The 144,179-nt window shown below is 45.9% G+C and overlaps 1 protein-coding gene across 1 annotated transcript; it reads left to right on the forward strand.

Moving 5' to 3' along the window:
* Positions 1–9,556: 9,556 nt before the first annotated feature.
* Positions 9,557–91,389, forward strand: LOC143995847 (vomeronasal type-2 receptor 26-like). Its single transcript, XM_077490565.1, has 6 exons — positions 9,557–9,980; positions 24,844–25,132; positions 37,159–37,941; positions 43,964–44,179; positions 73,529–73,652; positions 90,097–91,389. The coding sequence occupies exons 1-6, from the start codon at positions 9,715–9,717 to the stop codon at positions 90,987–90,989; spliced, it is 2,571 nt and encodes an 856-aa protein (XP_077346691.1). The 5' UTR covers positions 9,557–9,714; the 3' UTR covers positions 90,990–91,389.
* The last annotated feature ends 52,790 nt before the right edge of the window (positions 91,390–144,179 follow it).

Genomic DNA, 144,179 nt, shown 5'->3' on the forward strand with positions numbered 1-144,179 from the left:
TAATAATTTATGATGCAACACAACTACAAGGGAGCTCCCCCTACTTTAATAAAGGTGCAAGGCCTTGCAATATAAGATGCAGTCTCTGATCTTCTTTCTTCTGCTAGCTATTTGTGTTTGTAACAAATTTGTAATCCAACAGTGCAATAACAGGGGTTAATTTGAGATTAATACGGAAACTGTTCCTGTAGTGCGATCCACTTGTAATTATCTCTGAAATAATTGCTTAGGAATAACACAGTGTTCCAGTGAAGTGAAGGATAGGCTTGAGGCAGTCTAAACTCAGTCATTATTAGATTCTCGCCCATGGGACTACAGGTCCCAGTGACACTGTGCTAAGATCTAGGTGTGTGAAAGTGCGTAATAAACTGTGGGCAACAGCCTTCTCACCAAACTGGATCTGAAGAATGTAACAGCTCTGCTCCAGTGCACTCTGTCTTGCTTCTAGCCGGCCGGCTCCGTCACACCGCTCCGCTCCGCAAGATAAACCGGGTCCCTCTGATGCTCCGACAGATGTCTGTGGATCCTTCCCAATCTGGTCACTCGGTCTCTCCAGCGATGAGATGAATGGCAAAGTCTGTATTTGTTCCGCTCTGCAGTGGCTGTAGGCTTTGCTGTCTTAAGACCTCCTCACAGGTCCTTACAGGCAGGCCATGCATCCAGAAAGAGAAAGAAAATGGCTGCGTATGTCCTTTTATAACCTACCCAGCATGCAGTCCAGTACAGAGTGATCATGGGTAGGTCATCTGGCATTCTGGGTAGATAGGTCATAGCACAATGTAAACAGACAAGCCACTTCCTGTTATCTTTCTAGTGCTTGGAAAAGGAAAATCATTCAAGTCCATTTCCTGTTATTGGCCGCTAGATGGCACCAAATACTAAAGAATAACACTGTCCATAGGTTTTCATGGTAAAGCATTAGTAGGCAAAAATAGCAGCACTACACACTCCCCCTACTTTAAGTCTTTGGTCCCCAAAGACAAATTTTGTGTCTACCTACAACATGAGATAAGTTATAATTCTACTCCCACTTGAATGCAGACAAGTAATTACACACTTCTGAGCTCTCACTAATTATCTTGCATAGATCAGGTGTGAGTTCGTAACCAATTTCTGATAAGGCCAGGGTAATTGCCGTGGCCCACCCTGCAGTGTAAGAGGTTGAGGTAGATTCACCTCCTACCCAATTGACAGTAGGAGGTGTAGCCTCTGGATCAGATCTGTGCACCGTAGGAACTGATTCTTCAGAATTCTCCCCTAGCATGCCATACGTGAGTCTTTTGGGTGGGCGCACTCTCCGTCTCAACTCTATAGTCGAGGAACTCTCCTCCTCCTGTTTTGTCGAATCTTCCACTGCTTCCAGCTCTCTTATTCGAGCGTTATTACTGATCAATGAATCTTGAGTTTCGGTTTCAGAAGTCTGTTTCAGCTCCCTGGTCTCCAAGGTGGACAGTGCTTCGCCAAGAAAGTCTATTAAATCTCCAATCTGCTCTACAGAGTCAGTTGTCTCAGGTCTCACATCCGTCACTTCTCTTTCTTCCTCCCCCCAGAATTTCATAGGCAAAGACACCACATCATCAACTGCTCCCATATTTCTCGTCTCCGGTGATGTTCTTGAACTTGAGCACTCTGAATACTCATAGTCATCTTTGGATTCATCACTTTCGTTGATTTCCCTAGCTTTGTTTCTTCTTGAATGGTTACAAGCAAGGGATAATCTTTCAGTGGACACCTGAGAGGCCCCTGGAACTCGTACTGCATCAGACAATGGCAGCAGATGATTTCTATGCCACATCTTCTTTGGCCCAGACTCTCCTTCTGGTCGAATCTGATACACTGGCAATCCAGGGAAACGCTTACATACAATAAAAGGCTGTGACTTCCATCTGTCTGCTAACTTGTGCTTTCCTGGTATACCCAGATTTTTTAACAATACTCGGTTTCCTGGCTGTAGATCTTTGAATTTTTATTCTGGCGTCAAAGTTTTGTTTGTTCCTGGACTCCCTCACAGTAGCATGCTCTACTGCCTGCTCATATGCTTGTTTTAGGTTCTTCCTCAGTCGATTTACGTAACCTTTATGTGAGGTAAGGGGAACATCATCCAGAGACGTACCAAAAGCCAAGTCTGAAGGAAGTCTGGCTTCTCTTCCGAACATCAAACGGTACGGGGAATACCCAGTGACATCGCTCTCAGTGCAATTGTATGCGTGAACTAGTGCTGCAATATGGTTCCCCCAGTGTTGTTTCTTGTCTGGCATCAGGGTCCCTAGCATGTTAAGCAGGGTCCTATTGAACCGCTCAGGTTGTGGGTCACCTTGTGGGTGATAAGGTGTAGCGCGGGATTTCTTGATACCAAGGAGAGTACACAGTTGGCGTACTAACCGGCTTTCAAAGTCCCTGCCTTGGTCTGAGTGATTCCTCACTGGCAACCCATAGTGTATGAAGAACTTTTCCACAAGCACCTTAGCTACCATGCTGGCTTTCTGATCTTTGGTGGGGTAGGCCTGAGCATGGCAGGTGAAGTGATCCGTCATGACTAGGAAGTTGTTTCTTCCACCTATGTCGGGCTCCAAGCACAGAAAGTCAATGCACACCAAATCCAAAGGCTCGTGACTCTGCAAATGACCCATAGGGCCTGCTCTCTGTGGCAAAGTCTTTCTCTGAATGCATGTGAGACAACAGTGACAGTAGCTTTACACTTCTCTTTGCATGTTGGGCCAGTAGAATCTAGCCCTGATCAGCCGGAAAGTTCTTTCTGCTCCTAGATGACGGTGTTCATCTTGTAGAGAGGCTAAGACAGTAGCCTGGTGTTTCTCTGGGAGGAACAATTGCCTCCTTTCATTATTCTCTGTGAGGCAACTTTGGTATAGTGCTCCATCCTTAAGCTTCAGTCGATTCCATTCCTTGTGTAAAATCTTTGCTTCAGGCTCTCGACTCTTCTTTAGAAACTCAGTGTTCTGACTCTTCAAGGCGTGCACCGCCAACCTGCCCGCGGAATCTTCTGCTTGGTCTCTTCACAGGTCTCCTTTCGACAGTCGCAGCAAACCTTCTCCCCTCACTTGTGCCAGCCCACAGTATCGTCTGGGGATGCCCGATGGATGAATCCCTAGGAATTCTGCAGCCACTTCTCCACTACTTTTCTTGTCCAGACCCTGGCACAGAGCTTGCACTCCTTCTTCAGTCACACAGGCCCATTCCACTGGTTCGTCCGCGTCTGTGGGGCCTTCGAAACAGAGCATCTGCATCCCGGTTTCGAACCCCAGGCCTGTATTTCAGACTCCATCCTTAAGCTTCAGTCGATTCCATTCCTTGTGTAAAATCTTTGCTTCAGGCTCTCGACTCTTCTTTAGAAACTCAGTGTTCTGACTCTTCAAGGCGTGCATCGACAACCTGCCTGTGGAATCTTCCGCTTGGTCTCTTCACAGGTCTCCTTTCGACAGTCGAGGCAAACCTTCTCCCCTCAATTGTGCCAGCCCACAGTATCGTCTGGGGATGCCCGATGGATGAATCCCTTCGTCCGCGTCTGTGGGGCCTTCGAGACAGAGCATCTGCATCCCGGTTTCGAACCCCAGGCCTGTATTTCAGATTGAGCTGGAACTCAGCCAATGCTGCTATCTACCTGTGCCCAGTGGCATCCAACTTGGCTGTGGTCAAAACATAAGTGATTGTTGTCTGTTTTGACGGTGAACTCGGCTCCATACAAATAGTTTCGTAACTTGTCAGCCACTGTCCACTTGAGGGCCAAGAACTCCAGCTTGTGCACAGGGTAGTTCTTTTCTGAGGGAGTAAGGCTCCTACTCACATAGGCTATGGGTCTCAACTTCCCCCCCTGATGTTGATACAGCACTTTTCCTAGGCCATCTCTATTTGCATCAACATGTAGTTCATAAGGTAGACTGGGATCAGCATAGGCTAGCACTGGAGCTTCTGTCAGGTTCTTTTTAAGTCTCTTGAATGCTTCCTCACATATATGGGTCCACTGATCCTGTAAAGACTCTTCTTTCTTTCGAGTGCCACTCCATTTCGTCGTTGTCCCTTGTTCCTCATCTTCCCCGATGACCTTGTGTAGTAGCTCATTGAGGGTCGGGCAATAGTTGCAAAGTTCTCCATGAACCTCCGGTTGTAAGAACAGAATCCCAAGAAGGGTCTCAACGCCATTACTGTTCTTGGCTGGGGCCAGCTGGTGACAGCCTCCAACTTCTGTGGGTCCATGGCAACCCCTCCTGCTGAGACTACATGCCCCAAGTATGTGACCGAAGTCCGGTGGAACTGACACTTTTCTAATGACAACTTCAACCCTTCTTCATAAAGTCGGGAGAAGACCTTTTCCAGCCGAGCCTCATGTTCTTCAAGGGTCTTCCCAAACACGATGATATTCTCCAAATACACAAGGACCTCCACGAGATTCATGTCTCCAACCATCCTTTCCATGAGGAGTTGGAATGTGACAGTTGCCACTGATAGACCCTGAGACATTTGACTGAATTCATAGAAGCCTAGTGGACATATGAATGCAATCTTTTCCTGATCTGCCGGATGCATGGGAATTTTGTAATACCCACTCTTCAGGCCTAACACGCTGAACCACTTGGCTCCAGTGAGGCACTGCAATGCATCTTCAATACGGGGGGGTATATTGATCGGGGATGCGTCGCTTCAAAATAGTCGATGCACATGCGGAGAGACCCATTCTTCTTCCTCACTACCACGATAGGGGAGGCATAGGGACTCCTGGATTTCTGGATTATCCCAGACTTCTTCAACTCAGCTAGTTGTTCTCTTAGGTCTTCCAGGTCACTAAGCGGTACTCTCCGGCCTCTTTCACAGAAGGGCTTGTCTTCCTGGAGGCGAATCGTATGCTTAGCACTCTTTGCACATCCCACATCAAAATCATTCTGAGCAAATAACTTCTCCCACCTTTTCACCTGGGTCTTCGCCCTTTCCCGCCAAGGAGGGGGCAAATTTTCTATGCAGTGCTGCAGGTCCTTCGCCAGACCCCAGCCACCTCCCTCACTCTTCATCTCATCTGGAAGTAAAGGGTTGGCCGCACTGACTTGTCCCACTAGCATCCGGGCCCTCAGCTTTATCGGGTGGTCTGTCACATTCATCAAACAGATTGGCACTTTTTTCATGTTTGGTACAGGTCCCGTGTAGGGACCAATTCAGCAACTATCTCCAACCCTCTGGTTCGGACTGCCTCATCCGTTTCCAGTACTACAAATGGGCCTGGCTGGTCCCACTTTAACCTGATAGTGGGCTTCACTTGAGCAACCTTTACTGGCCATATCGTCCTTCCTCTGCCTTTGAGGCTCCACAGCTGTCCCACTTCTCCTCTCTGACCACCCGGTGGTATGCTTGTCGTAATTGCAGATGGATTTTTATTGATGGTACCCCCCCACATCCATGACGGCAAACAGCAGTCTTCTCACCAGATCAATATTCGTCCCCACTATTATGGAGTTCAGGGGCCTGGGGCACACAACAGCCAGCGTGTCAAATGTCTCCTCTTTCCCCACAGCCGCAGGTCCAAAAGAGATTTGGATGGGGATATAACCATCGTAAGGACATCTGGTGGTCCCAATCCCCCAGATCTCGAGCTCCTCCAGCTTGCGGATGGGGATATGACTCAAGTGTCATAAAAATCTCGATACAACAGTGTAACTTGTGCTCCTGTATTCAATAGGGCTTGGGTGTAGATTCCTTCTATCTGTACAGATACAATAGGGGATGGCCCCAATAGTTTATCCGGGAAGCTCTCCAACTGCCTTCTCTTCCTAGCAAGGCACTCCTTCATCCCTGTTTTATTTTGAGAATTCTGTTCGCCAATCCTAGGCGGTGCGTTAGAATTTGTTGAATGGTATTTTCTCACCAGCATTCTGAAAGGCCCTGCTGGAGTTCTAGAAACTGGTGAAGCATTGACTCTCTGTACCTGGTTCCCTGACCGCGGTGACGGGTTACTTGTCCATCTGCTCACCCTCTTGAGGTTTCAGGACTCCTTTTTTTCATTTTTCCCTTTTTTTCAGGTACTCTCTTTCCATTTCTCTTGGAGCTCTGTTTTTCAGCGGGGTTCTCAGCTGGCTCCTTCACTGAGACCCCCTGGAGTTTCCTGATGGTTGCTCCTTTGTCAGCATCTTCAGCATTCTAATCAGTTCCTTTAGTAGTTCAGCATTTGGGTCCTGCTTCGGACAACGGACCATGAGATGCCCAAATTCTCCACACCAATAGCACTTCCTACTGTCCTTTCATTCATCTGGGCTCTTGACTTGTGCTCCCATTACTTGGAGCAGCGCTTGTTGCAGCAGAGCTTTAGCTAGGGGGGCCCTCTTCATCTGACTTGGTCCAGGTTGGTGTTGACAAGGATTCCACTACTGGAGTCGGACGGTGTTCTCCCTATTCGTACCCCTCTACGCCAACATCTTCCATACCTTCTAGTGATATTAGCTGAGCAGCGGCCCTTTCACTCCTTTGCGAGATGCCTGTGGCCAGTCGGGTCTCTCTCTCCTTCTCTTCCAGGATGGCTTTCTTTTCTCTCACTAGCCCCATTAACTCAGTATATGAAAGAGTCTCACCGGTGCCTTTTAGGAGTAACCGATATGGCAATGGGATTGTTTTGCCTGGCCCCTTGCAAAGTCCATTCCAGTCAGACTTTGCCTCCTTAGGATCAACACCCTTTTTTAGGATGATTTGGTGCAGGAGTTGATCTATACGGACAATGTAAGCCGACACTTTCTCTCCCTTCTTCTGATGAGTGTGTTCGAACCGATACATCAGGTCAGACAGTTATTCTACCCTCCCATACACAGCATAGAGGGCTTTAATGTAGTCTCTGGCATTACAGTCTGGTTTTCCTCTCCTGAGACTTCTGATGACATCAGCTGCTGGACTTAACAAGCTTTCACTAATCCGCCTTTTCCCTGGGACATTCCAACCCTCTAAGGATTGCGTTGCTTGATCCACCCAGCTCTGGAAATTCTCCTCTCCCTCTGGCCTTGGTATGCGCCCGGGGAATATTGGCAGCTTCCGATACCTCTCATTTGTGGATGCCTGATAGCTTTGTATCAGGCTGTCCACCAGACTACTCATATCAAAGTAGAAGGAGGCTGGCAGCATCCCATACTCCAGGTTCTCGCCTGGCGTTGCGCAAACACAGTTTGGGCTGCCCCTCATCGAGTTTCTCGCTAGTGGACTCCCTGGGGGTGTCCCAGGTGGGGGTTCTTCTGGTTCTTGTGTCAGGATCACCCACCCATCCAGGCCTTCAGCTAAGCTCACCATCCCTTCCTTGAACTCTGTTGGGGTGGTTTCTTTCCACTCTAACACTCTAAGAGGACATAGGTAAAATCTTCCTGCACATCCTGCTTTAAGTCTAGCAAATAGCAGCCTTGCCCTGGCACCACCTTCCGCATTAATTTCCGCACCTCCTTATCAAACCATTGGTCACCTGGGAGTCTCAGAATGGTGGTTTTTCTGGGCCGCACCTCCAAACTCTTGACTCCACTGAGGGGCAGTATCTGGCTCCATAACTTCTTCCACTCTTGACCCCTCTCCTGGTCTATTCAGGCATTCCAGTTGGGAAATCTCGGTGGGCCCTCTTGAAGCGCACTACTCCCTTGGGAGCTGCAAAGTTGTTCGCTTTCCCACTGGTCATCCCCGACACCTGGAGCTACCCTTACCTCTGACACTTTGGGTTCCATTTGTGTAATAACACACCAACTCACTGTTTATGATTAAAATAACAGATTAAGTTTACTAAAGAATAAGCGTATATAAGGGGTTTGTCATGGTTAGAGTTTGTCTGCTTACCTGTCTCCATGTGTTGATCTCTAGAGACCAGCTGACTCTCACCTGACTGCTTTTATAATCCCTCCTCTGGCATGGCTCCAACCTAGCTCCTATCAGAGAACTCTATATTAACCTGTGCACTGCAAGCCAACCCCGCTGATCAACCTTTGTGTGTTTGGCTTCCTGTTACCTGCCGTGTGCTCTTCATTTGTTCTGTTACCAACTTTGGCGTGTCCCTGACTATCCCTGTTTGCCTGTGACCCTGAACCTTTGGCGTGAACTCTGCTGTCCTTGTCTGCTTGTGGCCCCGACCTTGGCTTATTCCCTTACTATCCCTATCCTCCTGTTGCCTCCTGGAGCCAGTTGCAGCGCAGTCCATCCTCACCACTAGTGGCTCTGGTGAACACCTGCTGGCTCGTAGACTCCGCGCCCCAGGGAATCTTATGCTCTAACCCCGGTAGGATCCGTCTTGGTGTTCTGGCGGCCCTGCCTACCTTATCACCTTGACTCCCGTCCGCAGCAGTCAGCCGTAGGGTCCACTACCTTGCGGTGCACTCCTGATCCCTACGGTGTGCATCTGTCACCTGACCTCAAGGTGACCTGACAGGGTTACAGCAACTGCACTGCTACACTAAGGTAGTACAACAGTACAGTGAATAGTCACAACAATATGCAGAAATAAGTTGGTATTTGGAAAAACCTTAAGAATGTGTCTCCAATTGGGACTGGTGCTCAGGATGCAAATGCCTGGCTGGGCACCTTCCCACTTCCAGCACACTCAAGCTGAATACAGAAATGCAAATATTTTTATGATGCAGCACAACTACAAGGGAGCTCCCCCTACTTTAATAAAGGTACAAGACCTTGCAATATAAGATGCAGTCTCTGATATTCTTTCTTCTGCTAGCTATTTGTGTTTGTAACAAATTTGTAATCCAACAGTGCAATAACAGGGGTTAACTTGAGATTAATACACAAACTGTTCCTGTAGTGCGATCCACTTGTAATTATCTCTTAAATAATTGCTTAGGAATAACACAGTGTTCCAGTGAAGTGAAGGATAGGCTTGAGGCAGTCTAAACTCAGTCTTTATTAGATTCTCCTCCATGGGACTACAGGTCCCAGCGACACTGTGCTAAGATCTAGGTATATGAAAGTCTGTAATAAACTGTGGGCAACAGCCCTCTCACCAAACTGGATATTAAGAATGTAACAGCTCTGCTCCGGTGCACTCTGTGTTGCTTCTAGTTGGCCGGCTCCGTCACGCCGATCTGCTCCACATGATGAACCGGGTCCCTCTGATGCTCTGACAGATGTCTCTGGATCCTTCCCGATCCCGTCACTCAGTCTCTTCAGCGATCAGGTGAATGGCAAAGACTGTATTTGTTCCGCTCCACAGTGGCTGTAGGCTTTGCTCTCTGGAGACCTCCTCACAGGTCCTTACAGGCAGGCCATGCATCCAGAAAGAGAAAGAAAATGGCTGTGTGTGTCCTTTTATAGCCTACCCAGCATGCAGTTCAGTACAGGGTGATCATGGGTAGGTCACCTGGCATTCTGGGTAGATAGGTCATAGCAGAATGTAAACAGACCAGCCACTTCCTGTTATCTTTCTAGTGCTTGAGAAAGGAAAATCATTCAAGTCCATTTCCTGTTATTGGCCGCTAGATGGCCCCTATACTAAACAATAACACTGTCCATAGGCTTACATGTTAAAGCATTAGTAGGAAAAAATAGCAGAGCTACATAAGAATAAACCAACTTTATTCGATCAGTTACACTGTCTGATATAGAATACATATTTTCAGATTGAAGTTACTATTATTCTGTTCTTTGTTCTGTAGTGTAAGTCGGTCTCAGCCGATGTGTATAAAGTTCCAGTGATTGCATCTACTTCTGCGCAGAGCTGCCGGTGACTGAGAGGACCTCCTGTGTGACATGAAATGTTCTCCGGTCTTCTGTGTCTTTTTACTGCCGATACTCCTCATTCCCATCACATCCTATGGAAAAGCATTGACCCGAAGATTAGCATATGCTTGTAGAACTAGGAGGGTAAAGCCATGGTTTGAGTATGAATATCACCAGAAGGGAGATTTCATCTTTGGAGGATTAATCTCTGCTCACTTGCACACCCTATTCGCTGCAGAAATTCATCGACTAAGAAGTGGTTGGGATGGTTTTAAACACGTTTCTGTGTGTTACAGGTAAGTTTCTATTTCTCATCTCACTCTCTCTGTATAACCCAACAAAGATAAATCTAATGTTTTGTCTTCATTATCATTGTATTGTGTTATGGAAATTTACAAATGTATCTGCTGATGTTTTATATATTGTCTCCTTATTAGAATCCAGTCTGTGTTTCTCCAATATACATGTAATACATGGGGCTTCCATAATATTGTGTTTTCAGGCCATGCTGGGATTTCTGATAAATAGTCATGTCATATCCTTATAGACGGATCCAGCAGATGGTTCCATCTCTTCCAGGAGAGAGGGAGGGAGGTGTGCTGACTTTCTATAACTTGTGTGTATGATCTCCAACTATTCAGGGATGTTCGCAATAAAGGCAATTCACAGCATAGCAGTAAGTCAGCCTGGTGACAACAATTACTGAATAGCAATTACTTAGGTATGCAACACTGTACCCAAATTCAAATATTTTTTTTTTTTTGAGACAGATAGAGCTTTCTTTTGGTATGGAAGAGCCCTGGGGCCATCAAAAATTTTTTTTTTCAGAATTCTGAGTTTGAAAGTCAGAATTCTGACTTTGAATCTCAGAATTCTGACTTTCAAACTCAGAATTCTGACTTTTAATCTCAGAATTCTGACTTTTAAAGTCAGAATTGTAAATTTAAATTTTTTTTTCTTTACAGAATTCTGAGATTCAAAGTCAGAATTCTGAGTTTGAAAGTCAGAATTCTGAGATTAAAAGTCAGAATTCTGAGATTAAAAGTCAGAATTCTGAGATTAAAAGTCAGAATTCTGAGTTTGAAAGTCAGAATTCTGAGATTAAAAGTCAGAATTCTGAGATTAAAAGTCAGAATTCTGAGTTTGAAAGTCAGAATTCTGAGATTCAAAGTCAGAATTCTGAGATTCAAAGTCAGAATTCTGACTTTTAATCTCAGAATTCTGAGTTTGAAAGTCAGAATTCTGACTTTGAATCTCAGAATTCTGACTTTTAATCTCAGAATTCTGAGATTCAAAGTCAGAATTCTGACTTTTAATCTCAGAATTCTGAGTTTGAAAGTCAGAATTCTGACTTTTAATCTCAGAATTCTGAGATTCAAAGTCAGAATTCTGAGTTTATAAATATAGTAGTCTCTATTAAGAAGATTTTTAGGACCAATGAGCAATAATGTAGTAACACCCACAGACCATCATTCTGCAGCTATACATGTCTGCTCTGTACACCTATCTTAGGTTATAGCACACAGTATAGGGAAGCAGTGCTGGGTTCTCTGGTTCTTCTACTGTATAAATAGTTTGCTGTCTTATTCCTCTCTGTCTTCTGCTCCAACAAGAAGAGCCATGCTGAAAACGTGTGTATTGTGTGTGTGTGTGGGGGGGGACACAGCTTCTATACATAACAGAAAACAATGGCCAGCACAGCTCAGCACCCCAACTTGTAGGAAACATTGCACTATTGTCCCTAAATTGAGGCAATTGTGAATGGCTAGAAGGCAGCAGGACAATGTGTTTTATGGCCCTAACGGATTGATCATGGCAATTACTTATCTGAACTAACAGTTGTTTCACAAACAATTAACCTCATATTAAACAAAAAAGATAACAAACGTAAGTAATGAGAGTTAGTATAGTGGTTAGAGCAGCAGGCTTAAGTAGGTGAGGTCAAGGGTTCTAATCCAGGTGATAATATATTTTTTATATATATATATATATTTTTTAAATATTAATTAGTAAGCGCTTAAATTGTATTTTATCAATATATCCAAATTGATTTCAAGGTATATTAACAAAGACACACTGATATATTGAGCACACAAAGTTGTAGTATATGCTGGCTACTATAAATTAGAGAGTAGAGATTTAGAAGAAAAAAATGTATATATATTAGGGTGATCAGATGGGAGCATTAAGGTGTCATCTTCAGTTTCCCTGGGGGCGGTTCACAATTTCAGAAGACTGGTCATAACAGATCGATCATATCAATTACTTGTCTGGACTAGTACAGTGGTTTCACTGAGAATTAATCTCATATTAAACTTAAAAATCACTCATTAAAAGTGTTTGAGTGATAGCATAATGATTAGAGCGACAGGCTTATAGTGTTGAAGTTGTTGGTTCTAGTCCTGGTCAGAACTTGTTATATATATATTGATTTTATATTAAACTTATTTTAAAGTATGAGTTAGTGAGGGCTTAAATTGTATTTTATTGATATATCTAAATTGATTTCAAGGTATATTAACAAAGACATATTGATAAAATTGTTCTATATGCTGACTACTATAAGACCCCTTTCACACTGGGGTGCTTTGCAGGCGCTACAGCGCTAAAAATAGTGCCTGCAAAGCGCCCTGAAAGAGCCGCTGCTGTGTCTCCAATGTGAAAGCCCCGAGGGCTTTCACACTGGAGTGGTGCACTGGCAGGCCACTACAAAAAGTCCTGCTAGCAGCATCTTTGGAACGGTGAAGGAGCGGTGAAGCTTTGTGGTGGTTTTAACCCTTTCTCAGCCTCTAGTGGGGGCAAAAGCTCCACGCTAATGACCGAATAGCGCCACAAAATTGGCAGTAAAGCACCAATAAAATAGCGGTGTTTTACCGCCAACACACCCACCGCGCCAGTGTGAAAGGGGCTTAAATTAGATTTGTAAAAAAAATCCCTACTCTGTGTATATATTAGGATGATTTTGGTAACATGGGGCCAGTTCTCAATTTCAGAAGACTGTCCCTGGAAGCTTCATGATAACCACCATGTCTCACGACTCAGCCCTGGGCTCTGTACTATAAGGTAATCTGTGTGTGTGTACTACAATGCACATGCACCCGCCGATATCTCCCCTTCACTGATTGGCTGTAGTTTATCCCCATTGAGGCAGCGCCATTTTCCTCTTAGCTACACCGTTGACACGGGGAATTTTTTTCCCAGCTAATGACATCACCAATACAGGGTAATTTTTTCCATCCAGTGACACCACCGATGCAGGGTCATTTTTTTTCCATCCAATGATACCACTGATGCAGGGTAATTGTTTTCCATACAATGACACCACTGATGCAGTGTCATTTTTTCCATCCAGTGACACCAACGTTGCAGGGTTATTTTTTCTATCCAGTGACACCACAGATGCAGGGTTATATTCAGACAGCTGCTGCTCACCTTCCATTGGCTGCCCTGGCTTCCTAACTTTCTCTGAGCTGGACTGGCAGAGGGCGGGCACTTCGTGATTGAGGGAGCTGGGGGGGTTACGAGAGGAGGGCAGAGTAACAGTCTGGGACACATGGGAAATCACCGTGCTGCACCTGCTTTCGTACAATCAATCCCCATAGCGATGCCGCTGGCACCCCTGGCCTGGAGGAGGGGGTGGCTCGGGCTGCTGCGGTTGACAGTCTGGAGATCATGCCACACTCACGGGTGTCCGTCAGCCCGTCGTCAAATGCGGGAGACTTGGGATGTCTGCATTGCCATCATATAATGCTGATTGAACAGAAATGCTATTACACACTGCTCACTACCCTGTCACTACATTGTGTTTAATGACTGCCATGACACTGCCAGTACATACAGCTCATGGCCTCCTCTGCACTGCCACTACCAGGGCTGTCTCTACTACTCATTGGACTCTAGGCAAACATTTTCTTGGGCCCCCCCTCCCCACCTAAGAAATACAACAGATAGCAGCTAGACTCAAGAATCAGTTTACTGCAGCAGATCAGGTAGCGATTGTGATTGGTTGCCAGAGGTTGCAGCACATCATTGCCATTGATTAAATGGTTGCTAGAGGTTACTGCACATCATTTCTGCTTGCTGAGTGGTTGCTAGAGGTTACTGCACATCCTTAACACTCACTGATTGATTGCTAGAGGTTACTGCACATCATTATTGCTCACTGATGGGTTTCTAGAGATTACAGCAGTTCATTACTAAATTAACACAAATCTATAAAAAACTGATTCAAGCAGCGCTAATTACAAATAACTGCCACAATAAAGCAATTATTTTAACATCAGTCCTTTTTTTGTAATCCATGCTCTGTGTAGCTAAACATATAGTCCATATATCAGATCATGGAAATCACTATCAGACGCTGTATAAAAAATTCTATTGCAGATTCATAAAGCGGAATGAATGCAGAATGCTGACACCGACAAACACCACCTTCACACGTGCACAGGTTGAAACAGGGGGCGTGTGGAAGAGACCACCCTTGATACAACCCTTACCAGAAAAAGGTTCAATCTGGCGTATACATATACAATCAAAAAGTGGCAGCAATCTTCGTTTTCTTATCCACCTCTGCGCTCATCCCCCTCAAAATTCAGTGAAAGAGAAGAACAGCGGACATAGCGTAATCTAATTTAAAACATCTTTAATGCTATTTATATAACTTCACAGTGTACACTCACAAACAAAGGATAATGTCATAGCGTTGTTCACAATATGTCAGAAGAACCAGATAGATACAACGTCTCCTACCGCTCACTGCTACTATAGCCGACGGAGGATCCAACTGCCTTCCTAAGACTTCAGGCGTGGTTACACTTGTCATATGGCTGTTCACTGATTGGTTGCTAGAGGTTACTGCACATCATTATCTCTGCATCAACTTGTGGGTGTGGTTAAACTGCACTAAACAGTGAGGCATTGTTACATACCAAGATTTTAGGAGTGCACTATATACAGAGTGCAGGGTTGAGGAGTGTGCTACGTACAGAGTGCAGAGTTGAGGAGTGCACTATATGCAGAGTTGAGGGGTGCACTATATGCAGAGTTGAGGGGTGCACTATATGCAAAGTGCAGGGTTGAGGATTCCTTTAGTACAGAGTGCAGGTTTAAGGGGTGCGCTATGTGAAGAGTGCAGGGTTGAGGGGTTCTCTATGTGCAGGGTTGAAGGGTCCTCTATGGGCAGAGTGCAGGATTGAGGGCAGAGGCGTAACTAGAAACATAAGGGCCCTGGAGAAAGAAACCATGAAGGGCCCCCCTGACCCCCCCTTTGCACCAAAGCCAAGGGGCTTCCAGTTCTGGGAGGGCATTCATGGACAAACTCCCAGAGCCCTGCCTCCTGTGTGCCCCCTGGGGCACACAACCAGTGCACTCTGTAGCTGCTGTGTCCTTCAGACACAGCTGATCACAGATCACGGTAATCCCTACTCTGTGTATATATTAGGATGATTTTGGTAACATGGGGCCAGTTCTCAATTTCAGAAGACTGTCCCTGGAAGCTGCATGAATACCACCATGTCTCACGACTCAGCCCTGGGCTCTGTACTATAAGGTAATCTGTGCGTGTGTACTACAATGCACATGCACACGCCGATATCTCCCCTTCACTGATTGGCTGTAGTTTATCCCCACTGACACTGAGGCAGCGCCATTTTCCTCTTAGCTACAATGTTGACACAGGGAAATTTTTTTATAGCTAATGACACCACCGATGCAGGGTCATTTTTTTCCATCCAGTGGCACCACCGATGCAGGTTCTTTTTTTCCATCCAGTGACACCACCAATGCAGGGTTATTTTTCTTCTTTACTACTGTTAGCCCCTTATGTGTGCGCCAGTTTTAAACTCTTACATATTGCAAATATACTGTATATGCATATACAGGTACAGTATTTTGCTCTGTATGCTATTCTGCACTCTGTACGTAGCACACTCCTCAACCCTGCACTCTGTATATAGTGCACTCCTAAAATCTTGGTATGTAACAATGCCTCACTGTTTAGTGCAGTTTAACCACACTCACAAGTTGATGCAGAGATAATGATGTGCAGTAACCTCTAGCAACCAATCAGTGAACAGCCATATGACAAGTGTAACCACGCCTGAAGTCTTAGGAAGGCAGTCGGATCCTCCGTCGGCTATAGTAGCAGTGAGCGGTAGGAGACGTTGTATCTATCTGGTTCTTCTGACATATTGTGAACAACGCTATGACATTATCCTTTGTTTGTGAGTGTACACTGTGAAGTTATATAAATAGCATTAAAGATGTTTTAAATTAGATTACGCTATGTCCGCTGTTCTTCTCTTTCACTGAATTTTGAGGGGGATGAGCGCAGAGGTGGATAAGAAAACGAAGATTGCTGCCACTTTTTGATTGTATATGTATACGCCAGATTGAACCTTTTTCTGGTAAGGGTTGTATCAAGGGTGGTCTCTTCCACACGCCCCCTGTTTCAACCTGTGCACGTGTGAAGGTGGTGTTTGTCGGTGTCAGCATTCTGCATTCATTCCGCTTTATGAATCTGCAATAGAATTTTTTATACAGCGTCTGATAGTGATTTCCATGATCTGATATATGGACTATATGTTTAGCTACACAGAGCATGGATTACAAAAAAAGGACTGATGTTAAAATAATTGCTTTATTGTGGCAGTTATTTGTAATTAGCGCTGCTTGAATCAGTTTTTTATAGATTTGTGTTAATTTAGTAATGAACTGCTGTAATCTCTAGAAACCCATCAGTGAGCAATAATGATGTGCAGTAACCTCTAGCAATCAATCAGTGAGTGTTAAGGATGTGCAGTAACCTCTAGCAACCACTCAGCAAGCAGAAATGATGTGCAGTAACCTCTAGCAACCATTTAATCAATGGCAATGATGTGCTGCAACCTCTGGCAACCAATCACAATCGCTACCTGATCTGCTGCAGTAAACTGATTCTTGAGTCTAGCTGCTATCTGTTGTATTTCTTAGGTGGGGAGGGGGGGCCCAAGAAAATGTTTGCCTAGAGTCCAATGAGTAGTAGAGACAGCCCTGGTAGTGGCAGTGCAGAGGAGGCCATGAGCTGTATGTACTGGCAGTGTCATGGCAGTCATTAAACACAATGTAGTGACAGGGTAGTGAGCAGTGTGTAATAGCATTTCTGTTCAATCAGCATTATATGATGGCAATGCAGACATCCCAAGTGTCCCGCATTTGACGACGGGCTGACGGACACCCGTGAGTGTGGCATGATCTCCAGACTGTCAACCGCAGCAGCCCGAGCCACCCCCTCCTCCAGGCCAGGGGTGCCAGCGGCATCGCTATGGGGATTGATTGTACGAAAGCAGGTGCAGCACGGTGATTTCCCATGTGTCCCAGACTGTTACTCTGCCCTCCTCTCGTAACCCCCCCAGCTCCCTCAATCACGAAGTGCCCGCCCTCTGCCAGTCCAGCTCAGAGAAAGTTAGGAAGCCAGGGCAGCCAATGGAAGGTGAGCAGCAGCTGTCTGAATATAACCCTGCATCTGTGGTGTCACTGGATAGAAAAAATAACCCTGCAACGTTGGTGTCACTGGATGGAAAAAATGACACTGCATCAGTGGTGTCATTGTATGGAAAACAATTACCCTGCATCAGTGGTATCATTGGATGGAAAAAAAATGACCCTGCATCGGTGGTGTCACTGGATGGAAAAAATTACCCTGTATTGGTGATGTCATTAGCTGGGAAAAAAATTCCCCGTGTCAACGGTGTAGCTAAGAGGAAAATGGCGCTGCCTCAATGGGGATAAACTACAGCCAATCAGTGAAGGGGAGATATCGGCGGGTGCATGTGCATTGTAGTACACACACACAGATTACCTTATAGTACAGAGCCCAGGGCTGAGTCGTGAGACATGGTGGTTATCATGAAGCTTCCAGGGACAGTCTTCTGAAATTGAGAACTGGCCCCATGTTACCAAAATCATCCTAATATATACACAGAGTAGGGATTTTTTTTACAAATCTAATTTAAGCCCCTTTCACACTGGCGCGGTGGGTGTGTTGGCGGTAAAACACCGCTATTTTATTGGTGCTTTACTGCCAATTTTGTGGCGCTATTCGGTCATTAGCGTGGAGCTTTTGCCCCCACTAGAGGCTGAGAAAGGGTTAAAACCACCACAAAGCTTCACCGCTCCTTCACCGTTCCAAAGATGCTGCTAGCAGGACTTTTTGTAGTGGCCTGCCAGTGCACCACTCCAGTGTGAAAGCCCTCGGGGCTTTCACATTGGAGACACAGCAGCTCTTTCAGGGCGCTTTGCAGGCACTATTTTTAGCGCTGTAGCGCCTGCAAAGCGACCCAGTGTGAAAGGGGTCTTATAGTAGTCAGCATATAGAACAATTTTATCAATATGTCTTTGTTAATATACCTTGAAATCAATTTAGATATATCAATAAAATACAATTTAAGCCCTCACTAACTCATACTTTAAAATAAGTTTAATATAAAATCAATATATATATAACAAGTTCTGACCAGGACTAGAACCAACAACTTCAACATTATAAGCCTGTCGCTCTAACCATTATGCTATCACTTAAAGAGGAAGTAAACCCTGATGGGTTTACTTCCTCTTTTTTTCCCTGCAAAGGTAAAGCATAATGGACTACTATGCATCGCATAGTAGCTCATTATGTGTCACTTACCTGACACAGGAGCCAGCGAAGTCGCCGCTGTCCCCTGTAGTCCGCCGCATCCATGTTGCTTGTGGCGTCTCGCAGCTCCGACGAATCACAGCGGCGCAATCGCGATGACGTCACTCCCGCGCATGCGCACGGGAGTCGCGTCTCGCAGTCCGCCGCTGCCATACGGCGAAGCCGCGATGACGTCACTCCCGCGCATGCGCACGGGAGTCGACAAATTTGGCAAATCCATTCTTGGATTTGCCGCATTTAGTGCGCCTGCGCGCCGCTGTCTACGGCGCATGCGCCGTAGACAGCGGTGCCCATTTTCGGGCAAATATCTCCTAAACCATATAGGTTTAGGAGATATTGCTTGGACCTACAGGTAAGCCTTAATCTAGGCTTACCTATAGGTCCAAGTTGTTTGGAAGGGTTTACTTCCTCTTTAAAGACTTTTAATGAGTGATTTTTAAGTTTAATATGAGATCAATTCTCAGTGAAACCATTGTACCAGTCCAGACAAGTAATTGATATGATCGATCTGTTATGACCAGTCTCCTGAAATTGTGAACCGCCCCCAGGGAAACTGAAGATGACACCTTAATGCTCTCATTTGATCACCCTAATATATATACATTTTTTTCTTCTAAATCTCTACTCTCTAATTTATAGTAGCCAGCATATACTACAACTTTGTGTGCTCAATATATCAGTGTGTCTTTGTTAATATACCTTGAAATCAATTTGGATATATTGATAAAATACAATTTAAGCCCTCACTATCTCATATTTAAAAAAAAAAATATATTGTCACCTGGATTAGAACCCTTGACCTCACCTACAAAAGCTTGGAGCTCTAACCACTATACTAACTCTCATTACTTACATTTGTTGTCTTTTTTGTTTAATATGAGGTTAATTGTTTGTGAAACAACTGTTAGTTCAGATAAGTAATTGCCATGATCAATCCGTTAGGGCCATAAAACACATTGTCCTGCTGCCTTCTAGCCATTCACAATTGCCTCAATTTAGGGACAATAGTGCAATGTTTCCTACAAGTTGGGGTGCTGAGCTGTGCTGGCCATTGTTTTCTGTTATGTATAGAAGCTGTGTCCCCCCCCCCCACACACACACAATACACACGTTTTCAGCATGGCTCTTCTTGTTGGAGCAGAAGACAGAGAGGAATGATAAGACAGCAAACTATTTATACAGTAGAAGAACCAGAGAACCCAGCACTGCTTCCCTATACTGTGTGCTATTACCTAAGATAGGTTTACATATCCATGTACAGAGCAGACATGTATGTCTGCAGAATGATGGTCTGTGGGTGTTACTACATTATTGCTCATTGGTCCTAAAATCTTCTTAATAGAGACTACTATATTTATAAACTCAGAATTCTGACTTTGAATCTCAGAATTCTGACTTTGAAACTCAGAATTCTGACTTTGAATCTCAGAATTCTGAGATTCAAAGTCAGAATCCTGACTTTCAAACTCAGAATTCTGACTTTCAAACTCAGAATTCTGACTTTTAATCTCAGAATTCTGACTTTTAATCTCAGAATTCTGACTTTCAAACTCAGAATTCTGACTTTCAAACTCAGAATTCTGACTTTCAAACTCAGAATTCTGACTTTGAATCTCAGAATTCTGACTTTTAATCTCAGAATTCTGACTTTTAATCTCAGAATTCTGACTTTTAATCTCAGAATTCTGACTTTCAAACTCAGAATTCTGACTTTCAAACTCAGAATTCTGACTTTCAAACTCAGAATTCTGACTTTGAATCTCAGAATTCTGACTTTCAAACTCAGAATTCTGAATTTTTTTTTTTTTTGATGGCCCCAGGGCTCTTCCATATTTTGGTGATATTTAATCACGACTGTGTTTTTTCTTTATTTTTTGCTATATAAATGAAAAAAACACAGAAATGAAAAAACGAAACTTGCTTTTCTTAGTTTATTTTATAAAATTTTGCAAATAAATAATCTTTCTTCATAAATGTAGACCAACGTGTATTCTGCTAACTTTTTTTTTGGTAGAAAATAACCCAAATCAGTGTATATTATTTAGTATTTGTGGAAGTTATAGAGTCTGCAAACTATGGTATATATATTTGAAAATTGATCAGTCCTAAAGAAATGATTACCTATATCATTTCTTAAAGGCCCTAAAATGTCAGGATAGAACAAATACCCCCCAAATGACACCTTTTTGGAAAGTAGACAGTCTGAGGTAATTAGTAAGAGATGTGGTGAGTTTTTTGAAGTTTTAATTTTTAGCGAAATGTTTGGGTAAATTATGAAAGTACGGTAAATAAAATGTGTTTTTCCATAACGTTGGCATTTTAAGTTCTCACCTAAAATGACACCCCATAATATATTCTGCTACTACTCCTGGGTATTGTGATGCCACATGTGAGACTTTTTTTTTTTTTTTTTTTTACAGCTTAGCAACATGGATAGGCACAAAATCAAATGAGCAACTAAATATAAAAATAAAAATATAAAATAATAATAAAAAAATCCAGCATTTATTAAGAAAAAATATTCCATCTTTGAGGTCTTACCTATCGGTAAGTGGCTTGTGAGCGGGGTGCGCACTCGGGTGTGAAGGGGTGTATACACACACAGGATAATTGGATTTGGGGGTCGCATACATTAATTTATGGACTGTCGGCACTGAGAATATATTGATGGACTGCTTTGCACTGAGCTTTTTTCCTATATAAATTTTACTTGGATGTTTCTGAGTCAATTTTTGCACATAATTATGTTTGTTTAACCACTTGCCGACCGCCGCACGACGATGTACGTCCTATTTTTGAAGAGGGATATCTCGGTAACGGCAGCAGCTGCTGCCACAACCGAGATATCCATCTCTTCAGGCGGCGGTCGGCTGTACGATAACGGTGGTCTCCGCAGCGGATTCGGCGCGAGATCACCGCTATCAGCGGCGGGAGAGGTGCCACCCCCCCTCCCGCCGCCCTCCCGCACCTTCCGCCGCTTACCGGAGCCGTCGGTAGCGGCGGAGGCGATCGGGTCCTTCCATCGGCTGGGCATAGAGACAAGTGAGGCTAAGATGGCCCCCACTCGTCTCTATACCATAGGAGGGCGGAAGCGATGTCAAAACGTCACTTCCGCCCATACCTCTTAAAGGTATATATTTTTTTTAAATGTCAGATTTTCTTTTTTTTTTTCTTTTTTTATTTTTTTTGCATTTTAGCCCAAATATGAGATCTGAGGACTTTTTGACCCCCAGATCTCATATTTAAGAGGACCTGTCATGCTTTTTTCTATTACAAGGGATGTTTACATTCCTTGTAATAGGAATAAAAGTGATCCATTTTATTTATTTTTTTAAAACAGTGTAAAAATAAATAAAATCAATTAAAATAAATAAGAAAAACATTTTTTTTTAAAAAACACCCCGTTATGACGAGCTTGCGCACAGAAGCGAGTGCATACGTGAGTAGCGCCCGCATATGAAAACGGTAGTCAAACCACACATGTGAGGTATCGCCGCGATCGGTAGAGCGAGAGCAATAATTCTAGCCCTAGACCTCCTCTGTAACGTAAAAAATGCAACCTGTAGAATTTTTTAAATGTCGCTTATGGAGATTTTTGAGGCTAAAAGTTTGACGCCATTCCACGAGCGGGCGCAATTTTGAAGCGTGACATGTTGGGTATCAATTTACTCGGCATACCATTATCTTTCACAGTATAAAAAAAATTGGGCTAATTTTACTGTTGTCTTATTTTTTTATTCAAAAAAGTGAATTTTTTCCAAAAAAAGTGCGCTTGTAAGACCGCTGCGCAAATACGGTGTGAAAAAAAGTATTTCAATGACCGCCATTTTATTCTCTAGGGTGTTAGAAAAAAAACAATATAAAATGTTTGGGGGTTCTAAGTAATTTTCTAGCAAAAAAAACTTTTTTAAACATGGAAACACCAAGTCTGAAAAAGAGGCCTGGTCCTTAAGTGGTTAAACACTTTATTTGCTTTATCATTTGATTGAAGTATTGATGCACTAGCACTTTATATTGATAGCACGACACGTTTTATTCATAGTATTTGTTAGCTATTATTATATAATACATAATATTAATAATATAATATAATATTAATAATATAATATTATAATAATATAATATTATATAATACATAGAATTAGTTAGCATGTGGATATACAGTGAGTTCAGCTGTCACTGTTTTAGTGTTTAGTTACTCAGATCATTGCAGTTTTTACACTTCGCACAAACATTTTTGTTTTCAGGATTGTATAAACGTTGTCCACATAAAGGTGGTACCCCTGCTTGAAGAGGGGTTATACAAGGTCCCGGGCAATTTTTCTGCTGGTCCCCATAAAGTTTGAGCAATCAGGGGGATCCAACTGGTTGTCCTTTCCTCCATAAACCTGGAAATTGTACAAATACCCATGTGACCCTTTCACAGAGTTTGTATATCTTCACTCCGTATCTGGTCCATTTACTTGGAATGTATTGTTTTATGACCAGCCTCCCGGTAAAATGGACAAGGGACTCATCGACATATATGTTTGTCAGGACAATATATTTCAGAAAATTTTGGGTTAAAATAATTGATCAGTGACCTCATTTTACCCGGCCACAGGGATAGTCCTTGGAGTGTAGAAAGCACAAGTATTTTATAGCGGGTTCTGGTGGTGGAATAGATTGGCATATATGGTTATTGGGGTTTGTGGACCAATAAGCCTGCAGTTCATTTTATTTTTTTTAAAGAAACACTTTAAATTCTTGAATTGTCAGGGGTTTCCACTCAAACAGATGGGCATAAACAGAGCTGGGATTTTTGGTGGTATACTGCTGGGCATAAAGGTTGCATTGGTCCACAAATGAATAAAAAATAAATTAAAGAGGAAGTAAAGGCAGTTGAAAAAAAAAAAAAAGCAACCTGCAAGGCAAAGGCATAATGAGCTAGTATGCTATGCATACTAGCTCATTATGCCTTTGCCTTGTAGGTTGCTTTTTTTTTTTGCAACTGCCTTTACTTCCTCTTTAATTTATTTTTCACAAGAGCTTTTTTTTTTTATTAATTTGTGGACCAATGCAACCTTTATGAATAACTTACCTGAGAGCGAAGCCCCCGAAGCGGTCCTCCGTCTTCATGTTCGCCGCTGCCATGTATCCCGGAGTGACTTCTGGGTCTCGGTGCTCCAGTGCTGTGATTCGCCGGAGCCGCGATGACATCACTCCCGCGCATGCGCACGGGAGCCGACACGAGCGGCATATCGTTGCGATCTGCGGCCTGCCCAGTGCGCCTGTGAGACGCTGTCTACGGCGCATGTGCCGTAGACAGCGGTGGCTGTCTTTTTGTAAATATCTCCTAAACCATATAGGTTTAGGAGATATTTCTTGGACCTACAGGTAAGCCTTAATCTAGGCTTATCTGTAGGTCAAAGTGGTTTATAGGGGTTTACAACCACTTTAAAAGTAAATGGGAGTAAAATTGGGGGTTTCTGCCTGAATTCCTGGCTGCACTATGAATATGGAGATTATAGGTGCTCCTGAATTTGAAGGTAATATATGGGCCATAATCCTTGGTGGCCTTTCACTTGGGTGAATTGCACTGCTAGTCCTAGCCATGTTACAGGGAGGTATAGAGCTGCTGGTTGTAGCCTGCTGCTCCTCAAAATGCCTCATCTTTTTTGTTGGAACCCTTTCTTCTTCTGAATTAGATACTGAACTGAGGCTGTCTACATGTTCATATTCAGGTGTAGATTTTTTTGTCATGGCATCATCCCTGCACCCCCTGAAACCCTCTTCCAGCACTTTTAATCTAGAACACATCTCTTCTGCTCCTCATGCCCTCTCTTCCAAAACGTCTCACCACTGCATCTCCTGCACACTGCTCATTCATTTCCACTTCTGCAACCACTCTTCCAGCACTACTCACCTCTGCACCTCCTGCACCCTTCGTCCAGACCTACTCACCCCTGCACCCTTCTTCCAGAACTACTCACTTCTGCACCTCCTGCACCCCTCTTCCAGCACTGCTCAGCTCTGCACCTCCTGCACCCTTCTTCCAGCACTACTCACTCCTGCACCTCCTGCAACCCTTTTCCAGCACAGTTCATCCCTGCATGCCCTGCGCCCTTCTTCCAGCACTGCTCACCTCTGCACCTCTTGTGCCCCTCTTCCAGCACTGCTCACCTCTGCAACCCTCTTCCAGCACTGCTCACCTCTGCAACCCTCTTCCAGCACTGCTCACCTCTGCACCTTCTGTGCCCCTCTTCCAGCACTGCTCACCTCTGCACCTCTTGTGCCCCTCTTCCAGCATTGCTCATCCCTGCACCTCCTGCACCCCTCTTCCAGCATTGCTCATCCCCGCACCCCCAGGACACTAAGCAATAGAGATTTCCAAATTTTACCATGTTTACCAGATATCATTAGCAGTCTACTGTTTGTAATTTAAGTTGTCTGCAATTGTCTTTTAACTTTTAATTATTATTGTTTGAAAACCTCTCAATATCCTGCAGTGTTGACCTTGAAGAGTACAGAAGCATCTTGGTGATGATCTTACTTGTCAATCAGATTAACAATGACCCCAATTTTCTGCCCAATATTACCCTGGGCTATAATATATTTAGTACATGTAATGATCCAATGAAAACTTTGGGATATACCATAAAGATATTGTGTGGATTTTGGGAAGCTCCTAATTATTGCTGCAGAGATCGTGGAGAAGTGGTTGGTTTTATTGGTGACAGCTCTCGCAATACAAATCAGGCATTGGCCCAGTTACTTAGTCTGTATTGGTATACACAGGTAAGTAATCACTTCATTATATTATGTATGTAGCGGCCATAACCCGTTGCAGGGCAGCCTTGACTTAATGGGCTTACCGGTTACCTTCTCTTGGCCTGCTGCTCCGCGTCTAGGTGTTCCCAGGGTTGATACCCAACGACTTGTACACTGACACAGATGAAGTCCTTTCAAAAAGGTTTATTTTGCAGTAGAACTTTCACAAAACACCGTCTCTTTGGGAACAGAGGGCACGGATGAAGAACTCAGGTACCTTGAACTGCAGGTTTAGCAAAGTCTCTATTTCCACCCAGAGAGTAGCCGCTCGTAGCTGGGCAGTTCAAAGCTGAACAGATCTCCAGCCAGAGATCATGGCAGTCAGCACGTTGACTCAAAACTTGAAGAATCAACTGAAGATGAACAGGAACCTTTTTTCACTGTACCTGGAATGTTTTCCGCTTCCTCAATAGTACTGGAAAAGTGTGAATTCATCAATGTCCTTCCCAACTCAGTAACCAGGCACTTCTCAGGATGCCACTTGCCGGCACTCCTCCGAAGAGTCCTCCCCCGGTCATTTCCACGAGCTGTGGTGCCCCTCCAAGCCGAGAGCACACCCGGACACTGTGAATCCTTCCTCAGTTACTGCACCACGGACCAGCCGGTTCCGAGACTCGGAACAGACAGATCCCTACCCCAGACCAGACAGGTCTATCAGGGACCACTGACAGGAACATGTTGCGGGGTGTAGAACAACCCGTGACCGGGACCCCTCACGGCGCTACCCTGGTCCTGGAACCAGAACAGACCACACGGGTCTCACGAACAACTCCAGAACCCCGAACACATGACCCACACCTGCTTAAGTACCCCCTCCCAGGCTCCTCAGTGAGCCCCGACACTCCCGCTGATTGGCTCAGAGAGGGCCAATACCCAAACATCCAACCAGACTTGGTTCTGGCCTGTCATGTGCACCTCACCGTTCACATGACCAGGCAGAACTTTCAAACATAGCCTGGCCAGACAGGTGTTAAGGCCTACCTACATAATCAACCCTCAGAACCTTTATTGTCCTGAGACAAAAATGAAATTTACAATGTGTTTGACATTTGATCCCAAATGTCATCTGCTACATTTGTAACAAAAGAAGAACATGCAGCATTTTTTCCTACTGGAATGTGGCAAAACACACTGGATCACATTACACACAAAAAAAAAAACGGAAACTTTGTCGAAAAAAGCAGGGGGGGGGGACATACTGGAACCCATTGTGCATATAAGCAGTTTTGCAGAAATATCCCAGTCAAATAGACTGACCCATGTGAGAATAGGGGGTCATGCCCCTATCTGGATAACCTCATACCACCCTGGTTATTTGATTCTCGTTAGTGACAGACTTACATTTTGGTATTTCACTCCCATGGGTTGTTGACAGTTTGGGCAGGAGTGTGGTTCGGCCCTCTCCCTACGTTTCTTGGCCATTCACCCGCACAGCGGGATCCCATTTGGGACGCTCGGGCCAAACTGGGGAGGGTCTGGGAACTGAACTCCTCTACATAGTCTGTTTAGTACTCTTTGAAGTTTAATGGTTTTTGTTTTTTTTATTTCATCAGCATCAATCTCTTACATGGTCTGGTCTCATTTTTGTACCAGTGTTATACATTTTGTACCGACTTTATTATTGGTCTTTTGCCATTTGTGTACATCTGTTTTGATATTAGTTTGAATAAACTTTTTTGAAAACCAAAAAAACATAAAAAAAGAAAATGCATCTGGATCACAAAAAAAGTGTGCTGTGAACCAGCCCTGAGTCTATAACATAAAACACATACAGTACCTGCAAAACTGTAAAAATCGAAGGAAGGGAAGAGCTTGTAGTAAGCCTGCTTTGCAATGCAGAATACCAAGTCCCCCCTCTGAACTGGATTTCTTTTTCCATTAACTCTGTGTGACCAATCACAGCATGCGAAGGACTGTACATTGAAAAGCATTGAAGTGTTGCGCTGTTAAGAAATGTTCTGACACAAACGTCACCACTCAGGAAAATAGCTTCAAGTTTCAAGCCAGGTGGTACTGCAGTTCAGTTCTCTTCCATAAATTTAAACCTGAAATCCCAGACCCTTGCTGGAGATGCCAACAAGAAAGAGGCACACTTCTGCATGTCTGGTGGTCATGCCCCTCCCTGAAAACCTTTTGGGCACGAGTATGCCGCATAACCACCCAAGTAACCTCATACAACCTAGAGCTCAATCCAGCCCAATTTCTTCTGCATCACTCACCACTACCACCTTCGACTTACCACAAATCACTTACAATGCATATGATCAATGCAGCTAAACAATGCATCCCTGTACACTTGACAACTGGGCACTTAAACTCCCCTCCTGCCCAGACCAATTTTCATCTTTCGGTGCTCTCACACTTTGAATGACAATTACTCAGTCATATAACACTGTACCCAAAAAAAATGTTTTGTCCTTTTTTTCATACAAATAGAGCTTTCTTTTGGTGGTATTTGATCACCTCTAGGTTTTTTATTTTTTGCGCTATAAATGGAAAAAGACTGGAAATTTTGAAAAAAAACTGAAAATTTATGTCAAAATACTTACCGTAATTTTCCTTTCCGGATGGACTCCATGGCAGCCAACGTGTGGGTTCAGTCCCGCCTCCATTACCCTATAGGACGATACTCCCATAAATCTTTGCTCCCTGCCAGAGGCCGTGTTCGGTAACTATCCTACTCCAGCCATTTAGGAGGGAACTCCTGCTGCCATGGAGTCCATCAGGAAAGGAAAATTACGGTAAGTATTTTGACATAAATTTTCCGTTTTCCTGACAGACTCCATGGCAGCCAACGTGTGGGAAATAACTCGCCAAAACACACCCGGGTGGGAAAAAATTCTGAATAAAGAAAGATTTATTTGACACTGTCAACCCACAAAACTTTAACACCAAAGTCAACTGAAGATAGAGCCGCCAGCTCAACACAATAATGAGTCATAAAGGTGTGGATTGAAGACCACGAAGCTGCCCTGCAAATAACATCGGGAGCCACATGGCGTGAGGCCGCCCATGAGGTAGAAAGACTTCTGGTTGAATGTGCCGTTACCGCCTGAGGAGGAGCCAAGCCCTTTTCTCTATATGACCACTGGATTGCTTGAACTATCCATGCAGCAATTGATCTGACTGACGCCCTGGCGCCCTTGTTCTTCCCACAGAACAGAACAAACAGAAAATCCGACTGATGAAAAGGAGCTGTAACTTCCAGGTTTAGCTTTAAGGAGCGACCAACATCTAGAGGATGAACATCTGAGGATCCCGAGGACCTGAAGGTGGGAAGTGAGATCTCCTGATTCTCATGAAAAATTGAGGTGACCTTAGGGTTTGACCCCAATTTTGGAACTAGGACCACCCTGTCTGGCAAAAATGTTAAAAAAAGGTTCTTTGGCTCCTAGAACCTGAATCTCCGATACCCTCTTTGCCGAAGTGACCGCCACCAGAAAGGCAGTTTTCATGGTGAATTCTCTGATGGAAAGAGACTTATCAAGATGGGAAAAAAAGTCAAAACTAGTAGTAGGTCCCATTTAGAGAACCTGGATTTCCTCTGGGGTCTCAGTCTTACTGCACCTTTAAAGAACTGTTGAATAAGGGTATGTTTGGCCCACAAGACTCCTGTGAATGTGGAGATAGCAGAGACTTGAACTCGAAGGGAACTAACTGACAGGGGTAGGTCCAGGCCTGTTTGCAGAAAACCCAAAACGTCTTGAACTGCAGGTGATGCGCAAGAATTAGTTCTGGAGGACATAAAGGATGCAAACTTAGCCCAGATCCGTTCATATACTTTATTAGTGCTTCGTCTCCTTGCACTTAAGAGAGTGGGAATAGCCTCCTTAGGACATCCTAGTGCTTCCAACCTTCCCCTCTCAAGAACCAGGCTCTCAACTGTAGGTGAGCCAGACATGGGTGGAGGATCGAGCCTTGGGAGAGCAGATCCCGTCTGGATGGGAGAGGAACCGGATCCCGGAAGCTGAGGAAGGATAGGGAGAGGAGAGGGAACCAAGGCCTGTTGGGCCAATGAGGAATTATGGCTATTATCTCCACTTCTTCCCATCTGAGTCTCCTCAGAAACTGAAAGACGATTGGGATTGGAGGGAAGGCGTATGCCTTGTGGAACCACCACTGCTCTATTAGGGCGTCTATCCCGTAGGCTTGCGGATTCCTAAACCTTGAATAGAACCTCGTTAGCTTCCTGTTGTAACGGGAGGCCAAGAGATTCACTTCTGGAGAAATACCCAAGGTTAGAACCCACTGAAACACATCCTTGTGAAGAGCCCACTCGTTGTTGTGGACCCGTGAGAGAAAATCCGCTTGGACGTTGAGAACTCCAGGCACATATGCTGCCGTTAATTTGGCCAGATTCTTCTGGGCCCAATGCATGATTGGATCTACTTCCCGTAGCAGAGACCCACTTCTGGTGCCCCCTTGCTTCCTTATGTACGCTACCGCTGTCGTATTGTCCAGCCTGAGGACTACGGATGTTCCCACTATCAGATTCGGAAAAGCCAATAAGGCTAGAAAGGCTGCACGTAACTGTAGAACATTTGACACTATTCCCTGAGAGGGGAAGCCCCAAATGCCCTGAGCCACTTCCGTCAGACAATGTGCCCCCAACCTCTGTTGCTGGCATCTGACATCACTGTGATCCACTTGATTGGAAGAAGGGAGTGGCAATTTAGCAGGTTCTCTCGACGAAGCCACCAGAGGAGGGAACCCCTCATGAGTGATACAGATGGACTGGACTTTCTCTCCCGACCACTGGTGAAGGAAGCCCATCTGAAAGGGGCGCATACTCCATTGTGCCCACTTCACCATCGGTATAGTGGACACCATGGTGCCTATGATTCTCGGGCAATGAAGTGCACTGAGATGAGAAGACGAGAGAGCTAGGTGAACCCTGTCCTGCACTATTGCGACCTTCTCTTCGGGCAGAGAGATGGTACCTCTTGCCGTGTCGAAAAGTGCTCTGAGGAACATGAGAGACTGCGCAGGTACTAACTGGCTTTTCTCCAGATTCAGGAGCCACCCGAATTCCTTGAGGGTTGAAATGACCTGATCCCTGTGTTCCAAGAGACAGTCTCTGTCGTGAGCCAGAAGAAGCAGATCGTCCAGGTAGTGATGAATCCAGATTCATGAATCCAGATTTTCCTGATTCTTAATAATGCCACGACTGCCAGCAGGACCTTCAAGAATGTACGTGGAGAAGTTGACAGACCGAAGGGAAGGCATGTAAACTGCAAATGAAGCTGGCCTATGGAGAACCGAAGAAATTGTTGGAACTCTGTTGCCACCGGGATGTGAAAATAGGCGTCTTTGAGATCTATTGAGACAAGCCAGTCCCCTGGCTGCACTGACTGTTGGATCATGGACAGAGTTTCCATCTTGAACCTCTCCTTTCTTATGAAGCGATTTAGATGCGACAAGTCTATTACGGGTCTCCATGCACCGTTCGTCTTCTGGTACAACATGAAACAAATATATCAAGCACGGCGCTGTCACGTCCTATCCAGTTCCTCCAGAATCCCTCTACACAATATATATTGTTTGTTACATCCACTCTGGGCGTTGCTGCTCTTATTAAAGTCCACTGGGTGGCAGACAAACCTAAAAAGCACAAAAATGAAAAAGAGCGCACACCAGCCCTAGTGCATTAACGTTTATTTAACTCAGTAAAAGATTAAAAAAGCCAGGTATATCACTCACAAACATCCGTTGAATGGTTGCATTGACAATTAAAGCCTCCACTGTTTTCTCCTTCCCCGATTTTAAGCTCCCTGCAGTAGCTGACAATGTGGATGGTTAAGCACTCAGTTCGCTTGCTAGCTGCAGGTACACTATCTCTCTCTCCAGACCTGAAGAAGGAGGCCATGCCTCCGAAACATGTTGTCGTGGGAACAGTCAGTCAGAGCCAGCGTCAGAGCCAGCACACACGTCGATAGATCCGCCCCCCGTTGCGAGTGACGTCATCCATAGCCGGCAGGTCCGTGCGTGTGAGGCGTGGAGAGAGAGATAGTGTACCTGCAGCTAGCAAGCAAACTGAGTGCTTAACCATCCACATTGTCAGCTACTGCAGGGAGCTTAAAATCGGGGAAGGAGGCAACAGTGGAGGCTTTAATTGTCAATGCAACCATTCAACGGATGTTTGTGAGTGATATACCTGGCTTTTTTAATCTTTTACTGAGTTAAATAAACGTTAATGCACTAGGGCTGGTGTGCGCTCTTTTTCGTTTTTGTACCGTTCTTCTTCTGAACCAAGAAAAGAGGGGAATACATTCCCATGCCGCGTTGGTTGCTTGGAACGGGAATAGCGGCGCCTTGATCCAACAAAGATTTTATGTACGCTGACAGTATTTGTCTTTTTTCTTCTGACACCGGAATGAATGTGGGGACACATTTGAGCTTAGGGACACTGCTGAACTTCCAAGTGTGCCCAAAAGAGACCATCCTGACGGTTCAAAAATCCTGGATCGAGGCCGCCCAGACGTGCCGAAAGTGGAGCAAACGAGCTCCTACCCGGACCGTCTTGGCGGGCCCGATCTCAAAAGGACTTGATTGGTTCCTTTTCCCCCATCGAACTGCTCTTTGCAGATTTCTTGAGAGACGTTTGTCTGGACCTCCAAGATCTGGAGAATTCCCGTCCAGGCCTATAACTGCGTGCCTCCCTGGCACGGTCCTGATTTTGCTTCCTTGGGAACGATCTCCTTTGACTCTGCAGACACCTGTCTTGGGGAAGAAACCCCGACTTACCCCCAGTGGCCCGAGTTATAGCACTATCCAGTTTATTGCCGAAAAGAGAAGAAGCATCAAAGGGGATTCGGCACCAGACCTGCTTCGAAGCGGGATCAGCTAGCCAAGGATGGAGCCACAGGGCACAGGCCTCCCCCAAGAAAGCCAACGCCAGCCTCAGTTCCTGAATAGGAGAACTCTTGGCAAGATCTTCTGAGATGTTTCTAAGTGTCTTGTCAACACTATCAGACCAGACTTCCATTGCTCTAGATAAGGCCGCTAAGGCCAAAGCTGGTTTACAGGCCATGCCAGCCGTAAGACAGACCCTCTTCAGGTCAGAATCAATCCTCCTATCCAGAGCGTCCTTGAAAGAGACTGTATCCTCCAGAGGAAGGGTCACGTGTCTGACCAATCTCATTACTGCCGCATCCACCAGAGGAGAAGACTCTAAATGGATTCACTATCTGAGAGGACAGCGGATGGATGGCTTGGCTAAGAGGAATCCCACGTGTCCTGGGCCTGAACATCCCTCCCTGGAGATCTTGCAGACTCTACGGGAGACAAATGGGGGGCTTCCAATTTCTTTAGACTGTCCTTGACTAACTTCTCAACCAGAGATTTCAGTTGCTGGTCACTCCTTTCGCCAGTTGCTTTGACATAGCAGGCATCACAAAGGGACTTGTCTGCAGGGACATGTGTCCTACACCCCCAACATAATCCTTCAGCTGCATAACTGGAGCAAGCCGTGGAAGGGCGGGATGGTTCCCGGCTACGGTGACTAGTTCTAGCAGGAGAACCATGGCATCTGGATCTGGAAGAGGAATACCGGCGGTGGGACTTTGATGAATCACTTCCTCAGTGAGAACTCCGGTGTTGGGTAGACCTAGATGGGCTGAAAAGGAAAAAACCAACTGTGTTAGCGGAACATACACTGATGTTCCACTATCCCCCCCCCCAGCAGGTAAACCCAGGGAACCAAATTCCCGCTATGAGAGGGCTGGCCACTAGCAGGCGGTGAAGAATCCAGAATTCTGGAAGGGTCCATCAAGGCTGAAATAAAAACAGCCCCAATTAAACACAGAGAACAGCTAGGAAAAAAACAAGTAGTATGTCCTTTCCCCCACAGACTCATACCTATTGCTGAAGAAATCAGGACTCAGGAATGGCACTGTAGGCTTTACAAGCATCCCAGAGGCTTTGCAAGCAGTTTTCTCCTTTTAAAACTGCCGCCTAAATGACGACACCAGGACAATGACACGTGATACTGACGTGGCACTTATGGCAGATGTCACTGATAAGTGGCACTGATGGCATGTGGCACTGATGTGACACCGATGAAAGATGGCACTAATACATGGCACTGATGACACGTGACACAGATGACAGATGGACCTAATATGTGGCACTGATGACAGATGGCACTAATATGTGGCACTGATGACAGGTGGCACGGATGACAGATGGCACTAATACGTGTCACTGATGACACCTGACACTGACAGGTGGCACTGGGGACAGGTGGCACTGAGGACAGATGGCACTGGGGACAGATGGCACTGACAGGTGGCACTGGGGACAGATGGCACTGATAGGTGGCACTGGGGACAGGTGGGTGTGTGTGTGTGTGTTTCACTGTGTGTGTGTGTGTGTGTTTCACTGTGTGTGTGCTAACTTACTTCTCACAGACACTGCAGCTGCAGCACGGAAGCTCATATGAGATCACCTCACATTGGACACGCCGATCGAGTACTAAATGGCCGCTGTGATTGGCCATTTAGCATGATCTGTGATTGGCTATGTCCAAGGGACACGGTCAACACAGAACTTCCCCCGATGCGCGCCTGCGGTGACGCGCAGAGATGAAGTATACAGGAGGATGTCCAGGGACGCCCTCCCACCAGTTTGCGTGCGCGCTGTAGCCATCTTTTGGCTATAGCTCGGGCGCAAAGTGGTTAAACACTGGAATTCAAAACAAATACCTACTCTCAAGGAATGGTTCGCCAGAATTCAAAGAATAGCCAAAATGGAAAAACGTATCCACATCTCACGAGATATCCCGTCAAAATTAAGCCAAAAATGGGCCTGTTGGCTACACTACTAGTCTAAAAAAGAATTTGCCGCACTCACAACCGCCATGTGGAGATGCAATCCTGAGAACTGGAAGCTCCCCTAAGGGTGTCTTGTCCGGGGGCTGTGGCAGAGTATGGCACATGCAGGCCTGCAACAAAGGATTCCACAACCTGAGAGAGGCTGTCCAAACCCTGGTGGCTCATATAACCCAATTGCTAGTGATGGCTACACGTATCTTGAGTGGTTGCTAAAAGTATAAATAAAAAAAATAAAAAAATAAAAAAAATATATATATATATATATATATATATATATATATATATATATATAGTCGAATAGACAATTTCTGTACTAACATGAGAACAGAGTAATGCAATTATATCCATATACTTGCCTTTATTACCTATTATTGGGCTTGAAGTAACCAAGCCAGACAGTGGAGCTTGAGCCGACAGCGTGGACAGACAGTATTGCTCAGAGTATAATCTTCCTATTACATCTATTCCTCCTTCAAAATAGTGACTTAGCTACTTTTCATTGTCTCTTTTTTTTAGATCAAAGACATTGCTGCTCCTGATAAGTGGATCAATACACTCCACGAAACGCGTAGAGCTTTAATATATGCAATGCTCAAACTGATCAATTGTTGCTATTTATTTTTATTCACATGGATAGAGCCTCAGTACATGTAATGCTTAAGCCAATTAATTGTTGTCATCTATCATCATTCAAATGGATATTTGCAATGTTACCAGTAATTTCAAGCAAACAAGAAGTTTCTCAGTTAATGTTTCATAAGGGTCTACATACTGTCATGTAAATTCATGTTCCTATTTGTGTGTGTATATATATATATATATATATATATATATATATATATATATATATATATATATATATATAATATGAATTTTGCTGTTTTATCATTTATCTCATTGTATGAATTTTAATCATGATTTATATTAAATATGCAATTTTTCACACCCACCACTGTCGACTACTTGTCTCATTTAATGTCCCACCTTGTTCTCCTTTTTTCTGCTGACGACAGAGGAACAGAGCAGCAGAAAGACACAGCATTTAGAGCTTTGGAGAGAGATAGGAGATAAGAGATAGGTAAACACTACAGATATATGTGCCTAGGTCAAATTTCCTGAATGGGGTTTGCAACTCTTCTAACTTTTAAATTTTTAATCTTAGTTATATATCTGGGATTTCTCTCCTCTTTTTCTTTTGGCACAAGCGTAAGTACCATTCACTTTAATAACATCTGTGATCAATTAAGTTTGCTAATTGTTTATAGGTGGAGTCTGTCTAATATAATGTGTGTATATATATATTTATATATATATATATATAATGCAGAGAACAGTCATTGAAAGTCATCTGGAAAAAAAAGCCTTTCAGGGCTCTTCAGGTCTGGTATGGATATTAAAGGGAAATTCCACGCCAATTTTTTTTTTAAAATGGCGTGGAGTTCCCCCCCTTAAAATCCATACCAGACCCTTTATCCGAGCATGCAACCTGGCAGGCCGCAGGAAAAGAGGGGGATGAGAGAGCGCCCCCCCCCCCGAACCATACCAGGCCACATGCCCTCAACATTGGGAGGATGCTTTGGGGTCCCCCCCAAAGCACCTTGTCCCCTTGTTGATGAGGGCAAGGGCCTCATCCCCACAACCCTGGTCGGTAGTTGTGGGGGTCTGCGGGCGGGGGGCTTATCAGAATCTGGAAGCCCCCTTTAACTAGGGGACCCCTAGATCCCGCCCCCCCTGTTTGAAATGGTAAGGGGGTACAAAAGTACCCCTACCATTTCACAAAGAAAGTGTAATTTTTTTTTTAAAAAGACACACACACCGTTGGGAAAAGTCCTTTATTAAAAATATAGAAAATAGATTCCAGTGGTGGTAATCCATTCTTGCTATCCAGCGACGGATGATCATCTCTCCTGGGTCCAGCGATGGGTGATCCAGGAGAGATGATCATCCGTTGCTGGATAGCAAGAGTGGATTACCACCATTGGAATCTTTTTTTTTTTTTTTTTAATAAAGGACTTTTCCCAACGGTGTGTGTGTGTTTTTTTAACTTTTTCTTTTTACACTTTCTTTGTGAAATGGTAAGGGTACATTTGTACCCCCTTACCATTTCAAACAGGGGGGGTGGGATCTGGGGGTGCCCTTGTTAAAGGGGGGCTTCCAGATTCTGATAAGCCCCCCCGCCCGCAGACCCCCACAACCACCGGCCAGGGTTGTGGGGATGAGGCCCTTGTCTTCATCAACATGGGGACAAGGTGCTTTGGGGGGCCTCAAAGCATCCTCCCAATGTTGAGGGCATGTGGCCTGGTATGGTTCAGGGGGGGGCACTCTTTTGCCCCCAATCTTTTCCTGCGGCCTGCCAGGTTGCGTGCTCGGATAAAGGGTCTGGTATGGATATTTGGGGGGAACCCCACGTCATTTTATTCATTTATTTTATTTGATTCGGGTTCCCCTTAATATCCATACCAGACCTGAAGGGCCTGGTAATTGAATTCAATTTTTTTTTTTTTATCAATGACTTTCAATGACTGTTCTTTTTATTACGGGGAGCCGACAATTCATTATAGCCACGAGTGATTTTAAATTATTTTTTTTCCTGCAGAAATTACACTTTGTGCAGGGACAGTTCTAAGCATACTATAGAACCCCCCCCCCCCCCCCTCGGGCGAAATTTAAAGGAATATTACACTTTTGTTGTTTCACTTTAAGCATTATTAAAATCACTGCTCCCGAAAAAAACGGCCATTTTTATAACTTTTTGTTTGCATTGATACATGTCCCCTGGGGCAGGAGCCAGGTCCCCAAACACTTTTTATGACAATTACTTGCATGTTAGCCTTTAAAATTAGCACTTTTGATTTTGAACGTTCGAGTTCCACACAAAGTTTAGGTCTGTTTGCAGATTCTGGTGCCAACCGAACCAGCGGGTGTTCAGCTCATCCTTAACAACCCCGTTAAGGGCTGGATGTGAGGCTGGAGAAGGTAAGTAGGCGTTGTGCACTGTCATATACTTAGATCTCTATGGTATAAATTCTGACAAGTACTTCTTTTTGTTAGAACAGAAAAAAAAATATGACAAGAGATCATTGTGTGCCATTTATATATTACATTTCTCATATTTCCATTGTTTGAATAATAACATCCCATTAAAATATTTCCCTTATCCAGATCACTTATGGAGTCATTGACACTCCCCTGAATGGTGGAAAAATCTATCCAACTTTATTTCGTATGACACCAGGCGACCGGGTCCGTCATGCCGCTATTTTTATGTTATTGCGGCATTTTGGGTGGAATTGGGTTGGAATCTTCTCATCAGATGATGGCAACGGTGATGAGGAGTCCCAAGAACTGAGTCAGATGATGAGCCAACATGGGATCTGCACAGAATATATCATTCCACTCATTAAGAATATTGAAAATGATATTCAGAAAATAATGACTATTATTAAATCAACAGCTAAAGTTGTCATAGTGTGTGGACCTTACACAGACCGATTTCATTGGCTTGCTTTTCGTATACACTCTGTTATAAGAAAACTCACATTTATTTTTCCACCATCATGGAGTAAAATAAGTGATTTGTTTAAGGGCGACTATACACCGATCAACAGCAGCTTCGTGTTTTCATGGTCACCAAAATTCAACCTAGACAACAATATTTATAATCATAGCAAGTTTCCTGAACGTTTATATGAACCAATACTGGAAGATATCTCGATTTTCAATTTCAAGTGCCTCTCCCCAAATATATACAAAAATAGTGTTTTTGAAATGTTCCTTAAGTATCCTTTAAAAACTTGTCGTAATTCAACAGATCGGTCATCCATATTAACTAGGTATACGACTCTATCTTCCTATGCATACATGGCTGTATATGTTCTGGCCAGAACTCTACATGACATGTACATGATGAACAATAAATCTAAACTGAATGGATTCCAAAACAAAGTAAGTTAAATAATAACTGTTTATATTACTATGATCTGATCCTATATTATATAAGAATTATATGAATGAAGTGAGATTCCTCTTAGCCCTTGTACACACGGACGGACATTCCGACGGAAAACGTCAGATAGGACCCCGTTGTCGGATAATCCGACAGTGTTTGGGCTCCATCGGACTGTTTCCGTCAGAATATCCGACGGACCAAGTTTTCCAGCTTGGCTATAATATTTTCCAACAACATGATCCGATCGGACTTTCATGTGTAGAGAATTTCGATCGGACAAAGTGCCACGCATGCTCAGATCAAATTCCTACACCAAAGCTATTGGCTACTAGCGTGAACGTAGTCCCGTCATAACGAAATAACGTCATCACGTTCTGAACGATCGGATTTTCTGGCAACTTTGCCCAACCGTGTGTATGCAACAGTTTCGGACAAAATCCGTCTGAAAAAATCCGACGGATTTGTTTGTCGGAATGTCCGACCGTGTGTACAAGGGCTTAGAGTGATCCCTCTTCAAAATGATATGACTTTACAGTGCCACTTGATGCGATTTTGATGAGACTTTGGATGAGTGCAACTTTGGCTTGACCGATGTGATTGTTTGTGCTCTACAGAGTCGCATACAAGTCGCATTTGTAACATGCAGGTGTGCGACTTTAATGGGACTTTTGAGGGTTTACATTAAAGTCTATGGCACTCAAGTCACATGAAAGTCTTACCAAAGTAGTGCAGGAACTACTTTGAAGTAGCTGCAACTTTAAATGGCACAGATATGAATGGTACTCATTGGGAAACATGGGGTGCGACTTGTAGGGCGACTTTGGGGTCCAAAAGTGTGAATAGGGCCTTACTGTGTGGGTGATCAGGAAAACTGCAATCACCTTTTTTGTATTTTATTCATTTTTTTTTTAACTAATTGCTTTGTATATACCATGTTAGAAGACACCATCACATAGTCCAGATTCATATATATACATATATATATATATATATATTATGGCTGTTACTGATTAAAATGTTTGTGTTCGATAAATCCAAATTTTTTTTTAATCGATTAATCAACTAATTTTGATTAACTATAACAGACATACTGACCCAACTACTAGCTGATCTCCTTGCATTGCGACTCTGCATTAGTCAGTGGTAAATGTGGTATACACCATATACAATCACCCGATACTAGTTAGTTTCCACAATCCATGACTTAACTTCACAGTTCACACAAATACGTTTTAAATTCTAACTGTAGCACTGACGTAAGTCTTTTTTTTTTTTAACACAGTAGCGTGACAATCCCTCCACCTCCGGTCTAACTAATCACTCTCACCTTATGGCATGGACCCCTGTGCAAACAGGTGGCCATGCAAGTGGGTATCAAAAGGGTTAACACAGAGCCATAAACTTCTCTCATGTCTCCTTAAATCACCGCTCACCGCTTAAGTATAAGATTACATTTTTGTGTTCAAACACAAACTACTCACATAAAGGTGATAAAAACACAGCATGTAAAGCCGACAATCATATTAGTTCTGTATGGGCATCAGTGGGTGACGTCATGTGTAGTTCCTCCCCAGTACACACTATGTTCAATCAGAACTTCAACGTCACCGGACTCCCCCCCCCCCTCCCTTCCCTTCCCTTCGTTGGCAGACAGAGGCACTTGGGGAAGGGGGGAGGAGTCCAGTGACGTCGATATCCGTGACGTCACCGGATGTCCGATGGAACTCCCTGAAGACCCGAAAGCCGGTGGAGAGGTATTTTGATCGATTAAAAAAAAATTAACGATTAATCGAGGAATTAATCTATAATTTACACAGCACAGCCCTAATATATATACAGTATATATATATATATATATATATATATATATATATATATATATATATATATGTGTATGTGTATGTATATGTGTGTGTGTGTATATATATATATATATGTGTGTATGTATATATATGTATATGCTTATGACCATATACATTTCTGTTTAAGTCTTTTTTTGCGTGTAAATTGTGTAAATGTAGAATAAAGTGCAAAAGACCTAAGTGTTTATCTAGAGGGTGTCTCTTTAAAGATTTTGTGTATCTTGATTATGAGCCCCTGTCTCTAGGACTTTGGTTGGCTCAATAAAGTTTTATCGAGAAAGTGATGTCACCATTGCTCAGTCATATGTGTTCTTTGAACCGGTACAATCTGGTATTTGGGAACACAGCAGCCATTGCTACATAAATCTAGAAATGTGTGACACCATGATAACTCCACCCATCACCCTGTGCATTACACTGAAAACATAGCTGTGGTTGTCAACAAAATGGTGTCCACAGGTGGCATTTTGTGGAAGACCACATCAATGTTTTTACTACAGGGCAGCACCTCACCTCCCTTCCTGGCACCTCACCTGCACTCTGGGCACTTCATCTTCCTACAGGCATCTAAACTCCCTCCAAGTTCCCATCTCCTTCCACAGTTGAGATTGGTCAAACACCCCTTGGTTCAGTTTGCACCAGAACTCTCTAACATCGCAAAGGTTTTTGCCCGAGCAGCGAAACCCTTTTAAAGTCTATGGGACCCAAACTTGAAAAATCAAACGTCCCAGTTTTGAAGGCTTATATTCAAGTTATTGTCCATAAAAAGGGTATGGGGGCCCAGGTACTGCCCTGGGGGACATGTATCAATGCAAAAAACGTTGCAAGACAAAGGCATAGCATACTAGCTCATTAGCATTTGCCTCAGTGCGCATGTGCCGATGGTGATAGAGGGGATCAGGGGGATAGATTTAGGAGATATCTGGGGTAACTACAGGTAAGTCTTATTTTAGGCTTACCTGTAGTCAAAAGTGGTTGTAAAGGGTTTACAACCACTTTGAAGTAAAACAATAAAAATGAAAAATTCCTTCAAATAAAGTGCCAGGGGGGTCCTCTCAGTTTGCCTATAAAGTGGTGCATCTGTACCATGTATAGAACCTGCTGCAGTATAACTGATATTTATAAAGAAAAAAAAAATACACTTACATTTTTAAAGCTTTCTTTATTTTATAAATGATGGCTTGGGGAGTCTGTATGATAAGACCACTTTTAAGATGACAATTCTCCCAAAACGACGCTAATATTTTCGAGTACTCCCAATTAATATTTCTAAAACTAGAATAGAAGCTTAACAAAGAAATTAATAAATGTATTTGGTTAGATAAGAAGCCTAGGTGTAACTACTCCCTACTAGACCACAATCTCAAGGCGGACTAGGCCTTCCAAACATATGGCTCTACTTCCTCACGGACAGATTTACACAGTTGGCTCCATGGTTAGCCCCTATCAACAACATTCCATGTATCTCCTTTGAATCCATCTCAATATGCCCATGTATATGGGACATGTAAGGCAGGGAAGCTATGGGACATGGAAGGAAGGAACGCTATGGCACATGGAAGGAAGGAATGCTATGTGACATGGAAGGAAGGAATGCTATGTGACATGCAAGGCAGGGATGCTATGGGACATGGAAGGCAGGGATGCTATGGGACATGGAAGGCAGGGAAGCTATGGGACATGGAAGAAAGGAACACTATGGCACATGGAAGGAACGCTATGGCACATGGAAAGAAGGAACGCTATGGGGGATGGAAGGAAGGAACGCTATGGCACATGGAAGGAATGCTATGTGACATGCAAGACAGGAATGCTATAGGACATGGAAGGCAAGAACGCTATGGGACATGCAAGGCAGGAATGCTATGCATCATGGAAGGCAGGAACGCTATGCATCATGGAAGGCAGGAACGCTATGGGGCATAAAAGGAATGATTACTATGTGAAATGGAAGGAAGAGAGGAAGGGGAGAGCTCACTCACCCCAGGCTGGATGCTCCCAGTCCAGAGGCTCAGCAGACATCAGGCTCACTGGCTGCTTTAAAATCTCCCGCCAATATAACGACTTCTCTGCACAGATTGACTGAATGCTGGGAGTTGTGGGCTGGGACATGGGGAAGAGGTGAAGCTGATCTAAGCCACCTCCTCCTCCCCCATACATCCCGTACAGCGGGTGGGGGCGAGTCGGCAGGCAGGTGCAGAGGCGTATTTAGTGAAAATGGCGCCTATGGCAAGCACTGAAACTGCGCCCCTGTCAAAACATTTGAAACCCATCTTTCAGATAACCTTAACAAACAAAACAGCTAACAAAACTACAAGCCAGCTACTACATAGGCAGCACTGATGGGCACTGATAGGCAGCACTGATGAGCTGCACTGATAGGCAGCACTGATGAGCTGCACTGATAGGCAGCACTGATGGACACTGATAGGCAACACTGATGGACACTGATTTGCGGCGTTTATGGGCACTGATAAGGCAGCACTGATGAGGCAGCACTAACACTGATAGGCGGCACTGATGAGCTGCACTGATGGGCACTAATAGGTGGCACTGATGAGCTGCACTTATAGGTGGCACTGGCACTGACATGTGGTACTGATGAGCTGCACTGATAGAGGTGGCACAGCCCTGTTTGGGGGTGCTTTGGTGACATATCAGGGTTCTAAACAGACCCCTAATATCTAATTTTTGAGACAGAGAAAGGGACTGAGGACAGAGATTCCCCAGTCCCTTTCTCTGCAGCATCAACTGCGCTGGACAGCGAATGAATGGGAAGTGCTCTGTGCTGAGCAGCTTACCATTCATTCACAAATTGAATCATAGCAACCCCCCCCCCTTTCCTCGCAGCAGCTGACGGGAGAGGACAACGGGAAGCTATCAGTGCTGGAGGGAGCCATTGCAGGGTGAAACAAGACAGGTGGCAACCTTGTCGCCCTCCACACCCGGTCCTGCCGACTTCTCCTACCTGGGGCACGGGAACTGGGCGCAGTGCTCCTTCTGCAGGATTCTCCTGAGTGAGCCAAGAGCCAGGGACTGGTGGTGTCCCTTCCTCTTGAGAACCAGCTGGGCATCGGACCGTGCAGTGTGGGACACTATCATTTTCACTTTCAAGTGCAGGCGGAGTGATCTACCACACTGCATATCCCGACAATTAAATTAAAGCCCTAGCCTACCTCAGTGTATTGATATAGAGGGGGCCGGGACTTTAATTTAATTGTCGAGAGCCTCAGTGTGGCGGATCACTCCGCCTGCACCCGAAAATGGTGAAATAATCCCTATTTCTGCCCATTATCGACCCTGAGTTGAGGGCGCAAATGTTCCCAGTGTCAGTTTCATTTAATTGGGGGGCACATTGGGGGGCACATGGGGGGGCACAGGGTAAGTTTGGGGGGTCATGGCCCCCTCTGGAGTGCCCCTTCGTATGGTGCCCATGACACTTGCCATATGTGCCATACCCTGGATACAGCCAGAGCTACAGTGGAATGGTTTAGATCAAAGCATATTCCTGTGTTAGAATGGCCCAGTCACAGTCCAGACCTAAATCCAATTGACAATCTGTGGCAAGACTTGAAAATTGATGTTCACAGACGCTCTCCATCAAAACTGACAGAGCTTGAGCTATTTTGCAAAGGAGGCAAACATTTCACTCTCTAGAGGTGACAAGCTGGTAGAGAAATCCCCAAAAAGACTTGCAGCTGTAATTGCAGGGAAAGGTGGTTATACAAAGTATTAACTCAGGGGGGCGCTATACAAATGAACACACACACACACACACTTTTCAAATATATATTTGTAAAAAGCTTTGAAAACCATTTATCATTTTTCCGCTTCACAATTATGTGCTACTTTGTGTTGGTCTAGCACATAAAATCAGAATAAAATACATTTACATTTTTGGTTGTAACATGACAAAATGTGGAGAATTTCAAGGGGTATGAATAGTTTTTCAAGTCACTGTATACAAAATTATCCAATCTGAAAATAAAACAAATGGTTGATGATATATATATAAATAAACAATGAGTGATTCTCCTGATTCCTTCATTTCTAGAAATGCCACCTAGTACATTGAATCAGAATATTTAGTATTTTATCTCAGACTTTGTATAACTGTATATATGATGATGTGTGTATTTCTGTCTTCCATGAAAAGCTGCACAAATATGTGAGAAATGTTCATTTCACGGCCAGAGCCGATATCCCCTTTAATGAGAGGAAAGAAATTCCAAATGATCTCATTTTAGAAAGCTGGATTTTTCTTAACAGTTCATATATTTTGTCTACAACAATTTCCACTCTTCGGGGCCCAGACTATGTGCCTAAAACTTTTGCCAATATGAGCGATCCCCACTTGTGGACAACCGGCAAAGTAAGAAATGACTTGATGTTTTCTGTTTATATCTAGTGATGGACGAACTTCCGACGGGACATTTCGCGAACGTGGCCGATAGTTTGCGAACCGGAACGTTTGCGTTGGGCCCCATTGACTTCAATGGGAGGCGAACTTTGCAAACCTACAGGTCAAATTTGCAGCCACAAAATAATTAATAGCTGTGCAAACATAGTCCCACCACATGGCCAATGACATAACACATGTATGAGGTGAATCTGGGATCGACAACTACAAGCATTCTTTTTTTATATGGGAAATTGTTGTGACAATTCAGGACTGTGGAGCGCATGAAGGCAATGGAGGAGAGGGAAGGTCAGGGTAGGCAAAGAAGAGGGTGCAGGAGATGATCACCAGCAGCGTGACATACAGCAATGACACCTGCACCGTGATAGAGTCATCTGACAACAGCACCGTGATAGAGAGGACTGACATCAGCAGCGTGACATAAAGCACTAACACCAGCACCATGATATACAGCACTGACAGCAGCACCGTGATAGAGAGCACTGACATCAGCAGCGTGACATACAGCAATGACACCTGCACCGTGATAGAGTGATCTGACAGCAGCACCGTGATAGAGAGCACTGACATCAGCAGCGTGACATACAGCAATGACACCTGCACCATGATAGAGTGATCTGACAGCAGCACCGTGATAGAGAGCACTGACATCAGCAGCGTGACATAAAGCACTCACACCAGCACCGTGATATACAGCACTGACAGCAGCACCGTGACAGAGAGCACTGACATCAGCACCGTGATATACAGCACTGACACCTGCACCGTAAGCAGCCCCAGGAGGAAGTCAGCATAGCACAGGGATGGTGGGAGCCCCTCATAATGAGCATAGCACAGGGATGGTGGGAGCCCCTCATAATAAGCAGCCCCAGGAGTAAGTCAGCACGGCACAGGGATGGTGGGAGCCCCTCATAATGAGCATAGCACAGGGATGGTGGGAGCACCTCAAAATATGCACAGCAGAGGTACAGCCCCAGGAGGAATTCAGCACAGCACAGAGATGGTGGGAGCCCCTCATAATATGCACAGCAGAGGTACAGCCCCAGGAGGATGTCAGCACAGCACAGGGATGGTGGGAGCCCCTCATAATATGCACAGCAGAGGTACAGCCCCAGGAGGAAGTCAGCACAGCACAGGGATGGTGGGAGCCCCTCATAATATGCACAGCATAGGTACAGCCCCAGGAGGATGTCAGCACAGCACAGGGATGGTGGCAGCCCCTCATAATAAGCAGCCCCAGTAGAAATATGACACCGCTCAACCTATTCAAAGAGGAGGGTACGGGCATATAGTACGGTGTGCTTTTTTTGGACAAGGAAGTGAGCCAAATGAAGAAAGAAGGTCTCTGTGCTCGATTAAAAAAATTGTTTATAGACATATACATGGTCTACTGGTCACATGTGTTGAATTCCTCCGAGATCCATGCCTCATTCATTTTTAGAAATGTGAGGTAGTTAACACTGTCGTGAGCTAGGCGAGTACGCTTATCGGTCACGATCCCCCCTGCTGCGCTGAACGTCCATTCGGACAGGACACTGGATGAGGGGCAAGCCAACAGTTCGATTGCAAATTGGGCAAGCTCTGGCCAGAGGTCAAGCCTGCCCACCCAGTAGTCCAGGGGTTCATCACTCCTCAGAGCGTCCACATCGGCCGTTAACCCAATGTAGTCGGACACCTGACGGTCCCTGATGCTGGATCCGGGTGACACCTGTCGATGGGTCGGCTGAAAGAATAACCTCATATCCGAAGTCACCAACACATCTTCAAACCGGCCTCTTCTTGCAGGCGCTGTTGGATTGGTACCTGCAACTCCTTCTCTGGGAGTGGGAATTGCTCCTCTGCCAGCGCACGCAAAAGCAGAATGCAGCATTTCTCGAAGCAAGGCCTGCAAGTGCTGCATTCTGACAGCCCTCTGTGACGGCGGTAACATTTCCGCCATTTTGTGTTTGTACCGGGGGTCTAAGTACGTTGCCACCCAGTACTGGTCCTTGACCCTTATGCTTTTTATACGGGGGTCCCTATTAAAACACTGGAGCATGAAGGCCCCCATTTGCACTAAAGTGGAAGCGGTGTGGTGGCCTGGCTCCTGCTCATCATCCAGGATAATGTTGTCCTCTTCATTCTCCTCTCCCCATCCACGCACAACAGGGATCCCAGAAAGGTTTAAAGCATGCTCTTCTTGCTCCTCCTCATCCGCCCCGGCACCATCCTCCTCTGACTCCTCTTCAGACTCCTGTTGTTGACTTGTCTCAGATAGAGTAGCCCCCCCTGGGAATTCATCCAGCATTGCGACTTCCTCATCTTCCCGCTCCTGCTTCTCCACAGCTTGATCAATGACACGACACAATGCACGCTCCATAAAGAAGGCATAAGGTACCATGTCACTGATGGCGCCATGGCTGCGACTGACCAGTTTGGTGATCTCCTCAAATGGGCGCAGAAGTCTGCATGCGTTGCGCATGAGCAGCCACTGGCGCGGTGAAAAAACCCCCAGCGCCCCAGAACCTGTTCTGCCGCAGAGTTCATACAGGTAGACGTTAACTGCACGTTTCTGCTGGAGCAGCCTATCAAGCATATAGAAGGTTGAGTTCCATTGCGTCGGGCAATCGCAAATAAGACGTCTGACCGGCAGATTGTGTCACCGCTGAATGTCAGCAAGGCGAGCCATGGCCGTGTAAGATCTTCTGAAATGGGCCGAGATTTTCCTTGCCTGCCGCAAGATGTTCTTGTCCCCAGGGTATTTGACAACGAATCGCTGCACGACCAAGTTTAAGACGTGTGCCATGCATGGCACGTGCGTGATTTTGCCCTGTTTCAATGCGCTAAGCAGATTGGCACCGTTGTCACACACCACTTTACCAACTGTCAAATTGAGCGGTGTTAGCCACTGATCTGTCTGTGAACGCAAAGCTGAAAGGAGTGCCGGGCCAGTGTGGCTCTTGGCTTCCAGGCACAACAGACGTAGCACGGCATGGCAACGTCTCACCTGGCATGTCGAATAGGTTCTGGGGAGCTTGGGCGGCGCAGCGGAAGAGACGCTAGCAGCGGAAAAAGAGGAGTCAGCCGAGGAGGAGAGGGAGGAGGATGGAGTAGGAGGAGGAGGAGAAGAAGAGTCAGGCCTGCATGCAATCCGTGGCGGTAAAACCAAATCTACACGGGTGCCACGGGTTACATGCTTGACGGCCGTCAGAAGGTTCACCCAGTGGGCAGTTAAAGTGATACACCTTCCCTGCCCGTGTTTGCTAGACCACGTGTCTGTGGTCAGATGTATCTTGGCACCGACACTGTTGATTCACTTGCCGCTGAACATGGCCATATAGCTCTGGGATGCCCTTCTGTGAGAAATACTTCCTTTCTGGGACCTTCCATTGTGGTGTTCCAATGGCCACAAATTTGCGAAAGGCCTCCGAGTCCACCAGTTTATATGGCAGTAGTTGGTGGGCTATCAGTTCTGACAAGCCAGCCGTCAACCGTTGGGCAAGAGGGTTATCCGGCATCATCATTTTTTTACGCTCGAACATTAGGCCCACGGAAGCCTGCCTTTTTGCAGAAAACGTGAGCTTGGCGTGATGGAAGGTGGAGTGGAGGACAATTGTGAGGAGAGAGGAGAAGGGGAAGTAGAAGACGAGGTTGGACAGTGAGAGCCTGCAGTGTGGCTTTGTGTGTTCCGTTGCTCCCACTCGGCTCGGTGATGGCTGCTCATGTGCCTTCTTAAGGCGGTCGTCCCTAGGTGAGTGTTGGGCTTACCGCGACTAATGCGTTGACTGCAAAGATTGCAGATGGCAACGCTATTGTCAGCAGCGGACACGTTAAAAAAAGCCCACACTGTGGAGCCATGTGCAAGTGTCCTGGGAGCGCCAGATGTGACCGTACATGGTCGATGACTTGCTCCTGATACATTTGCAGTCTGCTTTGTCCCTCCTGTGCAATGTAAGTTATTCCTGCTTCTCCTCCCTATCTGCTGGTCCATATCTCCCTCTGAACTCCCCTCCTCTTCCTCTCTTGTGGGCACCCACGTGACATCACTAGACACATCATCATCAACGTCACCTTCCCCACCGCTATAAGTAGAGATCTCGGAGTAGGCAGCAACACCGGGGACCAACCTCCTCCTTGGGCTGATCTGGGTACTGTCGTCAGACTGCTGAGTAGCGGTTGTTGCTGCCTCCTCTTCCTGATCCAATACCAAGAGTGGCTGCGCATCAGAAATGTCTTGATATGGATCGGAAAATAATTCCTGTGACTTAAGCGGAAGGTATGTGGTGGTGGTGGTGTTGTTGGTGGTAGTGTCTTTGGGGGTGCACATAGCAGAGAGTGAAGAAGAGGGTGCAGATCGAGAGGATGAGGAGGGTGCAGAAGAGTAAGGCTGAGCGAGCCACTCAACCAAGTCTGGTGCGTCCTTTAAAGTAATTGAACGCACCTTCTGCAACTTCCCACTTTGGCTCAAGCCTGTTGCTCCTGCCCTACCCCTACCACCCCTGCAGAAGGGCCTGCCTCTTCCTCTGCCTGTCATTTTTTAAATGACCCTGTGACAAAACTCTCAGTCCCTATACCGATGAAGGACTGCTGCAGTATAGGGCAGCGGTCAGCAGTAGTGCACCTCAACCCTATGTATTGTGGACCTATACCAGTCCTTATAGAGTAGCAGACTGTACCTCACTCAACCCTATGTACTGTAGTACCCTATACCTTACCAGTCCTTATAAGGACCTTTGTGGACCAAGTAGGTTGTGTGTGAGTGATTAGCAGACTGTACGTCAGTCCCTATACCGATGAAGGACTGCTGCAGTATAGGGGAGCGGTCAGCAGTAGTGCACCTCAACCCTATGTATTGTGGACCTATACCAGTCCTTATAGAGTAGCAGACTGTACCTCACTCAACCCTATGTACTGTAGCACCTTATACCTTACCAGTCCTTATAAGGACTTTTGTGGACCAAGTAGGTTGTGTGTGAGTCATTAGCAGACTGTACGTCAGTCCCTATACCGATGAAGGACTGCTGCAGTATAGGGGAGCGGTCAGCAGTAGTGCACCTCAACCCTATTTATTGTGGACCTATACCAGTCCTTATAGAGTAGCAGACTGTACCTCACTCAACCCTATGTACTGTAGCACCCTATACCTTACCAGTCCTTATAAGGACTTTTGTGGACCAAGTAGGTTGTGTGTGAGTGATTAGCAGACTGTACGTCAGTCCCTATACCGATGAAGGACTGCTGCAGTATAGGGCAGCGGTCAGCAGTAGTGCACCTCAACCCTATGTACTGTGGACCGATACCAGTCCTTATAGAATGGAAGACTGTACCTCACTTAACCCTATGTACTGCAGCACCCTAGACAGACCAAGTTACCAGTCCTTATAAGGAGCTTTGTGGAACAAGTGGGTTGTGAATGATTAGCAGACTGCAGCAGAAGGGCAGCAGTCAAGTATAATATTCTTTCTATATTTGGAAGATAGAATATTATACGTGTACAAGCCTATTACCATACCACTGATACCAGTCCTGAAAAGAACCTTTGTGGAACTAATAGTAACAGCTACTGATTAAACTGACCCTCACTGCCTCACACACTTCTTCCTGCCTGTCCTTATATAAACTGACAAAACAGAGGCTACTGGAACAATAATTGAAATAGCACTTTTGTGGACCTGATAGTAACAGCTAATGACTAAACTGGCTGTCCCTGCAGCACACACCATCCTGTCCCTTTCTCTAAACTGACAAAAGACACTCAGGCTGCTGCAACAATCACTAGCACAGCACTGCCTATCCTGAACTACACCTAACACCTATACCAGTCCTGAAAAGAACTTTTGTGTACCAAATAGCTAGCGATTTGGGTCACTGTAATCTCTCCCTGCTCCACACAGCAACCTCTCCCTATAGTGACAGAAGAAAGAATGTAAAATGGCCGCTGGATCGGGTGTATTTATAAGTTAGGGGGAATGTCCAAGTGTCCATGTGCTGTAATGTCTCAATTGGCTGTCCTGTACCCCATGATGGATGTGTCATCATAGGTCAAAGTTCTTTTACACAGTAAACACGGAAGTCCGCCGGGCGAACGGCGCCAATAGTCCGCCGAACGGGCGGACCGCGAACAGCCGAAATTTGCAGCGAAACGACCGCCGGGCGAACCGTTCGGCCATCACTATTTATATCGTTTGGTCCATAATTTGGAATTATAGTGATCTTTTAACCTTGTTTTAAGATATACTAGAAAATGTACATGCCCATGAAAAGAGTCATTTTTGGAGTCAGTGAAGGTTGTTGATAGTGGTAAGGTTGAGCGAACCCGAACTGTAAAGTTCAGGTTCATACCGAACTTTTGGCTTTTTGGGTCCCGAACCCGAACAATTGACTGTAGGTTCGGCAACGTAATAGCGCATTTTAAAAAGCCCTGCAGCAGCCAATCAACATTCGTTTAACTGGTGTGCCCTTAGAAGCCATCACAGCCATGCCTACTAATGGCATGGCTGTGATTGGCCAGTGCAGCATGTGACCCAGCCTCTATTTAAGCTAGAGGCACACAGCACAGCACGTCACTCTGCTTTAGACAGTGTAGGGAAAGGTTCCTGGCTGCTGCTGCTGCTGCTGCTGCTGTGAGGGAGAGAATTACATGATAGGAGTCCTGATTCTGAAATCTATTCTAATTAGTCAGCGATCCACATTGATTTAGTTGTGTGGGTGCCGCGCACAATTTTTTTACACTGCACTGAGAGAAAAGATAGACAGTGTAGGGCGAGGTTCCTGTTGCTGCTTTGAGGGAGAGAGAATTATGTAGGAGTCCAGATTCAAAAATCTATTCTAATAACTCTACACAGATTTACCTGGTTGGGTTGCAGTGCACAGTCTTTTTACACTGCCATGAGCCCAGTGCCAGAGAAAATATAACTTTTATCTGCAAGCTCAGTGCACCAGCACTGCATATGTTGCTGTGAGATACACCCTGTACATACTCTGGGTGTATTCTGCTATTACATAAACACCCATTTAGTGCACAAAAAAACAACTTTGCAGTGTTTTCTGCATACGTGGAGGTGTGTGTTACACAATTTATATATTTTTGTTCTATTGTGCTATTCAAAAATAATTTAGGGCATAAACATTTTTTTGAATAGCATTTTCGGTATTTCTGTAGCTCTGAGATACACCGTTTACATACTCTGGATGTATTCTGCTATTGCAAAAACACCCATTTAGGGCAGGATCCTAAATTTGGAAAATATGAGGAGAACGTCAAAGAAGGGACGTGGCTCCGGTCGTGGTGCCGCTGGTGGAGCTCCTGTTGCAGGGAGAGGACGTGGTTGATCTGTGCCAGCTACATGCACAAGTGAAACACCTTCCTCAGGTGCGAGTAGGCGACAGAGCCTGCAGCAGTATTTGGTCGGGCCTAATGTGGCTGTACGAATGTTGAGGCCAGGACAAGTACAGGCGATAGTAGATTGGGTTGCTGACAGTGCCTCCGGTTCCTTGACATTGTCTCCCACCCAGTCTCCTGATGAAAGATCAGAGTTGGCACCTGCAGCCGATGTCCATCAGTCTTTCACATCACCCCCTTGCAAATCAGCCAAGCAGTCTGAGCCCCAAATCATGCAGCAGTCTTTCTGCTTTTTGATGACTCTGTTAGCAGGGCTTCCCAGGGCCATCCACCTAGCCCTGCCACAGAAGTGGAAGAGATTGTGTGCACCGATGCCAAACCACTTCTGTTTCATGATGAGTACATGGGAGGACCATCGCAGCACGTCTCGGATGATGACGAAACACAGGTGCCAACTGTTGCTGCTTTCGCAATTGTGCAGACCGACAAGGAGGGCAGGAATGAAGACTGGGTGGAAGATGATATGGATGAAGATGAGGTCCTGGACCACACATGGAATCAATGTCATGCAGGTGACCAGTGTAGTTCGAAGGAAGAGGCGGTGGTCGTCCAGAGCCACCAGCACAGAGGAAGCAGGGTGCAAAAGCGGAGCGTCTGTCCCCTAGACAGTACGCCTGCTACTGCCCAACACAGCAAGGGACCGAGCACACCAAAGCCAGGTCCAAGGAGTTCCCTAGCGTGGCAGTTCTTCAGACAATGTGCTGATGACAAGACACAAGTGGTTTTCATGCTGTGAAATCAGAGCCTGAAGCGAGGCATAAACGTTCTCAACCTGAGCACAACCTGCATGACCAAGCATCTAAGTGCAAAGCACGAGCTGCAGTGGATTAGACACCTCAAAAACCAAGAAAGGTCTCCGGCTCCTCCTACTTCCTCTTCTGCTGCAGTCTCGGCCTCTTCATCCACCTCTGTAGTGACAGTGGCACCTGCCAACCCTCAAACAGAGGATCTGCCAGCAACACTACCAGCTGGGTCACCAACCATCCACAATGTCCCATGGAAGCGTTCAGCTCTCTATCTCCCAAACACTGGAGCGGAAGAGGAAGTACTCCCCTAGCCACGTGCAATCCCTGGCCCTGAATGGCAGCATTTTAAATTTCCTCGCCTTTGAAATGCTGTCATTCCGTCTGGTGGAGACGCAGAGTTTTAAAAGCCTGATGGCATTGGCTGTCCCACAGTACTTTGTGCCCAGCCGCCACTACTTTTCCAGGCGAGCCATCCCTTCCCTGCACAAACAAGTGGGGGACAAAATCGGGTGTGTACTGCGCAATGCCATCTGTGGCAAGGTCCACCTAACTACGGATACGTGGACCAGTAAGCACGGTCAGGGACGTTATATCTCCCAAACAGCACACTGGGTAAATGCAGTGGCGGCTGGGCCTGAGGCGGATAGCAGTTTGGCGCATGTCCCTCCACCACCGACGATTGCAGGGCACAGTTTGTCCCCTGTTGCTAACTCCTCCTACTCCGCTTCCTCATCCTCTACCGCCTCCTCATCCAGTCAGCGTAACACCTTCACCACCAACTTCAGCACAGCCAGTGGTAAATGACAGCAGACAGTTTTAAAACTTTCCTGTTTGGGGGAAAAAACCCACACCTCGCAGAAGTTGTGGCGGGACATGGAACAACAGACCGATGAGTGGTTGGTGGCAGTGAGCCTCAAGCCCGGCCTGGTGGTGTGCGATAATGGGCGAAATCTCATAGTAGCTCTGGGCCTATCTGGTTTGACCCACATCCCTTGCCTGGCGCATGTGCTGAACTTGGTGGTCCAGAGGTTCCTTAAAAATTACCCCCATATGCCAGAGCTGCTGCAGAAAGTGGGGGCCGTATGTGCGCACTTTCGGCGTTCTCACCCTGCTGCTGCTCGCCTGTCAGTGCTGCAGCGTAACTTCAGCCTTCCCGCTCACCACCTCATATGTGACGTGCCCACAAGGTGGAACTCCACCTTGCACATGCTGGCCAGACTGTGCGAGCAGCAGCAGCAGGCGATAGTGGAGTTTCAGCTGCAGCACACACGTGTGAGTCACTCTGCGGAACAGCACCACTTCACCACCAATAACTGGGCCTCCATGTGAGACCTGTGTGCCTTGTTGCGCTGTTTCGAGTAATCCACCAACATGGCCAGTGCCAATGATGCCATTCTCAGCGTTACTATCCCAATTCTATGCCTCCTTGAAAAAACGCTTCGGGCGATGATGGAAGAGGATGTGGCACATGAGGAGGAGGAAGAGGGATCATTTTCAAGGCTTTCAGGGCAGTCATTCACAAGTGGCTATGAGGGTGGGTTCCTGCACCAACAAATGCCAGGTACACAATTGTCCGGCAGCAAGGGCACAGTTCTGGAGGACGACGAGGTGGAGGATGAGTAGGAGGAGATGGAGGAGGAGGAACCAAGTTCACAGCAGGGTGGCACCCAGACCAGCTCATGGCCATCACTAGTGCGTGGCTGGGGGGATACAGAGGACACAGACGATACACTTCCCACAGAAGACAGCTTTTCGTTGCCTCTGGGCAGCCTGGCACACATAAGTGATTACATGCTGCAGTGTCTCCGCAACGACTGCCGAATTGCCCACATTCTAACTGGTGCTGATTACTGGATGGCCACCCTGCTGGATTCCCGTTACAAGGACAAGCGCACGTTGGTAGACGTGCTGCTGGTGGCATTCCCACCTGACAGCGGGGGTACAGTGGAAGCACAAGGCAAAGGCAGAGGAGGGGAAAGAGGTCGCCAACGCAGCCGCCTCAGAAGGTAGGGTTAGCATGGCTGAAATGTGGAAAAGCTTTGTCAGCGCGCCACAAGAACCAGCACCACCAGCTGAGATGGAACGTCTTAGCAGGAGGCAGCATTTCACCAACATGCTGGAGCAGTATGTGTGCACATGCTTACACGTACTAAATGACGGGTCTGCCCCCTTTAACCTCTGGGTCTCCAAATTGGGCACATGGCCTGAGCTTGCCCTTTACGCCTCGGAGGTGCTGGCCTGCCCTGCAGCCAGTGTATTATCTAAACGTGTATTTAGCACAGCAGGGGGCGTTATCACAGACAAGCGCAGCCGCCTGTCCAGAGCCAATGTGGACAAGCTCACGTTCATTAAAATGAACCAGGCATGGATCCCACAGGACTTGTCCGTACCATGTGCAGAATAGACATGTATACCAGTGTTCTGACAAAAACTGTCTGGCCATCGGATAGTGTCCGGCCCGAGGACAAGGAGATTCCCAAACTCGGTCCTGAACCCAAACTTTTTTCCAAAGTTCGGCCTGAACCCGTCGAACCCGAACATCCAGGTGTCCGCTCAACTCTAGATAGCGGTAATTTTGTGGATGTAGAAATTTTTTTACAAGATATTTATATTCTATTTTGTGTATAGATGTGTTATGGAATAAATCTTTGGAATATGTGACATGAGATGTAATTATTAAAGAGAAACAGCAGCACTGAAATCAAGAGATTGTCAGTAATACATCCAATGGGGCTCTCAAGAAGTTTAGAATGTCCCGACATGTTCTTAGCACTTTAGGAACCCGCAGAGCTCCTGGAGGTGTCTCCTGGATAAATAGTGCCTGAGCTAATGTGACCATAGACATGTGCACACTGAAATATTTTGTTTCGGAATTTCGTTTTCTTCTGAAAAATTAATTTTTTTAGTTACTTCAGAAATTCCTTTTTATTTATTTTATTTTGTTTAAAAAATGCATTTGTCCAGAAATCCGAAATAATTAAGGTCGAATCTGTCATTGAAGGCTTATGGTGTCTGTCGAATGTTCTAAGGCCGCGTACACACGCGCGGACTGTTTGCCCAACCTTGTTCGTCAAACAGTTTCGGCAAACAGTCCGCTCAAAATTTGCATGAGCGGACTTGCCCACACACGAGCGGACTGTTTCAGCGAACTGTTTGCCAAACAGTCCGCTCAACTTTTGAAATGAACGGACTCGCCCACGTAAGGCGGAGGCAAATCCGCCCATTTCGAGCGCGTGTACAGGTAGGCGGGGCCCGCGAGGGAGACGTCGCGGGCTCCGCCGCCTGGAATGGGCTTAAAGGGGAACCCCAACGCCGAAAAAAATCGGCGTGGGGGTTCCCCCAAAGTCCACACCAGACCCTTGTCCGAGCACGCTACCCGGCCGGCCAGGAAAGGGGGGCGAGCGAGCGCGCCCCCCCTCCTGAGCCGTACCAGGCCGCGTGCCCTCAACATGGGGGGTGCCTTGGGGAAGGGGGGGCCGCGCGGCCCCCCCACCCCAAAGCACCTTGTCCCCATGTTGATGAGGACAAGGGCCTCTTCCCGACAACCCTGGCCGTTGGTTGTCGGGGTCTGCGGGCGGGGGGCTTATCGGAATCCGGGAGCCCCCTTTAAGAAGGGGGCCCCCGGATACCGGCCCCCCACCCTATGTGAATGAGTATGGGGTACAATGTACCCCTACCCATTCACCTGTGAAATAAAGTACAAAAAAAAACACAACACAGGGAAAAAATATTTTATTGCACAGCTCCGGGGGTCTTCCGTCTTCGGGGGTCTTCTCGCCGGACTCCTCCGCTATCTGTGTGTAGCTCTTTTGCTAGCGGAGGAGTCCGGCTTTCTTCCTCCCCGCCGCCGGCCTCTTCTCCCGACTTCGGGGGTCTTGTCCCCCTCTTCGGTTCTTCTGCCGGGCCACCGCTCCTCCTTGTAGCTCTTTTGCAGGCGGTGGCCCGGTCTTCTGTCGCCGCTGCCTTCCGTTCTTCTGTCGCCGCCTTCGGTTCTTCTGCCGGGCCACCGCGCCTTCTTGTAGCTCTTTTACAGGCGGTGGCCCGGTCTTCTGTCGCCGCTGTCGTCGCCGCCGCCTTCCGTTCTTGTTCTTCTTCTTCTTCTTCTTCTTCTTCTCCTGGAGATGTTGACTCGACGAGCTCTCCGGCCGGAATGCCAGGGACACGCTCCGCTGCCACTTATATAGTGACAATGGGGCGGTGTCACATGGTATATGTCACATGGGTTGGTCACATGGTGACCCCGCCCCCTTACGATGTCATAGTCCCCATGTGACATCAACCCATGTGACCAACCCATGTGACATATACCATGTGACACCGCCCCATTGTCACTATATAAGTGACCGCACAGCGCGGCTCTGGCATTCCGGCCGGAGAGAGCGACGTGTCAACATCTCCTGGGGAAGAAGAACAAGAACAAGAAGAAGAACAAGAACGGAAGGCGGCGACGGCGACAGCGACAGCGGCGACAGAAGTCCGGGCCACCGCCTGTAAAAGAGCTACAAGAAGGCGCGGTGGCCCGGCAGAAGAACCGAAGGCGGCGACAGAAGAACGGAAGGCAGCGGCGACAGAAGACCGGGCCACCGCCTGTAAAAGAGCTACAAGAAGGCGCGGTGGCCCGGCAGAAGAACCGAAGAGAGGGACAAGACCCCCGAAGTCGGGAGAAGAGGCCGGCGGCGGGGAGGAAGAAAGCCGGACTCCTCCGCTAGTAAAAGAGCTACACACAGATAGCGGAGGAGTCCGGAGAAGACCCCGGAGCTGTGCAATAAAATATTTTTTCCCTGTGTTGTGTTTTTTTTTGTACTTTATTTCACAGGTGAATGGGTAGGGGTACATTGTACCCCATACTCATTCACATAGGGTGGGGGGCCGGTATCCGGGGGCCCCCTTCTTAAAGGGGGCTCCCGGATTCCGATAAGCCCCCCGCCCGCAGTCCCCGACAACCAACGGCCAGGGTTGTCGGGAAGAGGCCCTTGTCCTCATCAACATGGGGACAAGGTGCTTTGGGGTGGGGGGGCCGCGCGGCCCCCCCTTCCCCAAGGCACCCCCCATGTTGAGGGCACGCGGCCTGGTACGGCTCAGGAGGGGGGGCGCGCTCGCTCGCCCCCCTTTCCTGGCCGGCCGGGTAGCGTGCTCGGACAAGGGTCTGGTGTGGACTTTGGGGGAACCCCCACGCCGATTTTTTTCGGCGTTGGGGTTCCCCTTTAAGCCCATTCCAGGCGGCGGAGCCCGCGACGTCTCCTTCGCGGGCCCCGCCTACCTGTACACGCGCTCGAAATGGGCGGACTTTCCGAGCGGGAACAGTTTGCTCATTTCGAAAGTAGCCTACACACGGGCGGACTGTTCGCTCAAACACAGTTTCAGCGGACAGTTTTTCGGAATTTCCGAAAGACTTTGTCCGTCCAACTGTCCGCTGAAACTGTCCGCTGAAAGCCCACACACGGGCGGACTGTCCGCCCAAACACTGTTCAGCGGACAAGGTTGGGCGAACAGTCCGCCCGTGTGTACGCGGCCTAAGATGATTCGACAGAGCAGCGAAACTGTACGATGCCGCAATCGTACATTTCCGGTCGAATGCTCCGCCTACAAACTATAGTAGAATTCTAATGTTGTATACCACTAGTAATAATTATATTTATTAATTATTATTACTAGTCAACCAACATTAGAATTATTCTATAGCCTATGAGCGGAGCATTTGACCATAAATGTCCGTTTGCTTCATCAAATCTTCATGTTGAATCTTTTCTCTCTATGTCGAATAATCATGCACTAATAGTTAGGTTAGGCACATTCAACCTTTTTAGCTATTGTCTCTAAAATGTCTAAACTTTTCTCTCTATGTCGAATCTTTTCTCTCCATGTCGAATATTTTCTCTCCATTTCAAATCTTTTCTCTCTATGTAGAATAATCCTGGACTAATAGAACTAAGGTTAGGCTCATTTGACCACAGGTTCAATAGACACAGATTGCTATTGTCAGTGTCATGTCAAATCTTCTATCTATATCGAATGGTTGTCACAATGAAAATGAAAATAAAGTATTTGTTAATGTCGGATCTTTTGGTTTTCGGATTCTGACCATTTGTTATCGTTTGTTAACGATAACGAAAATACCCGAAATTCGGATGAAAACAAATGCACATGTCTTAAATACTTCTGCTAGTTGGTAACAGATTATATACAGTGACATTAGTAGGTGTGACAGTTGTGAGATAGCTTATTAGAGGTGAAAGTAACACATTGAATTCAGTGACATCAGTCATTATGACAGTTAATGGGAGATTCTGAGCAGTGACTGATGTCATTATGGGATAGATTTAGATACAGTGACCCCAGACACTTGTGAGGGCCAACCTGTCATGAACCTAGTGCCACCGACAATTATGCCACGTACAAGTGATCGGAAATTTGGCCAGCAAAAAAGACAGATGAGAGCTTTTGGTTGGAAAATGCGATCATGTGTATGCTCCATCAGACTTTTTTCTGGCCGAATTTCGGCCAGCAAAAGATTGAGAGCATGTTCTCAATTTTTCGGTCAGAAAAAGTTCCTATCCTAAAATCCGTTCGTGTGTATGCAACTCCGATGCCCAAAAAAACACGTATGCTCAGATTCAACTACGAGATGTAAGCGATCGGTCTGGTAAAACTACCATTCGTAATGGAGATAGCACATTTGTCACGCTGAATTCATTTTAGTAGTTTCGTAGCTTGAGAAGTCCATATAATGGGAAGCAAAATCTGGTCTAGGACTCCCAGAGATCATGAAAAGCAGCAGATGACATATTTGTCCCCAGGCTGTGGTACTACAACAGCCTGCATCTTCTGTCAGACCAGACTGAATCCAGGTAATCATTTTCTTGTCTTCCTTGAAGGCTGTGGCTCTGGAGGTGGACTTGTGGCAGGAGGAGGAGGAGGAGGATGGGAGAGCATAATAAGTGCATATTATCACTTATTTGGCCACTCAACCCCTTCTGAATGGCCTCAAAAACAAATTTCTCACACCTGAGGCGTTGGCGCTCCTCCATTTGCTGCAATTTAGCAGCTACATAGCAGCCATATGCCTCTTCAGCATTGGGGGGGGGCTTTTCAGGGCCACATTAGCATCCTTAATGAGGCTTGGTGCTGCCTCCTCCACGTTACTCCCCTTCCTGGCTCTTTTTGTTGGAAGGCGGAGGGGAGGCACCTGGGATTGGATGAGGCTACAGGGCCCTGCCACCTCCTGGCTGACACTTACCCCCGCTTCCTCCTGGCTGCCACTTACCCCTCGCTTCCTCCTGGCCGACACATTTCAGAGCCTCGTCCTGGCTGATTTCAGAGCCTCGTCCTGGCTGAGGTCTTCCTGTGTATAAAAAAGGAACATACTTTTAGTTTCCATCAATCACGCCCAAATTTCAGCTCATGACTGTTGCAAATTGAATGTTACTAAATAGAAAAGACTATCATTCAGACCCCAGCATTTTTCATTCTTGTCAAACTCATTTTTGGCCCCTACTGTCAATTGAAATGTCAAACACTTTTTGTTAAATCATTAATTTGTTCGCAAGAATAACATACAGTTAACATCAATCATTGGACAATAACATATAGTTAACATCAATCATTGGACAATAAATATGTTAAAAAGTACTATACCTGGCTCCGGCTGGGCTCCTCAACTTCTTCCAGGATGGAAGGCCCAGGTTGGTCCTCGGAAGCCCCAGCTGGGGTTAAGGGAAGGGTGGATGGAAGTGTAGAAAGTGATTTCCTGGCTTCCATCTGGTCTTCCAGAAATCACATCCTGCTGTAGTACCACAGACTGGGTACATAGATATCCTCTGCTGCAGCTCCTGATCTCATGGAAGCCTGGACCTTATTAAGCTCCTTCCTATATGTGCTTCTCAAGCTACCAATTTTCCTCTCCACCAACTTAATGTCTGTGTTGGGGACCTGCGTCTTCACATATTCCAGCAGTTTCTCCAGCAATGCCTTCCTTGCTGGTTTATTTCGATATAAGGGGTTTTTGACCTCCCACAAATTTCACATATCCCTGTATTTGTCTATGAAGTGGCCCATGAATTCAGGGTCTTTGAATTGTTTCATATTTGCTGCAAGACAAAACACAAGACAAAAACACTAAATATCAGGCTAAACTCTCCTAATCTTATCCTAATATAGGCCTAAAACTAGAATCAGTATAGGCCACTGATGTACCAAAGTTAAGATGTTACCTTCATTAGAACGTTTGTCCTCCTTCCTCAGTACACCAAACGTACGTACGACACGCGCGTCTTAACCTTATATACACTGCGCATGCATGAAACTCCTCCTGCATTGCCCACCCCTGACGTTCTATCTCGAAGATTCCCTGCCCCGTCTCTTTCGTCGCAGTGGGAGAGAAACATGACGGAGACACAGCAGGTGACTACTACTAGTAGTAACGAGGAGGAAAGCCCGGAGGTCAAAACATCCCGATCCAGGGGGAGGTTTAAGGCCTCCAATATGTCCTTTAAGGAGGAGATGGTCCACATATTAAATAGGCCGACTATGATGGAAAGAATAGGCCGTACCCACACCCCAATCTGCGCAAAGGCCAAAATCATGATGAAAGTGGTGAAGAGTCTGTGGCAGAAATTTGGGATACGGCAATTAACCTCTTCAATACAGGGCATTTATACAGCTTCCTTACCAGACCAATTTTTAGCTTTCAGCGCTCTTACACTTTGAATGCCAGTTACTCAGTCATGCAACACTGTACCCAAACAAAATTTTCATAATTTTTTTCATACAAATAGAACTTTCTTTTGGTGGTATTTTTTTTTTTTTTTTCCACAAAAATTTTTTATTAGTCAAAGATAAAGTAATCTCATACATGTCATAGCAAACTGGTACAAAAAGGTAACAACAAATACTGTGCGGTACAATGACAAATCACATTGAGGCAAAACATTTGAGTTACTAGACATGAAAAGATAGAGTACACAATGTACTATGTAAATATGATTAATAAACGGGTATAACCAGTGTATTTACTACCAACAGTAACGAGCTCCCGGGAGGCTCCAATCTTGTGGTGGGTAGCGCAATCAAGAGTGGACAATGGCCACCGGGACGCCAAAACTCGGCCCCCCTGCGGCCTCAGAGAGAGCATAAGACTAGCAGATAGGTTTATGAGGTTCGACGCGCCTCCCGGTATCCTTCCCTCACGAGGTGAGGGGTATTTTCATTGGGTAGTGTGCCAATGAAGTGGAGAAACTCTATAGGGAGTTGAAAGAGAAGAGGGTAAAAGTGGGGAAGAGAAGGTAAGACATGGGGAAGGAGGGAGCAGGGGGGTCCATGAGAGGGACCCTAGAAGGGCAGCTGTATGGGGTTAGGGGGAAGGGGTGGGGTATAGGGAGAGAATGGAGGATGGGGGGGGGGGCGCTCCTCTTCCCGGCCCCATTACAACATCCAGGTCCAGCCAAAAATCACTCCTGGTGGCTTACAGGTATAACTGTTACTGTGGAAAGTAAGATTTATATCTTCCCGTGGACTTAAAATGCGTCCAGCAGGCCCATGTGGTGGAGAATTTCTGTATGCGATCTTGGGAGGTATAGATCAGTTCCTCTATTTCCTCAATTTTAGCGATCCTTGTCAGCCAGTCTCTAATGGTAGGGGTCTTATTGGAGCGCCAGAGCGGAGGGATGCAAAGTCTAGCGGCATTGACCATGTGCATGGCCAGAGATTTGTGATATGACCGTTTGGTCAGAGAAGTGTGATGGGGGAGATACTGAGCGGCATTAAAGTCAAGGGTGTATGTGGTGACTTGTGCTATAATGGCATGTACTTCTTTCCAAAATGGTTGAAGCATGGTGCATTCCCACCATATGTGAAGCATAGAGCCTTCTTCTGTATTACACCTCCAACACACGTTTGGGATTGAGGGAGAGAATTTATGTAAGCGGGAGGGTGTCCTATACCACTTTGTGATAATCTTGTAGCCATTTTCTTGAATGGCTACATTCAGTGAGCCTGTATGTGCATACATGGCGATAGTACTCCAGTCATCGTCTGTGAAGGAGATTTGCAGGTCCCTACCCCATGATGCTTTAGGGGGGTCAGTCTGGGAAGTGTGGGAATCGTCTTGAAGGATAGAATAGATCTGGGATATTAGATGTCTTTGCGGTGTGGTTTGGGAATGAAGAGATTCGAATGGGGTGAGTCGTCTTGTCCAAACGTCAGTAAGGTTCTGGGAGGTGAAGAAGTGCCTTAATTGCCTATAGGTCCAGAAGGGGAACTCCCTCGTAAGTGAGGTATTTTTAAGTGCCTCATAGGATCTTAGTCGTCCTTTGTGAAAGAAGTGCTGAGCTAAAACGTCATCATGTGGCCATTCTTGCATAAGAAACGTGGTCGACTCCCCTGGAGAGAAGTCAGGGTTTCCCCTCAAGGGGGTCAACGGGCCCAAGTGTGAGGAGAGATGGTGGGAGGCCACCGTTTTCTTAAAGACCAGTAGTGAGGTGTGAATAAGCGGATGGGCCTTAACGGGGTGGGGCCAGTGCTTCGGTGAGAGCCAGGGAAGGGTGTGCAGTGGGTAACCCGAGAAAGAGCTTTCCAAGGCCACCCAGGTTTTCCCTCTTCTGTGAGCTTTCCAGTCCACTAGTCTCGTCAGGTGGCATGCTAAGTAGTAATGGTATAAGTCAGGTAGGGCAATGCCACCTTTAGTCTTAGGGCGCGTCAGGCGATTATATTTAATACGGGGAGCGGTGCCTCTCCAAATAAACAGTGTGCATAACTTCTTGTATGTTAGGAAAAAAGATGGGGGCAATTGGATTGGGATTGTCTGTAGGAGATATAATATGCGTGGAAGAATTATCATTTTTATTAAGGCAGAGCGGCCAAACCAGGACACATTAAGGATCGCCCAGCTCTTCAAGTCAGCTTGGACTCTGGCTAGAGCCGACAGGTAGTTGTGGGCGTAAAGACCCGCCGTTCCCTTGGTGAGTTGAATACCAAGATAGGTAATCGCCTCCCTCTTCCACTGAAAGGGGAAGGAGTCTTGGCAGTGGGATACGTCCTGTGGGGGAAGAGAAATGTTGAGGGCGTGGGATTTAGAATAGTTAATTTTGAGGTTGGACAAGAGTCCAAAATTCTTAATGTCCTCCAGGAGGTTAGGTAAAGATGTCCGGGGCGTTTGGAGGGTCAGTAAAATATCATCCGCGAAGGCGGCAACCTTGTATTCCCTATGGTTAATAAGGATCCCTTGGATGTCTGTGTTGGCACGTATTCTGTTAAGAAGGGGTTCCAACGTTAGTACAAATATCAGGGGGGATAATGGGCATCCTTGTCGGGTGCCATTACTGATGGGGAAGGCGTTTGACAGGAGGCCGTTGGCTCTCACCCTTGCGGAAGGGTTCGTATAAAGGGCGTTGATATATGCGAGCATACGGGAGGGAAGGCCAATGACCCTCAGAACCTCCCGCATATAGTCCCAGGCCACCCTGTCAAACGCCTTCTCTGCGTCAAGCGAAAGAAGGAACCCCTCGGTCTTGTTTGTAGAGAGCCAGTGTTGGATATTTAAAGTCCGGATAGTATTGTCCCTAGCCTCTCTCCCCGGAACAAAACCTACCTGGTCGGGGGAGACGAGGCCAGGGACAAGAGGTGAGAGTCTATTTGCTATCATTTTAGCATAGAGCTTGATATCCACGTTTAGTAGGGAAATGGGTCTGTAATTAGAGACCTGAGAAGGATCTTTACCCTCTTTGGGGATAACGGCTATATGGGCTCCCAACATATGCCCCGCAGGGGTGTCGGGGTTCGCTAGAGAGTTCAGAGTCGTCAGCAGTCGCGGAGAGAGTATGTCAGAAAAGCTTCTATAATAGATAAGGGGAAAGCCATCAGGGCCCGGACTCCTGCCCGGCTTCATTTGTTTGATGGCGAGGGACAATTCCTCGGTGGAGAGCGGTTGGTCTAAGTTTGCGGTTTGCTGAGGGGTAATGGGGTTGGGGCTATATTGAGATAAGAAGTCTCTTATTTGGGAAAGTCGGTCAGGAGTGCCAGGAGGCCCCGCGTTGGCCTCTGGTAGGTTATAGAGTGTAGAATAGAATTTTTCAAAGTGTGACGCTATGTCTTCATTTTTAGAGAGGAGAGATCCCTGATTATCCCGGAGAGTGTGAATTATAGACGAGGTTTTAGCTGTTTGAATCGTGCGCGCTAACAGCCGTCCACTTTTGTTGCCGTGTTCATAGAACACTCTATTTTGAAGGACATATCTACGCCTGGTTCGTTTGCCCAGTTCATCTAACAAAGAAGAACGGGCGTATAAGAGGTCTTGCAGTGTGGTTTACAGAGTCGATTGCTTATGTGCTGCTTCAAGTCGCTTGATTGTGCTAAGAAGGGATGCGATCCTTTCCTGGTGTCGTCGTTTGGCCTTAGCAGCCATGGAGATAAGTTCCCCTCGCAGTACACATTTATGTGCCTCCCAGAGTGAGATGGGTGAGACTTCAGGGGAGGTATTTTCCTGAAAGTAAAGGCGTAGTTTGGCGTTTAGGTGACGTAAATTTTCTGGGTCCTTTAAGAGGGAAGGGTTTAGCCTCCAGGTCTTGGAGATCGTCTTAGAGTTGGGGAAAGTAAGGGTCATTGTTATGGGATGGTGGTCGGAAAGGAACATTGGTTCTATCGTAGCTTGAGAGAGGAGTGAGAGGTCGGTCTGGGAGAGAAATATGTAATCTATTCTGGAATATTTCTGATGTGGGTGGGAATAAAAGGTGTAGTCTTTGTCCACTGGGAACATGGTGCGCCAGGTGTCGTGGAGAGTCAAGTTCTGTAGTTGAATTCTAATCTGTCTTAGAGCTCGGTAGGGCAATGTCGAGGCTCCCGTAGAGGAGTCCAGGGTAGGGTTGAGTGGGACATTGAAGTCTCCCCCCAGAATTAGGATACCCTCCTTAAATGTGGACAAAAGATCACAAGCCTTCCTAAAGAAGGCCACTTGATGTTCATTTGGACAGTAGATATTAGCCACTGTAATAGGCTTAGAAGCGTATGTGCCTTTGATAAAGATATATCTACCATCCTGATCGCTCATGGTATCAGTTAGTTGGAAATCAGCAAGTTTGGAAACAAGTATAGATACCCCCTTAGTCTTGGAAGTAGGGTTGGTGGAGTGAAACGTGCGTTTGTATATATGGTTCGTCAGCTTAGGAATCGCATCGGAGCGGAAGTGTGTTTCCTGCAGCATGATAAAGTGTGCCTTATGTTTAGACAGGGCAGAAAGAACCTGTGATCTCTTCTCCGGGAGGTTCAGACCCTTCACATTAAGAGAGAGGCATTTCAGAGAGAGCTGTGTCTGCGTGTTCGAAACTTCCCTCATCGTGCTAGACTGCAAGGATCTGGGATTATGATCGTGAGGAGAGGTGATTATAGATCTTATAGTAAGTGGGGATTAGCTATGTGTCTCAAGAATGGGGGGAGCAGGAAGAGGAGCGGCCCCGCGTAGAAAAAAAAAAAAAAGGGGGGGGGGAAGAGGCGTAGAGAGGGGGAAGGGGGGGAAAGGGAAGGGGGGGGGGCAAGGGCAGAAAATGGAAAGGAGAATAAGGGGGGGGGAAGGAGGGACGGAGGGGGAAGAAAGATTTCAGGAATCCAATTAGATTTCTGACAGGGATTTATACGGGAGGTGGGCGTAGGCGTGCCTATCCACCTAATGGGGGAGAGCCGGATGGTCAGCACGGGTCAATGCGACCGTCTGTGTGGGGACAGTGAGCTCGGGGAGGGTCAGGAGAAGTAGCACTGAGAAGGACGAGTATGGCAAACAGATAAGACAGAGGGATGTACGCATCGTACAGGGCAGTAGTCAATAAGAGATAGTGGCATGGGGACTAAGTCGCAATGTAGGGTGCGTGGCTTAGCCGTCACCGGCTGTGTGTAAAAGCGGTCCTTCGAAACCAAAAACGAGGGCCTGTTCAGTATACAACAGTGGAGGGAGGTCGTCGTATAAGCATGTGATACATGGTAGTCTAGGGAACACATATAGGTAACCAGTATTGAGACTCAAATGCATCCTAAACAGAAACATACAAAGGCAAAAGTGCCAAAGGCATAAATAAATAACACAACATAAAGCACGCCTATTTCAGGCCCCATAGACATAGGGAGAGAAAGAGAGCGTAAACAGGTGCTTAAGAAAGTGGCAACATATTCGTGCGACGTGTCGTCGAAGGACCAACACGACAGTTATGCAATCCCATACAGCAAACAGGCAAAAACAAAAACAAAAACAAAATAAAAACCAGAGAAATAGGGGGGGGGAGGGGAGGAGGGAGGGGGAGGGGGGCGAAAAAATGAACATAGAGGGATCTATAATTACCCTTACTGGAAAAGTCCTGAAAGTGAGATAGGTGTAGGCATAGCCCTAGTAGGGGGACAGGATTCCAAAGCATGTCTCTAGCCTGTGAGCGGGCAGATGTCCGAACAGCGACAGTACCTGGATCTAAGCAGCTGAAGACGTCAGGGTGTTTGCTGGAAGCGTTCAACCAGAGATGTCGTCCACTCGGGGTGGAGAGAATTAGATGGGTCTTCTAAGGCAACCAGCTTTACAAGGTGTGAAGAATCAACAGCTTTTCCTGCCTAGAGCTGGTCGGAGAGAGAAACAGGCAAAAAAAAAAAAGAAAAAGAAAAAAACAAAAAAAAAGGAAGAAAAGAAGGAAAAACAAAAAAGGGGGGGGGGGGTATCAAGGCAGGCTAGTCATTGTGGCGATCTCGTCTCGGGGTGTCAGCCAGGTGTGCACTGCGAGATGAGGGGTCTCTTCTGGACTGGCGGTCTCCAGGTGAGGTGGGATCCAATCTGCGGCGTCTGGAGCTCGGTCGCTGGCTCTTGGGCGATGCGTTGAGGGCCACTGATTTCCACGGCTCAGTAGGGAAGTAAAAGGCACACCACTCTGGGATATCCACCAACGGTATGTCTAGCTGTTCACAAAACATAGGCAAGTCCTCTGGGGTCCTGAGCAGTGCGGTGCGCCCTCTGGAGGTAGCCGAAAGACAGAATGGGAACTTCCATCTGTACTGGATATTGCGTGTTCGCAGTATGTCTAGCAGGGGGCGTAACGTGCGCCTGTTCTGCAAAGTTATTTGTGAGAGATCCTGGAAAAGTTTTACCTCTGCTCCGTTAAATAAAATACGTCCCCGTTCTCTTGCCTTTCTGAGGATTTCTTCCTTAAGAGGGAAGTTAACGATACAGCAGATAACGTCTCTAGGGGGATCAGAGTCCCGAGGGGGGGGTCTCAGCGCACGGTGGATGCGTTCCATCTCAATCGGGGTGTCTGCAGGCCGGTCCAGCAGGTTATTAAAAATGGTACAGACTGCTTGTGGCATGGCGGCCGCATCTACCCCTTCCGGGACCCCCCTCAGTCTTAGGTTGTGTCTGCGGCCCCTATTGTCCAAGTCTTCCACTTGGCGATGGAGCTCAAAGATATGGGGAAGTTGTGAGTCAAAAGAACGTTGCACTTGCCTGATAGCTGCAGCCTGTAGCTGGGAAGTGTCTTCTACCGCTGCAAGGCGGTGGTTCATAGCATGAATGTCCGTCTTTAGTTCGGCAATGGCAGAGGTCAGGGTGTGCTTAATGTCCAGCGCGACGTTCTGCAGATCCCTCTGGAGATCCAGGAGGCTAGGCACCGCGGGGCTCTCCGGCGTCCGGTCCTCGGCGCATCTACGCGAGTCCGGGGATGCGGCCTGTGAATCTCGGGAGGCCTGCGAGGCCTGTGCGGCCTGCGGATCCACGTGCTGGCCCGCCGGGCGGGAGCGGAACATCTCCGGGATACTGTTCCCGAGTTGCGCCCCGGGGTCTTTAACGGTGCGGGGGGTCGAGGTGCTCCTGTTAGACCTGCCCATGGTTGGTGCTCGTCTGGGTCCTCTATTAAGGCGGCTTTTTCGTCCTCTCGGTGCGGGAGCTCCCTGTTCAGGCAGCCATCTCGGGTCCCGTCCAAGCCACGCCCCCCCTTTTGGTGGTATTTAATCACCACTTGGTTTTTTATTTTTTTGCGGCATAAGTGAAAAAAGAGCAAAAATTTTGAAAAAAAAAAACCTTTTTTTTTAGTTTCTATGATAAAATTTTGCAAATAAGTCATTTTTGTTCATAAATTTGGGCCAAAATGTATACGGCTACATCTCTTTGGTAAAAAATAAACCAAATTAGTGGATATTATTTAGTCTCTTTGAAAGTTATAGAGTCTACAAGCTATGGTGCAAATCATTGAAAATTTATCACATCTGATCACACCTGATGCACTGACGGCCTATCTCATTTCTTGAGGCTCTGAAATGTCAGGAAAGTACAAATACCCCCCAAATTACCCCTTTTTGAAAAGTAGACAGTCCAAGGTATTTAGTAAGAGGCATGGTGAGTTTTTTTAAGTTGAAATTTTTTCCCACAATTCTTGGGAAAAAGAAGAATGTTTGTTTTGTTTTTCTTGTATTTTACAAAATTGTCATAATAACACGTTATTTCTTATACACAGCATATGCATACTTCCAATTACACCCCAAAATACATTCTGCAACTCTTCCCGAGTATGGCGATACAACGTGTGTGGGACTTTTACACAGGCTGGCCACACAGAGAAGTCCAAAATGCAGGGAGCACCGTCAGGCCATCAGCCAATTTCATTGGCTCTTTACTGCGATCGGGGTTGGGCTGTGTCAGGGTGACAAGCCGCATCCCCGAACGGCGCTCTGCACGCGCCTTAGGCACGGGCACGAGCCCTATAACGGCACAGTACATGTGACCAGCTGTGATTGAACACGGCCGGTCACATGTATCGGGGGGTCGATGGGGAGGAAAATCCCACAGATCGGGGATGGGCTGGGTCTGAGGGACACAGCTCATCCACGATCGCCGCTCTGCAGGCCTCCGGGGGCCCGTAGGAGTGGCGAAATACTGAGGTCATCATATGATGTCCACCCAGGATGGGAGATCCCATCTGTGGCCGTCATTTGACTATGGCCCGGTATTGAAGTGGTTAAGGAGACGCTTGTCAGGCCTAAAATTAAATGTAGCGCAGGCTCCTGAAGAGCACATGCTATGTGTTTTTCTCTATTAAAGTTCCTAGAACAGCAGTTTGGTTTTGGGTTTAATTATACCAAATTATGGTTTCAGTGCCAGTCTGGCTGGATTGCACTGTGTTCTCCTTGGCCACAGGTGGCACTGTCATCACTGGCAAGTGTGAGAACGCAGTTCAGCTGGGCGCATTGTGTGCCACTTTTTCTCTGAACCAGCCCAGTGGGAGTGTCATCTTGCTGTGCATTCTGGGAGAGGATACTTAAGGTACTGACATCACGTGCTTCTGGGTTTCCGGTCCAGAAGATATTTCTGTCTGTTTGGTCCTGGTCCTCTTGACCAGCCCCCATGGCTCTCATGGCCTTGGGTGTGGATCCATCCAATTCCGAGTCTCGGGGCTGGCTAGCCCGAGGCAAAGTAACTGGGGGGAGGATTTGGAGCTGGTCTGGTGCCGTCTCATCTGTGGAGAGGCCCAGCAACTGAGTAAGCAACCAGGGGAGGACTCTTCGGGGGAAGGCCACGCTGAAGGTGGGCTTCTCAGAAAGAGCCTGGAGGCTTAGTTGAAAGACCCCAAGTGAATCTACAATCGTACGGTATCGCCGGACCGGCTGCAAGATACTGGTACCGTATGAGGGCTCTCTAAATGTGTATATATCCTTCAGTTACTACAAGTGTTCTACAACAAGTCTGTGGCATAGACTTTATTCAACAAGTGTTCTACAACAAGTCTGTGGCAGAGACTTTATTCTACAAGTGTTCTACAACAAGTCTGTGGCAGAGACTTTATTCTACAAGTGTTCTACAACAAGTCTGTGGCAGAGACTTTATTCTACAAGTGTTCTACAACAAGTCTGTGGCAGAGACTTTATTCAAATGTTCTATATGCAATTCTGTGGGCAGAGCCTTCGCTTTATCTGAACACTCTATCGGCTGCTAGGCCTAGTGAGAGGAGGTCTATCGGGTAGCTGTGAGAATCCAGTTGTGAGTGGCTATTCTCTGGATTTCTATAGTGAGAAACTTTCTAATTTGAATAATTTGGATCCGCTTCTTTGTTATAAAACATATCAAATAAAATCATATTTCTTCATAAATTTAGGCCAAGATGTATTTTGCTACATGTTTTTAGTAAAAAAAAAATAAAAATTATATAATATACAGTTGCAATAAAAATTATGTGAACCCTTTTGGAATGATATGGATTTCTGCACAAATTGGTCATAAAATGTGATCTGATCTTCATCTAAGTCACAACAATAGACAAACACAGTCTGCTTAAACTAATAACACACAAATAATTAAATGGTAGCATGTTTTTAATTAACACCCCATGTAAACATTCACAGTGCAGGTCGAAAAAGTATGTGAACCCCATAGACTAATGAGATCTCCAAGAGTTAATTGCAGTGAAGTGTCAGCCAACTGGAGTACAATCAATGAGATGAGATTGGAGGTGTTGGTTACAGCTGCCCTGCCCTATAAAAAACACACACCAGTTCTGGGTTTGCTTTTCACAAGAAGCATTGCCTGATGTGAATGATGCCTCACACAAAAGAGCTCTCATAAGACCTACGATTAAGAATTGTTGACTTGCATAAAGTTGGAAAGGGTTATAAAAGTATTTCCAAAAGCCTTGCTGTTCATCAGTCCACGGTAAGACAAATTGTCTATAAATGGAGAATGTTCAGCACTGCTGCAAGAGCACAGCGCAGACTGCTCAATGAAGTGAAGAAGAATCCTACAGTGTCAGCTAAAGACTTACAAAAGTCTCTGGCATATGCTGTTAGTGAATCTACGATATGTAAAACACTAAACAAGAATGTATTTCATGGGAGGACACCACAGAGGAAGTCCAAAAAAAACATTGCTGCACGTTTACAGTTTGCACAAGAGCACCTGGATGTTCCACAGCAGTCCTGGCAAAATATTCTGTGGACAGATGAAACCAAAGTTGAGTTGTTTGGAAGAAACACAGAACACTATGTGTGGAGAAAAACAGGCACAGCACACCAGCATCAAAACCTCATCCCAACTGTGAAGTATGGTGGTGGGGGCATCATGGTTTGGGGCTGCTTTGCTGCATCAGGGCCTGGACAGATTGCTATCATCGAAGGGAAAATAAATTCCCAAGTTTTTCAAGACATTTTGCAGGACAACTTAAGGCCATCTGTCCACCAGCTGAAGCTCAACAGAAGATGGGTGTTGCAACAGGACAACAACCCAAAGCATAGAAGTAAATCAACAACAGAATGGCTTAAACTGAAGAAAATATGCCTTCTGGAGTAGCCCAGTCAGAGTCCTGATCTCAACCCGATGGAGATGCTGTGGCATGACCTCAAGAAAGTGATTCATACCAGACATCCCAAGAATATTGCTGAACTGAGACAGTTCTGTAAAGGGGAATGGTCAAGAATTACTCCTGACCAACAGTGACTGGAAGAGTTTGAGAACTGTGAGTAGGAGAGCCAGGAATAGAGAGCCAGAGGATGGCAGTCTGTGCTGGAGGAATGAGAGAACGTAAAATAGATATAAGGGGGGGAGGAGGCAGTCTGAGCCGAGCAAGCAGCTGAACATCGTACACTGATAGACCTGCAATATGCTCTGTGATAACCTTGCCCCCCCCCCCCCGACCCCAACAGCCCCTCTCTGCCCTCTCACACAACTGAGTGTATGGGGAAGGCTGAAAGGCTTTAGTGGTCGCTTTACTGGATGTCTTCTGATGCTGTGAGCTGAGCTGAGGAATTGGAGTCTCTCTCGCTCCATCTTACCATGAGCTGTGAGGCTAAGCTGTATACCCTGTCCTGTGAGGCTGAGCTGTATACCCTGTCCTGTGAGGCTAAGCTGTATACCCTGTCCTGTGAGGCTGAGCTGTATACCCTGTCCTGTGAGGCTGAGTTGTATACCCTGTCCTGTGAGGCTGAATGGACAATTTTTGAGTCAAAACTACTTTCTAAGTCCGCCGGACTTTTGGGGAAAAAAAGTCCACACACGGGCGGATTGTCCGGCGGACTCTGGGCATTCCAGGCTTAGTCTGTAGAATTCAATATCATTTGGTGGAGGGGGGATTATGGTGTGGGGTTGTTTTTCAGGGGTTGGGTTTGGCCCCTTAGTTCCAGTGAAGGGAACTCTTAAGGCGCCAGCTTCCTGTTCCAACATGGCTGAGCACCAGTGCACCAAACAAGGTCCATAAAGACATGGATGTGCGAGTTTGGGGTGGCGGAACTTGACTGACTTACACTGAGTCCTGACCCCAACCTGATAGAACACCTTTGGGATGAATTAGAGCAGAGACTGCGAGCCAGGCCTTCTTGTCCAACATCAGTGCCTGATCTCACAAATGCGCTTCTGGAAGAATGATCAAACATTCCCATAGATACACTCCTAAACCTTGTGGACGGCCTTCCCAGAAGAGTTTAAGCTGTTATAGCTGCAAAGATTAGGCCAACTCAATATTGAACCCTATGGACTAAGACTGGGATGCCATTAATGTTCATGTGCGTGTAAAGGCATGTGTCCCAATACTTTTGGTAATATAGTTTAGTTGATGGTAGATCTAAAGAATATTGTATAGTGTATGGTAAGCTTTGCAGAACCCAGGACATACTTCTCCTGTTTTCAATATTACAGCTCTATCCACACAGGCTGTTATCTGATCGTTCAGCTCCTGCACACTCTGCCAAATGAACGATCTATGGCTGTCTATTTAGTGACGTTGGTATTCGCTGATTGCATAGGAAAACCGCGCACCTGGTGAGGGGTGGTAGTAAGGTGCAGGAGTAGGAGGGTAGATGATGCAGGGTGTGTACTAATGAGGTCAGCTGGTAAACTCCTTCAGGGGTCACATCCCAAGATCTGTCCAGGAAGTAATGGAGAAATGTTTTCATACATCCAGCTAGACACTGAGGTAAGGGATGTGTAAGATAAATAGAAAGCTTTTTTATTTCTGCAGAAGAAGTACATTAATGGTATATTGGTACATAGGGGAGCTGGCATTTATACAAAAATAGAGGCCCTACCAACATACAACAGAAATCAATAAACACCACAAATGAATGGAAACCCTCAAAATACCGACCCCTGAATGGATCTCATTCCTATTTGTAATATTTCGTTTGTATAGCCTCATGAGAAATGATGGACATTTACATTATAATAATGATAATATCTGATTTCAGGCTCTGGTATCTCGGTGCTCAGATCCCTGTTTACCTGGCAGCAGAAAAAAGTTTGGATCTTCCATCCATAAATGCTGCTATGAGTGCGTCCCATGTCCAGAAGGAGAGATCTCCAACATTTCAGGTACAGTTTGTACACATTTTTCCCATGTTTTATCACTTTAAAGGTTCCTGCAAGTAGAGAAAGATGTCTGTTGATCCTGCCAGAAATGTATTTAGCCCCTAAGTCCTGTTGTCAGCTGACTGCACACAGGAGTTTGTGGACTGAAATTAGAAGAATGGTATCAGCCCTGCCCAGTTATATTTTGCTAATGCTACTTATTTACTACAGGTACTTATATAGCGCCATCAACGTATGCAGCGCTTCACATATACACTATATTACCAAAAGTATTGAGACACTTGCCTTTACACGCAGATGAACTAATGGCATCCCAGTCTTAGTCCTTAGGGTACAATATTGAGTTGGCCCACCCTTTGCAGCTATTACAGCTCCAACTCTGGGAAGGTTTGTCCACAAGGTTTAGGAGTGTGTCTAGGGGAATGTTTGACTATTCTTCCAGAAGAGCATTTCTGAGGTCAGGCACTGATGTAGGAGAGAAGGCCTGGCTCGCAGTCTCCGCTCTAATTCATCCCAAAGGTGTGCTATCAGGTTGTGGTCAGGACTCTGTGCAGGCCAGTCAAGTTCCTCCACCCCAAACTCGCGCATCCATCCTGCAAATAACTTCCTGTTCTCTGCTGATCTCTAAAAACCCATCTAACTGGATTATTTACATATCAATAGACAAGAAGGGTGAGGGGGCGGGGGAGCCTGGCTTCCCTGAACTCCATACTATGTCTTTTACACATAAAAATCGCTACGGCTACCCCCCTCTGGACTTTATAACATCATATAGGAAACTTCAACATGTGTAAAAACCTTTTGTCCAGGAAAGAGTGGAATAAACCCCCATATTGCAAATGAGAGGGAATCCCTCTTGACTCCCAAATCCCCAGGGCAGTTAGACCACTGAAACTCCTGCAAAAGACTCTACCATGCTAAAAGCTGAAACCTGGCCCAAAAGCAGAGCAATTCCACCAGAACCAAAACTCGGCAGAAACAAAATGGCAGTTGCAACAATCGAAAATCAGACAATGAATACATGGTGATGAAATACGGACTACAACAAAATGGCTGATGACAATCGGACCACGACAAAATGGTGGCATTAACACATGAAATGCAGCCGCTGATCCCACCAAAACCAGCACAAACCAAAATTTCTTCACTAGAAAACCGAAATGTCTCCTCACAAAAACTGACTATACAATTCAGACACAAAATGAACACTTAGACAAACACTTTAGGTTACATCAAGTCTATAGAAGGACTAAAACACAGGATATCCAACCAAACACATCCAAAAATGACAAAGTTACATAAAACACAAAATAACACGGCTCAAACATACACTCTTGTTCCCAAAGAAAGTTCACATACTCTGGTATCAGCTTCCACAGGAACAAGACCACAAGAGAAATACAAACTGCGATGGTTGCATGTATGATCTTTTCATCTCAAAACAAAAGAACTCCCCCATGCTATCATTGATGCTATTGCCCAGAAACCTGTAAAACATGTCCCAGCAATGTATTGGCACCCTTCTCCCCTCAGCCACATGGCCACTTGAATATGTGGCAGCCATTTTCAAATCAAACCTTTTCTAAACGACCATCAAAGTCCACCAAACCATCTGTGTCTTGGGTCAGTTAAACAATCTGCTTGTTGATCCCATACATAGGTAATAGTCACAATTCATACATTTCCATTTCTCATATACATCACAAACTTATTACACAACATATAGTTACTGACACATTTTAGGTTGTATTAAATCACTTTTTAGTCACTTGTTTGATCATCAGATTGGAGCATGTGGCACCGTGCGACCTAATCGCTGGGGCTTTCCCCAGCAGCTTGTAGATTCCAGTCTTAGGCTGGGGAGAGAGCCTGCTTCAAGTGTAATAACTTGCTCGCAGTGAAGTGGAGGGATAATAATAATGTTTTCATTCTGTCCTCCCTTCATGCAGACACAACGGTCCAAATTACTGGTGTTGTGGGGAAACCAATCTGTGTCCATGTATATAACCTTAATATGGGAGGGGTGGACCTCAACGACCAGTTGTTGGCGCCGATCCTAGTTGCCCGTAAGACCAGACTCTGGTATAATAAAGTGTCTGTGTACTTATTTCAATTGGCTTTGTGGAACGATCATGTGCTATGCAAAGCTTCAGGATGGACTGGATCCTTCCTTAAATTCCAGGAAGAGATTGTCAGAGCCCTTCTGTATCTAGACGGTGCTCCATCTGACCTTCCCCAACCAAATGCAGTAAGCCGGCTGCATGAGAGGCATTTTCTGTATGTCCTCCCTGGTACTCCTACCCAACGAGCCCCCCAAAGAAGATGTTGTGTCTGCAGTGAGTGTGCGGATATAGGCGTAACACCCATTATTATTGTCCATCCTGTCCTGACAATCCTGGTGTCGGGGATCCGTCCGTTCTGTGCGAGTGGATCGCCGCTCGCGCATGCGCACTCGCGCCGCGGGTCGTACCAGAGCCGTAAGAGAGGTCTCCTTCCACCAAGTCAGACTCACCATCCAGAGACATAACAGTACGAACAGCCATGACTGAGTCTGCGGAAGGGGCCTCCGCCATGAAGGAGATCTGCTCGCACCTTGCAGCTCTCACCCAGGCCGTGAAATCCCTTCAGGACGGTTACACCAGGTTGGAAGAGCGGGTTCAGCATCTATCTGCTTCCGGTCCAGCAGTCACAGCACCTCAGCCTCCTCCTGCTCAGCCAGCTACCCACTCTGCCGTTATGATGCTTCCACCTGAACCAAGGGTCCCCATCCCGGAGAGATTTGCAGGGGACCGTTGCAAATTTCGGGCATTCCGCAACGCCTGCCAGTTGTATTTCGCCCTTCAGCCCAGGACCTTTTCCCTGGAAGCAACTAAAGTAGGATTCGTTATTTCCCTTCTGCAAGGAGAACCCCAGTCCTGGGCCCATCACCTTCTGGAAAACGACAACTCTCTTACCCAGACCCTCTCTTCTTTCTTCGAGGGAATGGCTCAGCTCTATGACGATCCCCAACGGACTGCCACCGCGGAATCTGCATTATCTGCGCTCCAGCAAGGCCGTAGGACGGCTGAGGACTATGTTTCGGACTTTAGACGCTGGAGCGCAGACACCCAGTGGAATGAGTCAGCCCTGAGACATCAATTCCGTATGGGCCTGTCTGAGGGTCTTAAGGATGAACTGGCCCGTGTTGGTACCCCAGACTCCTTGGAAGGCCTAATTGCTTTGGCCATTCAGATTGACCGGAGACTTCGTGAGCGTAGGGCCGAACGCTCCTCTCAACCCCAAAGACCAGCCTGGATGACCGCTAGAACCCCTACTCCTGCACCTTTCTTCACCCCTTCCCCTCAAGGGGGGCCTGCCAGTGTTGCTCAAACTTCTGAGGAGCCCATGCAGCTCGGACTACTGCGGCCTACACTGTCAACTGAAGAGCGAGCCCGACGCCGGCAGATGAACTTATGCCTGTATTGTGGCGGATCCGGACATTACGTGACCAATTGCCCTGTTAAGACACGTAAGTGCCTTTCTTCTGTGTCCAACAGTTCCGTAAACTTGCCTGCCAACACTTCCCATATTGCCCTTCTACTTTCTTTTCAGCTTCAGGAAAGAACAGTCCGCGTCAACGCTATCCTTGACTCCGGGGCCTGCGGTTGTTTCATTGACTCTGCCTTCACCGACTTGCATTCCATACCTCTTCGGAAAAAATCTCATGGACTTTCCATCTTCTTGGCCGACGGTTCTCAAATTAAATCCGGTCAAGTCACCCAGGAGACCTTTCCACTACTAGCTACCATCTCCTGCCAGCACACGGAACTGCTAACACTCGATGTTATCTCTTCACCACTGTTTCCAGTGATCCTAGGCATACCGTGGCTTCAGGCACATAATCCCTCCATTGACTGGTCCTCCGGGGAAGTGAGGTTTCTATCCCCTTATTGCCTGGATCACTGCCTTCCTGGGGTCCCTGCTCAGCCCAGAACGCTCCTCTGTCTGGACCCAGACCTGGACTTGTGTCAGTCAGTTCCTGAACCCTATCATAAGTTTCTGGACGTTTTCAGTAAGCGGGAGGCTGATTCCCTTCCTCCGCACCGCCCTTATGATTGCCCCATTGAGCTTCTTCCAGGAGCAGAGATTCCGTTCGGACGTGTCTTCCCCCTGTCTGAGAAAGAACAAGAAGCCCTGAAGGTCTACATTTCCGTAAACCTCAAGAAGGGGTTCATCCGCCATTCCACATCTCCTGCTGGCGCCGGAATATTTTTTGTCACGAAGAAGGATCAGACACTTCGGCCCTGTGTGGATTACCGGGAGCTGAACAGAATTGGTTATGCCTTTCCGGCTCTGTAACGCCCCAGCCACTTTCCAGCATCTGATAAATTATGTTTTCCGGGACTTTCTGGACATTTTCGTCATTGTATACTTAGATGACATTCTGATTTTCTCCGGATCTCTGGAACATCATCGTGAGCACGTTGGCAGGGTGCTGCTTCGACTCCGACAACACGGGTTATACGCCAAAGCCGAAAAATGCAAGTTCGAGCAGCAGAACATTCAATTTCTTGGCCTTGAAATTTCTCCAGCAGGCATCAAAATGGACCCGCAGAAGGTTTCCGCTGTTCTTGAGTGGCCAGCCCCCACCGATAAAAAGGGGATTCAGCGCTTTGTGGGCTTTGCCAATTTTTATAGAAAATTCATTAAGGGGTTCTCGGCCATCATCTCCCCCATCACCCAGCTCACTAACCAAAACGTACGTTTCTATTGGGGCCCTGAAGCACAGGCTGCCTTTGAGAGACTCAAGAACTTGTTTACTTCTGCTCCCATCCTCAGCCATCCGGACCCGTCTCGACCCTATATCTTGGAGGTCGATGCTTCTGAGGTAGCAGTGGGGGCGGTGGTTTCCCAGCGTCAAGGTAAAGATGATCTGATGCACCCCGTAGGGTTCTTTTCTCGAAAACTTTCTCCTGTGGAGAGGAACTATGACGTGGGGGACCGAGAGTTACTAGCCATCAAATCTGCTTTGGAGGAGTGGAGATATTTACTGGAGGGGGCGGTTCACCCCGTACTCATTTACACTGATCATAAGAACCTTGAGTACCTCCGTACCGCTAAACGCCTGAAGCCTCGGCAGGCCCGCTGGGCCCTCTTCTTCTCCCGGTTCTGCTTTCACATTACCTATCGTCCTGGTTCAAGAAATGTGAAGCCGGATGCGCTTTCTCGCATGTTTGATAGTTCCAAGGACATCGCACCTCCAGACACCATCCTTCCTGCAAACACCTTTTTGCTCGTCCAGCCAGACCTGTTGTCCCAGTTAAGAGGAGCTTCCCTCATATCCTCCTGTCCCCCAGGAATTACGTTGGTATCCAGAGAGGGGCTGCTTTGGAAAGACAATTTAATCTTTGTTCCTGAAGACTTCGGAATGAGGATCCTGGGTTTCCTTCATGATCACCCTCTCGCAGGGCACTTTGGTTTCCGCAAAACACTGGAGCTTGTACAGCGTACCTTCTGGTGGCCAGGCATGAGGGAATTCTGAAAACAATATGTAGACTCTTGCCCCGTGTGTAATCGAAGTAAGGTTCCCAGAAACCGGGCCTGGGGTCTGCTTAAACCACTTCCCGCACCTGATCGACCCTGGCGGATGATTACAATGGATTTTATTGTAGAACTTCCTTCCTCTGAAAACTGTACAGCCATCTTTGTGGTTTGTGACCGTTTGTCCAAAATGGCCCATTTCCTACCCTTGAAGGGAACCCCCTCCGCATCTGAGACGGCCCACATCTTCATTAGGGAGATAATCAGACTTCACGGGGTACCCGCTAATATCGTATCAGATAGGGGGGTCCAGTTCACTTCTCGTTTTTGGAGAGCCCTATGTGAGACCTTGAAAATAGAACTGGCCTTGTCCTCCGCCTATCACCCCCAGACCAATGGGCAGACTGAGCGTACCAACCAAACCCTCGAACAGTACATTCGATGCTTTACGTCCTTTGTCCAGGACGATTGGGTTTCCCTTTTACCCCTGGCGGAATTCGCCTATAACAACGCCAGTCATGCTACCACAGGGCAGTCCCCGTTTTTTGCTAACTATGGTTTTCATCTGTCTTTTCTTCCTGATATCCTTTCAGAATCCCATGTTCCAGCAGTCCAGGACACGGTGTCCTTTCTCCATCATAACAACCGGATCCTACAAGAAGCCATAGCTAAGGCTCAGGCGGACAGTAAGAGGAACTTCGATCAAAAAAGAAGAGGAGAATTGATTCTTCAAGTCGGGGATCAGGTATGGCTTTCCACTTCTAACTTGAAATTAGCTTGTCCCTCCAAGAAACTGGCACCCAAATTTTTGGGGCCATTTCCAGTTAAGAGGAGGATTAATGAAGTGTCATATGAACTGTCCTTACCTGACTCCATAAAAATACACCCAGTTTTCCATGTATCTTTGCTCAAACCTGCTGTACCTGATCCCTTTCCCGGTAGAGGAACGAGACAGCCTGAGCCTGTATTGATTAATGGAAATGAAGAGTATGAGGTGGAGGCCATTTTGGACTTCAGAAGACGACAGGGACAAGGTCAGTTCTTGATCAAATGGAAGGGCTATGGCCCGGAGAATAATTCATGGGAACCTGCTGTTAACCTGCATGCTGATAGATTAATTCAGGCCTTCTTTTCTGCACATCCGGAAAAGAGAGTCGCTAGGGGCACCCGGAGGTTGCCCCTTGTGGGGGGGCAATGTCAGGGATCCGTCCGTTCTGTGCGAGCGGATCGCCGTTCGCGTGCGCGCGTTAGCGCGATTGGCGCCAGTGGCCCTTTTTAAAGGTACAGCTGCAGATGTTCTGTGCTGTTCGTCTGCAGCTAGTACCTGAAGCAACCCGTTACTCTGCCTGAAAGTTTACCTGATACCCGACCCGGCTTCTGTTTGACTCCGCTGCCTTCTCCTGCTCTGACCCCGGCTTGCTTGACCCTTCTCGGACTGATACCTGTTGCTGAACCTCTGCTTGTTGACTATTCTTCTGCCTCTCCCCTGCTGGTTCCTGCTTGCTGCTGGTCCTGCTTGTCCTCCTGCTCAGAGACCCTTCCGAGCCTGCTACTACCTCTCCAGGTCCGTGGACTGTCCATCTCACAGCCAGCTTGCCAACCATCTTCGGCTGCCATCTGCTGCGGAGAGTTCCTGCATCTGGAAGATCTCCATCTCATCAGCGTCCGCTGCTGCATCTGGCCAGACACTCCTACCCCGCTGTGCTCTTGTCCCTCTGTTCCCCACTTCAGAGAGACTTGAACCAGAGCCGTAAGAGAGGTCTCCTTCCACCAAGTCAGACTCACCATCCAGAGACATAACACCTGGTCTTTGCATTGGTAAATGTTTTGAACGCTACCATACACTAGTTGAGTATTAGTGTAGGGTACAGCAAAGCACAGACTAGGCACATTTTCACAGGGTCTCCCAAGATGCCATCGCATTTTGAGAGACCCAAACCTGGAACCAAATCGTTAGTTACAAAAAAAGTAAAAAAAAAAATATATAAAGTAAAAAAAACAAAAATACTTGTCGTTTTATTGTTCTCTCTCTCTCTCTCTCTCTCTCTCTCTCTCTCTCTCTCCTCTTTCCTCTCTCCATTCTATTAAATGATATATTGCTCAAACATGCCATGGTTATATGTGAAATTACACCCCAAAATACATTCTGTTGCTTCTCCTGAGTACTAGGATACCACATATGTGAGACTTTTTGGAAGCCTAGCCGCGTACGGGACCCTGAAAACCAATCACTGCCTTCAGGCTCTCTAATGCCACATACACACGAGCGGACTGTATGGCGTACTTAGTTCGTCATACAATCCGATGGACAGTCCGTCGTACTTTCGACTGAATGGACTTGACCACACACGGATGCACAAACAGTCCGTCGAAAGCTTGCGTGATGACGTGTACAGCACGTACGACGGGACTAGAAATAGGAAGTCCAAGACACAGCAAAGCACCCTTCCGCCGTGTAAATCCTTTCTGGGCATGCGCTATTCTTAGTCCGTCGAACTAGCATACTGACGAGCGGATTGTCCGCTGAAACCAAAGTACGACGGACAGAATTTCGAAAAATCCGAAATTCTTAGTACGCCGGACTGCACGCTGAAAAAGTCCGTTGAAGCCCACACACGAGCGGATTGTCCGCTGAAATGTGTTTCGACGGACTAAGTACGCCATACAGTCCGCTCGTGTGTACGCGGCATAAGGGTGTAAATTTTTGATTTCACTCCTCACTGCCTAACACAGTTTTGGAGGCCATGGAATGCCCAGATGACCCAATCTTGGAATCCCCCCAAATGACCCAGTTTTGGAAAGTAGCAGCTAGGCTCCAAAAAAGTCCCTGTACTCAGGAGAAGCAGCAGAATGTATTTTGGGGTGTAATTCCACATATGCGAGCAATATATCATTTAGTGACAACTTTGTGCAAAAAAAAAAGGTTTGTCATTTTCCTGCAACTTATGGTAAAATATAAAATATTCCATGGACTCAACATGCCTCTCAGTAAATAGCTTGGGGTGTCTACTTTCCAAAATGGGGTAATTTGGGGGGGTTTTGTGCCATCTTAGCATTTTATGGCCTTCAAAACTGTGATAGGTACGCCCTTAGAAATCCTGAAGGCGGTGCTTGGTTTCCGGGGTCCTGTACACAGCTAGGCTCCCAAAAAGTCCCACACATGTAGTATCCCCATACTCAGGAGAAGCAGCAAAATGTATTTTGGGGTGTAATTCCACATATGCCTATGGCATGTGTGAGCAATATATCATTAAGTGACAATTTTTTGTAAAAATTCATCGTGACATGCTGTTTTGAAGATCGTTAAGGGAAAAAGATTGCAATTTTCGATTCTTAACAATTAATCCTGCAGCTCTAATTTAGGCACTTTATTACACATTCCCTTTTGCATTAAAGTTTAAATTAACCTTTACAGAAAATCTGTAAGGTGAACTTACACTGGACCTCCTCCCCACCCCCCCTGGTTCCGCTAACCTGGAGTCCCGTGATCACCCACAGTGACACGTCAGGTCGCTGCTTTACCGGTCCAGGGATTTGAAATCCCCACAGCTTTCTCTCCTCTTTTACAGTGCTGACAAGATGGGCTAGGTGGGTCCTGATTGATCGCACCATACATGTGATGGCGCCAACCAATTAGAATGCTTCCTATACGTACATTTGTGAGGTACGTTTAGGAGATCAAGCCACTGGGATATCAAATGCCCTGACCAGTGAAGCGGCGACCCAATGTGTCACAGCGGGTGACTGTGGGGCTCCATGTCAGATGAACCTGTGGGAATGGGGAGGGGGTCCAGTGTAAGTTCACCTTTCAGATTTTCTGTAAAAGTGAACTTACCCTTTAAGATATTTCAATTAAAAGTTTCAGAAATATAATAAAATTGTTAAAAGTGAATAACCTTTGGCCTGTTTTACCAAAAACCGGAGATATTTAGAATATGCTGACATAGATATAGTCTTCTATTGTGTGAATTTTGGGGAAATTGGATAACATCAATGTTCTTTTTTGTACATTTAGCCACATTAAACTTTTAAACCCCAAAAAAAAGTACAGCACCCCCCTGACCCCCAGAGGCATAACATGGACACCCAAAGGCAGCTAAGGCTGACATTTTGATCTTGGGCAGATCCTAGGCCAGTGAAGGGCCGTGCGATCAAAGAAAAGTTTGGCGTCAGTCATTTAAAGTACATTTGTGAATGCTTTATTGGATAACTCAATAACTGACAGAGAAGGTATAGGGCTGAGAACATCCATAGCAAAATAGATTGGAACAGAACTCCAGACTCAACAGTCCCTTTGAGTATTTCACAGTGCAGAATCAATAGGAGCACAGGCTGGCACTGGGTATTAGAGAAACAGCTGACTAGGGAATAGAAATAAGATCTTCAGTTAGGAGAGACACCAGACAGGCACGTTAGGTCCTTTCCAGTAACAGCTACCTCCAGTAGCCACCCAGCGTCTCTGGTTCTCCTCCTCAATCAGCATGTGAGGCCTCGTCAAACCTTTCCCACATTTGAGCATTCCCATCTTCAGGACAAGCCTGGATGTAGACTGTACGAAGACTGAGCACATGGCAATTGTCCTAAATATATATGCACTTCCCCAGCATGCACCACTGGCCAAGAAACGCCTAGTGATTGGCTGGTGAGACACACACATGCATAATATTACACCATTGGCTGTCCCACACTATGGACACTACACAAAAGGTGGTGGGGCTACACAAGCTTAATGCCACAAATAAAATCCATGAAACCTCTAGGATAGGTTTGGGGAAGCTGAAAGCTTGGGTTGTGAAAAGTTTCAAGGCAAAGCAGTTTCAAGGCAATTGATTAAGGTTTAGGCAGTTTTAAGTTAAGCCCCATTAAGCTCCCCAAAAGAACAAGCTTAACACCCTCATTTTCTTTGTGGGAGACCAAAATCCCTGACTCTTCTAGGATAGGTTTGGGAAGTTGAAAACTTAGGTTTTGCAAAGTTTCAAGACAATTTATTAAAGTTTAGGCACATTATGGTACATAATCCACTTTGCACTACAAGTGCACTTGGAAGTGCAGTCACTGTAGATTCGAGAGGGACATACAAGAAAAATAAAAAAACAGCATTTTAACTTCCAGGTGATTGGATGATAAAAACTGCAGAGCTTCCCCTCATTTCAGATCTTCCTCTCAGATTTATAGCGACTGAACGTCTAAGTGCACTTTTTTAGTGCACTTTCAAGTGCACTTGTAGTAAAAAGAAGATTTGCCTTTCGGAAATAAACCCCTTAGTGTAAAAAGAGCCTTATGTACCATAATGTGCCTAAACTTTCACGTTGGGATCCTGAGCGAACGGGCGCTCGCTTCCCGGCCGGCATACATGCTGTTTTTAACCTTTTTAACCTTGTGTTTGTAAGTGCTTCCATTTATTTTCCATTTATTATTTATGAAAGCGATTCATACTCGCTTATTATTTGGACTATTATTTGAACTTTCTACTCAAGAAAACCTTTTTTATCACTTGAGACTTTGTTCACTTATTTTTATTAATAATTATTATCAATTTTCAATAATTGGTATTGATCATATATTTAATAATTTTATATAATTTTTTTTTTAATTATAATCTTTATTCAAAACAGGGAGAAGCGGTCCCCAAAATACAACATACCATGACAGAGTACAAAACAATCCATAAAGCCAAAGACTCGCAGTTACACGACTGTCATACATCCATCATATCCTGGCAAGATCTAATGAGAGTGCCGTGTCAGGGTTCGAGATCATATAAACCCCATATCTCCCCGGTACCGGCCATTCCCATACACAAGAAGGGGGCCGCATGTCCCACTTTTTCACATTTTCAAAAAGATAAAAGTAACAGAAGGGAGAAAAGAGAGAGAGAAAGAGAAAGAGAAAAAAAAGGGGGGGGGGGACCCACAATGATAGCCACTGCCCAAGGGCCCCTTTAGGTCAGTTTCAGACACTAAGGTGAAAGCAGGCGGCATCCCTCCAGCGAGAATATGAAGTAATTCCAGTCATTCCAAGTTTGTTTAAAGGTCTCCTGTTTATCTTGTGCTGTAAGGATCAAATCTTCCATCTTTTTAATTTCTTCTACTTTCCTGACCCAATGGAGGGAGGCGAGCTGTGTTTCCAATAAAACGGAATACAGGACTTCGCAGCATTTATTAAATGTCTTAGAATGGATTTTCTATATTTTTTAACCTCTTGAGATCCGCGCTATAGCCGAATGACGGCTACAGCGCGGACCTCCTTTGCCGGGACTACGTCTATTGACGTCGTCCCGTGCACGAGCGGCCTGCGCGCCCCCTGAGGGGCGCGCGCGGCGCGCTCTGTGATCGGCGAGTCTATGAGACTCGCCTGATCACCGATCCGAGCAAGGGGTCGATCCCGACCCCTTACCACATGATCAGCTGTCAGCCAATGACAGCTGATCATGTGACAAAATAGAGCCGGTAATCGGCTATTTTTCCTCCTCGCGCTGACAGCGCGAGGAGAGAAGAAAAAAGCTGATCACCGGCGGCCGTGACCGGGACATCAGTCCCGATCACGGCCAGTGTATCAGGACCCACCTGCCCCCTGCCAGTAACCCCCAGAGCCTTAATAAAGTGCCACCCAGCAGTGCCCCCCATCAGTGCCCATAATGCCACCCAGCAGTGCCATACATCAGTGCCCACAGTGCCATAATCAGTGCCCGCAGTGCCATACATCAGTACCCACAGTGCCACCTATCAGTGCCCACAATCTGCCTCAACAACATTGCTGCACCTCAGTGCCACATATCCGTGCCCATCAGTGTCATCTACCAGTGCCCATCAGTGCCACCCATCAGTGCCACCTATCAGAGCCATCTATCAGTGCCACCTATCAGTGCCCATCAGTCCCATCTATCAGTGGTACCTATCAGTGCCCCTTAGTGCCACCCATCCATGCCACCCATCCGTGCCACCCATCCGTGCCACCTATCTGTGCCCATCAGTACTGCCTTATCTGTGCCTATCAGTGCCACCTTATCTGCGCCTATTAGTGTCGCCTTAACTGTGCCTATTAGTGCCCACCAGTGCCGCCCATCAGTGCCCACCAGTGCCGCCCATCAGTGCCCACCAGTGCCACCCATCAGTGCCCACCAGTGCCGCCTCATCAGCGCATTTCAATGAAGGAGAAAAATGACCTGTTTGAAAAATTATATAACAAACTATTAAACATGATTTTTTCTTTTTTTTTCTTTTGCATTTTTTTTGTTTGTTTAGCAAAAAATAAAACTCCGAGCTGTAATTAAATACCACCAAAAGAAAGCTCTATTTGTGGGAAAAAAATGATGAAAATTTCATTTGGGTGCAGTGTTGTATGCCCGCGCAATTGTCATTCAAAGTGCATCAGCGCTGAAAGCTGAAAATTGGTCTGGGACTGAGGGGGGTTTAAGTGCCCAGTAAGCAAGTGGTTAATAGGGATCTGTGAGAGGTGTAAAAGAAAAAATGCCGCCTCTTCCGGAATTAAAATTTCCGTAAATTTCTGTGTTATGCGTTTTACCTCTCTCCAGAAGACGGTCAAACTAGGGCAAGACCAGAATATGTGAAGCAACGTACCCTCTTCTACCCCACAACGCCAACATCTGTCAGAGGCGGAGGGGGAATATTTATGCAGTTTAGTTGGTGTCAAGTACCACCTGGTTAGAACTTTAAAATTTGTCTCCTGCATCTTGGTGCACATCAAGGACTTAAAAACAAAAGTAATAATACGATGTCTTTGCTCCGGGGAAAATGTATGATTAAGGTCCCTTTCCCAACTGGACAGACATGGTAAATCGGGGTGCTCCGAAGGTGTATTCAGGAGCGCATATGTCTGAGACAGGATATGAGCCAAAGGACCCTCACTCGTACATAGCGTCTCAAAATCCGTCTGACGGCGATCAAATTCTTGGGGATTGGGAAAAGAATGGAGGAAATGATATAATCGCGCTGCACTCCAAAAAGTCAACTGAAATTTTCCCAATGGATCGATCAGGATTGAGATAGCTGGCCATTTTCCGTCAATAACATATTTAGATGCATGGTCCAATTTAGCACGTCTGATTGAATCATACTCTCGGGAATAAATCCCCGGAACAAAGTTTGGATGTCCGAGGATAGGAAATAGAGGGGAGGCCAGGGACGTAAGTACATTTTGGCTAGCCATCCGATAGCAGACTTTCAGAGAGGCCCCTATGATAGGATGTGATTTCAAATCTTTAGGCAGATCTTTGTAGCACCACAGGGCGCTTTTCAGTGGGATACGAGAGTGAGACTGTTCTAATTGCACCCATAGCTTAGTGTATTGATTACGGTTCCAGTCTAACACCCGCCCCATGTGAGAGGCCTGGTGATAGCGTCGCAAATCAGGAAGAGCTAACCCTCCCTGTTGTTTGGCTAATGTCAGTTGTGATCGCTTAAGTCGAGGTTTTTTGTGGGCCCATATGAATTGGATAAACATGGACTGGGCCTGTTTAAAAAATGAGACTGAAATCTGGATCGGGAGAGCCTGAAAAAGATATATAAATTTAGGAAGAATATTCATTTTAATAAGATTGCATCTCCCGAACCATGAATGAAGACCAGAGCGCCATTTTTGAAGGAGACCACGTGTCCTAGTAACAAGAGGGGGAAAATTCAGCGCAAACACACTCGTTATATCCGGCGGGATGTATGTACCTAAGTACTTTAGGGCCGTATACGTCCACCTAAATCGAAAATTCGATTGCAAATCTAATAAGATTTGTGGAGGGACAGCCACCCCCATGGCCTCTGACTTTGAAAAATAAATTTTTAGATGGGAAAGCCCCCCATAAATTTCAAATTCTCGAAGTAGGTTTAGCAGAGAGGTTCTGGGGTTCGTTATCGAGAACAGCATATCGTCCGCATATGCAGAGATCTTACATTCAATATTGCCCATTTGAAGTCCCATTATGTCTGGATTTTGTCAGATAGTAGAGAGGAACGGTTCTAGGGACAGTGCGAATAAAAGGGGTGACAAAGGGCACCCCTGTCTAGTTCCGTTCCTTATGTCTAGAGGGGCCGAAAGCACCCCATTCGCTTTTACCTGAGCCAGAGGGCATGAATATATTTTACTTATCCACTACATCATACGTCCCCCTAGGCCTATGTGACGGAGGACCGAAAATATAAATGTCCAATTGACCCGATCGAAGGCCTTTTCAGCATCTGTACTCACAAAAAGACAGGGAGTCCCGGATGATTTAGCTTTATACACCAAATTAGGTACTTTGATGATATTATCCCGGGCTTCCCTGGTAGGGATAAAGCCTACTTGGTCAATATGAATGAGGGATTGTAGATGTTGCGCCAGACGTGTAGCAAGAATTTTGGAAAATAATTTCAAATCCAAGTTCAAGAGGGAGAGACCGGTCTATAACTCCCACAAAGGCCCGGGTCCTTGCCCTCCTTGGGAATCAACGAGATATATATAATTTTATTCATTCACTTCACTTTGGTTGTGGGATCATATTTGTTTGTTCACTTATAGCGTTTAGTTTAATATATCAATTAATTTAATTTTTTGGTTTATCAATGGGAATATCAGTGTCAGCGCAGCTATTTTTTCTTTCTCTTACTGTTCACATGAAATGTTTTAGCATTATAAAATATAGCTTAACATGAATAACTTTTGGTGTGATTAACCAAATGAGCTGACATTTTCAGAATATGTTGGCATTGATACACTTTTCTATTGTGTGAATTTTGGGGTGAAATTGGTTAACATTTACAGTCTTTTTTTGTACATTAAGCCACATAAAGCTTCCCAAAAAACAAGCTTAATGTCCCTAAGTTTGCCTTTTGGAACGCCGAAATGCATAAAACTTATAGGGTAGGTTTGGAAAGGTAAAAACTTAGGCTGTGCAAAGTTTCAGGGCACATTATTACACATTACGCTACATTAAGCCATTTTCACATTACATGTTTTAGTATGTCTTCAAAAATGTTCTTACAGGATGTCTCTAACTTACTAGCCTACCTCAATGCACTGTTTAATTAGACAACTATGTAGCAAATGAGGTTTAAAGTCCTATACTCAGTGAAGTGATCAGCCCCAGATGATACACAGAGATTAAACAAATCTCCCTTTAAAAGTTTTAGTTGTAAATCTGCTGTCTTCAGCTTTCTACATTCTTTAGAAAGTTTACATTGTGTTTGATTTTTTTTTCTTCCTGTTCCAGCTGTGGGAGTGGAGTCTAGGCATACACTGTGTGACAGCTGATTGGAGGAAAGGCACCCCCCCCCCCCCTCCACATAGGCAGTAGGAATAAAGAAACATGCAGAGCTGTGCTGTGGATAGACAAGCTCTCTGCTAATCTATCTCTAGTCACCCACCCCAACACAAATTTCCAGCTGCTTTTATCTCTTGTGCCGGAGAGCTTGTCAGAAGTTATCATTCTGATAACAGAGGAAAAAAGCAGCAGAAAGACATGGGGCTCAGAGCTTTGAAGAGAGGTAAATAAACACTATTTCTTTACGTTTAGAGGAAAAGAGATTTAACGGAAAGGTTTCTTTATAAGAGCTGTGAAAATTTGGAATAGACTCCCTCAAGAGCTGGTCTTGGCCAGCTCAGTAGATTGATTTAAAAAAGGCCTGGATTCTCTCCTAAATGTACAAAATATAACTGTATACTAACATTTATAGTTAAGTTAATCCAGGGAATATAAGATTGCCTCTTGGGGGGGAACAGGAAGGCATTTTTCCCCAGCTGGATCAATTTGGATCATACTTTGCTGGGGTTTTTTGCCTTCCTCTGGACCAAATGTAGGTATAGGATTGTGTACAAAGGATTATATGATTTAGTTTTTTTCCCCTTTTTATTGGTTGAACTAGATGGACTTTTTTTCAACTAGACTAACTATGTAACTATGTTTTACATTGTGTTTATATTGTTCTTCCTGCAGACAGTGAAAACTGCATGAAATGTCCTGATGATGAATGGCCAAATGAGAAGAAAGATCAGTGTTTTCCTAAATTGGTGGAATTTCTCTCCTACACGGATGATACAATTGTTGCAGTATTTTCACCTGTCTCCATCCTCTGTTGTCTTCTGACTGGTTCAATATTGAGGTTATTTATACATTACAGGGACACCCCCATTGTTAAAGCTAATAACCGGAACCTGAGCTATCTTCTCCTGGTCTCCATCATGTTGAGCTTCCTCTGCGTCTTCTTGTTCCTTGGCCGTCCAGTAGATGTGACCTGCATGCTGCGTGTAACCTCTTTTGGAGTCATCTTCTCAGTTGCTGTCTCTTCTCTACTTGCCAAAAGTATCATGGTGTGTATTGCTTTTAAAGCCACCAAACCTGGGAGTCCCTGGAAGAAATGGATGGGAGCCAAACTGCCCAATGGTATCATTTGTGTCTTCTCACTGGTTCAAGTCATAATCTGTGTCTCTTGGTTGACGATTTCTCCCCCCTTCCAGGATCAGGACACTCACTCTTATCAGGGAAAGATCATCATTCAGTGTAATGAGGGTTCAGTTATCGGCTTCTACTCTGTCCTGGGATATATGGGGCTTCTGGCAGCTGTGAGCTTCATTATAGCTTTTTTGGCCAGGAAATTACCGGACAGTTTCAATGAAGCCAAGTACATCACCTTCAGCATGCTGGTGTTTTGCAGTGTCTGGATTGCGATGATTCCAGCCTATCTAAGCACCAGAGGGAAATACATGGTGGCTGTGAAGGTTTTTGCTATAATGGCATCAAGTTCTGGACTTCTTGGCTGTATATTTTTCCACAAATGTTACATAATTCTGTTCAGACCTGACCTAAATACAAAAATAGTTATCCATTAATAATTAGGGAGGAACGCTGGGTTACCAGTAGTTATAGCTTTACCTCTATTATTGTTATTTTTTGGATTTTGTTAGCATATTGAGAATGAACATTATTACATTTAAACATTAAATACTTCTACGGTAGATGGGGAGTCTAATTTTTGCTCTCTTAAAGATATAAGGACACCGCCGGTATCTGACGCTTTGGATTTGTTGGAAACCTTGTCCCCTGCTGGGTGTAGTGGTTCCTTCCATCGGCTGTTGCATCAAAACAGAACAAAGTAGTCACTTAGTCAGGAGGAACCACAATGTCCAGAGGGGAACAAAACCATCACAAAGGGTTAGATACCAGCACCACCCATCGCTCTTCAAGATGGTAAAAATTTCACGCACCACCCTCCAGAAAGGTAAATATGAAGCATGTTCTTTTATAAGCTGTTTGTCATAATTAATATTTATTATTGTATGCAGATGTATCCAGCTATATTAATATATTAATAAATTAATTTGGCTTGGTGTATTCTACAGTAATCTGTAATATTAGTTGAAGTTGATGAGTCATGTTTTCAGTAAGTTCACATTTTAAATAATGAGTTGACTTCATTTGTTTTCAATAGTTTTTATTAACTTTATAAAACAATAGAGGGGTACAGAATGTTGTGGAAATGTTTATTAATGTATGTTGTCAGATGTCCCCCAATGTCAGTTTTGCTGCAATACGCTCATGCAAGTGTATTCACACATACAGACCTTGGTGGAAGACCATTGGCTGTGAAAACCTTCCTATGGACATGGCTGATCTGTTTGCTCTTTTAGGAATGTTCGTTTATGCCTCACCAAGGGACTGGCCACCTCATGGCGATTGCATTAACACTCCTAGCAAACAGATCTGCGTACATGGGAACCATAGCATAACCATACAAAAATTATGGCCCACTGAGCCATGATAGAGTACAGCTTGCGTCATTGGTAGCGGTGGGAATGTGCATGCGATTGTGTTCAGAGCCCTGTAAGTAGTGTCTAAATTGTGAGACACTTTGTGTCTCAACAAGAAGCTGGCCGCATGGCTCTGCAGACGACCATCTGCACACGTCACTACTGGAATTCTATTTGAATATATACATTTGTGTGATTGGTTCTTTTGAAAGAATACAATTGTCTGGCTGATTCTGAAGCCACCACATTCCTTTGTTATTCATGTTTACAGTATAAATAAAAGCAGCAGATCATGCTAGAGAGGATTTTGCTAAGCTCAATGTGATACCAGCATCTGTCTTTGTTACTTGGAGATATAGAATTGCGCTTTCCCGGCATTATACAAGAAAGCTATGATGTGCTTATTAGCGCACAGAATTATTTGCTTATAAAGAGAAGCTTATTAAATGTCCATAAAGATGGCGGGCCAGGAATTTTGGAGCCAACAGAACTTTCTTATCCAGCGGACCTCGAGGGGGAATACTGATCTAGAACCACATCAGCAAAGGCCGGCCTATGGTAAGACTTGAAGTTTTTTGAACATTTTTGCTGTTCTGTGTTCGGATCTTGCTTTTACTGTCCACTGTATGGGGTAAGTTCTGCTAGTCATAAAAAACATTTTATTTTTTGTAGCTTTGTGTATAATGGCGATACTTTAATTGTAAGTAGGTCTATTAATTGGGGGGGGGGGGGGCACCTTTATTTAAATCCTCTATAAGTCCCATTTAATACAAACGTAAAGTGTATGCTGTGTATGACTGAGCAGGCTGATAAGTAACTGTATGTTGTGTATTAAGTTTGTGATGTATATGAGAAATAGAAATGTATGAATTGTGATTATTACCTATGTATGGGACCAACAAGTCAGTTGTGTATATTGTTAAACTGATACAAGATACATGTCCCAATAAATTAGTAATAATAGGATTTTTATATACAGCTTACCTGTAAAATCCTTTTCTTGAGAGTACATCACGGGACACAGGAGCTTCATTACATAGTGGGTTATATAGGCACCTCTGGTGATTGGACACTGGTTGACCCAATTAAAGAGAATTCCTCCCCTATATAACCCCTCCCATCAGGGAGGCACCTCAGTTTTGTAGCAAAGCAATAAGAAACCACGTAAAACCCAAGAGGGGCGGGAGCCCTGTGTCCCGTGATGTACTCTCAAGAAAAGGATTTTACAGGTAAGCTGTATATAAAAATCCTATTTTCTTGATCATACATCACGGGACACAGGAGCTTCATTACATAGTGGGATGTCCCATAGCAATGCTCAGGTTGAGGGGAGGGAGACACAGATCATGAATCTAGACCGCCAGGGACCTGAGGACCTAAACTGCAGCCTGCAGTACACTGCGCCCAAAGGCGATATCCTCCTGCCCTCTGACATCCACCTGATAGAATCTGGTGAATGTGTGGACTGATGACCAAGTCGCAGCCTTACAGATCTGAGCCAGGGAGGCCTGGTGATGCACTGCCCAAGAAGCACTTACAGCCCTAGTAGAGTGCGCTCTCACCTGAAAAGGAGGAATCTTCCCCTTTAAGTCATAGGCCTGAGAAATAACCTGTCTGATCCACCTCGAAAGAGTGGACTTTGACGCTGCCTGACCCTTTTTAGGGCCTTCTGGCAGAATAAATAAACAGTCAGTCTTTCTTATCTGAGCAGTTGCCTGAAGATAAAGACTGATTGCTCTAACCACATCTAAAGTGTGTAAGGATTCTTCCTCTGTGGACTGAGGGTTTGGAAAAAAGGATGGTAGGATTACATCCTGATTCAGGTGAAAACCTGAAACTACCTTAGGTAGAAAGGACCTGTTGGGACGCATGACCACTCGGTCCTTATGGATAATTAAATAGGGCTCTTTACAGGAAAGAGCTGCCAATTCTGATACCCTTCTAGCCGTGGATATGGCTACTAGGAACACCAGCTTCTTTGTCAGGAGAGTTAAAGAAGCCAGATGCAGAGGTTCAAATGGTTGGGCTTCTAAGGCCGAGAGAACCAAATTCAGATCCCAAGGGCATACCGGAGGTTTGACTGGCGGTCTCATCCGCATAGCCCCCTGGATAAAAGCCCGTACTAGGGAATGTGATGCAAGCGATCTTTGAAAAAAGACCGATAGGGCCGAAATCTGCACCTTGATGGTGCTTATGGCCAAATTCATTTCAAGGCCTGATTGGAGAAAGGCCAAGATTCTGCTAATGACATACCTTCTAGGATGCCATCTCCTGGGTTCACACCAGGAAACATATGCCCTCCAGATCTTGTAATAGATACGCCTGGAGGCCGGTTTTCTGGCATTGACCAGAGTGGAGAGGACTGGCCCCGAAAGACCACGGCCTCTCAAAATGTGGGTCTCAGCAGCCAGACCGTCAAATTCAGACTGCGTAAAGCAGGGTGGTAAATTGGACCCTGTGAGAGCAGATCTGGCCGGAGAGGGAGGGTCCATGACCTGCCCACTGCCAACTTCATGATTTCTGCGAACCATGGTCGCCTGGGCCAAGCCGAGGCCACTAGAAGGACCGGCTTCGTCTCCCTCTTGACCCTTCCCAAGAACCTCGATAACAGAGGGTTCGGGGGGAAGGCATAGATCAGATTGTACTGATCCCAGGGAACTGTCAGAGCATCTGACCCCTGAGCAAGTGCATCTCTTGTCCTTGACACAAAGTTGTCCAGTTTCCTGTTGAATCCGGACGCAAACAAATCCACGTCTGGAGTGCCCCACTTGTGACATATGTCTTGAAACACATCGGGGTGCAGAGCCCATTCTCCTGGGCACAACTGCTGGCGGCTGAGATAATCTGCCTGCCAATTCTCCACTCCTGGAATGAAGACTGCAGAGAGGCACGGAACATGCTCTTCTGCCCAGACAAGTATGCGATTCACCTCCTTTTGGGCTACCAGACTTCTGGTACCGCCCTGGTGATTGATGTAAGCCACTGCAGTGGCATTGTCGGACTGAATCCGAACTGGGAAACCTCGCAGTCTGTGAGACCACTCTCTGAGTGCCATGTAAATTGCCCGAATCTCCAAGACATTTATGGGCAGCAGACTTTCGGTCGCAGACCATTTTCCCTGCGAGCATGTTTCCTGCAACACGGCTCCCCAACCTGTCAGGCTGGCATCCGTGGTGACAATCTTCCATGAGAGGGGAAGAAAGGTTTTGCCTTTCAGCAAATTTTTGGTCTGTAACCACCAGACAAGACTTTTGCGTGCCCGAGGGGATAAACGCATAGGAAGATCCAGGGATTGGGGCTTCCTGTTCCAAATCGCAAGGATGCATCTTTGCAGGGGCCTTGAGTGGAACTGGGCAAATGGAACGGCCTCGAAAGAGGCGACCATCTTTCCCAACAGTCTCATGTACAACCGAATGGAGGAGAATCTTCTGCCCAGAATCAGGCGCACTAGATCTCCAATGGCCAAGGCCTTTGGCTTTGGAAGGAACACCCTGCCCTGAGCGGTGTCGATAATCAGACCCAGGTAATCCAACCTGGTGGTCGGTTGTAAAGACGACTTTTCTAGGTTTATAATCCAACCTAGGCGGCCCAGATGTTCTAGCGTTTTGGTGACGCTGCGACTTAGGCATGTTGCAGTTCTCTCTACGAGAAGCAAGTCGTCTAGGTAAGCCATGACGGCTATGCCCTGAACTCTTAAGATTGCTAAGAGAGGGTCTAGAATCTTCGTGAAGACTCGAGGGGCCGTGGCTAGGCCGAACGGCAGGGCCACAAATTGAAAATGGCGCTGCTCTACCGCGAACCTCAGAAACTTCTGGTGTGCGGGAAATATTGGCACATGGAGATATGCGTCTTTGATATCTATTGATGCCATGAATTCTTCTCCTTGCAGGGAGGAGACCACAGTGCGTATTGACTGCATCCGGAAGGTCTGGATGTGTAGAAACCGGTTTAAGTCTCTCAGATCCAAGATAGGTCTGACACTTCCGCTTGGTTTTGGAACGGTGAAGAGATTCGAATAGAAACCTGAACCCTGATCTTTCGGGCTCACCTCTACTATCACACCTTGGGATAGTAATTGATCTAAGGCCAGAAATAGCGGTTTCTGCTTTATCGGATCCCTGGGGATCCTTGACCTTAGAAAACGGGAAGGTGGAATCTCCTGAAACTCTAGCCTGTAGCCTAGAGATACTGAAGAGATCACCCATTTGTCCTGAATCTCTACCCGCCAGGCGCCTGCAAACTGCAGGAGCCTTCCCCCCACTCGGCCGAGCGGGGGCGCCCCTTCACAAGGATGTCTTGGAGGACTGCTTGGCAGGCTTCCGCCCCCAAGTCTTTTTCTGTCCCTGGGCTCGGCCCTGAGGCTTTGCAGCCGAGGAGGGCTGAGAAGGCCGTCGCCACTGTTTAGAGCTCGACGCTTCGGGAGAAAGAGTACGCCTGAATGAAGGACGTTTACTCTTCTTGACTGGAAGGAGTGTAGATTTACCTCCCGAAATATTTTGGACGAATTTATCTAATTCCTCTCCAAACAACCGTTCCCCTTTAAACGGGAACCCAGTCAAATGCTTTTTGCATGACATTTCAGCAGCCCAATTTTTTAGCCATAGAGCCCTACGCATGTGTACCAGCATGAGGGACAAACGTGATGCTTGTTGGACAGAATCCAAAATCGCATCAATTATGAAACATAAGATGTGAGGCATCTCTGCATATTTCTCTACTTCCTCATTAGGAAGGAGTTCAAACATCTGTTTAACCTGTTCCTTAAGGAACTGACACAACCCCACGGCTGCGACTGTAGGTTGCACCACAGCGCCGGCCATGGAAAAGGAGGCTTTTAACAAGGTTTCCAGTCTTTTGTCAGCTGGGTCCTTAAATACCTGCGCATTATCCAAAGGACAAGTTAGGTTTTTATTCACACAAGAGATAGCCGCATCCACAGATGGGGCCCCCCATTTCTTGGTGAAGCTTTCCTCCACGGGATAATACATAGAAAACCTCTTGGGAGGAGTAAACAGTTTATCGGGATGTCCCCAGTCCTTATACATCAAGTCAGCCATTAAAGGATGAATTGGGAAGGAACAAGCAGTCTGTGGAGCTTTCCTGACTCCCAGGGAAGAGACAGAGGATGTAGCGACTTCAGCAGCTGGCATTCTGAACGTGGTACGCACCAATTCAGTATAATACTGCACCTGCTTTCTGAGTGCCTGGGAGGAGGGGACTGACTCCTCATCCTCTGACTGATCCGACTGCTCATGATCCCTTTCCAAAGATAGGGATCTCTCCTCATTTTCAGAGCAGCTGTCTGAGAGAGGGATCTCAGCAGAGGGAGGGGATCTACCCCTTTTCTTGCTATCTTTTAGGGAAGCAGAAATAAAATTCATTATCCTCCCTTCAAAACTCTCCAATGAAGCCCTAAGGGAGTCCTCAGTGACATAGACCGGGGCTGCGACATTAGGAGAGGCTGCAAAGCCTGAAAGGGGCACTGACTCGTCTTGAGATGCAGGCTCCACTCTTGCAGAGGGGGATGGTAATCTGCATGCACCTTTAGAACCCCTGGACCCAGGCGGTGACCTGCCAGTGCTTTTGTTACCTGCCCCTGAAACCCTCTTACGAGGAGACATAGTACTGAGCTACAAAGCAGAGTTACTAGTGTAAAATGCAATCACTTTGTTGTGCTTAAAGTCTCACAATAAATCAATATAAGCTTAACTGCACAATATGATGCCGAGTAGGTGTCTTAAGGTTCGCCTGGATCCAATCCCACGGATGCTTACAGCCCACAGCTCCTGTGTCTCACCTTACAGTCCCCTGACGCTCTGGGCTTTTAAAAACGGCCGTTTTGGCGCCTGCATTGCAGTCTGGAGCACTTGATTGTGCACAGCTGGCAACCACACCCCCCCCCCTTTCCCTATTAGGCCGGGAGCGCGCCCGGCGCGCGTGCACGCGCCCGCGCGCGTGCACGAGGACCGCGGGATCCGGGGGGGGGAAGGGGAACCCAAAAGGAGTGACCTGGGACCCCCCGACCTGCGTGGGACCCCTTTTTTACTTATATTGTGGCAGGGACTGCAAGGAGACGTGAATAGCTGGGAGAACCAGGCATTTCACTGAGCGTGTTTGTTTGAAAGGCATGTAAGTATGCATCAGGCTTGCTCTTACTCCCTCAAGTGGTGGAAACCAGGTAAGACATACAACTACTCAAAATGAAGAAATCCATTCATATATTAAAATATATAGGATGACTTCCCATACCTGTTCCCCGCCGCAGGAATTGCTGATTTCAGACCAATTCCAGCCTTCACCCATCACGGCGGGTATTGTTAGCCAACCTTCAGGCGTATCTGGGAATCTTACGAAAAGATTCTCCTACCTGGGCCTTGTAAAAAACTCTGCCAGAAACTTACGGGCGCCCTGAGTAAACAGTACCCCAAGTCTGGTTGTCCCAGAGTCCAGTCTTCCAATGGAGAGGACTTACAGGCAAAACCTCGTGTCTTCGGCAGACGAGGCCCGGGTACCATACCATCTTGGGAGTCAATTATCGGCCCGAGGTATGGATCCGGTTTGTTGTAGCCCTTCGGCCCTCGCCGGGACCCGCATAGAGCTAAGTTTTACGTGACCATCGACCAGACACTGGCGAAAAAAAAAAAAACTGAGGTGCCTCCCTGATGGGAGGGGTTATATAGGGGAGGAATTCTCTTTAATTGGGTCAACCAGTGTCCAATCACCAGAGGTGCCTATATAACCCACTATGTAATGAAGCTCCTGTGTCCCGTGATGTATGATCAAGAAAATATTTTTCCCCTACAAATGGTTTAGTGAACTTTGATGTCATTTAGAAAAGGTTTGGTTTTTTGGTTTGAAGTTGTTTGAAGTTGTTTTGAAATTACTGTAGGACGTTGTTTAAAAAAAATGGCTGCCGCATATTCAAGTGGCCACATGGCTGGGGGGGGGGGGTGGCAATGCATTGCTGGGACATGTTTTGCAGGTTTCTGGGCAATGGCATCAACAATAGCATGGGGGAGCTCTATTGTTTTGAGATGAAAAGATCATGCATGTAACCATCGCAGTTTGTATTTCTCTGTAAGTATATGACCTCTCTTTGGGAACAAGAGTGTATGTTTGAGCCATGTTATTTTGTGTTTTATGTAACTTTGGCATTTTTTGGATGTGTTATTTGGTTGAATAGCCTGTGTTTTAGTCCTCCTATGTGCCCTAGTTGATTTAGCCTAAAGTGTTTGTCTATGGTTAAGTGTTCGTTCGGTGTCTCAATTGTGTAGTCAGTTTTTGTGGGGAGAAATTTATGTTTTCTAGAGAAGAAATCTCAGTTTGTGTTGGTTTTGGCAGGATCAGCGATTGTTTTTTTTTTCATTTGTTAATGTCGGCCATTTTGTTGTAGTCTGGATTTCATCCACCATGTGGTCATGGTCCAGCTGTGGTCAGCCATTTTGCTGTAGTCCCGATTTCATCCACCATTTTGTCATGGTTCAATTTTCGTCAGCCATTTTGCTGTAGTCTGGATTTCATCCACCATTTTGTTGTGGTCCCACTTTTGTCTGCCATTTTTCTGTAGTCTGAATTTCATCCACCATTTTGTTGTGGTCTGATTTATGTTTGTTGCAACTGCCATTTTGTGTCTGCTGTGTTTTGGTTTTGGGTGGAATTGCTTTGGTTTTGGGCCAGGTTTCAGCACTTAGTGAGAGTGAGTCATCGTTTTGCAGGAGTTTCAGTGGTTGGCTTTAGTTGCCTTGTTTTTGTGTGGTATTTTGGTCTAAAAACTTGTGGTCTGACTGCCCAGGGGATACGGGACTTGAGGGGGATTCCTCCCATTTGCAATATGGGAGTTTGTTTCGCCCCTTTCCTAGACAAAAGGCTTTTAAGGATGTTGAAGTTTCCTATATGATGTTATAAAGCCCAGAGGGGTTAGCCATAGATTTTTTTTAGTGTCTTGATAGACATAATATGAAGTTCAGGGAAGCCAGGCTTCCCCTCCCCTTTGCTGTCCATTGATATGTAAATAAACCAGTTGGATGGGTTTTTAGAGCTGAGCAGAGAACAGGAAGTTCTTTACAGGATGTGATGTATCAACAAGAAGTTGGTGGGAGAGGCTTGAGGTCTTTTGAAACAAACATGTGGACACAAAGGGACTTGTGTTTGGAAGGACGATGGAATGGTGCTTTGTAGTTGTCTGAGAAACACGTTTAGAGGGCTGTATATTATGAGACTGCTCGAACTGTGTATAATAGTCAGAATTCCAGTGTGCAATTGTATTAGCATAAACGTGAGGAGTACAATTCTAGCTGCCGCAGTCAGGTCATGTATAATAATCAGAAATCCGGGGCCGGTTATAGTGATCAAGGCGCAAACAATAACTGCTCCGAAAGTAAACCGCAGGGTTCTCTGGACACAGAGTCCGCCAAAACAAGTGATTTCGAAACACATGAGCAATGGGCCGTCCGTGCAGGGATGGGAACCCCAGTCAGACAGGTGCATAGTACATAAAATCTGCTTATGGGGCTAAGGCCATTAGACCATTTCAAGATTGCCTTATAGTCAGAGGGTACAATAAGGTGTATCCTTGGGAAGATGCTTTTGATGTCTGGAGGTACGAGACTCCTGAATAAAAATACCTTGGAAGTAACTCATCTGTGGCTTCAGAAATCTGTAATGATGAGTGGGTTGGATGTGTAGTACATGCTTGTGTGGTTAAAATTCGCACGCCTGTTTTTTCAACTTTGTGTGGCTGGCCCATGCAAGGTTTTCGAACTGCTCTCGTATTTTTCCCATTGTATTGTGTTTTTTTATATTGTTAAAAGAGTGAAGGCAGTATTCTGTCTGGTTGTTTTGTTTTTATTTTTGTTTTGGAAACTATGAAATATCTCCTTCACATTTGTAACTAAATGTCTGTCTCATGTTTTAGTCTTCTCATTGTTTGTATGTAGCAATATGTTAGAATCCAACACGGAGGCCCTCCTACGCGTCGCGGCTGTTGTATTTTTGTAGGAACGTGAAACTTATGCCGTGTACACATGATCGCCGGACAATCCGCCCTTGTGTGGGCTCCGCCGGACTTTTGAAATGAACGGACTTGCCCACACACAGAGAAAAGTCAGTTCATTTTGAACATGACTTCAGGTAGACGGAACTAGCGAAGGAAGTGAATGTCGCCGCCTCCATCGGCGAGATTGACACCTCGCAAGCCCCATCGCCTGGTATGGATTTAAAGGGGAACTCCTACACTGAAAAAACAGCGTGGGGGTCCCCCCAAAGTCCATAGAAAACCCTTACCCGAGCACGCGGCCCGGCCAGTCAGGAAAGGGGGTGGGGACGAGCGAGCGCCCCCCCCCCCCCCCCCTGAGCCATACCAGGCTTCTTCTCTTCTTCTTCCAATGCTGACATGACGCTCTCTCTGGCCGTAATGGCAGGAACGCATTGTGCGGCGGATGCTGGGACTGTGACATCATAAGGGGCAGGGTTACCATGTGACATCACCCGGTGACCCTGCCCCTTGTCCCTATATAAGTCGCCGCACAACGCGTTCCTGACATTACGGCCAGAGAGAGCGTTGTGTCAACATCGGAAGAAGGAAAAAGGAAAAAGAAGTCCGGTCGTGTGTGGGCAGGTCCGCTCGTTGGGAAAGTCCGGCAGACCTTCGCTGCAAAGACCGTTGGGTTGTCCGCCAGATTAAGTCCGCCGGATAGTCCGATCGTGTGTGTGAGGCATTAGAGTTACAGAGGGTTTAGTTGTTGTCGATTTTGAGGAATATCAGGGACAATTTACCAATGTACACAAATGTTGTATTATTTGACATTCTTTGCAGGTTAAAGATGAGGGATAGCATAATAACTCTTGTTTATAAGTATCTTTTTGAGGTCTAGTGAGTTTCTGAAAGTATATGACATAGAAAGCAGGTGTATGTAGTACACATGCATAAATACACATGCCTGAAAGAAGGTATAAGTATAATAGGCTGTTTCATTGTTTCATTGTTTTTTTCTGCACCATTCTAAACCCTGCGTCTCTTCCTCCGGTTTGTAATGAGGAAGAAAATGGGGGGAGATAATGATAAGAATGACAGTTTTCAAACTAATAATACTAATCTTTCTAATTCTAACTAAGTTTGTAACCTACCTAGTAGGACGACATGTTCCACGGCAGTCTTTCTTTGATGGAATTTGAATCAGCAACCTGCAGGCCAGGTGAAGGAGGCTCCCATGTCAGATGCTAAGAACCCTTTTGTCAATGGTTCCAGGTATTACACCCCAGATGGCAACCACACACAATTTCTGTGAAAAGTGAAAAAGGGGGGGAGGTTTGTTCGGAAGTCAACCAAAAACAGGGTTGTACTTTTCAGCAGCTGTCAACTTTACATTCTCAGCTGATGGGGTATGTGCAGTTACTGCAACGTGAGCTCCACCACAGGATTCATGAGTTCCTTCCAGACCCTGACTCAATACCAGTTTTGATTCTATCCAACCAGGTGACTGGGTCGTTGTAAAGAAAACATCAGAAGACGGGATTAGAGTCGAGATACTCGAGCTATTCCGGGTTCAGCTGACCACACTGACCTCTCTAAAGCTTGAAGGATGGGACAACTGGATCCATGCAAGCCACTGCAAGAAGCTGCTCAACTACACCAAAGCATGAGGAGTATTTTTTTTTAATTTATATCTTTAGTTTAGTGTATTTTAGCAAAGGTAACAATGAAAAGCATCCCAAGTTATTGTTTAAAGTGTATTCTCCAACTAGCTAAGAAAGCAAACAGGACCAATTGCTGGGTCTACTCTGAAACTCCACCGAGCTTTAGTACCCCAGTAATGACAGTGGTACATGCTATATATGATGTTCAAATTGATATGAGAAATTTTGAAAAACAAGTAAAAACTCCAGACACTTGTCAATAGAACTTAATGATACATTCCTAGAGGGTAAAAATTGTTACAGTTGTTATTAGTTACTTGGTATATAATGGAGGGTGGGGCCACCCGGTGACCCCGCCCCCCTCGCACGCACAGGGACTTCTCTATGGCTTTCCCCGTGTGTCAGAGGGGGGCCCCGCCCTCCGTTATATAAGAAGTGTCAGAAGAACAAAAGCGTCACATGGTGGAAGACTCCCACTGAGGCGGATTGTGCAGACGGAGTGGAGAAGAAGCCGGAGCAAGATGCGGGACGAGAAGAGCGGAGGAAGAAGATGATGGAGAAGAAGAAGATGGAGAAGAAGAAGATGGAGGAAGAAGAAGAACACCGAAGGAAGACCAGAAGATGGAAGAAGAAGTGGAAAAGAAGAAGAAATTAATAAAGGACTTGTCAAAAACCATCTCTTGTGTTTTTTTAACCCTTTTGACCCCGTCTTTTTTTTTTTTTTGGTTCAGGGGTTTCCCTGTGGGGAAATTCCATGCTGTTTTTATCAATGAACTTTTATGTGTATTGTCGGACCGACAATTCATTATAGCCGTAAGTAGTTTTAAATGACTTTTTTTCCTTTAGAAATGTAATTTTGCTGTCAGACTGTTCTAAACATGGGAAACATGCGTCCCTTTACAGGCATACTATAGACACCCCCCAGGTACGAAATTTTAAGGAATATTGCACTTTTATTGTTTCACTTTAAGCATTATTAAAATCATTGCTCCCAGAAAAACAGCATTTTTTTTTGCATTGATACATGTCCCTTGGGGCAGGACCCAGGTCCCCAAACACTTTTTATGACAATACCATGCATATAAGCCCTTTTAAAATTAGCATTTTTGATTTCTCCCATAGACTTTTAAAGGGTGTTCCACGTCTTTCGAATTTGCAGCGAACACCCAAAATTGCTTGCTATTCGGCGAACTGGCGAACAGCCAATGTTCCAGTTGAACTCATGTTCGACTCGAACATAAAGCCCATCCCTAGTGAACGTAACAAATACAAATTTATTCAAAGTTACCAACTATTATTAATTTGTTACATTCCATTCGCTCAGATGCGGCACTGTTATTTCGGATAAATCGTAACTTCTGATAAATCTGTATTTGTTACATTTACTAATAGGGGTGGGTAAACAGTTCGGCCCGAGTATGAGTTCAAGCTGAACTTTGGCTGGTCGCCCGTTTGCCAAATTATCGGGTTTTTAGACCTCTCGTTTGGCCCGCCAAATGACCACAATGCACTGCGCCTCCGCACAGTGCATTGAGATCCCTGATAGGCTGAGGCAATGAAAGCTTTGCCCAATCAGGGCACAGAGCACTGTTAGAGCCATGATTGGATGCTGTCAAGATGACTGTATCCAATCATGGCTCATTGCTCTTAATCCTGCCCCACACTATAAAAGTATTCTTGCCATAGCGGTCATTTTTAGTGTGATATCGCTGTGTAGAGAGATACAACAGGGCTCTGTTCAGTGCTACTAGACAGTTGTGATTCTATTGTCAGTGTAGAATACTAGTTTAGTGTGAATCTAGGGATAGTGCAGTCAGTATGAGTGTAGTACCCTGTTTCCCTGTGCTATACAGCCACAGCATGTAGAGGAGATGGTGGACTGGCTTACTAAACCGTTCACATCCTTCGTCACCCAAGCAGAGACTAGTCCGCAGTCCCTTGCAGCTGCCAGAGTGGCTAAACCTGCCTCTTTGTCCACAGCTATTTCTGCCATAGCCCCAGCATCAGGCATGGAGGAGTCAGCGGAGTTATTTGAACACAGCATCAGACACTTTCTCCTTGAAGATGCACAGCCATTACTTGATTCAGATGTTGGTTCTGAGGTTGAGGAAGGCAGGAACATGAGCCTACAGAGAGGGGAGAAGACTGGTACACAAACTTGCATTCATTTTCCCCCAGCCACAGCGTATTGCCAAGTTGTCTCCAGTGGTAATGAGGATGGAGGAGATGATGATGATGAGGTCACTGATGCTACTTGGGTGGCAGATAGATCAGAGGAGGAAAGTCAGGGTGAGGCACAAACACTACGAGGCAGCCATCATGGAAAAGTAGAGAGCAGCCACCCTATTCCATCACATTGTGGCGCTGCTATCTCCCAGCCCACTTCCCACAGCTCAGCTGGCTGGGCCTTTTTAGCACATATGTAGCTGATTGCACTGTTGCTATTTGCAAACTTTGTCTCAAGCACATCAAGCATGGCAAAAATACCAACCATTTGGGTAACACATGCTTGACAAGGCATTTAACCTCCCACCACTCAGCCTATTGGCAAGAGCGCCTAAAAGCCACACAAAAGGGGCACAAATCTGTCCTTCCTCCTTACTCACCCCAGTCTATCTCTGCCATACCTCATGACCTCTCAGCAGCCTCCACTGACAAGGATGGCATAGCGCATGGTGTCCCAGGTCCTTGCAGCACATCAGCCAGCAGCACACCACCAGCTGTAGACTATAGCCAGCAAATTTCTCTGCCCCATCTTCTGCAGTGGAAAAAAAAATACAGTCCCTGCCACCCACATGCCCAGCATCTAAATGCAAGCTTGTCAAAGCTGCTGGCTCTACAATGTCTGCCTTTCCGCCCGGTAGATTCTTCCCCCTTCTGTGAATTTGTAGAATGTGCTGTACCACAATGGCAGTTTCCCAGTCACTATTTCTTTTCACGTAAGGCCATTCAAACACTTTATCATGACGTGGAAGGCAATGTTGTGGCATCGTTTGGCAAGGCAGTCAGCCGCAAAGTCCACATTACTGCTGACATGTGGTCCAGCAAGCATGGGCAGTGAAAATATATTTAATTCACAGCACACTGGGTAACTCTGCTTGCAAATCAGAAGGATGCAGAACAGGGCTCAGTGCTGCAGCTTGTTGTGCCCCCACGTCTCCATACAGCTGGTGATGATGTGAGACTTGTCAGCTCTACCCTCTCCTCCTCCTCCTCCATGCCCTCCTCTGCTGAATTGTCCTATGAACCTCAAGTACCCCCTAAGCATTCAAAGGGCTATTCAATGAGTCAGGCTAAAAGGTGCAATGCAGTAGACATGTGCAATTCGTTTCGTTCCATATTCATTTTTTTAACGAATTTCGACAAATTCACTGCTTCAGAAAAATCTAAATTAACAAAAACCTGTTTAAGACATTTTTCAGAATTTTCGCGAATTAGAATATTAGAAAATTTGTAAATTCGTACATTTGTATATTTGTACATTTGCACATTTGTAAATCTGTATATTCTGAAATTCACACATTCGTACTAATTAGTAAATTAGTAAATTCGGAAATCTGAAATAATAATTAACTAATAATAACTTAACAATTATTAACTATTAAATTATAGGTATTGTAATTTCCTTTCAAATTTGGCTGTTAGTGAACGTAACAAATTTAAATTTATCTGAATGCCGTATCCCAACGAATGGAATGGAATGAATTAATAATAATAAATAACAATAATAATAATAAAACCTTTTTATTATTATTTATTATTAATTTGTTCTGTTCCATTTGTTTAGATGCGGCATTCATTATTTTGGATAATTCGTAACTTCGGATAAATTTGTATTCGTTATGTTCTCTAACAGCCAAATTTGAAAGGAAATTACAATACTTATAATTTAATAGTTAGTTACTATTTCAGATTTTCTAATTTTCATGTTTTCGGATTTTCCAATTTCCAAATTTTCAAATTTACAAATGTAGGAATTTACAAATATATGAATTTTCTAATTTACGAATTTACAAATGTAGGAATTTACTAATTACGATCATAACGAATGACCCGAAAAACTAAAAAAAACAAAAACGAATTAAATGAAAACTAACACATTTTTTGGCAGTGCACATGTCTACCATGCAGGGCTTTAGCTGGTGTGTCTAGGGGACAGGAATTACAGTGGAGCAGCGATTCTTGCAGCTCTATAGGGATAGGCCCAGAGGTGGTTCACGCCATGCCAGCTGGGGTCAAGAATGGTGGTGTGTGATAATGGCACAAACCTCCTGTCTGCCCTTAGACAGAAAAAGTTGACACATGTGCCATGACTGACACATGTCCTCAATTTGGTGGTGCAATATTTCCTAAATAAGTACCCAGGGTTGGAAGATCTGCTAAAGCAGGCCGGGAGAGTCTGTAGCTATTCCAGGTGGTCATACACAGCCAGTGCTTAGTTGGCTGAAATTCAGCAGGAATTCCACCTGCCCGTAATACGCCTGATTTGTGACATGCCCACCAGGTGGAACACGATTTTGGCAATGCTGCAGCGGCTGCACATGCAGCAGAGGGCCGTCAGTGAGTACATGTGTAAATATGGAACAACGACAGGCTCAGGCCAACTCTGTTTTTTTTTCCCCACACCAATGGCTGCTCATAAAAGATGCATGTACTGTACTGTCACCATTTGAGGAGGCCACAAGGATGGTGAGCCATGACAATGCATGCATCAGTGACACAACCCCTGCTGTGTTCCTGCTGAAGCAGACTCTGCGTGGCATTATAGAAAGGGCACTCGAGGCAGAGCAGCGGAAGGAAGAGTGTTGTAGAAATGTTATTAAGATGTATTCAGTATGTATTGTAACAGTGTCTGCCAGTGTAGTTCTCCTTGTGACTCCCTCTTAAGAGCAAACTGGAGCGAACTGGCATCGGAGAAGGACCATTGCTAGTCAAAAGCTTCCTGTGGATATAGAGAGATGTTCCCCTTGTGAAGATATGTCTGCCAGCGAGGGCCCCTGTGTTATGTGTAGACTTGCTCATTTGGGGAGGACATGTTCACTCTGCGAAGACATTATCTATCGGTTTGATATCTATCTGCCTTTGTGGAGGGATGCGCGCTCATGCCTTTCTATGTGTCTGATCAGCACATGGAGGGACCATGAGCGTGTCCCTGCAGATAGTCTCCCATACACAGGAATGGTAGTATAATCCCACTATGCATTGTTCTCTGAACAATGCAGAATAGGGATTCACACCAATGGTAGAAGCGGGAAATGTGCGCGTGTTTGGTCAGGACAGCGTTCACGATTTCTGATGCGCCAAGTTGTACACACTGGCCTGTACAGGCATGCCCAGACATTCCCCTAGTCATTGTTCCATTGGTTGAGATTTGTATAACACCTACTGTTTGACGGAATGCCTTGGCTTTATTGGCTGAATTGAATAACCACAAGCCTCTATTGTTACCCCTGTTCTTAGTACTATAAATAAACTTTGCTTCAATTGCAAAGTGATAACATCTGCTGTGCTGTGAGAGCACAAGTGCACTCACAATGCATTATACAAAAGAGCTGAAAAGTGCGCTTATTAGCGCAAGTGAAATTGCTTATGCATTGCATATAGTTGAATTTTCACCACAGCATGGCGATTCAGGATTTACGGAGCCAACAGAGCTTCCTACACAGCAGACCTAGAGGAGGGAGCGAATCCAGCCTGGGACAACAAACAGCCGGCCATTGTCAAGACCAATTTTATTTCAGTTTTTAAAATCTTTTGTTGTCCTGAGGCCAAGAGTTTGTTTTCTCTGTCCGCTGTTTTAGGTAAGTTCTTCTTTGCAAAAGAATCGTTTTTTTTTTTTTGTGTTTCCTCTTTTGGTATAATGGTGGGATTTTAATTGTATGCTATAGTTTTGTCATTATAGGTAAGTCTATTGATTGGGAAGCTAACCTGCATTTCAGTCCTCTATAGCAGGGGTCGTCAACCCCCGGGCCATGGCCTTTATGCAGTCGGGCCACGTGTGCGGGCGGCCGGCATGAGACACCTGAGCAGGTGGGATGAAAGAGCTGGGCGGCCGGCATAAGGTAGCCAGGCGGGCGGCATGAGACAGCCGAGTGGCTGGCGTATGAGAGCAGTGGATGGAAGAAGAGAGGGGCAAGCAGAGATGACATCATCTCTCTCAGCCCCCTGCATCACCGACGTGGCAAGTGACACTACACATCTGGTGACAGGCAACGTCTGAAGTGACAATCCACATTTTGTGGCAGGTGACGTGGCAAATTGCATTCCGCATCTGGTTGGTGACAGGCAATGTGGCAGGTGGTGTGGCAAGTGACAATCCACATCTGCTGGCAGGCGACAGTGGCAAGTGACATGCTCAAGGCTCCCACTCATTCTACATTATGGTGAGTTGAACTATTTAATTTATCACTACAATGTAATAATAGAAAGAATGCACTTTAATCACCTGACACTATATCAAGCATGATGCCGGGATGATTAAAGTGCTAACACTAGCCATTGCCCACGAAAAATCGTTTACCCCCAGTGTGAACCCCCCCCCCCCCCCGGTCCTTGCCACAATTTTCTTCCAAGCAGCTGGTCCCCGTTGCCAAAAAGGTTGGGGACCACTGCTTTATAGGACCCAATTAATACAACCTAAAGTGTTTGGTATAAGTAACTGTATATTGTGTAATACGTTTTTCATGTATATGTATATGAGGAAAGCTAGGCACCTATGAGAAGTAGAAATGTATGAATTTTTAATTATTACCTATGTATGGGGCCAACAGGTTGATTGTATCAGTTGTGGCTATTCTTTAACTGATTCATGACACATGTCCCCACACATGTGTAATAATATCTCTCACCCACAGATGGTTTAGTAAGCTTTGACGTTATGTTTTAAAATGGCTGCCGCATATTGAATTGACCATGCGGCTGTGGGGGGGGGGGGGGGGGGGGTGCATGTATTGCTCACATAACATCATTCACAAAAAGGCCTGTTTAGGGTTTAAGACTACATCCTGTGGGTGGTCTCTGGGATACAGGACTATCAATAGCATGGGGGAGGCTCTATTGTTTTGGGCTGTGTAAGGATGGAGCATGCAGCCAGGATTGCCCATTGTCTTGTGGATCCATATACCCAGTGTAAGATTTGATTTTTGGGATATTGGGAACAGGATCGTATGTTTAAGGTCATGTTGTTTTGTGTTTTATATAACTGTGTTCAATTGTATAATCAGTTTTTGTGGGGGGAAATTTCGGTTTTCTAGTGAAGAAATTTTGGTTTATGCTGGTTTTGGCAGGATCGGTGACTAAATTTCAATTGTTAATGTGGCATTTTGTTGTAAACCGAACATCACCGGCCATTTTTTTTTGTAGACCGGACATCATCGGCCATTTTTTTGTAGACCAACTTTACTGGGCATTTTGTTGTAGACCGAATTTCAATAGTTACAACTACCATTTTGTTTCTGCTGAATTTTGGTTCTGGGTGAAATTATTCTGCTTTTTGTGCTAAGTTTTAGCATTTTGTGAAATTAAGTCATCTTTTTGCAGGAAATTCAGTTTTGTAGCTTTAATTGCATTGTTGTTGTGCAATTTTTCAGTCTCGAGTGAAAATAGTCTGACTGCCCGGAAGATACGGGAGTCGTAAGGGAATTTTTTACCCCCGTTTACAATACAGGGTGTTTATTTCGCCCCTTTCCTGGACAAAAGGCTTTAGGAGATGTTGAAGTTTCCTATATTATGCTATAAAGTCAAGAGGTGGTATGTGTTGCCATGACGAATTATAGTGTCTTGATAGCAATAATATGAATTTAGATATATTTTAGGCCATGTGTTGTTACACGCTAAGCCCCCCCCCCTCTCCATTGATTAGTAAATAAACCAGTTAGATAGGTTTTTGGAGCTGAGCAGAGGACATGAAGTTCTCTGCAGGATGTGATGTATGCTACAGGAAGTTGGGGGGGGAGGAGTTTTTAGCTTTTGAAACGAGCATGAGAACACAAAGGGAGTTGTGTTTGGAATAAACTGCAATCAAGGCAAAAGATTTAGAAAGTAAGTCTGTTTTTTTCCTGAATTCAGTTTCGAGTAGAATCACTTTGGTTTTTACATTTAATTCCAGTTGTTTTGCAGAGTTTTATACTGTAAGTCAGTTTTGGGTAGAGACAGTCAGTGTTCTGTGAGTAGACAGTAGGAGGCATCCCCATTGTTATAACATCTAGATATAGATAGAAAGAAGCCATGTTTTTCATTTTTTATAGCGGAGGATTTCATTGTGCTTTGTAGTTGTCTGGCAAACACATTTATAGGGCTGCCGATACACAGTGTATAGCATATAAATTGTAGATTCTAGCATACCGGGAGGCAGTGTAAAATAGTCAGACAGACAGGTGCCAGTACTGTAAAAATAGGTACCAGGCAGTACTGCTCTGAAAGTTAGGGCAAGGATGCCCTGGGCGCAGGGATACATCATAAGCAATTTGAGTACTCAAGGGCAGGCCCGGATTGGCCATAGGGCACACCGGGCTATTGCCCGGTGGGCCACGGCCGCCGGGCTGCAAGTTCATACAGGGCACAAGGCTCTTTGAGCCCACCCCGCTCATGCAGCCTCTCCGCAGTAGCTCGGCTCAGCTCAGCCCATCGGCGGCGGGGGGACGTACACATAGAGGGGGGTGGAGCTGGATGAGAAGCCTTCGGCCTCTCCGTGGCTGCCCGTATAGGTTAGCCATCCGTATCAGGGGGCGTGACTGTAAAGGGGGAGGAGCCAGAGCAGACACCTGCTGCTGAGTCCTGAAAACTTGAAGCCAGATAACAGTAAATGTGAGTTCCGCCCGTGCTCTGCACGCACCCCCTGTAACCAGGATATGAGGAGCGGTGGGGGCGGCTGCATATAGAACAATCATTCTCTCCATCTTCCTCCTGCAGTATCGGAATGCCTGCGAGAGGTAGAGGAGAAGCAGGAGACTGCAGGAGGTAGATGGAGAGAATGATTGTTCTATATGCAGCCGCCCCCACCGCTCCTCATATCCTGCTTATTTCTGCTGCCCCCCCGGGCTCCCCACACCACCCATACTCTTTGCCTCCTCATTCTCTCTGCCACCCCCAGTGCTTTCCACCTCCCCCTGCTCTCTGCCACCCCCCCAGTGCGCTCCACCTCCCCCATGTTCTCTGCCGCCCTCCCTGTGCTCTCTGCCACCCCCCATGCTCCCCGCCACCTCCGTGCTCTCCGCCACTCCCCGTGCTCTCTGCCACCCCCCAGTGCGCTCCATCTCCCCCATGTTCTCTGACGCCCCCCTGTGCTCTCCACATCCCCCTCATGCTCTCTGCTGCCCCCTGTGCTCTCCACCTTCCCCAGGTGCTCTTCACATCCCACCCATCAGCCCCCTGTGCTCTCCACCTTCCCTCCATGCTCTCCATCGCCCCCCCCTGTGCTCTCCACCCCCATGCCTTCTTCACATCCCCCATGCTCTCCGCCACCCTCCCTGTGCTTTCCATCTCCCCCCATGCTCTCCACTTCCCCCATGCTTTCCGCCGCCCTCCCTGTGCTCTCTCCACTTCCCCCCATGCTCTCCACCTCCCCCATGCTCTCCACCACTCTTCCTGTGCTCTCCACCTCCCCCGTGCTCTCCACCGCTCTCCCTCTGCTCTCCACCTCCCCCAATGCTCTTCACCACCCTCCCTGTGCTCTCCATCTCCCCCCATGTTCTCCACCTCCCCCATGCTCTCCACCTCCCCCCATGCTCTCCACAACCCCCCCTGTGCTCTCCACCTCCCCCCATGCTCTCCGCCACCCCCCCATGCCCTTCACCACCCCCCCATGCTCTGCGCTCACCCCCCTGTGCTGTTCATGCCCCCCATGCTCTCCGCTGCCCCCTGTGCTCTCCACATCCCCCTCATGCTCTCTGCTGCCCCCTCGCGCTGTCTGCTGCCCCCTGTGCTCTGCACCTTCCCCAGGTGCTCTTCACATCCCCCCATCAGCCCCCCGTGCTCTCCACCTTCCCTCCATGCTCTCCGCCTCCCTCCCTGTGCTCGCCACCCCCCATGCGTTCTTCACATCCCCCATGCTCTCCGCCACCTTCCCTGTGCTTTCCATCTCCCCTAATGCTCTCCACCAGCCCCCCCGCTCTCCACTTCCCCCATGCTTTCAGCCACCCTCCCTGTGCTCTCTCCACTTGCCCCCATGCTCTCCACCTCCCCCATGCTCTACACCACTCTCTCTGTGATCTCCACCTCCCCCATGCTCTCCACCGCTCTCCACCTCCCCCAATGCTCTCCACCACCCTCCCTGTGCTCTCCATCTCCACTCATGTTCTCCACCTCCCCCCATGCTCTCCACCACCCTCCCTGTGCTCTCCACCTCCCCCCATGCTCTCTGCTGCCCCCTGTGCTCTCCACCTCCCCCCCATGCTCTCTGCTGCCTCTTGTGCTCTTCTCTTCCTCCCTATGCTCTCGTCCCACCCCATGTTCTCAAGGTTCTTCCCTGTGTTCTCCATCCCCCCATGCTCTTTCCTGGTATCACCTCACCCCCCCCCCCCCCCCACACCTCTGCTGGGTTCCCCTCTCACCTCTCACAGGGGATCTGTCAGGGTGGAGAGTGGGGAAGGGGCCGGTTAACATGTCATGGGCTGCTCAATCCAAAATGCCTGGGCCTATTTTTTGTTCCAGTCCAGGCCTGCTCAAGGGTAATGTTGCCGTCCACGTGTGGGAGAAAAAAAATTAGTCTCCCCACCAGTCAGACAGCTGGACAGCACATGAGGTCTGGGTTTGGGGCTCCAGACATGAGACCCCTTCAAAATTGGTATATATGATCAGAGATTACAGTAAGGTGTATTCCTTTGGAAAGTACATTTTGATACCTGGATGTGGGAGAAACTCATCACTAAGTTTAGAACCAGACTCTAAGCTGTAAAGACTTTAGACATAGCTCAGTTGTGGCTTCAGAAATCTATAATGATGAGTGGGTTGGATATGTATTACATGCTTGTCTGGTTAAAATTCTCCCGCCTTTGTGTGGCTGGCCCATGCAAGTTGTGGAGCAGCTCTTGTGTTTTTCTTATTGTATTTTATTCTATTCTTAAAAAACATTCCATTTGGTTTTTATTTTTGTTCTGTTTGTTTTTTTTAAGTAGCATGGAAACTATGAAATATCTCCCTGGCATTTGTAACTAAATGTTGGTCTTATGTTTTAGTCTTCTCATTGTTTTTATGTAGTAATATGTTAACGCCCACCACGGCGGTCCTCCTACCCGTCGCGGTCATTGTATTTTTGTAGGAACGTGAAACTAATGCCGCGTACACACGACCAAACTTTCCGGCAGAATAGGTTCGATGGAATCAGTCCGTCAGACATTCCGATCGTGTGTGGGTTATTCCGATAATTTTTCTTTAAAAAAAATCTGACGGACCTAGAAATAGAACATGTTTCAAATCTGTCCAACGGACTCAATTCCTATTGGGAAAACCGTTCATCTGTATGCTGGTCTGATGGACCAAATACGACGCAAGGGAAGCTATTGGCTACTGGCTATTGAACTTCCTTTTCTAGTCCCTTCTTACGTCATCATGTTCAAAATTGATGGACTTTCGAACAGACTTTAGTCCGTTCATGTGTGGGCAAGTCCATTCATTCGGAAGTCCGTCAGAAGAACGTTGGATCTTTTCTGTCGGAAAGTCCGGTCGGGTGTACACGGCATAAGAGTTTTGTTGTCAGTTTTAAAGAATGTCAGTGACCATTTACCAATGTACATGTAAGAATGTTATATTGTTTGCCTTTCTTTGTAGGTTAAAGATAAAGGAAAGAGTAATAACTCCTCTTAATAAGTATCATTTTTAGGTCCAGTGAGTGCCTGAAAGTACATATCTATGTACATATAAAGCATACATAAACATACGCCTAAAAGAAGGTAAAAGTATAATAGGATGTTTCATTGTTTTTTTTTTGCTTTCTTTTTTGCACCATTCTAAACCCTGTGTCTCTTCTACCTGTTTGTAATGATGAAGAAAAGGGGGGCGATAATAGTGATCAAACTAACAATACTAACCTCTCTAATTCTAACCAAGTTTGTCACCTAGTAGGATGACATGTTCCTCGACTGTCTTTCTTTGATGACACTTGAATCAGCAACCATCATTTCAATGAAGGAGGCTCCCATCCCAGATGCTAAGAACCTTTTTGTCAAAGGTTCCAGGTATTACACCCCAGATAGTAAGCCACACACAGGTTGTGCAATGACCACAGTTGGTGAAATGGTGAAAAAGGGTTAATTGAATTCCCGTTATCTCCATATGAGTTGTGTTGAGAAGTCAACCAAAAACAGGATTGTATTTTCCTCAGCAGCTGTCGTCTTTACATTCTCAGCTGACGGGATATGTGCAGTCACCGCAACGTAAACTTCAAAAAGCCCACCACAGAGTTCACGAGTCCCTCCCAGACCCTGACATGATAACTGGTTTACATTCTATCCAACCAGGTGACTGGGTCGTTGTAAAGAAGCTTGAGGAATGGGACAACTGTATCCCTGCCAGTCACTGCAAGAAGCTGCTCAACTACACCAAAGAATGAGGAGTATCTTTCTTTTATGTTTTTAGTGTAATGTATTTTGGCAAGGGTAACGATGAAGAACATCCCAATTTATTGTTTAAAGTGCACCTCCAACTAGCTAAGAAAGCAAACAGGACCAATTGCTGGATTTGCTCTAAATCTCCACCGAGCCTTAGTACTCCAGCAATGGCAGTGGTACATGCTATATATAATGTTTGTATTGACATGAGGAAGACTCCAAACAGACTTGTCAATAGAACTTAACGATACATTTCTAGAGGGTAACATTGGTTATAATTTTAACAATAGTTCTGGTTCTTGCCAGTATGGGTATCGGACAACCAGGTAGCCCACAAGTGTGCTTCAACTTTAGTTTTGGTAAAGGGGATATTTTGGGGAAACCACCACCTGTAAGGAAGGTATAAAAGTTAATCTTACCAATTAAACCCCCCAGCCTTTGTAATAACACCTCTAGAACAGATTACAGCTGTTGGAAGAAAGGGTGTGATGTTCAGACCGAGGTAGAAATCCCCCAGTCTAGTCTGTTACTACTCAGAGCCCGTAGCCGCAAGAGAAATTCCTCTTGTGCTGCTCTAGCAAGCCCCTACTACTTCTTATGTGGTACTACAGCTTATAAGGTAACCCCCCCTAATGCAAGAGGTTCAAGCGTCCTGGTGAAACTCTTCCCAGCATCTTATGTCTCGGCCAATCGTGAGGATCTGGTGGCGTGAGAGGTAGAAAGGTAAGAAAGGCAGGAAGAGCTAGAAGGCAATTGTTCACTAACTCCGAACCAGGTCTTGGCATGGTCTACTGCTTGGATGGGGGGGATTGAACTAATGAAACTATTGAATAATTTCTCATCCATTGTGGATTGGATGTTCAATGAAACCATTGAAGTTGTAAGGGAGATCTCACAGGAACAACGGCCGATCAAGACCCTTCTAATAAGAGATGGCCCTTGATTATCTGTTGGCATCCAAAGGGGGGTTTCTGTGAATTCATATGAAAAGATTGTTGTACCTAGATCAAAGATACTAGTGACAAGGTTCAGACCCATAAGGATAAGGTTAGATGCCGGCAAGGCAAAGCCAGAGCTATAGCTAATGAAGGTTGGAATCCTTTTAAGGGTCTGGGTATCTATGGGGATTTTTTATTTTCCATTGGATCATGGTTGAAAGAAGTAGGGGTATATATACTCATGTTGTTTTTGTTTCTATTCTTCTATATACCATGCTCCTGTTGCCTGACTGGACGAGTAAACAGAGCACGAGCAGATGACCTCATCTTCCTCACTGAGATGAGATGCCCCCAAGCCCAACCCACATACAAGACACAGAGGATCCCCGGCCAACCGATCTTCATGTTCTCCTTTAAGTCACCCCTCCTGAAGAACAGAGTCTACAAGTCAAGCTGTGTTTTTCTTTTTATGGACTCATATGGACTGTAAAGACTGATTAATTTCCAAGTGTAAGAAGATTCATCAAGGGACACATGGGAGCATATGACAAAAGAGGAAGGACTGTTGTAGAAATTTTATTAAGATGTATTCAGTATGTATTGTCACAGTGTCTCCCAGTGTTCGTTCTACTTGCAGCTCGCTCTTAAGAGCGAACCAGAGAGAACCGGAACTGGTGAAGGACCATTGGTAGAAAAGCTTCCTGTGGATATATATATTCGCCTTGTGAAGATATGTCCGCCAGCGAGGGCCCTTGTGTAATGCATAGACTTGTTGGTTTGGGGGGGTATATGTTCACTCTGTGAAGACATTATCGGTTTGATACTTATCTGCCTTTGTGAAGGGATGCGCGCTCACATCTTTCTATGTGTGTAATCAGCACATGAAGCGACCATAAGCGTGTCCCTGCAGATAGTCTCCCATACACAGGAATGATAGTATAATCTGGCTATGCATTGTTCTCTGAACAATGCAGAATAAGAATTCCCACCAATGGTAGAAGCGGGAATGTGTACGTGTTTGGTTGGGACAGCGTTCAAGATTTCTGATGCGCCAATCTCACTACATTTTTGATATAAAGGGTCGGAAAGTTGTACACACTGGCCTGCACAGACACACCCAGACACTCCCCTAGTCATTGTTCCATTGGTTGAGATTTGTATAACACCTAATGTTTGAAGGAATGTCTGGGCTTGATTGGCTAAATTGAATAGCCACTAAGCCTTTATTGTTACCCCTGTTCTCAGTCCTATAAATAAACTTCACTCGCATTGTCACACAGGACTGTCTGTAGAGCTTGCAATGTAATAACAGCTGCTGTGTCTGTTTTACTTGGGAAGCATGAGTGCACTCACAATGCATTATACAAAAGAACTGAAAAGTGTGTTTATTAGCGCCAACGAAATTGAATACACATAGCGTATATTTGAATTTCCACCACAAGAGAAGAACATCCTTTCCTCTCAAGGCCCACTTTATGCAGACACCATTGTTGCTATGCCACAGAACACACAAGAGAAGGAGGAGGAGGATTCTGGCAGTTTCTGAGGCACTGAAGCAGAGGAAGACATACGTCAAACAGTAAGAGATGGTTTTCCATCCCAGGAACCCTTGGGAACAGTGTGTGGCATGGAGGAGGCAGTTCCAGATACTGTAATCCTCAGTGACCCAGAGGAGTCTGCTTCTCATACCTCCGTAAATCTGTGGTGCATGGGCTCCCTCATGTTTAAAAGCCTGTGAAAGGACCCAAGAATACGTGGCGTAAAGGAGAAGGATCACTATTGGTTGGCAACCCTCCTTGACCACCGTTATAACAGGAAAGTCTCAGAACTCTCATCCACAAAGAGAGCGCAGAAGATAAAATCTCTTGAAGACACCTTAAAGAGGAGTTTATCAAGCGCTTTTCCCGACTCTGTTAGGTTACAGTGTCATGGAAAACATAGTTTTGAGGCTTCTGTTCGTCAAGAGAGCAGCGGTCACCTAAGTGATGTATTTCACAATTTTTTTAGTCCTCATCGATTAGGGAATTTAGCTTCCACATTCCATTGGCAGCATCTGCATCACATAGTGGATGATTATCTAGAGGCGAAAACAGAGATGGAAAGCTTTCCAGCTGACGATCCACTGGCTTACTGGGTCATGAGAATAGACCACTGGCCAGAACTTGCCCAGTATGCTATTGAGCTGCTGGGCTGCCCTACATCCAGTGTGCTTTCTGAATGGACATTCAGTGCTGATGGAGGTTTTGTTACTGATCATAGAACGCGTCTGTCCAAAGACTCCATGGACCGTTTGACTTTTATCAAAATGAATCAGTCCTGGATTACCAGCAGTTATGAAGCCCCTGATGCTGATGTCGCTGATTAAGTGTTTTTGGCATGTGGAATCTCTGCAGGACTTTTAGGCTGCTTAGCATTGTGGGTGTTTATTTCATCTGGAAGAATATTCTCAGTGTAGGTTTCATGGGCACAATTAAAGAACAATTTTTCCGCACCTGTTTGACAGGTGCATATCATCGCAATTTTTGACAGGTGAAGGTGCCACCGACACCCAAAGACCAATTTTTTCCATACCTGTTACTTCTTTCCAGTCTGTGGAAGAGACACCAGAATTTAACCAAAACATCACTAATCTTGTTCCCAGTGCACTACATTGTGGACTCATCATACGGACGGGCTCCCCAAGCCGTTGCTTACAAATTAATGAAAGCTTGCAGGGAAAATGTCATTTTTTTGGCTTTATAAACTGAACAGGGTGTTGTTCGGCTCATCCATATTCACTAACAGACAAATTTGAAAGGAAATTCCAATGCCTTTAAAGCGGAGGTCCACCCTAAAGTGGACCTTCCGCTCATTGGAATCCTCCCTCCCCTCTGGCGCCACAATTGGCACCTTTCAGAGGGGAGGGGGGTGCAGGTACCTGTACAGTACAGGTATCTGCACCCACTTCCGGGATAGCTCTCTGCGGAAAGGGGCGTAGATCTACGCCCCTTTGCGAAAGTCCCCCGCTGCCTGCTGGGAAACACACAGATCCCAGAGGCAGTGGGTCCATCCTTATTGCGCATGCGCAGTAGGGAACCGGGAAATGAAGCCGAAAGGCTCCACTTCCTGATTCCCATAGCCAATATGGCGGCGGCAGCACCCGAGAGACGATCGAGAGATCGGCTTCGGGTGCCGACATCGCGGGCGCGCTGGGCGGGTAAGTGTCCTTATTTTAAAAGTCAGCAGCTGCAGTATTTAAAAAAAAATGGCGGAACTCCCGGCGGACTCCCACTTTAATTTAATATTTGGTAATAGTTATTATTATTATTAGTTAGTTATTATTTCATATTTTCAAATATTCAGGTTTTTGAATTTTTGGGATTATCGTTCTTACTTTCAGATTTTATTTATTTTACATTTTGGTATTTTCATTCCTATGTTTGAATTTTTCGAATTTTTGTATTTCTAAATTTAGAATTTTCACGTTTTCTGATTTTCGTATTTCCTGAAATTCCGAATTTTTGGAAAATTTTGTTAAACAGGCTTTCGTTAATTTGAATATTTTTGAATAAACAAATTTGTTGAATTAAGTGGAAAAATTTACTTGGAACTAAACTAATTTCTAGAGGCTTATCCTTCAGGATAAGTGGGGATGCAACAACGCCACCTAAGGTCTGTCCCCTACAGGACCTCAGATGCGGGCATTTCTCTGACTGGTAGGACAAGATTTTAAAAAGTGACTTGGCCACAATAAAGGCACAATCTCTCCCTTGTCTTAAAGGCCCTCTCCTCCACAGAGAGATGTGTAAAGCCAAACCGCATGGGTTTACTGCTTGGGTTCTACTTCAGGTGAGGGAGGCAAGGGTGGGAATGCAAAGCTCAGAGCTAAACATACAGACGGCTTCCGCAAATGCTCCTTAAAGTCAGGGTTCTCAGTTGGCTCATTTTCTGAGACCCCTTGAAGTCTCCTGCCTTTTGAGCAAGGAGAAGTTTCTGTAACTCCTTCAATACTTTAGCCATACATCCTGGTTCAGCCCTCTTCTGGGGGCACTGTGCTTTGAAATGCCCCAGCTGTCCACAACAATAACACTTCCTTGGGTCAGACTTCCTCATCTGCATAGGAGTCTGGGCTTCCATTGCTCGTAGCAAAGTTTGTTGCAACTTATCTTGGGTTTGAACAAAATATGTGAGTAACTCAACTGGGACTGCTTTAGCGATATACTTGACAATAATGGAGCTGGAGTATTCCCCTGTTTCTGTCTTTTCATCGCTGTCCCCCTCAACAATACTCTTCTCCACCTGAGTCATCAAAGTGGACACCTTCTTTGCCCTGGGATTAGATATTGACAGTTCTCTAGACCCTTGATTCTTTACACCCAACAAGTCGTCCTCTTCTCTCACTACTTTTACCAACTTGGGATACGTAGGGACCACTTGCATGCCTTTCAGTAACAGCCTCAACACAATTGGGTGGTTGAGCCTAGCACCTGCAGGATTTATTCTAATCAAACTCTATCTGCATTGTGGGGGTCAAGCCCCTTTTTCAGAATTATCTGATCTCCCTTCTACTGGTAGGTGTGCTCAAACTTGTACATTAGATCAGGAAGTTTCTCCACTCTACCGTAGACAACACACAGGGCTTCAATGTAATCCATTGCTATGCAGTCTGGTTTACCCCTTCTTAGGCTACGGATGACATACACCTTGGGGCTCCTAAGACTTTTACTTGTCCTCTGTATTTTATTGCCCATAAGGCAGACGCTGGTACAAAAAAGTGTCTGTATATCTATTGCAATTGGCTCTGTTCAACACTTATGTACTATACAAACCATCAGGAAGAACTGGGTCCTTCCTAAAATTCTAGGAAGAGATCATCACAGCCCTTCTGTATCCAGAAGGTGCTGTGACCCAATTTCCCAATCAAGATGCAGTGAGCCGGCTGCATGAGAGGCATTTTCCGGATGTCCTTCCTGGTACCCCTCCCCAAAGAACACCCCAAAGAAGATGCCGTGTCTGGAAAAAGCACGGATACAGGTGTATTTGCTATTTTTGTCCCTCCTATCCTGGCCAACCTGGTTTCTACATTGGGGACTGTTTCCATCTCTACCACACACTAGTGGATTATTAGTATAGAGTACAGCACGGCACAGTCCTAGGACACACTTGCACACAGGGTCTCGAAAGATGTTAGATGGCCATCGCATTTTGAGAGAGCCTAAGCTGGAATGTGTATAGTTATAATAAAAGTGTTAAAAAAATAGAAAAATACATAAAAAATAAAAAATAAAATAAAAAATAATAAAGCCAAAAATAGTTAGTTGTGGTTTTGTTATAGTATTGTTCTTGCTGTTTTACTGTATTTTATGCTATACTGTAATGTTTTATTGTTACTGTGTTTTATTGTGTTTGCTTTGCAGGTAGGTCATTCTACAGTTTTACTGTTTTTTTTACTGTGATTTATTGTTATCCATTATTTGCTTTGCAGGTATGCCATTCAGCTGCAGCACTGATTTGTTTATTTTGACAGAAATAGGGTTTGCTTTCACGATACGCAAATCAGCAACTCTAGCACTGTAGGAGGTGATATCACCACTGCAGTTAAAGAAAAAAGCATATATGCCGAAGCATAGGGGCAGGGGTGGACATAGGGCAGATCGCATATATTTTTATTCACTTTTCTTGCCAGAGATTTCTTCATCCACATCAATTGATGTGAATGGAGGAATTTTTTAGGTTTTCTTTTTTCATTCAGCCCACAGGCCTCATTACAGTATATGCCCAACAAGGACTAGCAAGGTACTGGTATGTTGCCTGGATTTTGAGTGGTTATACCGGAATGATCCCTGCAGGTTTAGGTACTTGGTACTGTTTTTTTTTTTGGCCGGCAGTTTGCTTTCATGAAAAAACAATCCTAGTGACTAATTAGCCGCTAAACTGCATTTACAAGCAGTGGGAGGGAATGTCCACCCTCTCGCCACCTTCCATTGTTTTTCTTGGGCTCTCCTGTCCCACTGCGGAACCTGCAAATGCAGCTAGTAGTTCTGCCAGCTGACCGTAGAGCTGATTGGAGACCAGAATGGCTCCAATTATCACTATAGCCTAAGAAACCGGAAGCTACGAGTATTTCATGACTTCGGTTTCGCCGGATATAAACAGCCCCCACATTTAAAAAAAAAAAAGAGTACATGTCACTATCAATTGCTATCATAGGGGATATTTGCATTCCCTGTGATAACAATAAAACGTATTTAAAAAAAAAAAGGGACAGTGGAAAAATAAAATAAAAAAGGCAAAATAAATAATGATAAAAAAAATGAAAGCATCCCTGTCCCCCCATGATCGTGCAAAGGCAAACGCAAGCATCGGTCTTGTGTAGTAGGTAAATAGCAATTGCACCATGCATGTGAGGTATCACCGTGAACGTCAGATCAAGGGCAGTAGACCTCTGTAAATCTAAAGTGGTAACCTAAAGAGGCTTTTAAAGGCTTTTAAAAATGTATGTAGTGTGTCGCCGCTGAACGGGTGTGCATAGTTTTAAAGCATGTCGTGTTTAGTATCTATGTACTTGGCATAAGATCATATTTATTTTTATCAAACATTTGGGCAACTTAGTGTGTTTTTGTTCATTAGAATTCAAAAAGTGTTTTTTTCCCCAAAGAAATCGCGTTTCAAAAATCACTGCACAAATACTGTGTGAAATTAAAAAAAATTGTAACTCTTACCATTTTAATCAGTAGGGCCTCTGATTTAAAAAAAAAAAATAATATTTGGTGGTTCAAATGAAACTTTTTTTTATGTAAAAAAAAAAAAAAAGTGTCAGTAAGTGGTTAGAAGAATGGGTGATGCGTGGCATAAGCTTCTTATGTTGGGCATAAAATGTCAGGACAGTTAAACCCTCCCCCCAAATGACCCCATTTGGAAAGTAGACACCCCAAGCTATTTGCTGAGAAGCATGTTGAATCCATGGAATCCATGGAATATTTTATATTTTGGCACACGTTTTTGGGAATATGACAGCATTTTCTTCTTTTGTTTACACAAAGTTGTCACTAAATGATATATTGCTCACACATGCCAAGGTCATATGTGAAATTACACCCCAAAATACATTCTGCTGCTTCTACACTGTATGCCACATGTGAAACTTTTTTTTCAGCCTAGCCGCATACAGGACCCAAAAACCAATCACAGCCTTCAGGCTTTCTATGAGCGTAAATTGTACTCCTCGCTATCACAGTTTCAGAGGCCATGAAATGCCAAGATTGCACAACCCCCCCCCCCCCCCCATGACCCCTGGAAAGTAGATACTCCAAGCTATTTGCTGAGAAGCATGTTGAATCCATGGAATATTTTATATTTTGGCACACGTTTTTGGGAATATGACAGCATTTTCTTCTTTTGTTTACACAAAGTTGTCACTAAATGATATATTGCTCACACATGCCAAGGTCATATGTGAAATTACACCCCAATATACATTATGCTGCTTCTACTCTGTATGCCACATGTGAGACTTTTTTTCAGCCTAGCCGCGTACAGGACCCAAAAACCAATCACAGCCTTCAGGCTTTCTATGAGCGTAAATTGTACTCCTCGCTATCACAGTTTCAGAGGCCATGAAATGCCAAGATTGCACAACCCCCCATGACCCCTGGAAAGTAGATACTGCAAGCTATTTGCTGAGAGGCATGTTGAGTATTTTTCAGATCTCGCTTTTTTGTCACAAAGTTTTAAAAATGTAAAAAATAAAAAAAAATGTATTTTCTTTCTTCATTTTCCAAAACAAATGAGAGCTGCAAAATACTCACCATGCCTCTTAGCAAATACCTTGGGCTATCTACTTTCTGAAAAGCCCAAGGTTCTCTTTCTTAGCTGGGCAGCTGTTCAATTTGCTCACAGTCAAAACAGTGTCTCTCTATGGTAGGCCTCAGGGCCCACTGCAGGAGGGTAGACTTGTGTGAGAGCCCTGGTTGTGGGGGCAGTGATGTCTGGGGACTCATCTGGTGGAGAGGAGGCAGGACTGGGGATCCTTGAAATCCTCGAAAGCGTGTAACACTCCTGATCCTTGAGAGCTGCTGGTCTCATTCCAGCGTCCTGGTTTTGGTTGTGATACATTCTTCCTGCCTGTTTGTCCACCTGAAAGATGATTGATGTGGCCAGTCTCTAGGTGGAGACCAAACCTGAATTAAGCCAGCTAAGCCTGCAGTTTCATACTTGTGATATTGAGCTTGTAACATAAGCCCCATGCTTCCTGTTTGTCTGCTCTGCTGATTGTATTTCCCTGTTTATGATATTGACTATTCTCTGACCTCTGCCTGCCTTTTGACTCTGGGTTTGACCCTGATTATTTTAAACCTTGCCTGCCTTGTACCTGGACTGTCATTGAACCACTCTGCATGTCTGCCAACCACAAGTATCTGTTTGCTTTGCTCAGTTTGTGCCTGTCCTGGCATGGTATCCAGGCACTATAGCATTGTGCATAAGTCCTGGGGGCAACTGAATACTGGTAGGCCTGCTTTCCTTATGGAAAAGGAGGCTGCTATAGGTGAACGACATAGAAGTCAGCTATAGTGCCTGACCACCTACGTTAGGGGTAAGTGTAACACTCAGGGTGCCTCAGCAGATGTCTTCTGCAATTGGGGGACAATCATGAAGGCCTCATGCGCTAAGGCTTCTGCTCCCTCCAGGGTGGCTGGTTCACGTTATCGCACCCACTGTCATAGCTCAGAAGGACATTTGAAAAATAATTGTTTCTTTATGATTGCTTGGATAATCTCCTCATGGGGGTTTGCATTCTCCCCATCCAGCCACTAGGAATAGTTTATGTGTGAACATTTTAAAAGAGGTCTCTGGGACCTGGGGTCTGCTCTGAAATTGGGCCCATTAGGCCTCTGATAATACTGCATAGAAGTCCAGCACTACCCTTTTTATGTTCTCATAATTCCAGCCCCCCTGTCTATCAGCTTTATCACATGGTGTGGCAAGAATTTCCAATGGCTCACACTGGTGTTAAAAGTCCTGAGAGAACCTTTCCACATCTCCTGTATCTTCTTAGCATGGGTTAAAGTCTTTCCTAAAGAATGGGGGGGGGGGGGGATCTCCCTTAATACAGGGACTGGCACAAAGTTAGCTGTGTGGTCCTTTATAACCTCCCACTCTCTTTGCCTCTTTTGTGTCTTTTCCATGGCTGCAAGTTTCTTTTCTGTTGTAGCATCCTCTCCCAGAATGGCCATTTCTTCCTTGTAGCAGAGAGCCAATGGTCTGTTACTGGCTTACCTTGGGAGCCCTGGTATATCCTCCCAGAGTACTGCTTGACCCATGTCGGTGCTCAAATCTTGCTGTTGGCTGGCTTCCTCCAGCATCCTGACCAGCTGTTCCTTGGTAAGTTCCCTGTAACTGAGGTCCAACTCTCTGGCTTTTCTTGAATGCTGGTCAGCTTCCAATGTCATTTTTCTGACAAGTTTACGTCCATGGTATGCAGGCACTCATCCGCCATCTCTCTCTTGTCCCGCTGCTGCCAGGCAGTTTCTGATCAACTAGAAGTGCAGAGAGAGAGAGCACACAGAGGCAAATCACACAGAACCGGGCATGCAGGCATTTATTGGGGAACTTGGGTACACAGGAGGAGAGATAATAGGGCACAGCACAGAGAAATAATCCGCAGGGCAGCAGTGGAGCACAGAAGGGCTACCCCATCCATGAAGTAGTGATATGGCACAGCAAGTAAAAATTATTCTCAGGCAATACAGCACAGCAGCGGGTAAACAGTCCATGGAGTGGCAATATGGCACAGGAAGGAGGGAATAGGCCACAGGGCAGCAATACGATACAACAAGGGGCAACAATCCTTAAGGTGGTAAAATGTCACAGCAAGGAGAAATAATATTGAGGGCAGTAAAGTGACATGGCAAGGGTTAACAGTCCATGGAGTGGCGATATGGTACAGCAAAAGGGAGATAGAACAGGACAACAATATGGCAAAGAAAAGGGGAAAAATTATCCGCAGAGCAGTGAGATGGCACATCAAGGGTTTACAGTCCACAGAGTGGCAATTAGGGATGAGTTTCGAGTCAAACTCATGTTCGACTCGAACCTTGCCTGTTCACCCCCAACAATTTGGGGTGTTTGCAGCAAATTCGAAAAGCCACGGAACACCCTGTAAAAGTCTATGGGAGAAATCTAAAGTGCTAATTTTAAAGGCTTATATGCAACTTATTGTCATAAAAAGTGTTTGGGGACCTGGGTCCTGCCCCAGGGGACATGTATTAATGCAAAAAAAAGTTTTAAAAACTGCAGTTTTTTCGAGAGCAGTGATTTTAATAATGCTTAAAGTGAAACAATAAAAGTGTAATATTCCTTTAAATTTCATACCTGGGGGGTGTGTATATAGCATGCCTGTAAAGGGGCACATGTTTCCTATGCTTAGAACTGTCCCTGCACAAAGTGTAATTTCTGCAGGAAAAAAAGTAATTTAAAAGCAATCGCGGCTATAATGAATTGTCAGCTCCCCATAATACAGAGAACAGTCATTGATAAAAAAAAATGCGTGGGGTTCCCCCCCAAATTCAATTACCAGGCCCTTCAGGTCTGGTATGGATTTTAAGGGGAACTACACGGCAATTTTTTTTTAAAAATGGCGTGGAGTTCCCCCCAAAAAATCCATACCAGACCCTTTATCCGAGCACGCAACCTGGCAGGCCACAGGAAAATAGGGGAGGACAAGAGAGCGCCCCTCCTAAACCGTACCAGGCCACATGCCCTCAACATTGGGAGGATGGTTTGGGGGTCTGTGACCCCTCAAAGCACCATGTCCCCATGTTGATGGGGACAAGGTTCTCATCCCCACAACCCTGGCCGGTGGTTGTGGGGGTCTGCGAGCGGGGGGCTTATCGAAATCTGGAAGCCCCCTTTAACAAGGGGACCCCCAGATCCTGGCCCCCCGTTTGAAATGGTAATGGGTACATTGCACCCACACATCACTGGGGAAACCCGGCGTCAGGTGACTGGTTGCCCCATCCTCCTCAGCTAAGACCTGTCAGGCTGCCAGGATTACCGCTGTGTCTCCGGTGGAGACAGGATGCGCTGCGCTGGACGTCATCGGGAGAGATCAGCCATCGCTGGACCCCGGAGAAGAGATCAGCCATCGCTGGACCCCGGAGAAGAGATCAGCCATCGCTGGACCCCGGAGAAGAGATCAGCCATCGCTGGACCCCGGAGAAGAGATCAGCCATCGCTGGACCCCGGAGAAGAGATCACCCATCGCTGGACCCCGGAGAAGAGATCAGCCATCGCAGGATACCAAGAATGATTTACCACCGCTGGAATCTTTTTTTTATTTTTTTATTTTTAATAAAGGACTTATTCCAACAGTCTCTGTGTGTTCTTTTATAATTTTTTACACTTTCTTTGTGAAATGGTAGGGTTACCATTTCAAACAGGGGGGCCAGGATCTGGGGGTCATCTTGTTAAAGGGGGCTTCCAGATTCCAATAAGCCCCCCGCCCGCAGACCCCCACAACCACCAACCAGGGGGTTCCCCTTAATATCCCCTTAATATCCATACCAGACCTGAAAGGCCTGGTAATTGAATTTGGGGGGAACTTCACACATTTTTTTTTTTTTTATCAATGACTTTCAATGACTGTTCTCTGCATTACAGGGAGCCGACAATTCATTATAGCGCTTTTAAATGACTTTTTTTCCTGCAGAAATGACACTTTGTGCAGGGACAGTTCTAAGCACTGGAAACATGCGCCCCTTCACACGTATACTATAGACACCCCCCAGGTACAAAATTTAAAGTAATATTATACTTATTGTTTCACTGTAAGCATTATTAAAATCACTGCTCTGAAAAAACTTCAATTTTTAAAACTTTTTTTTGCATTGATACATGTCCCCTGGGGCAGGACCCAGGTCCCCAAACACTTTTTATCTTTTTATGACAATAACTTGTATATAAGCCTTTAAAATTAGCACTTTTGATTTTGAATGTTCGAGTCCCATAGACTTTAATAGGGTACTAAAGTTCACACGAATTTTAGGTCCATTCACAGGTTCTGGTTCAAACCGAATCGGGGGGTGTTCGGCTCATCCCTAGTGGCAATAGGTGCTTGAACCTTTCTGAACCTTTCTGCTTGAACCTTCCTTTATTGCCCTATACTGTGCCTAACTTTGAGGCGGTATGCTGATGCCTTAAAAGTTTCCTTCAATGGATTTACGGGGCAAAGCTCAACCTCTGAAAAACAACCCCACATTATAATCCCCCTCCACCAAATGATTTGGACCAGTGCACAAAGCAAGGTCCATAAAGACATGGATGAATGAGTTTGGGGAAGAGGAATTTGACTGGTCTGCACAGAGTCCTGACCTCAACCCGATAGAATGCCTTTGGGATGAAACAGAGCAGAGATTGCAAGCCAGGTCTTCTTGTCCAATATTAGTACCTCAGCCTCAGGACCTCATAAATGTGCTTCTGGAAGAATGGTCAAACACTTCCATAGACACACTCCTAAACCTTGTGGACAGACTTGAACCCTAAAGGGGTGTACTCAATTTTGTTGCCAGAGGTTTAGACATTAATGTCTGTGTGTTGAGTTATTTTGAGGGGACAGCAAATTTACACTGTTATACAAGCTGTACATTCACTACTTTACATTGTAGCAAAGTGTCAAATGTGAGGGGTGTACTCACTTTTGTGAGATACTGTGTTACAGTCTGTGTGTATATATTTTGGGAAGTATATCCTGAATAAACTTTATTCGATCAGTCACACTGTCTGATATAGATATTATATTTTCAGATTGAAGTTACTATTTTTCCATTCTTTGTTCTGTAGTGTAAGTCGGTCTCAGCCGATGTGTATAAAGTTCCGGTGATTGCATCTACTTCTGAGCAGAGCTGCCGGTGACTGAGAGGATCTGCTGTGTGCCATGAAATGTTCTCTCCGGTCTTCTGTGTCTGTTTCCTGCCGATACTCATCATTCCCATCACATCCTATGGAGAAGCATTGACCCGGAGATCGGCATCTGCTTGTAGACTTGGTAGGGTAAAGCCAATATTTGAGTATGAATATTACCAGGAGGGAGATCTTATCATTGGAGGGTTAATCTCCGCTCACTTGTTCAGCTCATTTGATACAAAAGTTAAATCAGAAAGATTTGGTTTTGGTGGTTCTGTAATCCAGTTGTGTAACTAGTAAGTTTCCATTTCTCATCTCTCTCTCTCTGTAGATAAATCAAATCTTTTGTCTTCATTATCACTGTATTGTTTTATGAACATTTACAAATGTATGTGCTGATGTTTTATATATTGTCTCCTTATTAGAATCCAGTCTGTGTTTCTCCAATATACATGTAATACATGGGGCTCCCATAATATGGTGTCTTCAGGCCATGCTGGGATTTCTGATAAATAGTCATGTCATGTCCTTATAGACGGATCCAGCAGATGGTTCCATCTCTTCCAGGAGAGAGGGAGGGAGGTGTGCTGGCTTTCTAGAACTTGTGTGTATGATATCCTACTATTCAGGCATATTCACAATTAGGAATACACCGGTACCATTTTTTTAACACCGAGTGCGAGTACCGATACTTTTTTGCAGGTACTCGCCGATACCAATTACTGATACCTATCGCCCTGGTACAGGGGACAGCCAGAGACTGCAGGCATGATACAGGGGACAGCCAGAGACTGCAGGCATGATACAGGGGACAGCCAGAGACTGCAGGCATGATACAGGAGAAAGCCAGAGACTGCAGGCATGGTACAGGAGAAAGCTAGAGACTGCAGGCATGGTACAGGAGACAGCCAGGGAGGTCAGGAGGGCTCACACCAGGGAGGTCAGGAGTATACAGTACGGGGTCAGGAGGGTACACACTGGGGAGGTCAGGACTGCACACACCAGGGAGGTCAGGAGGATACAGTACAGGGTGAGGAGGGCACACACCAGGGAGGTCAGGAGGATACGGTATGAGGTCAGGAGGGCACACACCAGGGAGGTTAGGAGAATACGGTATGAGGTCAGGAGGGTACACACCAGGGAGGTCAGGACGGCACACACCAGAGGAGGGTCAGGAGGGCACACATCAGGGGAGGGTCAGGAGGCACACACTGGGGGTTAGGGAGGCACACACTGGGGGTCAGGAGGGCACACACACCAGGGGAGGGTCAGGAGGGCATACACTGGGGGGTCAGGAGGGCACATATTGGGGGTGTCAGGAGGCACACACTGGGGGGGTCAGGAGGCACACACCAGGGGAGGGTCAGGAGGGCATACACTGGGGGGGAGTAGGAGGGCACACACTGGGGGGGAGTCAGGAGGGCACACACTGGGGGGAGTCAGAAGGGAACACATCAGGGGGGGAGTCAGGAGAGCACACAGCAGGGGGCAGTCACGATGCTTTAATGAGCCCAATTTCGCACTGGGCCTCACTGGGTGACAACTGTGGGCAGCGCAACCACTAATGCTGCACGGTCCTCACCCCCTACACTGATGTCTTGCGTCTCACTGGCTGTCTCACACAGCGGAGCGGACTGAAGCCGCCTCTCTGTTTACAGCTACAGGAAAGGGAGGCGGCTTAGGTCAGCTCTGCTGTGTGAGAGGGAGGAGGGAGTCCAAGGGACACAGTGCTGTATCCCACGCTGTTCTGAGGTCTGTAAAGTTGAATGTACTAAAGTTTAATGTCTGCACTTAGGGGGCGTCTTCACTGATGGAAGGGGTTCTGCTCTATACACTGAGAGGGGTCTGTACTGATGGAGAGGGGTCTGCTCCATACACTGAGAGGGGACTGTACTGATGGAGAGGGGTCTGCTTTGAGAGTATCTGCACTCTGCACTAAAGGGGGTCTGCACTGATGGAGGGGGAGTCTGCACTGATGGAAAGGGGTCTGCATTGAAGGGGGTCTGCACTCTGAACTGAAGGGAGTCTCCACTGATGAGGAGGGTCTGCACTGATGGAGGGGGTGGTCTTCACTGATGAAGGGGGGTCTGCACTGATGGAGGGGGGTCTGCACTCTGTACTGAGGGAGAACTGCACTGATGGAGGGGGGTCTGCACTCTGTACTGAGGGAGAACTGCACTGATGGAGGGGGAGTCTGCACTGATGGAGAGGGGTCTGCATTGAAGGGGGTCTGCACTCTGAACTGAGGGGAATCTCCACTGATGAGGAGGGTCTGCGCTGATGGAGGGGGGTGGTCTTCTCTGATGAAGGGGGGTCTGCACTCTGTACTGAGGGAGAACTGCACTGATGGAGGGGGAGCCTGCACTGGTGGAGGGGGGGTCTGCACTGCAGGAGGGGGTCTATACTGAGAGAGAGGGATCTGCAGTTAGTGGAGGGGGATCTGTACTGAGGGGGATTATAGTTGGTGGAGGGGAGTGACACCATTTTTTTCTGCACTGAATGACACCAACCCTAGTGACGCCACTGGCTGAGGTTAGTTCAGGCGGCAGGCAGAGACACGGTCAATTAACAGGCTGAGGTCAGTTCAGAAGGAAGAAAGAAATGTGGTCAATAAACAGTTCAGGCGGCAGGCAGAGGCATCATTTATTAACAGGCCGGGTTCAGTTCAGTGGCAGTGGCAGGCAAATGGGTCCAGGCAGCAGACAGAAACATGGCAGGGAAATGATAGGTAGTAACAAGGGAAATATCATCACGATAGTTACATAGTTAGTAAGGTTGAATAAAGACACCAGTCCATCCAGTTCAACCTGAGTGAGTGTCTACAATTGTCCCTATCCCTGTACATTGCACACTCACATCGGTCCCTACCCTCAAGGAGCCCACAATCCGAGGTCCCCATTCATATACTAGGGTCACATTGGCCTAAATTGATGAAAAAAAATAAAAATTTCAGTTTTTTATTGGATATGTATTATAGTAGAAAGTAAAAAAATATAGTTTTTTTTTTTCAGAATTGTCTGTCTTTTTTTGTTTATAGCACAAAAAATAAAAAATAAAAACTGCAGAGGTGATCAAATACCACCAAAAAAAAACTCTATTTGTGGGGGAAAAAAGTTATCTTGCTACCACGCAATTGTCAGTTAAATTAACGCAGTACCGTTTTTTTTTTTGCTAGAAAATTACTTAGAACCCCCAAACATACATTTTTTTTCTAACACCCTAGAGAATAAAATTGCGGTTGTTGCAATACTTGGTCACACTGTATTTGCACAGTGGTCTTACATCGCACTTTTTTTTGGAAAAAGTACCCTTTTTTGATTTAAAAAACGAGACAACAGTAAAGTTAGCCCAATTTTTTTATATTGTTACGCTGATAATAGATAATATTATGCTAAGTAAATTGATACCCAACATGTCACATTTCAAAATTGCGCCAGCTCGTGGAATGGCGACAAATGTTTACCCTTAAAAATCTCCGTAGGCGATGTTTAAAACAAATTCTACAGGTTGCATGTTTTGAGTTACAGAGGAGGTCTAGGGCTAGAATTATTGCTCTCGCTCTAAAGATCGCGGTGATACCTCACATATGTGGTTTGAACACTGTATGCAATTGTTTCTGCACACGAGCTCGGCGGGACGGGAGCACATTTTAATTGTTTTTTTGTTTTTATTTATTTTACCTTTTATTTTTTATTTTTACAAAAAAAAAAAAAGGGTCACTTTTATTCCTATGACAAGGAATGTAAACATCCCTTGTAATAGAAAAAAAGCATGACAGGACCTCTTATATATGGGGTCAAAAAGACCTCACATCTCATATTTACACTAAAATGGCCTTAAGAGTTATGGGCAGAAGAGACGTTTTGATGTCGCCTCAGCTCTGCAATGGTATGGAGACTGGTGGAGGCCATCTTCCCCCTCACTCGTCTCCATTTCACACAAGGGACAGCATTCGATCGCCTCCGCCGCTGCAGGTGACTCCGGCAAGCGGTGGAGGGCAACGAAGAGCAGCGGGAGGGAGGACGGCCGCCGATAAAAGTGATCTCACGGTGAATCCGATGCAGAGACCACTATTATCGGGGAAACCAGACCGCCACTCGAACAAGAGGATATTGGGATTATGGTAGCTGCTGCCATAACAACGGTATTCTTCTTCAAAGTTAGGACGTATATCGACATGCGGCAGTCTGGAAGTGGATAAGAACCAAGATATCTTCATTCCTCCAACTGGCCGACTCCCCCGTGTTCAGCCTGGTGGAAACCAGTTGTTGTGGGAAGCCCTTCCTAATGGGTCCAACTGGACTTTAAGCTACAATTTTGTGCAGATAAAAGTGGCAAAAAAGGGGCAAGCTTGTATAAAATATCAATTAAAATGTGTTACACTATCAAGATAAAGTACTAGTGTATCAATACTTCAATCACATTATAAAGCAAATAAAGTGTTTAAACAAACATGATTACGTGCAAATAAATTGATTCTTATAGGAAAAGTGCTCCGTGCATAGCAGTCCATAAATGAATATATGTGACCCCCAAATCCAATGATCCTGTGTATACACCTCTTCATACCCGAGTGCGCACCCCACTCACAATCCACTTACCGACATGTAAGACCTCAAAGATGGAATGTTTAGGGCCCCGCGGCTGTGGGGAGGGGGCCCCAAGGGCGGATCGGCTCTGCTCCCAGATCTCCAATCTCAATCAGGAAAATTCTTCTTCTTTTTTTCGCTGCCGCTAGAGGTCCATGGCCAACGGAGACAATGTCTCCACAGGTGGCCATTTTCCCGAAGACCAAAACAAACAATTACGGTTTAGTAATGGTCGGGTGGCTGCCAATAGAATTTAGGCCGTGGCACCGCCCACCTCCCGCCCCGCTGCCGTCTTTCTGTGACCTGATGTGGGAAGGGGCAGGGTGGGCGGCGCCGCAGCTCAATTGCTATTGGCAGCCACCCAGCTATTTTGTCTCATTCTGTTTAGTAATGGCAGCGGAGAGAGTCTTCACTGCTGGGAATGCCTGATGTAAGGAAAGGGGGGGGGGCTCCATTGGTGGATGCCTGGTGTAAGGGAGGACTCAGCTGGCAATGCCTGATGTTGGGGAGGACTCAGCTGGCAATGTCTGATGTAAGGGAGGACTCAGCTGGCAATGCCTGATGTAAGGGAGGACTCCGCTGGCAATGCCTGATGTAAGGGATGATTCAGCTGGCAATGCCTGATGTAAGTGAGGACTCAGCTGGCATTGTCTGATGTAAGGGAGGACTCAGCTGGCAATGCCTGATGTAAGGGATGACTCAGCTGGCAATGCCTGATGTAAGGGATGACTCAGCTGGCAATGCCTGATGTAAGGAGGGGCTCTGCTGGGAATGCCTGATGTAAGGAGGAACTTTTGCTGGGGACATTATATAAATAATGCACTTCAATCATCCTGACACCATACCAACTATGGTGGGGGGGGGAGTATTATATGTGGGGTGTATATTATCAGTGGGGGGCACCAGACAGTATTATATGTGGGGTGTATGTTATCAGTGTAGGGGCAGTATTATATGTGGGGTGTATGTTATCGGTGGGGGGGCAGGCTTTGGTGAGCAGAGACCTCCTTTACACCAGAGTCACACCACAGTGTCAGGTGTGATTGTGTGGCAATGGCAAATGGTTTAAATAGCTCATGGTATCACAGGTCAGGTAGAGGGTCCCTTAGCATAATTTTGCTTAGGGCCCCAGGGAGGTCAGGATCAGCACTGATTATTATACAGGATTTACTGTATATAGCACCAACAGTTTACGCAGCGCTTTACAATATAAAAGGCAAACAATACAGTTATAATACAATAAAATACAAGAGGATTAAGAGGGCCAAGGTTGCTCTAAGTCTCTGGCGATTTGCCTCGCTAGATAGATCCACTTCTTTACTTGGGATGGCATTAAAGTCTCCACATAAAACAACATGTCTACGATGGTGGGAGGGGACTTTCTTCCAAATTTTTTTTCAGAAATGGCAGTTGTTTAGAGTTGGGTAGATAAACATTGACTAGTTTGTAGACAGCTTTGTTAATTTCACAGACCAGTATTATGAATCTGACAGAGCCGTCCAAGTGAACCTCGAATTGGGTGAATTGGACAGAATTTTTAATAGCTACTGTATGGCAACACCCCTTTTCTTTGACAAGGTACTGGCCATGCATACATGTGGAAATGTTGGAGGTTTATGTATAGTAAAGTATGTCTTTTGGAAGCACATGACGTCACACCTTAATTTACAAGCTTTCGTCCAGGCCAACTGTCTTTTATTTGGGCTATTTAAGCTCTTTACATTAATGAAGGATATTGTAATTGCCATTGTGGTTTAGATGTTAAGCTGAAGCAGACTGTGGGAGTGGTGCAATACAAATGTCAAGAATGGAGGGTTGTTACCTTATAGATGATCCTTCAGGATAGAAACCGGGTATATACTAGACATGTGCGCCATCAATAAATTTGTTTATTTTTGTTATGTTCCGTTTCGTATTAGCCATTAATTCGGATTTGTACGAAATACAAATTTTGGTTAGGTTCGTTAACTTTTGATAACAATTACGAACATTTGTTATGATGAATTTAAAAAGCAAAAAATACCTTTCTCAATAGGGCAGTCGTCGACTCATTATGCTCATTATGAGGGTCTCCCACCATCCCTGTGCTGTGCTGACTTCCTGGGTTTGTACCCCTGCTGTGCTCAATCTGAGGGGCTCCCACCTTCCCTGTGCTGTGCTGATTTTCTGGGCTTTTAACTTCATCATAACGAATAATTGTTAATTATTACGACAATAATAAAACGATATTAACGAACATTCTTATTTTGTCTGATTCTGAATCTGCCATCGACTACCAGTAACAGTCTCCCACTTCCATATTAAAAAAGGTAATTTTCCCAACCCTCACTCACCCGCAGAAGAAAACCTGTGATTGGTCAACAAAACACCATTCACATTTCCGATGTAATGGAATTTGGATCCAAAATTGGTCAACGAAATGTTGTATTTCGTATACAATTCAGAAGCATAGAAATTTGTATTTCGGATGCTTCCGAATGTACGAATTTTCAGAAATTCGTACAAATTTTTGATTTGTACAAAACCAACTGCACATGTCTAGTGTATACCAAGTCAGTGTTGAACGGGTTGTAGGAGGAGTGTAGTCAGTTAATAAAAAGTCAGGTTTCCAGGCCTGGCTGAGAGCCTTTGAAGCATAAATTTCAAAGAAGAGAAAATAAATTTTAATAGTAACTAGTGAACTTAAAAAAAGCAACAATTCTGCAACAGAATCTGCACGGAAGTATATCCGCTAGAGCTAGTGGGGTTAAATAGAGAATCTCTACAGTGTGGTGTTTTCCAGGGCCACCAAATAGGAAAATGATTTGTGCTGAGAAAAGATTTGTAGGATTCACCCAGCTTCGTCATCAGAACCATCATGCATGGATGGTGGTGAGCGGGAAGGGCATCCATCCCCTGTGTCTTGTGAATCCAGTATGCGCCATTGTCGCCGATGGCATAGACCATTTTGTGCTGACTTGATTGCATAGCTGTTGTCATCCTTTGTAATAAGCAGTTTTGCTGGATATGCCCAACGGTAAGCAATTTGATGGACGTGTAGAGGTTTTGTGATGGTTGTGAGTTGCCTCCATTGTTACATAGTGTATGCAGAGAGATCAGCATAAAACAATAAATCCTGCAGGCTTTGTGGCAATTTATCTCGGATTCTGTTGTGTTTCCTGAATTGTTCTTTAACATGATAAAAGTGAATTCTGGCAATGGTATCTCTGGGAAGATGAGCCGGTATGTGTTTTGGCTTTGGCAAACTGTGGATGCGGTCTATAAGCAGGTCTTCCAAAGGAGCATCTGGTAGTGCTTCTTTTAGATTGTTGGTGAAGAATGTTTTCAAATCCGGGGGTTTAATAGATTCAGGGATCCCCATATCTTAACGTTATTTCTCCTCGACCTATCTTCTAGCTCGGCTAATTTGGCCTTCATCCAGAGGATCTCATCATCTCTCTCATTATGAGCATCAACCAGCTCATTAAAGGTGGATGCAAACTCTCCCATCTTAGACTCCACATGTGAAACTCTATCAGTCACTGCATTCATTTCTGATTTGAACTGCTGGGCAAGAGACAGTATGTCAGCATTAGGGATGAGCCGAACACCCCCCGCGTTCGTAACGAACGTTAGAACCCCATTGAAGTCTATGGGACTCGAACGTTCGAAATTGAAAGTGCTAATTTTAACGGCTGATATGCAAGATACTGTCCTAAAAAGGGTTTGGGGACCTGACTCCTGCCTCAGGGGACATGGGTCAATGCAATAAAAAGTTTTAAAAGCGGCCGTTTTGGCGGGAGCACTGATTTTAATGACGATTAAAGTGAAAAAAAAAATGAAATATTCCTTTAAATATGGTGCCTGGGGGGTGTCTGTAGTATGCCTGTGAAGTGCCACGTGTTTCCCGTGTTTAGAACAGTCCCTGCACAAAATGACATTAAACGGAAATAACACCATTTAAAACTGCTTGCGGTTTTAATGTTATATCTGGTTCCTGCAATATGGTTGAAAATCATTCAGAAAAATGGCATGGGTAGCCCTCCCTGCCCATTACCAGCCTATTTGGGTCTTGTACACATATTAAGGGGAACCCCGTACCCATATTAAAAAAAGGAAATGTGTGTGGCCCCCAGGCCCTATATACTCAGAACAGCAGTATACAGGTGGTGCAAACAAGACAGGGACTGTGTAGGTTTGTTGTGTTAAGTTGAATCTGTTTGTAATTTTCAACTGGTACATTTTTAAAGTGTAGCTCCAGTCAAAAAAAACTATTTTTAAGCTTTTTGGAAAACATAGGGAAGGGTTATCACCCCTGTATAATTTGTTTTGTCGTCCATCTTTTTTCATCTCACTTGCTGTTGTCTCCTTCCGTTTGCAAGTAGGAGATGTTTGTAAATTGGATGTTTGAAAGTAGGGGCCTGCCCTATATGCTCTGCAGAAATGGCGGAACAAGGTGTTGGTTTTGCCACAACATTGTAAGCCCTCAAAGTGACTCTTGGTGGGCGCTGGAGCGCCCTGCTGTGAACGATTATATCAAGAATTGTAATTACATGCCATTGTTGAACAGTGGTAGAAAAATTGACCTTTGGTGGTTGTGGTGCTGGTGCCACAACACTATAAGTCCTCACCGTTACTCTGGGTGGGCACAGGAAGGGGCCCTCCTGTGAAATATTATATCAAGAATTGTAATTACATGTCCCTGTTAAACAGGGGCAGAAAAATTGGGCCTTAGGCACTGGTGCCATCACACTGCAACCTCTGCCATATACTCTAGTTTTATTGCAGGAATTAGCCCTGCTGCAAAGCATTGCATCAAAAATTGTACTTAAACGCCCCTGTTAAACAGGGGCAGAAAAATTGGGCCTTAGGCACTGGTGCCATCACACTGCAACCTCTGCCATATACTCTAGTTTTATTGCAGGAATTAGCCCTGCTGCAAAGCATTGCATCAAAAATTTTACTTAAACGCCCCTGTTAAACAGGGGCAGAAAAATTGGGCCTTAGGCACTGGTGCCATCACACTGCAACCTCTGCCATATACTCTAGTTTTATTGCAGGAATTAGCCCTGCTGCAAAGCATTGCATCAAAAATTGTACTTAAACGCCCCTGTTAAACAGGGGCAGAAAAATTGGGCTGCTGGCATCACCCAGAACCAAAAATGTTCTTCCAACATATCAGCGGAGGAGGAAGAGGATAGACAATCAACATAACAGGACAGTCACTCAGCATCAGCATAGGCAGTCTTGAAGGGATGTGGTATTTCAAAAAAAAAATATTCGGTTACATCAGCTTCAGGTGCTTGGTAGCTGTGGGTGATCCAAGACTGATTCATCTTGATGAAGGTCAGTCGATCAACTGATTCGGTGGACAGGCGCACCCTGTGATCGGTAACGAAGCCACCAGCAGCACTGAAGGTGCGTTCCCGAAAGAACGCTGGATGCAGGACAGGCCAGTAGCTCAATTGCATACTGTGCAAGCTCTGGCCAGTGATCCATCCTCAAGACCCAGTAAGCCAGAGGATTTTCAGTGGGAAAGGTGTCCAAGTCTGACCTTGCCTCTAGGTATTCCTGCACCATGTAAATTAGACGCTGGCGATGGGTGCTGGAACCAATCATACCTTGGGGCTGCGGACTAAAAAATTGTCTGAAAGCATCAGTCAGCCGGCCACCTTCTCCACCGCTCCTTCTGACTGATGCCTCAGCAACACGTTGTCCAGGACCAGGAGTTTGTGACCTCCCAGTCTCTGGGAACGCGTTGCACAGAGCTTTCTGCAAGGCCTCCCGGAGATGTCTCATCCTCTGCTCCCTCTGCGATGGCAAGATAAGGTCGGCAACCTTACCCTTGTACCGTGGATCAAGGAGAGTGGCCAGCCAGTAATGGTCCCTCTCCTTGATCCGAAGAATACGAGGATCCTTCCGCAGGCTTTGCAGGATCAGGGAGGCCATGCAGCGTAGGTTAGCTGAGGCATTCGGTCCGGAGTCCTCTGGGTCACTAAGGACAACATGATCCGCAGCTACCTCCTCCCAGCCACGTACAAGTCCACGTGTTTCTTGGGACTGTAAATCATCCCTATAAGACTGCTGCTGCTGCTGCTGATGCTGAGTGCCAGCCTCCACCTCCATGCTGACACAATCATCCTCCTCCTCCTCTTCCTCCTCCTCACCCTCTTCCTGTGTGATGGGTGGCACAGCAGGAACACTGTCTGGATAAAGGGGGCCTTGAGAGGCAAGGAAGTCCTCCTCTTCCTGCCTCTGTTCTGCCTCAAGTGCCCTGTCCATTATTCCACGCAGCGTATGCTCCAAGAGGTGGACAAGAGGTACAGTGTCACTGATGCATGCACTGTCACTGCTCACCATCCTTGTGGCCTCCTCAAACGGTGACAGGACAGTGCATGCATCCCTGATCATGCCCCACTGGCGTGGTGAGAAAAAACCAAGCTCCCCTGACCCTGTCCTGGTGCCGTAGTCGCACAGGTACTCATTGATGGCCCTCTGCTGCGTGTGCAGCCGCTGCAGCATGGCCAATGTTGAGTTCCATCTGGTGGGCATGTCACATATAAGGCGGTTCTTGGGCAGGTTCAACTCCTTTTGGAGCTCAGCCAGCCGAGCACAGGCATCAAATGATCGGCGGAAATGCACACAGACTCTCCTGGCCTGTTTCAGGACATCCTGTAAGCCGGGGTACCTGCCCAAGAACCGCTGCACCACCAGGTTAAGGACGTGAGCTACACAGGGCACATGGGTCAGTTTTCCCTGTCGGAGGGCGGAGAGGAGGTTGGTGCCATTGTCGCAAACCACCATTCCTGGCTTAAGCTGGCGTGGCATCAACCACCTCTCGGCCTGCCCCTGCAGAGCTGACAAAACATCCGCCCCAGTGTGGCTCCTGTCCCCCAAACAAACCAGCGCAAGCACGGCATGGCATCGTTTTGCCTGCGTACTTGCGTAGCCCCTGCAACGCCTACGGAGCACCGCTGGTTCTGAGGACAGAGCACTGGAAGAGGCCATGGAGGAAGAAGAAGAGGAGGGGGTGGAGGAGAGAGGTGTGTCACAACCAATAGTAGCATTTTGGAGGCGTGGTGGCTGAACAACCTCCAACACTACTGCACCTTGTCCTGCATCCTTCCCAGCAGCCAGAAGAGTGACCCAATGGGCCGTGAAAGACAGGTAACGTCCCTGTCCATGCCTGCTGGACCATGAGTCAGCGGTAATATGCACCTTACCGCTGACCGCCCTGTCCAGCGAGGCAAGGACATTGCCTTCCACATGCCGGTAGAGAGCCGGAATCGCCTTCCGTGAGAAAAAGTGGCGTTTGGGGACCTGCCACTGAGGAACCGCACATTGTACAAACTCACGCAAGGGGGCCGAGTCTACCAACTGAAAAGGCAGCAGTTGAAGTGCTAGCAATTTAGCCAAGCTAGCATTCAACCGCTGGGCATGTGGATGGCTGGGAGTAAATTTCTTCCGCCGGTCCAGCAGCTGGGGCAGGGACATTTGCCTGCTATAATCGGATGTGGATGTACCACTAGCAGAGTTCCCGGAAGCACTTGGCTGTGACACACCTAATTCTACACCTTCATTCCTCTCAGAGCAGGTTTCAGAGAGGACTGAAGGTCTAGTGGGGTTGGAGATGCCAGTTGATGAGGAGCAAGGAGAGGTCCGCTTTGTTCTTTGGTGTGGGTCTTTGAGGTATGCTTGCCAACGAGCTGCATGGCAGGTCAACATATGTCTGGTCAAGCATGTGGTGCCCAAGCGGCTGATGTTTTGGCCACGTGAGATACGCTTGAGACATATGTTGCAAATAGCAGCGGTGCGATCTGATGCACTCGTCTCAAAAAAGGCCCACACCAAAGAACTTTTAGAATAACGCGCAGAGGAAGCGCTCTGCGCAGGCGGAGCTCTGCGGTGTGATTCAGTCGGTGTGCTGCCCCTAAGCTGGCCCCCGGAGGGCATCCTGCCTCGTTGGACATGTGCCTCCTCCTCCTCCTCCTCCCTCCTTCCAGGCACCCACGTGGAGTCAGTGCCCTCATCATCCCCTCCCTCTTCATCGCTGTAGCAAACCTGGCAGTATGCTGCAGCTTGTGGAACATGACTGCCAGATTGTTGTGCTTCTTGAGCATCCTCTCTCTCTGCGCTCACGCTACTGCCTTCCTCTAGCTGAGTGTCATCATCAGAGCCCACCAAACACTGGGCATCCTCCTGGAGCATGTACCCAACACTGTGCTCAAAGAGTTCAGGAGACTCCTCAGGAGGACGTGGTGGGTCTAGGGAAGGAGTCACTGATGATGACATTGAGAGGAGGGACGACGATGTGTTGGCAGCTGCTTTTCTACTACCCTGAGACTGGGTGAGAGAGGATGAGGAGGATGAAGAGGGCTTGGTCATCCACTCTACCAAGTCGTTGGCATGTTGCGGTTCAACATGTTCAGCTGCAGAAAAGAAGGACAAGCATGTCCCATGGCCACGTGCTGCTGACAATGCACCGCGTCCACGACCAGCACTGTTGTCTCTAGACACAGAGCCTGCTTGCCCTCTTTTATCGGCTCGCGCCTGTCTGCCTCTCCTTGCTGGCCTTCCAGACATGGTAATGGCCTGAAGGGAGTTGGGTAAAACAGTAGTTGGGTAGTTTATATTGTGCTGGAGGCACACAATACCCACTAACTCCTGCAGATGCCTTTTTTATAGAACAGCAGAGTTAAAGGGGTATATACAGATGTATACTGTGCTGTGCTGGAAGCACACACAACTTCCAATAACTCCTGCAGATGACAATCGGGCCCAAATAGAGAACAGCTATGTAGGTGGATTATAGCGGTATGTACTGGGTACAGAGCACGCACACAGCACGCACTATCTCCTGAGTGACACTACTGACTGCAAGCTCTATTGTTAAAGATGGACCACTAGCTATATAGGTGAGGTGAATATCACGGTGTATACTGCGGTCAGGGCACGCAGACAATAACCAGAAAACAGCAGAGTTAAAGGGGTATATACAGATGTATACTGTGCTGTGCTGGAAGCACACACAACTTCCAATAACTCCTGCAGATGTCAATCGGGCCCAAATAGAGAACAGCTATGTAGGTGGATTATAGCGGTATGTACTGGGTACAGAGCACACACACAGCACGCACTATCTCCTGAGTGACACTACTGACTGCAAGCTCTATTGTTAAAGATGGACCACTAGCTATATAGGTGAGGTGAATATCACGGTGTATACTGCGGTCAGGGCACGCAGACAATAACCAGAAAACAGCAGAGTTAAAGGGGTATATACAGATGTATACTGTGCTGTGCTGGAAGCACACACAACTTCCAATAACTCCTGCAGATGACAATCGGGCTCAAATAGAGAACAGCTATGTAGGTGTATATAGTGGTATGTACTGGGTACAGAGCACGCAGACAGCACGCACTAACACTACTGACTCTAAGCTCTATTATTAAAGCTAAATCACTAGCTATATAGGTGAGGTGAATATAGTGGTGTATACTGCGGTCAGGGCACAGACAGTAACCACTACACAAGAGCAAGATAGGAAATCAGCCAAAAACGATTGGTGTGTAACTGTGTTGAAGGTACACAGAACACCCACTGCTTCAGACGCCAACACACTGCACGAGGCTGCCTTAATGGCGGCCTTATATAGTGTGGGGCGTGCACTACACAGCCTGAGCTATGATTGGCCACAGGCAGGATGCCTGTGGCCAACCATGGCTCTCCTCCCTGCTGGCGCTGCGATTGGCCAAGCATGCGGGGTCACAGTGCATGCTTGGCCAATCGTGAGACAGCAATGCATTGCGCCATCGCAGTGCATTGTGGGCCACACGAATTTTGCCGCGAACGGCCCAAACGTTCGGAATTCGGCGAACGCACGAACGACCGATGTTCGAGTCGAACATGCGTTCGACTCGAACACGAAGCTCATCCCTAGTCAGCATGTATAGTGGATCTTAGGGACACCTGCATGTCCTTTAGTGTTATGTCTAGGACTGGTTGGTTCAGTGTAGGAAATTCAGATATAGAATATTGTAGTTCCCTGGTGTAATCTAGGGAAGATTAAAATTAGCTCACCTCTGCCTTGCCCCCCCCCCCCCCCACATCTCGATATTTAGGCAAAATAGGTAATAGGAAGACGCACTTGAACAATTAATTTAAATTATAGGAAATCAAACAGGCTCTTGCACTAAATTTAATTTATTTAAGATCTAACTGATTGCAGTGTATGGTCACCTTTTAAAGATCAAGATCTGAAAATATAAATTTATTGGGTTTAGAAACACTTCTCTGTTCTTTGTATTGTATTGAAAGATTTTGGTAAAAAAAAATAAAAAAAACACATTTCAAAGATATATTAGAAGTAATAGGAATTAGATTAGCATCAAAAGGGTTAATTAACCACTTCTCGACCAGCGCATGATGATGTACGTCGACAGAATGGCACGGGCAGGCATATTGGCGTACAGGTACGTCCAATATTCAATGCCGCCCTGCCATCGGGAGCGCGCCGCCGGCGGCGTGCTCCCGCGCTGGTCGGGACCCCCGTGAGTCCGGTCGCGGGACCCGCGGACTCGATCGCCGTGGACTCGATCGCCGCGGGCATCCCCGCGATCGTCTCACGGAGCGGCCGAATGGAGGAAATGCCGAGTAAACAGCATTTCTCCATTCTGCCTAGCAACTAGTGACGCTGATCTCTGCTC

Source organism: Lithobates pipiens, unplaced genomic scaffold, assembly GCF_037356315.1.
Source record: "Lithobates pipiens isolate NorthernLeopardFrog02 unplaced genomic scaffold, aLitPip1_a1.2 Scaffold_19, whole genome shotgun sequence".
Taxonomy (NCBI): Eukaryota; Metazoa; Chordata; class Amphibia; order Anura; family Ranidae; genus Lithobates; species Lithobates pipiens.

What these genes read in the sequence shown, in the direction of transcription:
- LOC143995847 (XM_077490565.1), top strand. Translation starts at nt 9,715, where the DNA reads ATGAAATGTTCTCCGGTCTTCTGTGTCTTTTTACTGCCGATACTCCTC. An exon ending in CACGTTTCTGTGTGTTACAG is followed by an intron (nt 9,981 to 24,843) that starts GTAAGTTTCTAT and finishes AATATCCTGCAG; the next exon opens with TGTTGACCTTGAAGAGTACA. An exon ending in GTCTGTATTGGTATACACAG is followed by an intron (nt 25,133 to 37,158) that starts GTAAGTAATCAC and finishes TCCCTTATCCAG; the next exon opens with ATCACTTATGGAGTCATTGA.